The 144,179-nt window shown below is 42.0% G+C and overlaps 3 protein-coding genes and 3 long non-coding RNA genes across 13 annotated transcripts in view; 3 read left to right on the top strand and 3 right to left on the bottom strand.

Annotated features, from left to right (window-relative positions):
- Window positions 1-2,682, bottom strand: part of PPP1R3C (protein phosphatase 1 regulatory subunit 3C) — a 5,590-nt gene extending 2,908 nt beyond the window's left edge. Inside the window, exon 1 of the mRNA XM_007059409.4 lies at window positions 1,885-2,682. Coding sequence (XP_007059471.2) covers window positions 1,885-1,898 — 14 coding nt within the window. The 5' untranslated portion in view covers window positions 1,899-2,682. The remainder of the gene's footprint in view (window positions 1-1,884) is intronic.
- An 8,837-nt stretch (window positions 2,683-11,519) lies between these two features.
- On the bottom strand, window positions 11,520-21,131 carry LOC122466518. The gene is made up of 3 exons (XR_006292113.1): window positions 20,889-21,131; window positions 15,930-15,933; window positions 11,520-11,531 (listed from the first exon to the last, which is right to left on the bottom strand). It is a non-coding gene; the product is annotated as an uncharacterized LOC122466518 (long non-coding RNA).
- Window positions 21,132-39,961: 18,830 nt separating this feature from the next.
- On the top strand, window positions 39,962-103,816 carry TNKS2 (tankyrase 2). 8 transcript variants are annotated; one of them, XM_007059407.4, is made up of 27 exons: window positions 39,967-40,269; window positions 51,208-51,432; window positions 52,003-52,098; window positions 52,451-52,487; window positions 52,938-53,013; window positions 54,426-54,520; window positions 57,187-57,253; window positions 61,934-62,120; window positions 62,889-63,010; window positions 67,004-67,095; window positions 67,181-67,259; window positions 71,908-72,079; window positions 72,734-72,813; window positions 73,313-73,458; window positions 75,796-75,961; window positions 76,332-76,551; window positions 82,188-82,297; window positions 83,047-83,235; window positions 84,038-84,290; window positions 85,008-85,090; window positions 85,828-85,948; window positions 89,935-90,032; window positions 91,446-91,520; window positions 93,759-93,864; window positions 98,622-98,808; window positions 100,910-101,066; window positions 101,384-103,816. In XM_007059407.4, exons 1-27 carry the CDS (start codon window positions 40,068-40,070, stop codon window positions 101,444-101,446), a joined length of 3,504 nt encoding a protein of 1,167 aa, XP_007059469.2. In that variant the 5' UTR covers window positions 39,967-40,067; the 3' UTR covers window positions 101,447-103,816. The 8 variants fall into 8 exon arrangements, with proteins under 8 accessions (XP_043406655.1, XP_037759376.1, XP_037759377.1 ...); XM_043550719.1 differs by lacking the exon at window positions 39,967-40,269 and adding an exon at window positions 40,337-40,669; XM_037903448.2 differs by having other exon boundaries at window positions 39,964-40,269; window positions 100,910-103,816.
- Window positions 103,817-129,222: 25,406 nt separating this feature from the next.
- On the top strand, window positions 129,223-134,810 carry LOC122466517. The gene is made up of 3 exons (XR_006292112.1): window positions 129,223-129,298; window positions 130,956-131,046; window positions 133,070-134,810. It is a non-coding gene; the product is annotated as an uncharacterized LOC122466517 (long non-coding RNA).
- Window positions 131,595-133,583, bottom strand: FGFBP3 (fibroblast growth factor binding protein 3). The gene is made up of 2 exons (XM_027821860.3): window positions 133,453-133,583; window positions 131,595-132,493 (listed from the first exon to the last, which is right to left on the bottom strand). The coding sequence occupies exon 2, from the start codon at window positions 132,388-132,390 to the stop codon at window positions 131,623-131,625; it is 768 nt and encodes a 255-aa protein (XP_027677661.2). The 5' UTR covers window positions 132,391-132,493; window positions 133,453-133,583; the 3' UTR covers window positions 131,595-131,622.
- An 8,153-nt stretch (window positions 134,811-142,963) lies between the features above and the next one.
- On the top strand, window positions 142,964-143,748 carry LOC119566813. The gene is made up of 2 exons (XR_006292110.1): window positions 142,964-143,015; window positions 143,548-143,748. It is a non-coding gene; the product is annotated as an uncharacterized LOC119566813 (long non-coding RNA).
- Window positions 143,749-144,179: the final 431 nt, after the last annotated feature.

Genomic DNA, 144,179 nt, shown 5'->3' on the forward strand with positions numbered 1-144,179 from the left:
ATTCAACCATATTCGTAAATTCTGAATTGTTTTGATTCAGCTACATTCTCACCCAGCTGTTTGCTTTTCCACGAACACCTGTGCAAACAGGTTTTTATTCACACAAATCTTAGGGAAAGGTCTCATCTTCTTGCAAATGTACATGTGGCAATATGGATGAAGATTTTCATAAGGCAGCACAGGTATTAGCTATTCCTAGTGGAAGCGCTCATCTCATTTCAGAGACAAGGTGGGCGATGTAATCTCTTTTATTGGACCAACTTCTGTTGGTGAGAATGAAGCTTTTGAACCCCACTGAGCCCTTCTTCAGGTTTGAAAAGGGAACTCCCAGAATCACAGCATAATGCAAAGTGGAACAGATTTTCCAGACCTGAAGAAGGGCTCTGCATGGTTTGAAAGCTTCTCTCTCTCACCAACAGAAATTGGTTCAATAAAAGATATTACCTCACCCATCTTTGTCTCTAATATCCTGGGACTTGACACAGCTACAACCACAGTGCATGCATCTCATTTCAGTCATACAGGCTCCAAGCCAAGACCCATAGATTCCTCAATCTCAAAAGTTCTCTCAGTCAGGGAGCAGAGATAACACTGTATGGACTCATCATCACATAGTGCCAAATAAGTAAAAATGGATATGTTCACAGTGTTTGTTGAACACTTATAAAATGAATAATTTGTAACGTCAGTTAGTGGATAATTCAGACAAGAATGGTCAAACTACTAGATAAAATTGTTCTCCAAGAGTAATTCACCCAGCTGCAGGTGTTAGAGGCATACCATATCATGATTTTGGCTGCTTAATTTATGCAACAAGAACATGCTTCACCCCATCTGATTTCATTGTAGTAATCTAGTACAGTAGCCCTTAATAAAGGTATACTTTCCTAAAAGCATCTCTAAATCCATGTGTAAGTCTACTACAGGTCTGCATAAAAGCTACATGGCTTCTATTCATTTTTTTTTTAAATAAATCACCTATTGATGAAAGATTATTCACAATTACAGTATAAAAAGACATGGCTAGTTCAAACAAACTGTGAGTATATTATATATTTGTGGATTAGGGTTTCAAATGTAATACATCTTTGAAGACTGGCATAGTTTGAATGGAGATAAAATTCTGTTGAGTCACAGGAAACAAATATTTGCTTTATCACTTTAAGAAAGGTTTCTACTTCTAAGTGCTCTCACCGGTATTTCAGAGCAGTGCCAAAATATAGTGGGGGAAAAACCTTTTATGCAGACTCTGAGTCTCTTAATTCTGCCTGGTAAGGCAAGTGCAGGGGCAAGGGGGGGAATAAAAAGAGCCCTATTAGTCACTGAAGCCAAAGCAACATAGATTCAGCTTTTTCAACAGAACCAAAATAACACACACTGAAGTTTCAAAAACAACTTTCACTTATGGCTATTTTGAGAGAAACTCCTTGTGCTAGTTGTACTTCTTTGAATTTTAGAGCACACTTACAGGGCATTAACAAACAGGCATAAGAACTAGGAAACTGACAAAAATCAGAAAGTCAGAAGTTAAGACCATTCTGGAGACATTAAATGTTAGCATTACAGATGCATGTTGACATTTTAAGTAATACAAAACAAGGGTAATGATATAAATCTTAATGTCTCAGATCCCTCCCAAAAAGCAAAATTCTAAGAAAATGGCTGATTTCACACACAGATGCATGCACTAGTTTAGGTAGTTCATAGACTCAAAAGTCAATTTAAGTACTATGTTAATCTGCACTAGTACACTAGCAAACACCCATATAATCCTTCTGCACTTGTAAGAGGGGCTTGTTATGCTCTACAGAAACTCCTAAAAATGCATTTTTTAGTATGAGGAGGAGTCCCTATCAGCAACGTTAACTCTTACAGAAGGCTTACCTGGTACAATGCATTAAATAGAACAAACTAAGCCAGAAAAGAATAGCATGGAGAAGAAGCGGTGAAGGTTAATGAGATGCTTCTGGCTTGATTAAACCTTAGCACAATCTCCTCCCTTTCTTTCCTCCCCTCTGCACTAGCTGCTCTTTGCAGACTACCAGAGAACATAGTCTGCTGCCTGCTTCGACACCCAACCCTTTTCACGTAAAAGCCTCTGAGCAGCCAATCCCTTAGCAGCTAGCTCCTGCCAAGCCATCAGGGCAGTTACATACTCTGAAACCGCTCATGTTACTGCATTTGTAAACTCGATAGACGTGTTGGCTGGAGACTGCCTTCTAACGAAGGAAAAGTAAAGCATGAAACTATGATTTCAGAATCAGCTGGTTTTAGTGATAGAAACTAATATATTTTTAAGGTATCAGTCATGATAAGGTGATGTCTCTGCGTCCCTGATCTGTCACCTTAAGATCAGCACTAGCACTGGAAACTGCAGAGAGAAAGTAACTTTCCATTCTAATAATTTTAATGAGAAAAATGTATTTTAAACTTAGTTTCATCTCCTTGGCAGGAAAAAATTGACTAAAGTCAACCCTTTGGAAACAAGATATTCAGTTATATAAAAGAGTATAGTCCAGAGTATAGTAGCATAATTTATAAGTATTGTTGACTTTACAAGACTTCAACAAGTATTCTAACTTTGCCCAGGGGGGAGATGGAGGATCCGGGGTAGTTATATGCAGCTAAGCAAAGCCCTAATCCTGCAATGGCATCTGAATAGGCAGACATGCACAGAGCCCCATTGAAATCAGTGGAGGGGTCTGCCCACACGAATGTCTTGCAGGATTGGACACAAATTTATTCACAAGAGCTGTCTCATTGACCTCAGACATGAGTGCAGAACTGGGGCCATAATCTTTGTATCCCTGAAGGGAGAAGGTGTGTCAGAAAATCTAGGGCACTGTACTTATTTATTTTCTCCCAACATGTAAAAACCAGGTTCTCAATTAGGTTTACTTTTCTTTGGTTTCTAAAATATATTTAATTTACAGAGAAGAGAAAACAGCTGCTCTCCAAGCAACAAACCAGGCAAATATCAAGTCCATTCATTCCATGCTAATAGAAAATGCAAACTATGAGGCATATATTTTCATGTATATATCTATATCTATCTCTATATAATTTAACTTTGGGGTTTGCAAATACTGTCTAGTACTGTAGGATTGGGTGGGGGGCTTAATTATAAAATATGGAGACAAACTGACAAATTTTGCACATAAGAAGCACTTAATGATATTTTTGGTTACAAATATCCCTTGTCTCTTGTTTTGGCACAGTGCTGAGAGATTCCCATTTTGATGTTAGTTCACTGAGGCTGCATTAAAGTATAAACCTGAATCATTACTGAAGTGGCCACATAATTATAGGACGAAAATATACCTCTCTCCTTTTTCCCTTCGTGCCCCCCGCTGAGTGCAGAACTTCATCAACTCTCTGTTTCCTGAACTGTTATAGTTGAAATAACTTATTGTTAAAGGTCTTTGCCCCTCCTCCCACTGCGCTTTCAGTTCACACTTAAATCTTTTTATTTAGCTGTGAGAAGAAAGTTTCAACTGATTGCTTCAGTGCAGAAGCTGAGCAGAGCACTCCTTGATTAGTGACAGTCACACCTGAAGTTTCTCTGCTCAAGGAGGGACTTACTGTGAATACCTGGGGGCTAACAAACTTGGAGAAGCCTGTTTGCTAATATTCTAAGTCAAAACTCTGGTTTAGCATCTCATTGTAATTCGGGGAGCAAAGAAAGGGATAGCAGCAGGGTTACAGCCTCAGTGGAATGGATTTTCAAACTGAAAGGCTTTCGGGTAAGGGGGTTAAAATGGATTTTTCAAATGGCCCGTGTTTCCAAGCAGCAGGGAAGGGAAGCATGCTGCATTTGTAATATGGGTTTTCAAAATGAAATAGATATTGTTTAATCATGACTATTTTTTCAGTCACTGTTGGCATGATCTTACATACTTAGAACAAAAATAATACGCAGCCTAAACTATAAAAAGTCAACTTTTGCACTAGCTGTCACCTATGATTTGTTGCAGGAGACAAATCTATATGTAGCTGAACATATATATCCCCATACACAATGTAAGACTCTCTACACCTCTTTGCCAGTTAGAAAAAGTACTTCTGCACTTTAAACAATTCTGCAATTTAATTAGTTTTTATTTTCACCCACAGTTCTATGTTCTGTCTGTGTGCTATAGGACCTATAAAGCTGCTTGAGTTACATTTATTACATAAAAAGAAAAGGAGTACTTGAGGTCTAAGGTGCCACAAGTACTCCTTTTCTTTTTACGAATACAGACTAACACGGCTGTTACTCTGAAACCATTTATTACATAGGGGTCAGAAGTGTCCTTTCTTTATGCTAGAAAAAGGGGGGAAAGGGGGCAAAAAATTTCTCCATTATGTACACATTGCAGGGAAGGGAGTCACTCCACTAATACATGCTCTTCTTGCTGGCACCAATGATTTAGGCCAAGGTCAGCAGGATTATATAAGAGCAGCCAGACTGGGTCAGACCAAAGGTCCATCTAGCCCCGTATCCTGCCTTCCAACAGTGGCCCATGCCAGGTGCACCAGAGGGAATGAACAGAACAGGTAATCATCAAGTGCCATGCAAGAGTCTACATCTAGTGTGCAATAGTCACAAAGCTGTTAACAGGCTGCAGCATGCTGCCATCTCCAGAGTACAGATTTCCCAAAGGCAATTCATATGGGAGTTACTACTTCTTGTGGGCTAGGTTGTGGTTTTCACAGGTCAGTGTAGGTGTTCCAGCTGTCCATTGATTTCACTAGCCATGTTCATGCTGGCTCAGTCTCTCCACAAGATGACTCTCACTGCACCAGAGGATGTGACTTGAAGTCTGTGAACTGTAAATGGTGGTAGTTTAGGGTTGCCAATTTTGGTTAGATGTATTCCTGGAGGTTTCATCACATGATATAATATTTAATTAAAGATTAATCTTTAATTCCTGGAGACTCCAGGACAATCCTGGAGGGTTGGCAACCCTAGGGGGTACTTGGGGTATATGTTTTACCCTTGCATAGATTTATCCACAGATAGGTAGCATGTGGCCCTACTTCTTACATAAAACCAAGTGGGCCTAAGATGATGAATCAGTAGATTTTACAAGCCTTTTGGTCCAACCACATTAGTTGATTGTTTTTTGTTTGTGATCTAGCAGAATGAAAGGCATTAACAGAGTGTATATAAGAGCTTGTAAAATAGTAATGCATAAGAGTGTGACAGTATGTGGAGGGGAGGTGTAAAAATGGATTCTCTTTTTGGACACAAGCCATCTAAAAGTAGAGAGAAGCTAAATTAAAGGGGGGAGGAGGGAAGCCTTGCTTTTTTTGGAATTATTTTGATCTACTTGACTTTCTGTTGAGATGTTGCACACAATGATCAATACTGTGTTTTTGTACATTACAGAATTCATGTGCCAATAAGATTTGGATTTCTGAGCTAAGGTCCTTGGTGAGTGACATGCTTGTTTATGCCAGTACTTGAAGGTATCTGTCACACAGGCAAGGATATTGTGAAGCACTAATCATGATACAAATTAGGCTTTTCGGAATGGAGTCTGTTTTTTACTAGAGCCATAGGTATTCAAGGAGACCTTCTCCCAAGTATATTACTTTCCAACCCCCTTCCCTTTTTTGCTCTCTTTCTCTCTCACTTACTTTTCCATATTACTGAGGCAGCTGCCCAGCTCCTACTCAAGTACAGATGATGGTTCTCCAAGTTGCCATTGAAAGTACTAGAGAACAACGCAGAATTCACATGAAGTTGAGAACTTTTGGGTGCAAAATATTTCTCATTCTTTTGAGTAACAGCCTGAAGATCCTTCAGCCCTAACCTCTTTCATGATCGCATTAACCAAGCCACAGGATTCTCTGAATGTGATTAAACAGAATCAGGAATTATGTTGGCACTTAACAACTGTCATGCATTTACACATGAAATAAATTCGTATCTCAGATCAGTATCCCATGGATAAATGTCTGTTGCTGCCCACTGGCAGTCTCAGTAAAGTGAATCTGTATGGAATTTGAGTTATTCTTTCACCCCTACAAGAAGGCTCTTCAGGTTGCAGTATGGCAAACTAATAGGGTGTGTAAAGTAGCCAGGCAGATTGCACTGCCAGTGTTCATGTTCTGTTTTATAAATAGAGAAATCTAGTTTCCTGTGGTTTCCATTTGGCATCTTTCACTTTAAAGAGACATCATCAACTTAAAAAATTCTGTCTGAATTTTTTTTACCTAATACCACCGTAGCTGAAAGAAAATATTTTTTAAAAAATTTTTTTGTATGTGACAGTACTTTGTACATGTTAGTTTTCCATTTGGTTGTGTGGGTCTTCCACACAAGAAGATGGGAGAGAAAAACAGTTCTATAGAAATAGACAAATGTGACTGTAAACCCCTACCCGCCCCCTAAATTGTCAGGTGTTGTACCTGAAACTAATTATCACCTTTTAAAGAAAACTGACCAGATTTCACTTTCTCTTCCCCTTAAAAACACACACACAATATATATGACAGGTTTCAGAGTAGCAGCCGTGTTAGTGTGTATTCTCAAAAAGAAAAGGAATACTTGTGGCACCTTAGAAACTAACCAATTTATTTGAGCATAAGCTTTCGTGAGCTACAGCTCACTTCATCGGATGCATTCAGTGGAAAATACAGTGAGGAGATTTATATAAACACAGAACATGAAAAAATGGGTGTTATCATACACACTGTAAGGAGAGTGTTCACTTAAGATGAGCTATTACCAGCAGGAGAGTGGGGGGAAGAAGGGGGAGAAAATCAAGGTGGGCCATTTCCAGCAGTTAACAGGAACGTCCGAGGAGCGGTGTGGGGTGGGAAATAAACATAGGGAAATAGTTTTACTTTGTGTAATGACACATCCACTCCCAGTCTCTATTCAAGCCTAAGTTAATTGTATCCAGTTTGCAAATTAATTCCAGTTCAGCAGTCTCTTGTTGGAGTCTGTTTTTGGAGTCTTTTTGTTTTAATATTAGAGACTAACCAATTTATCTGAGCATCAGCTTTCGTGAGCTACAGCCGATGAAGTGAGCTGTAGTTCACGAAAGCTTACGCTCAAATAAATTGGTTAGTCTCTAAGGTGCCACAAGTACTCCTTTTCTTTTTGCGAATACAGACTAACATGGCTGCTACTCTGAAACCTGTTTTAATATTGCGACCTTTAGGTCTGAGATCGAGTGACCAGAGAGATTGAAGTGTTCTCCAACTGGTTTATGAATGTTATAATTCTTGACATCTGATTTGTGTCCATTTATTCTTTTATGGAGAGACTGTCCAGTTTGACCAATGTACATGGCAGAGGGGCATTGCTGGCACATGATGGCATATATCACATTGGTAGATGTGCAGGTGAACGAGCCTCTGATAGTGTGGCTGATGTGATTAGGCCCTATGATGGTGTCCCCTGAATAGATATGTGGACACAGTTGGCAACGGGCTTTGTTGCAAGGGTTAGTGGTTCTGGTGTGTGGTTGCTGGTGAGTATTTGCTTCAAGTTGGGGGGGCTGTCTGTAGGCAAGGACTGGCCTGTCTCCCAAGATTTGTGAGGGTGATGGGTCGTCCTTCAGTATAGGTTGTAGATCCTTGATGATGCGTTGGAGAGGTTTTAGTTGGGGGCTGAAGGTGATGGCTAGTGGCGTTCTGTTATTTTCTTTGTTGGGCCTGTCCTGTAGTAGGTGACTTCTGGATACTCTTCTGGCTCTGTCAATTTGTTTCTTCACTTCAGCAGGTGGGTATTGTAGTTGTAAGAATGCTTGATAGAGATCTTCTAGGTGTTTGTCTCTGTCTGAGGGGTTGCAGCAAATGCGGTTGTATCGTAGAGCTTGGCTGTAGACAATGGATCGTGTGGTGTGGTCTGGGTGAAAGCTGGAGGCATGTAGGTAGGCGTAGCGGTCAGTAGGTTTCCAGTATAGGGTGGTGTTTATGTGACCATCGCTTATTAGCACCGTAGTGTCCAGGAAGAGGATCTCTTGTGTGGACTGGTCCAGGCTGAGGTTGATGTTGGATGGAAATTGTTGAAATCATGGTGGAATTCCTCAAAAGCTTCTTTTCCATGGGTCCAGATGATGAAGATGTCATCAATGTAGCGCAAGTAGAGTAGGAACATTAGGGGACGAGAGCTGATGAAGCGTTGTTCTAAGTCAGCCATAAAAATGTTGGCATACTGTGGGGCCATGCGGGTACCCATAGCAGTGTCGCTGGTTTGAAGGTATACATTGTCCGCAAATGTGAAATAGTTATGGGTGAGGACAAAGTCACAAAGTTCAGCCACCAGGTTTGCCGTGACATTATCGGGGATACTGTTCCTGATAGCTTGTAGTCCATCTTTGTGTGGAATGTTGGTGTAGAGGGCTTCTATATCCATAGTGGCCAGAATGGTGTCTTCAGGAAGATCACCGATGGATTGTAGTTTCCTCAGGAAGTCAGTAGTGTCTCGAAGATAGCTGGGACTGCTGGTAGCATAGGGCCTGAGGAGGGAGTCTACATAGCCAGACAATCCTGGTGGTGGTGGGGCAGAAGGAGAGGCCCCAAGATAGGACAGATCTTCTGCTGGGCTAAGAGTATAGTTGGATAGATTGATAATATCGCTGGGTGGGTTAAGGGAACCATTGCTGTGGCCTCTTGTGGCATGTAGTAGTTTAGATAGTTTAGTGTCCTTTTTAGATAGTGTAGTGTCCTGGAATGTTGGTGTAGCGGGCTTCTACATCCATAGTGGCCAGAATGGTGGCTTCAGGAAGATCACCGATGGATTGTAGTTTCCTCAGGAAGTCAGTAGTGTCTCGAAGATAGCTGGGACCGCTGGTAGCATAGGGCCTGAGGAGGGAGTCTACATAGCCAGACAATCCTGCTGTCAGGGTGCCAATGCCTGAGATGATGGGGCGTCCAGGATTTCCAGGTTTATGGATCTTGGGTAGCAGATAGAATGCCCCAGGTCGGAGTTCCAGGGGTGTATCTATGAGGATTTGTTCTTGTGCTTTTTCAGGGAGTTTCTTGAGCAAATGGTGTAGTTTCTTTTGGTAACCCTCAGTGGGATAAGAGGGTAATGGCTTGTAGAAAGTGGTGTTGGAGAGCTGCCGAGCAGCCTCTTGTTCATATTGCGACCTATTCATGATGACGACAGCACCTCCTTTGTCAGCCTTTTTGATTATGATGTCAGAGTTGTTTCTGAGGCTGTGGATGGCATTGTCTGCATGGCTGAGGTTATGGGGCAAGTGATGCTGCTTTTCCACAATTTCAGCCTGTGCACGTTGGCGGAAGCACTCTGTGTAGAAGTCCAGTCTGTTGTTTCGACCTTCAGGAGGAGTCCACCTAGAATCCTTCTTTTTGTAGTGTTGGTTGGAAGGTCTCTCTGGATTAGTATGTTGTTCAGAGGTGTGTTGGAAATATTCCTTGCGTCAGAGACGTTGAGAATAGGATTCTAAGTCACCACAGAACTGTATCATGTTTGTGGTGGTGGAGGGGCAGAAGGAGAGGCCCCAAGATAGGACAGATCTTCTGCTGGGCTAAGAGTATAGTTGGATAGATTGATAATATTGCTGGGTGGGTTAAGGGAACCATTGCTGTGGCCTCTTGTGGCATGTAGTAGTTTAGATAGTTTAGTGTCCTTTTTCTTTTGTAGAGAAGCAAATTATGTGTTGTAAATGGCTTGTCTAGTTTTTGTAAAGTCCAGCCATGAGGGAGTTTGTGTGGAAGGTTGGTTTTTTATGAGAGTATCCAGTTTTGAGAGCTCATTCTTAATCTTTCCCTGTTTGCTGTAGAGGATGTTGATCAGGTGGTTCCGCAGTTTCTTTGAGAGCGTGTGGCACAAGCTGTCAGCATAGTCTGTATGGTATGTAGATTGTAATGGATTTTTTACCTTTAGTCCTTTTGGTGCGATGTTCATCTGTTTGCATTTGGAAAGGAAGATGATGTCTGTCTGTATGAGTTTTTTCATGAAGTTGATAGATTTCCACTCCATACAGCTAAATACAGTGCCTTGCATAATGACAGGTTTCCGAGTAGCAGCCATATTAGTCTGTATTCACAAAAAGAAAAGGAGTACTAGTGGCACCTTAGAGACTAACCAATTTATTTGAGCATAAGCTTTCGTGGGCTTCATCGGATGCATTCAGTGGAAAAAACAGTGAGGAGATTTATATACACACAGAACATGTTGACAGAGCCAGAAGAGTACCCAGAAGTCACCTACTACAGGACAGGCCTAACAAAGAAAATAACACTGTATTTTCCACTGAATGCATCCGATGAAGTGAGCTGTAGCTCACGAAAGCTTATGCTCAAATAAATTTGTTAGTTTCTAAGGTGCCACAAGTACTCTTTTTCTTTTTACAATATATATATTATGCTGAGGTTGTGATTATAGTTACAGTTGACCTGCAGTACATGATAGATTTTCTTACAGTTTCCAGCCTAGATTCTCCATAAGCATGCAGCACATGGATTAATTTTTCAGTGAGTTTATAAAGCATGCTTTGTCACAAGTCTCCAAATCAACTTTGGGCTCCTCTGGACAAAGACAAAATTATATCGTTCTAACTCCACAAAGAATCCTTTTATAGGCAGGTAACACCACAGCTCTTGCTGTCTCCAGCCTTTCAAAACTAACCAACTCTTTTTTTAAACAGCAGTATTTGAAGCAGATTATAAATGTTAGCATTTTTCAGGTCAGCTAATAGACACCTAATGGTTTGTTTGTTTGTTTCCGTCTCCAGTAATTTTGCTGCAGGGGTAAAATGAAAGAGCTGCTTTCTTTAACCTGTGTTTCTAGACTAAAGTAATTCACAAGCTTTCAGGGTTCTTTATTTGGCTTTACTGCTTTTAGATTGTTGCTGCAAGGCATGCTTCTCTGTCCCCATAGCTCTAGGAGGAGGAAAGGGAGATGTGTTGAGAGTACTGAGAGGCCTCTGACAGCTAATCAGAGTCATTTGAGCAAAGATAAGCCATCCATTTTCTCAGAACAAATTCAAGCCACAACCACCTTATAGTTGGGGGTTGTGGGAGGGGTAAGAAAAATTGTAAATCCCCAACTTGCTTCCCATCCACTGAAAGCACTGCTGCTGTTTGCACAATGGGAGATTAATATAGTGCATGTTGGAGTAATAGCTATTAATTAACAGGAAAAGTCCAAACTTCCCAAAGCACACTCCACTACCCCAAGCCCCAAAATCAGGCCTAGCTTCCTCTAGATCCTTTTGGAGCAAAAGGGTCTTTTCTGCCAGAGTTAACCAAAGGGATTTGTCAATGAATTATGACCACATACTCAGTGAACGGTCAATTTGTTCTTATGCAAGTCTTACAAAATATGCTACAATATTCTATAGCAGTAGTCCCAGAACTACTGCTCACAGTATAGGGTGGTTACTGTAGAATCTAAAAGCATTTTTGTTAGAGCTAGTCAGGAGTTTTCTGCTGAAATATTTTCCTTGTAAAATTCTCATTTTTCTAAACAGTCTATGGAAAAAGCTTGGTTTGATGAATCTCCTGAATTGGACTTTTTTTAAAAAAAATAAAAGTTTCAAAATTGTCAAAACATCTCATTTCAACTCTTTTTAAACAAATAGTTTTGGCATTTTTATTGTTGAGGGTTTTTTTTACTTTTTGTTTTGAAATTTTGGTTTAATTTATATTTAGGATTTACAAAATTTAAAGGTCAAAATCAAAATTAAACATTTCAAAAGCACTTTTACTGTATCTGAATTTTTTTTTCAGATTATTGGTTTGCAGAAATCATTGAAATTCCAACATTTTTCTCTCTTTGGGATGGGGAAAAAATTCAAAATCTCGAAAACAATTTCCTGCTCCACTCTAATTTCTTTGTGGGAATCGGCCCAATCAGACTGCAACAACTGAATACTCTCATTCCTCAAGAGAATCTGGAAATGCCAAGCTAAGCGTGCAGTGATTCCCACTGATTCCCAAGCATGGTATCAGTGGGCTACTGTGATTCCAGAACTGTGAATATAATGCTTCCTATTCATAGATTCTGAGGCCAGAAGGGACCATTGTGATCATCCAGTCTGACCTGTATAACACAGGCCACAGAACTCCCCCAGAATAGTTCTTATCCTATAATAACCCATGTGAGAACAGTACGCCTGAACCATCTGAAATATAGAATGCTAGACTCTAAGCAGCAACAAACTAGGGGCCCAATCCTGCTCCTGCTGAAGTCAATGGCAAAAGTTACATTGACTGCAAGTCGCGCAAGTTAAAGGCCCTAACACTACATAGAATGTATTTTAAATTGTGTAAGCAAGAAATTGATTAAAGAATATTTAATCAGACTGGTGTGTGGTAGATCAGCCAATGTTTGTACAATGCTTTGGAAATGTAAAAGGCAAGATAAGTGCTTAGGTTTTAGTGCTTATTTTTTAACATTTTTTTTATTAAAAGTCTATGACAAAGAAGAAAAAATAAAGATCATATGAAAAAATTGGAAAGTATGTGCTATGCACTCAAAGTTTATGCAATGTGATTATATTAAATCCAGAGTATTTTGAGCAAGAGTCCCTTAAACAACTTTTATGCAAGACATGTCTTTTTTTTAAATGTTATGTCACTAGTCTGGTTCTATGTAGTACAATCACTGGCTGGGGCAAAAAGAAAAATACAGTTACAAAAATAAACCATCAATGTAGCTTATACATAGTTGCTACTTGGATGATGGAGGAGAAAGGAAAATAGAGTAAGATAAGAAAGAACAAGAATGTATGTATTCATTGTTACATTAGCCTGGACTATAAAGGAATGGTTCACAAATGCACAGAAGACAAGACTTGCATGGGCTTGCATATATCGGTCAGTTTGCTGAGAAGCAGATATGCCCCTCAGGGGCATTGGAAGGACTGAGGCTTTTCAATTTCTTAGGATACTAGAGGGGTTTGGTTTTTTGTGGGGAGGGGTTGGATTCCCCCCTCCCCCCCCCAAATGTTCACAAAAGTTGAACCATGAGGCTATGTAGCCCACATAATTGTCCCTGAGGCAAACAATTCATGCAATCAGATATGATTGTATTGCCATATTTATACAATCCATTTCTATCACCTAGCTTCTCACTCTACACCAGTAACAACAGGGAGGAAAAAAATCTGACGATAGCTTGCCCTGTAGTTACTCTAAGAGAAACAGTCATAGTTCTCCTTTTGTGTAGTTTTGGTAAGATTAAGTATGTATACAAACGATTATTTGCCAGCAAAGTAATGTTGGCTTAGTGAAAAGAAAAGGAGGACTTGTGGCACCTTAGAGACTAACCAATTTATTTGAGCATGAGCTTTCGGACAGCTTAGTGGACACTCCCACTACCTATGTGTAAAGGGTTCTAATTCTTTGCAATCTGTCTGCCAAAAGGGTGACATCTTTATTTATATGGGAACAGTTCCTGACAGCCTTGCAAGAATGGTGCAGTTTTGTCAAGATGATGTAGCATTCGCACAAGGCTCATGCCTGAGTACTGCTGAGAGCTATGTTGACTGAGCATTTGGGTGAATATTTCTGTATCTGATCACAGCCTGAGTCATTCAGGTCTGCACTGATCTCAGTATTCCATGTAATGTGACTGCTCACCCCAGCAGAGTTTTAAGAGGCCTTCCTAGAGTCTGAATAATGCTCCTTTTCTTATTCCATCACCAAACACACACAGTCCATTACTATATTTTAGGTTCTCTTAAAAGGTCCTTTTTGTTTTGTGTATCATAGAGGAAGGATTTGAGCTCGGAAGTAGGTACAGTGGAATTCTCTGTCCACGTTTCTTTCCTGGATTTGCTACATTGCAAAGAAAGCTCCCCTACGGGATAGATCTAAGATGAATGAACCCCTTCTCCTCCAGATTTAGTCTAGTTTCTAATAGCTTGAACCTTAAAATAGGGGTTTACTAGACCTTGGTATGTTTACACTTTAGTTTCCTGCATATGTGTCTCTCCCCCCTCAAAATTCTCTAGGGTCATGATTGCTATATAGCATAGCTTTCAGATTTGCTAGTAAGAATGAAGCTTCTCTTAAGTCCTAGTCTAATAACAGAAGCATTCTTGTTTTACCAAGTGGCAGAAAGGGAGCTAGGGAGGGCGTCTGAGCATAGAAAAGTTGCTCCTAGGGCTATTGCCTGAGAAACACATTTGTAATGGTTTGGTTTCTCAGTTATCCTTGGGTGTTGCTTCCCAAAGAGTAGAGTGATCATTGTCAGACAGAGTTTGCCCCTCATATTTAATGAAAGCAACACTATGGTACTGACTAATGCAAACATCCTCTGCCTGACCTTCTAGACTTTTGCCTTAGTATCTGCCCCCATGTCTGCCTTATCTCCCCCACACACTCCCTTTCAATCCTCCAAAATGCTGCTGCAAAAATAACTTTATTTTGCCTGCTGCTTCTGTAATATGCAGCCTCCCTTTGCCTTCCACACTACACTTTAAGAGCCCTGTTCTTTTCTGGAAGGCCTTGTGTCTTCTGCACATCCTAGCTCCTGCCTGCTTCACTGCTTTCATCTCTTTCTACTATCCCTTTTGGTTTGCTCAAGCTACGTGACTGCTCATCCCCTTCATTTCTCATCTCTGTGCCTTCTTCCATGAAGTCCTGTGACTGGATGCCCTTCCCAGAGCTGGTCCACCATGCCTTCACCTTCTCTTCTTAAGGCCATCCTTAAACCTCAATTTACCCACAAAGCCTATTACCTTATTAACCTCTGCTAAAACCACCAGGACTTTTTATTACTGCTCTACATCTAAATCACTTTATTAGGGAGAAGTGTGCATCCAAGCTGGCAATTTCACCTTCACGCTGTTAGAAGAGCTCAATTTAAAATCCATTAAAAATGGAATTTGAAAGAAAAAATGGCAGCTGCCCTTTAGCCATGCTGCCCTAATACCACAGCAGCAAAAACTTTATTCAAACTAGTTATGATTGTGTAAGTGCCAAACTCACCCACATAGATCCTTAAAAGCAAGGAGATGACAGTTTAAGGGAACCATCTTTACCACTGGGTTTCTGTGATATGTGGATAGTAAGGAATCTATCTGACAGACTGTGCACCTCCAACATATAAAGAAACACAGTACATTCACCAAATTCATCTGACACACCCCGATACAAAACCCTCATTTTGATCTCGGTAACACTGATTGATAGTTACAATAAACCTATGTGCCCTGCTTAAGTGTATGATGAGTGTTTGTTTGCAGGAAAGCATGAGACTGGGGTTACGTGTTTTGAGTTAGAGTGTGAGTTAGATGAAGAGGATGGTACTGAGTACACTGGAAGTGGAAGGGACCTCCAGTCTTATTCCCAGGTAAGAAAAAGAACAGCTTATCTCAGACTACTCATAGTGATACTGCATAGGAAAAGGAATGAATTCTAGATGTATTAGCAGTCAGCACTATATAAACAATGTTTCCATTATGTGCTGCACAAAGATTCATTTGGTTTCTCCTTATTGTAGTAATATTAATAATTAATTCATAATCGTCCTCTGAATATCCCACAGGCTTCTGCTAAAGTTGCATTAGAATGCACCAGTAGCTAAATGTCTCCTGTCTCATTAAGGGCAAAGGAATCAAGGAGGAAATTCTTCAACCTGGGGTTAAACTTTTTGTCTCATTCTATGTGAGCCTGACTGGAACAAGTACAAGACTGCAGAGCTTCTCTTTAGGGTCATGCCAACTATAACTTAGTAGGAGAAAACTGACAGAACTACACAGTTTAGAGACCTGGGGAATCTTCCAAGAGGTGAGGGGAAATGGGTATTCTCTGAGCTCTTTTGTGACCTGAGGTCCCCTCTCTTTATCTCCCAAGTCACTCCTGACTACCTTCTGTCACGTGTTCTCCCATTATTCCAGCACAGGAAGGCTGGACAAGACCTCCCCTTCAAAGCCCATATACTGTTTCACTAGAAAGCCTGTGCAGTAGTCCCTGATCCCCTGCCAACCAGGAGCAAGCAAGACTCAAGGCACTGTGCTTCAAAAAAAATTTTATGCAAAACTTCCCTTTCTCCAAGCGCTCACTTCCCTTTTTATTATTTGCTGTCTTTTGCCTGGCCCACACTTTTTCTAGTGGCCTATTTTTATTTTCTTGTGTTCTTAGTATATATTAGTTTGTAATCTCCTTGGAGCACTGGCCATGTCATTTTATTCACCTGTAGAGCACCAGACACATTGACTGAGTAGTGTTAAATAAGTAATAAAATATGAGACCTTGATCCTCATCTGGCATAGCTCCAGTGACCTCAGTAGAACCATGATGATTTATACCAGCTGAGAATCTGGTCCAAAGCGTATCTGGTTTCCACAACTGCAAGATTTTCAGCTTTGTCAGACTTGCATTTTTTTCTCCAATACAGCTATTATATGTATGTGCTTAACTGAATCCATCTGTAAGGTCCCACTGGCACTATAAACTCTAGCCTAATCAGAAACCCACTTCAGGTCTGTTCTATCTTGCAGCGAGAATGAGACTGAATCACATTTTAAACATGAACCTGAGTCAGACTATAGCCCTGGGAAGGTCCAGGAATTAGCATGATTTGGAAACACATTTAAAATATGGTTTGCTCCACTCTACACTGCTTTTCCCTCATCCACAGAGCCAGTTATCTTGTCATAGAAGGCAATTAGATTAGTCAGGCATGACTTGCCCCTGGTGAATCCATGCTGACTGTTCCTGATCACTTTCCTCTCCTCTAAGTGCTTCAGAATTGATTCCTTGAGGACCTGCTCCATGATTTTTCCAGGGATTGAGGTGAAGCTGACTGGCCTGTAGTTCCCCAGATCGTCCTCCTTCCCTTTTTTAAAGATGGGCACTACATTAGCCTTTTTCCAGTCATCCGGGACCTCCCCTGATCGCCATGAGTTTTCAAAGATAATGGCCAATGGCTCTGCAATCACATCCGCCAACTCCTTTAGCACTCTCGGATGCAGCACATCAGGCCCCATGGACTTGTGCTCGTCCAGCTTTTCTAAATAGTCCTGAACCACTTCTTTCTCCACAGAGGACTGGTCACCTCCTCCCAATGCTGTGCTGCCCAGTGCAGTAGTCTGGGAGCTGACCTTGTTCGTGAAGACAGAGATAAAAAAAAGCATTGAGTACATTAGCTTTTTCCACATCCTCTATCACTAGGTTGCCTGCCTCATTCAGTAAGGGGCCCACACTTTCCTTGACTTTCTTCTTGTTGCTAACATACCTGAAGAAACCATTCTTGTTACTCTTAATATCTTTTGCTAGCTGCAACTCCAAGTGTGATTGGGCCTTCCTGATTTCACTCCTGCATGCCTGAGCATTATTTTTATACTCGTCCTTGGTCATTTGTCCAATCTTCCACTTCTTGTAAGCTGCTTTTTTGTGTTTAAGATCAGCAAGGATTTCACTGTTAAACCAAGCTGGTCGCCTGCCATATTCACTATTCTTTCTACACATCGGGATGGTTTGTTCCTGTAACCTCAATAAAGATTCTTTAAAATACAGCCAGCTCTCCTGGACTCCTTTTCCCCTCATGTTGTTCTCCCAGGGGATCCTGCCCATCAGTTCCCTGAGGGAGTCAAAAGAAAAGGAGTACTTGTGGCACCTTAGAGACTAACCAATTTATTTGAGCATAAGCTTTCGTGAGCTACAGCTCACTTCATTGGATGCCGTGAGCTGTAGCTCACGAAAGCTTACGCTCAAATAAATTGGTTAGTCTCTAAGGTGCCACAAGTACTCCTTTTCTTTTTGCGAATACAGACTTACACGGCTGTTACTCTGAAACCTGAGGGAGTCAAAGTCTGCTTTTCTGAAGTCCAGGGTCTGTATTCTGCTGCTCTCCTTTCTTCCTTGTGTCAGGATCCTGAACTCGTCCATCTCATGGTCACTGCCTCCCAGGTTCCCCTCCACTTTTGCTTCCCCTACTAATTCTTCCCGGTTTGTGAGCAGCAGGTCAAGAAGAGCTCTGCCCCTAGTTTTCCAGGGTATCTTTCATTTGGCATTTTTTAAAAGCATGTTCTTTCCCATGAGGATAGCAACACAATTCTCTCTAAGAAGTAGGCTCAGTATGGCTAGCAGCCATACATCCAACAAAATATTCCCTTCATCACTGCAATTCCATGAAAGCTGTCAGACACTCACAGCTTTTTTTATTTAGAGTTGCTAAGAGTTCAAGTGCTAATATTAAGTATTTGTTCAAGTCCCTTGCAAAAAATCACAGCACAAAATAGAATCTGCATGTAGTAATATGAGGTAGTTTCTTGGCTGCATTTTTAATGTCAGCTGTTATAAAAATTTAGACATCGTGTTCTCTGAGCATCAAGGTCTCTTGCTGTTTTAAGCTGTTGGAAATAGTAGCGCTTGTTGACACAACGTGTACAGTGTGTTTGTGCTATCTTCTGGTTAGTCAACATCAGTTTTTCTCTCACTGATTTGTGGGTAGAAGGCTGGGTTTACAGCCGGATTGTGTTTTAAGATATGAACAGATTTCCTGGCACCAGTGGGGCGAAAAAAAAACCACGGTTTGGCAATACTCACAAGTAACCATGTTCTTGGATTCTTTACATAAATCCCCTCCTATATAGCTGTGTACAACTTACTATCAGGCTACTACAGAATGGAAGCATGGGCATTCTGTCTGGGAAATATGAAGTCGCCTAAGCATGTATGCTAGTACTGAGGTCAGTTAGTTCCAGAAGCATAAATTCAAATTAGGACAGAATTTGAACCACTGAGGAATTTTGCCTAAGGAAAAATAACCAGTAATTAAACTATCTTTGAAATGATCTTGAAAGTATCTAAACAAAGTATGTTGGCAAGCTAACTAAAAGGCACCAGGCAATTTCAAATAATAAACAAACACAAATTGGGATTCATTGCTGGTTTCTTTAAAACAGTGGCTCTCAAACTTTTGTACTGGTGACCCCTTTCATACAAAAAGCCTCTGAGTGCGACCCCTCCTTATAAATTAAAAACACTTTTTACATATTTAACACCATTATAAATGCTGGAGGCAAAGCGGTGTTTGGGGTGAAGGCTGACAGCTCGCGCCCACCCATGTAAGAACGTTGTGACCCCCTGAGGGGTCCCAACCCCTAATTTGAGAACCCCTGCTCTAAAAGCTATTTCTACGCTAAGTAAAACTTTCTTATTTCAGGAAGTAAAATATCCATGTGGGTCTTAGGGCTTGTCTTCACTGCTGTGTTAGCTCATGGTTTAACTCAAGTGTTATCCCTAACCTAACTCCTGTCCACACATAAAAATCTCTACCTTGAGTGTGGTGGTGCTTTAAACTTGAAATAGCTGGCCTGTCAGGGATTATGGGTTAACGCTCAAGCGCTGCTGATGCTCAAGCTAGTAAGTACAGCTGTTGCTCAAGTGTTACTTATCAGTGTGGCTGCTTTCCCTTGAGCTAGGCTAACTCAAAAGGAGATAACTAGCCAGTAGAAAACTCAAGTCAACTCTGCAGTGCGACTACATAGCCTTGATGACATACTTTCCTATTGCTGTTGTCAGCTCTATAAATAGCATCAATATTTTGAAAGAGCTGGTTGGGTCCACTTTTATGTTTCTTTTCTTACTGTTTTGAAGTGTGAAATCTTGCTACCATAGAGGAATAAGCAGTTCCTCTATACAGAAGCTTAAATATGCCTTTGATGTGTTCTATGAGCTCAGCATCAAAGTACATTTTAGACTGAAATATAAATAAAATAGTACTGAGTGATTATTAGTTAAAGGGAATCTGTAATGACATTTGTTTCTTTACTCCTCCATGATTTCTGCCAAGGCAAAACTATCACTGATAGCAGCAAATCTGCCTGAAAAAGGAGCACAGCAGTCAAGCCAAATGTAATCCCATGTCCTTAGGGACCCACAGCTGGCTGCCACAGCCAGCTAAGGGCCTGATCCAGCAGAGCACTTAAGCACCTGCCTGTTCTTTAAGCACACAAGCAGCTCCCTTGTCTTCACTATGGCTACTCATGTGCTAAAGTGCTTTGCTGGCAATTCAGCACCTTATTAGAGAGCTTATTCCTTCACTCTCCCACTTCCCTGGTCCTTCTCACATGAACAGATAGCAACAATACCCGGAGTCCGAAGGTGCAAACAATTCAATGTTTATTGGGGTGAACTTCCAGCAAGCTTAAATCAAAGTTCCTTTTTCCTTATTTTCAAATCCCAATTTACTTCCTGTTTTCTCCTAATTTATATAGTAATATTCTCAGCTATACCTTAACCAATCATTTTACTGAAATATACCTAACCAATCCTAACATATTGTAACAGGATTAGCTAACCAATTATATCCCACCACCTTAATTAGTTTACACCCAGCAAAATTAATTATACAGCAGACAGAAACAATCACAGAACCAGACAGAGACCATGCAAATAAACAATAACAAAGTGAAGGAGTACTTGTGGCACCTTAGAGACTAACAAATTTATTTGAGCATAAGCTTTCGTGAGCTACAGCTCACTTCATCGGATGCATGCAGTAGAAAATACAGTGGGGAGATTTTATATACACAGAGAACATGAAACAATGGGTGTTACCATACACACTGTAATGAGAGTGATCACTTAAGGTGAGCTATTACCAGCAGGAGAGCGGGGAGGGGGAATCTTGTGTAGTGATAATCAATTTCCAGCAGTTGACAAGAATGTCTGAGGAACAGTGGGGGGTGGAATAAACAAGAGGAAATAGTTTTACTTGGTGTAATGACCCATCCACTCCCAGTCTCTATTCAAGTCTAAGTTAATTGTATGCAGTTTGCAAATTAATTCCAATTCAGCAGTCTCTAGTTGGAGTCTGTTTTTGAAGTTTTTTTGTTGAAGAATTGCAACTTTTAGGTCTGTAATCAAGTGACCAAAGAGATTGAAGTGTTCTCTGACTGGTTTTTGAATGTTATAATCCTTGATGTCTGATTTGTGTCCATTTATTCTTTTACGTAGACTACAGTAGTTTGGAATGTGAGGATGTGACCATACGTTTCCCAGCTTATGGCTGCTCCCACTGCTTAGCCAAAGGCATCAGCTTAAGAACAGGGCCTCAGACTGTTACAGTGAGAGAAGGCCGCTACACAAGCAGACAGTTATTTTGATTCTTTCTTTTATACCTCTATAACCAGCTAAATGATAAACATAAACCTACATTCTTAAAGTATAGGCCTTTACAGACAGACCTGAATATCTATATCCTAACACACATCTCCTAGCTAGACTGTGCCATAAAATAAAGCAGCTTTCCCCTGGTGGGAGCTTGGGTATTGCCACTTGCCCTCACCTGGAGTTAATGTCATTGCTCTCACAGGTGCTGAGAGCTGCAATTTGCACCACCTGAGCCAAAGGAGGTGACTCTGACTCCAAGTTTATGAGACTGCTGCCCCGCTGTAATGCTTGAGTAGCTGCTGAGCATTAGGAGAGTATACAACAATTTTACTTTAGTTCCAAGTTTCTCTTGCTCAGAGCTATTTTGATAATTTTACATAAATTAGAAATTTTTAGGAGCTTCTGATGTTTTTCTGCATACTCTTCTGTGATCATTGCTTCCCAGATAAAAATGAAAATTGCATGGGGAGAGTTCCCTCTGCTACACAAAGCTTGACGTTTGCGCAATTCAACAGCTGCTGAAGTCAATGGAATTCTTTAGAATCACTTCATTAAATTGTAAAGTGGGTAAAATGCCAATTTGTATAAAATTTAGGGCTGTCGATTAATTAGTTAACTCATGCAATTAACTCACAAAAAGTAATTGTGATTAAAAAAAGTAATTGCGATTAATCATAGTTTTAATCTCACTGTTAAACAATAGAATACCAATTGAAAATTATTAAATATTTTGGATGTTTTTCTACATTTTCATATATATTGTGTTGTAATTGAAATCAAATTGTATATTTTTCCTCTGTAAAAATGATAAACAAAAGAAATAGTATTTTTCAGTTCACCTCATACAAGTACTGTAGTGCAATCTTTTTGTTGTGAAAGTGAAACTTACAAATGTAGATTTTTTTTTGTTACATAACTGCACTCAAAAACAAAACAATGTAAAACTTCAGAGCCAACAAGTCCACTCAGTCCTTCTTCATGTTCAGCCAATCGCTAAGACAAACAAGTTTGTTTACATTTACAGGAGATAATGCTGCCCTCTTCTTATTTACAGTGTCACCCAAGTGAGAAGAGGCATTTGCTTGGCACTTTTGTGGCTAGCATTGCAAGATATTTATGTGTCATCTATGCTAAACATTTGTATGCCCCTGCATGCTTCAGCCACCATTCCAGAGGACATGCTTCCATGCTGATGACGCTCGTTAAAAAAAATAATGCGTTAATTAAATTTGTGACTGAACTCCTTGTGGGGAGAATTGTATGTCACCTGCTCTGTTTTACCCACATTCTGCCATATATTTCATGTTATAGAATTCTCAGATGATGACCCAGTACATGTTCATTTTAAGAACACTTTCACTGCAGATTTCACAAAATGCAAAGAAGGTATCAATGTGAGATTTCTAAAGATAGCTACAGCACTTGACCCAAGTTTAAGAATCTGAAGTGCCTTCCAAAATCTGAGAGTGATGAGGTGTGGAGCATGCTTTCAGAAGTCTTAAAAGAGCAACACTCCAATGTGGAAACTACAAAACCCAAACCACCAAAAAAGAAAATCAACCTTCTGCTGGTGGCATCTGACTCAGATCATGTAAATGAACGTGCGTTGGTCTGCGCTGCTTTGGATTGTTATTGAGCAGAAGCCGTCAGCAGCATGGACGCATGTCCTGCGGAATGGTGGTTGAAGCGTGAAGGGACATATGAATCTTTAGCACATCTGGCAAGTAAATATCTTGCGATGCCAGCTACAACAGTGCCATGAGAACGCCTGTTCTCAATTTCAGGTGACATTGTAAACAAGAAGCGGGCAGCGTTATCTCCTGCAAATGTAAACAAACTTGTTTATCTGAGCGATTGGTTGAACAAGAAGTAGGACTGAGTGGAGTTGCAGACTCTAAAATTGTACATTGTTTTATTTTTGAATGCAGGTTTTTTTGTATGTAATTCTACATTTGTAAGTTCAACTTTCATGATAAAGAGATTGCACTACAGTACTTGTATGAGGTGAATTGAAAAACACAATTTCTTTTGTTTTTTTACAGTGCAAATACTTGTAATCAAAAATAAATATAAAGTGAGCACTGTACACTTTGTATTCTGTGTTGTAATTGAAATCAATATGTTTGAAAATGTAGAAAACGTCCAAAACATTTAAATAAATTGTATTCTATTATTGTTCATAGATTCATAGATATTTAGGTCAGAAGGGACCATTATGATCACCTAGTCTGACCTCCTGCACAACGCAGGCCACAGAATTTCACTCACCACTCCAAAATCACAATTTTTTAAATCGCTTGACAGTCCTAAAATTATTACTGAATATAATTAAAATGAGTTATTACTAAAGGAAAAGGAAGTCCCCATCTTGTCTGTGTGCTACTATAGTTTGATCATAAAGTGTTTTGTGCCACTGAATTAATGAATTAGGTAGGGACTTTCCCAGTTGTTCCAAGGTAAATTCAATCATTTATTACAAAAATGTTTTTGATTATATAAAATTAGTTTCATTAATAGCAATGTTAATGTGCTTTTCCACATCATTATTTTCCAGTAATGGAATTTACTTTGGAATAAATGTGAATGTCTCCAACAATTGTCATGTACTCGTCTGCTGATTAGAACTTCTTGATAGGGTGACCAGATAGCAAGTGTGAAAAATCGGGACGGCATAGGGAATCATAGGCACCTATATTAGAGAAAGACCCAAAATCTGTGGACTGTCTCTATAAAATCGGGACATCTGGTCACCCTACTTCTTGATCGCAAACTATGTGTCACATGCTGCTTGCCTCCTAGTACATGTTGTAGAGAGTATTCTAACGTACCCAAAAAGCCCTTGCACCTGGGTGGTGCAGGAAGCAGCAACTCCACTGAATTTTCCCTCCAGACAATGTGGAAAGTATGACCAATAAAATTACTCATGAATTATAGTAACCAGCACTAGACTGCACAGAGTCAATCAGGACAAAAGATGTTCTGGTGTTACAAACTTTGTGGGGAGGTGTCAATCTCTCTCTCTCTCTCGCTGTCTTTTTGGACTTGTAGATATCAGCGTGGTATTGTCAGTTATATAAACTGTTGGTATAATCTGGCAGAGAGTGACAAAATGGCTCTCAATTTTAACTCTTGGGGTTTTGTAGAAGAAAATCCACTCCTTCCATGGTTTACCTGACCCCCCCCCCTTTTTTTTTAGTCTTGTCAGATTCTAAAAGAATTATAGTTTATTGTATTTGAAATCCTGCCCCTTTTTTCTGTGTGCTACTTGGGTTTCTTTTAATTTTCCTGTGGTGTCAAGGCCAGGTCTGGCTTATGGCTTATACACTAGTGAAATCACAAGCATTTTCTCAGGAAATTAAATGGAGTTTGTAAAAGGAATATGTTGGCTCTCTAAGACTAATTCTTATAATAATTTATAATTCTTATAATTCTCTATATATTCTGATTAGAATTGACTGAACTGTTTTACCCATCCCGCCCCACATCTCCTGTCTACAGCTCCTCCTCATTCATACTCATGACCTCCAGTTAGTTCCTTCCAGGGTGAATTTTGAATTTGAATTTAGTTAAACATTCGAGTTTTTTAAAATTAGGTTTATTTTTGTTAAAAAAATTTTTAACTAAAATAGTTAAATGAAATATTAAAAAAAAATTAAATAGACTATGTCAGCCAGGTCACCATGAGAAACTTAAAATATTGGCTTCTGCAGCTAACTCAGTCGTCTTAACCTTCATTTTCCTGTTTGTTCATAATCTGGGAAAGAAAAACAAGCTTTCTTGCTTTTTCAGGTCCCAAACAATTTCTCAATTTGGAATGAATTAGTCCAAATGAAGAAAATATTCTTTCTACACCGGCAGAAGAAGCTACTGCTGTTAAAAGTGAGATTATCACTTCAACAGTCTCTGAATCCAAGTGCTTAAGTGACTTCCACCAGTTCACTAGTGTGACTTTCTTTAAAACATCATCAGCAAACATATATTTCTTGAATGGTTCACCCTCAAGAAAGACCTCAAGACTTCTGGAATATGCTGCTCAAACAGTTTGACTTTTGTTTCTACTGCCTGTCCCTACCTTCTCACATTTATCTCCAGACTTTTTGTTTGTCCAGATCTATTCTGTCCCCAAAATCTTCTATTCATTGAACTTTTTGAAACTTTGCACTTCTAGCGAGAGGTAAGGGATTGACTCTGTGTACACAAATTTGCAGAGGGACAATAGGGTTGAGGTCTGTTATTTCTCAACTCTATATATTTATTTAAAATATTTTTGCTGTTAACAAGCATATTATCTCTGGAGACACAAATCCACAGTTTGAGAACTGCAAAACGAAGCATCTCTGGTGGTATCTTCTAAACTGAGCACTGAGTCCCATTGAATAGATAGAAAGATTAACCTAAATAATCTATACAGAAGCCCCTGAACCATAAGATTGGGTCCCTAATCCATGAACTATTGGAACTCATTTACAAATTTTTTCTTAAACATTACATGAATATGTTGTCTCATACTATAGAATTAGAATTTATAATACCTATTCCATTATGAGATATCTTTGAGCTATAATGTATCTTAATTAAAACTATCTTTAGATAGGTTTTTTCCTCAAAAAGCATTTTATCAAAAAAATCTGATTCTGATTTTTTTTATTGTTTTAAAAAAATCATTGATTTTATCCACCCTGGTTCCTTCCCTCCCTGTGTCTTCTAATAAACTATCCAGGCCTCTCCCTTTGTGTGATAACTCTCTGACAAGCAGGTACTCCTACCTTTGATCCATCCCATTGTGTAAGACGCAATAATACTGGCACTGGTTTTGCTGGGCTCCTCCATTAAGATCTTATAGAATTGTAGAATATTAGAGTTGGAAGAGACCTCAAAAGGTCATCTAGTCCAATCCCCTGCTCAAAGCAGGACCAACACCAACTAAATAGTCCCAGCCAGGGCTTTGTCAAGCCGGGCCTTAAAAACCTCTGAGGATGGAGATTCCACCACCTCCTTAGGTAACCCATTCCAGTGCTTCACCACCCTCCTAGTGAAAGAGTGTTTCCTAATATCCAACCTAGACCTCCCGCACTGCAACTTGGGACGATTGCTTCTTGTTCTGTCATCTGCCACCAGTACGGTGACCAGATGTCCCAATTTTGTAGGGACAGTCACGATTTTGGGGTCTTCTTCTTATATAGGCTCCTATTACCCCCCCGTCCCAATTTTTCACATTTGCTGTCTGGTCACCCTAGCCATCACTGAGAATAGCCTAGCTCCATCTTCTTTGGAACCTCCCTTCAGGTAGTTGAAGGCTGCTATCAAACCCCATCCCTCTTCTCTTCTGCAGACTAAATAAGCCCAGTTCCCTCAGCCTCTCCTCGTAGGTCATGTGCCCCAGTCCCCTTATCATTTTCATTGCCCTCCGCTGGACTCTCTCCAATTTGTCCACATCCCTTCTGTAGTAGGGGGACCAAAACTGGATGCAATACTCCAGTTGTGGCTTCACCAGTGCCGAATAGAAGAGAATAATCACTTCCCTCGATCTGCTGGCAATGCTCCTAATACAGCCCAATATGCCGTTGGCCTTCTTGGCAACAAGGGCACACTGCTAACTCATATCCAGCTTCTCGTCCACTGTAATCCCCAGTTCCTTTTCTGCAGAACTGCTGCTTAGCCAGTCGGTCCCCAGCCTGTAGCAGTGCATGGGATTCTTCCTTGCTAAGTGCAGGACTCTGCACTTGTCCTTGTTGAACCTCATCAGATTTCTTTTGGCCCAATCGTCCAATATGTCGGGTCACTCTGGACCCCATCCCTACCCTCCAGCATATCTACCTCTCCCCCGCAGCTTAGTGTCATCTGCAAACTTGCTGAGGGTGCAATTCATCCCATCATCCAGATCATTAATAAAGATGTTGAACAAAACCGGCCCCAGGACTCACCCCAGGGGCACTCTACTTGATATCGCCTGCCAACTAGACATTGAGCCATTGATCACTACCCAATGAGCCCAACAATCTAGCCAGCTTTCTATCAATCTTATAGTCCATTCATCCAATCCATACTTCTTTAATGTTGGCAAGAATACTGTGGGAGACCATATCAAAAGCTTTGCTAATGTCAAGATACATCACATCCACCGCTTTCCCTGTATCCACAGAGCCAGTTATCTCATCATAGAAGGCAATGAGGTTGGTCAGGCATGACTTGCCCTTGGTGAATCCATGTTGACTGTTCCTGATCACCTTTCTCTCCTCCAAGTGCTTCAAAATGGATCCTTGAGAACCTGCTCCATGATTTTGCCGGGGACTGAAGTGAGGCTGATCGATCTGTAGTTCCCCGAGTTGTCTTTCTTCCCTTTTTTAAATATGAGCAGTATATTTGCCTTTTTCCAATCGTCCGGGACCTCCCCCCGATCGCCACGAGTTTTCAAAGATAATGGCCAATGGCTCTGCAATCACATCAGCCAACTCCCTCAGAACCCTTAGATGCATTAGATCTGGACCCATGGACTTGTGCATGTCCAGATTTTCTAAATAGAATAATAAAATCATCGAATATCAGGGTTGGAAGGGACCTCAGGAGGTCATCTAGTCCAACCCCCTGCTCAAAGTAGGACTAATCCCCAACTAAATCATCCCAGCCAGGGCTTTGTCAAGCCTGACCTTAAAAACTTCTATGGAAGGAAATTCCACCATCTCCCTAGGTAACCCATTCCAGTGTTTCACCACCCTCCTAGTGAAAAAGTTTTTCCTAATATCCAACCTAAACCTCCCCCACTGCAACTTGAGATCATTACTCCTCGTTCTGTCATCTGCTACCACTGAGAACAGTCTAGATCCATCCTCTTTGGAACCCCCTTTCAGGTAGCTGAAAGCAGCTATCAAATCCCCCCTCATTCTTCTCTTCTGCGGACTAAACAACCCCAGTTCCCTCAGCCTCTCCTCATAGCTCATGTGTTCCAGTCCCCTAATCATTTTTGTTGCCCGCCGCTGGACTCTCTCCAATTTTTCCACATCCTTCTTGTAATGTGGGGCCCAAAACTGGACACAGTACTCCAGATGAGGCCTCACCAATGTTGAATAGAGGGGAACGATCACGTCCCTCGATCTGCTGGCAATGCCCCTACTTATAATCCCAAAATGCCATTGGCCTTCTTAGCAACAAGGGCACACTGTTGACTCATATCCAGCTTCTCGTCCACTGTAACCCCTAGGTCCTTTCCTGCAGAACTGCTGCCTAGCCATTTGGTCCCTAGTCTGTAGCGGTGCATTGGATTCTTCCGTCCTAAGGGCAGGACTCTGCATTTGTCCTTGTTGAACCTCATCAGATTTCTTTTGGCCCAATCCTCTAATTTGTCTAGGGCCCTCTGTAGCCTGTCCCTACCCTCCAGCATATCTACCTCTCCTCCCAGTTTAGTGTCATCTGCAAACTTGCTGAGGGTGCAATCCACACCATCCTCCAGATCATTAATGAAGATATTGAACAAAACCGGCCCGAGGACCGATCACTGGGGCACTCCACTTGATACCGACTGCTAGCTAGACATGGAGCCATTGATCACTACCTGTTGAGCCCGACAATCTAGCCAGCTTTCTATCCACCTTATAGTCCATTCATCCAGCCCATTCTTCTTTAACTTGCTGGCAAGAATACTGTGGGAGACCGTGTCAAAAGCTTTGCTAAAGTCAAGGAACAACACATCCACTGCTTTCCCCTCATCCGTAGAGCCAGTTATCTCGTCACAGAAGGCAATTAGATTAGTCAGGCATGACTTGCCCTTGGTGAATCCTTGCTGACTGTTCCTGATCACTTTCCTCTCCTCTAAGTGCTTCAGAATTGATTCCTTGAGGACTTGCTCCATGATTTTTCCAGGGACTGAGGTGAGGCTGACTGGCCTGTAGTTCCCAGGATCCTCCTTCTTCCCTTTTTTAAAGATGGGCACTACATAGTCCTTAACCTGTTCTTTCACCACTGAGGGCTGCTCACCTCCTCCCCATACTGTGTTGTCCAGTGCAGCAGTTTGGGAGTTCATCTTTTCTGTGAAGACCGAGGCAAAAAAAGCATTGAGTAGTTCAGCTTTTTCCACATCATCTGTCATTAGTGCCTCCCCCATTCAGTAAGGGTCCCACACTTTCCCTGACCACCTTCTTGTTGCTAAGATACCTGTAGAAACCCTTCGTTACCCTTCACATCCCTTGCTAGCTGCAACTCCAATTGTGCCTTGGCCTTTCTGATTATATCCCTGCATGCTCTAGCAATATTTTTATACTCCTTCCTAGTCATCTGTCCAAATTTCCACTTCTTGTAAGCTTCCTTTTTGAGTTTAAGCTCACCAAAGATTTCACTGTTAAGGCAAGCTGATCGCCTGCCATATTTGCTATTCTTTCTGCACATCGGGATGGTTTGTTCCTGTGCAATCAATAAGGCTTCTTTAAAATACAGCCAGCTCTCCTGGACTCCTTTCCCCCTCATATTAGCCTCCTCTACCTCATCCTTCTGATCCGGTGGTCTATAGCACACGGCCACCACAACATCACCCTTGTTGCTCTCACCTCTAAACTTAACCCAACGATTTTCAACAGGCTTTTCTCCAGTTTCATACTGGAGCTCTGAGCAGTCATACCACTCTCTTACATACAATGCAACCTCTCTACCTTTCTTCCCCGGCCTGTCCTTCCTGAACAGTTTATACCCATCCATGACAGTTATGCAGTCATGTGAACTGCCCCACCAAGTTTCTGTTATTCTAATCACATTATAGTTCCTTGATTGTGCCAGGACTTCCAATTCTTCCTGCTTGTTTCCCAGGCTTCTTGCATTCATGTACATGCACCTAAGATAACTAGCCGATTGCCCTACTTTCTCAGTATGAATCAGGAGGCTTCCCATCTTGTACCCTCCACCTTGTATTTCCTCCCAGTATCCCACTTCCCCACTTACCTCTGGGCTTAGGTCACCATCCCCCGGTAAACCTAGTTTAAAGTCCTCCTCACTAGGTTAGCAAGCCTGCCTGCGAAGATGCTCTTCCCTCTCTTCGTTAGGTGGATCCCATCTCTTCCTAGCAATCCTTCTTCCCAGAACAACATCATTCCTAATACATTTCTAGGGCTTTCCTGGCCAGATTATGTCACAAGCCTTTGAAAAGGGAAATCCCAATGTGTGAAATTTAAATGGAGGAGCTGGTTTAATGCCCAGCGGATATAACAACAGATCTATGGGATTCTGTTACAGGAAGGACCAACAAAAGGGCCTATCAAGATGAGGGTTAAAGCAGGTACCCATAGTACCAGAACTCCACCCCACCGTAAAGGTTTGGTATTCAGTTCAAAGAAGACCTGAACAGGTGTTTATCCAACCTATTCTTAAAACCCTCCAATGACGAGAATTCCACCACCTCCTTTCATAACCTATCCCAGTACTTAACTATCCTTATAGTTAGAAAGTTTTTCCTAATACCTCACCAAAATCTCCCTTGCTGCAGATTAAGCTGATTACTTCTTGTCCTACTTCTGGTGGAAATGGAGAACAATTGATCAGCATCCTCTTTATAACAGCCCTTACCATATTTGAAGACTATTATCAGGTGGCCCCTCAGTATCCATAATCATGTGCTATGTTTCCTTTTTATTTTTTTTTTAAAAGAATTTCATTTGTCACAGATCCACAGGATCAGTGCTCCACCCCCAGCTTTGGTACAGTCTCTTCCAGGAACCTCTTCAATGTGCCAGGCCCTCAAGGGGTCTTACTCTTCCTTCAGGGAAGGACACATGGTCTCCCTGCTTCCTGAGAGTGAACCTCTGGGGCCATTAGCACTCTTGCTTCACACCGTGATCTCTGTTCAGTGAGTCCAACTGAGACAGACTTTTGGCAGAGACTTGTACACTCTTCAGGAATTAATGCACGTAAACAAGTATTTACTGTGACACTTAAACAGCATTTTCAAAACAGTAGGGTTTTAGTCAACTGGAACATAGCACAGGAAGGCCTTAGGTTACACACAAAAATAAAGGTTAAAGCATAGTCCATTCTGGTAAGTCCAGAGCCGCCCCCGCTCCACCTCCCCCAACCCCAGCCAAGCTGCAGTGAACTCCATTTTCAGGCTCTATGTGTCTCTCTGAGACTGATCTCCTTAGTCAGTTTCCAGGTGAAAGAGCTCTCAGCTTCCTCCAGAAGCCAACACTTATCCCCCATCCAGCTCTTTGTTCTTGAGCTCGGGTCTCAGCTTGGCTTTCCTGCTGGGAATGTGGATCCATGAGTCACTGGAGTTTCCATAATCTTGCTGGACCCCTGGTTGATCCGGGGCGGTTTCATCCAGTTCCTTAATGACTCTGTTAATTCCACCCAGACGGGGAGGTGAGACACACACACACACACTTTAATTGATTTGTCTCGTTAGCATTGGTAAGGCAACCCCCATCTTTTCATGTGCTCTGTGTGTGTGTGTGTGTGTATGTATCTCTCTCTCTCTCTCCCTACTGTATTTTCCACTCCATGCATCTGATGAAGTGGGTTTTAGCCCATGAAAGTTTATGCCCAAATAAATTTGTTTGTCTCTAAGGTGCCACAAGTACTCCTCGTTCTTTTTACACACATCTATGTCTCTTACCTTTTCCTGAGAGCAAACTTTAATCCTTTCCCCCCACTGCAACATCTAAGAAAAAATGAGGCACACATAAGAGTCATAAAAAATATTACAAATCAGTACATCATTTATCTGTTTTAAATGTGTTGCATTTCTATTTCACTGAAAGTCCCCTTGTTCTGGTATTGTAATAAATTGTAATTTGAACATCTGATTTACTGTCTTTATACCATTCATTAGTCTATATGCATCGTGTCCCACCCCTTTATTTGTCTTTGTTTTTTATACAGGTGTTATACCATCCTCATCACTGTAGTACCTGAGCATCTTCCAGAAGTGAATAAAGTAACATGAATAACATCTGTCATGTGTGGCTCATTCTTTCAGTATAACTGAGACCAGGTCATTGTCTGCCAGGATGGGACGGAGTTTCCTAGCCAACCGGAGATGTAGAAAGCTTTCATCACAGACACTGCTATGTGAGAGCTAGGTGTCAGTGAGGAATCCAGGAGCACTCCTAAACAGACCTAATTTCCTCTCTAAACAGACCTGATCTTTTCAATCTCTCCTGGTACTGAAGTTCTTCTGTGTCTCTAATAATTTTTGTCATCTGTCTCTGGACTCTTATTTTTGCTATATGAGAGCAGAACTGTATTCCACATGATAGTGCACCCTTTGTTTACGCAATGGCATTATAATATTTTCAGTATTATTTTCTAGCCTATTTGAACAACCTAAATAATTTTGAGTCATCTGCAGATTGGACACCTGCTCATCCCCTTTTCCAAATAACTCATAAATATATTAAACAATACTAACACTTAACAACACTAGCATATTAACCCCACTGATAACCTTTTTCCATGTTGAAAATTGACCATTTATTCTGACTCTTTGTTTTCTATCTTAGTCAATTTCTATTGGCTTCAGAGAGACCGGACTTCCATGTTCTGAAGGATTCCTGTTTGATTCCAGTAATCTCTTGAACCTTGCTTCTTGCTTTCTTTTTGTTTTGGGGTTTGCGTAACTTTTGTCACTCACATATGGTAAGAGTTCGGAGTTTGAAACTTTTTTTTACTGAAAAATGAGATTCAGGTTGACTGAAACGTTTTGCAAATTCATGTTGATTTTAGTGAATTGTTTCTGTTGAAACAAAAAAAGAAAAATGGAAAAACTTTGGAACTGTGTGATACATTCTTTCTCTCTTGAATAGTCATTGGGCCAGAAAAGAAGAGTGAGAATTACTATATAGCCCGGGGTTTGGGGCTCTCATCTGGAAGAGGGACACCCAGGTTCCAGTCCCTAGTCCAATGAGTATTTATTTATTTATTTATACAAAATGAAACAGCTTCAGCAGGAGAGATCAAGGGCGTATCTACATGGCAGCTGGGAGTATGTTTCCCAGCAGGAGAAGAGAGAGGGGGCTTGTCTACACTACCAAGTTTTGTTGACAAAACTTATGTCCACACCTAGAAGTCAACAAAACAAAAATCAAAGGGTGTTCACACTTGCTCCCTCTGTCAACAGATCATGTCCACATTGGGGACACCATCATTGACAGGGTGAGAAATGCACCATGGGTATGTATTCCACAGTGCAGTGTTGTGGGAAGGAAGAGCTGATCGCTGCACATCTTGAGATTCTCTCCGAGTTCTCCCACAGCCCCCTCAGCTGCCGAGAGTAGCATCATGAGTAGCTATGTGAGCTCTCCTTGCTGAGGAATGGCAAAGCAGCACAACTGCCTTTGTCCCAAAAGGCAGTTTTTGGCAACAAAACTTGGTAGTGTAGACAAGGCCAGAGACGCGATAGCTCTGCTCAAGCTAACATGCTAAAAATAACAGTTTGGCTCTGGCCTCCCAAGGTCAGATGGGTTTGTACTCAGATGACTAGCTTGAGCCACCATGGCCACAGAACTACTTTTAGCATGTGTCTGGGAAGCACGCTCCCAGTTGCAGTGTAGACGTATGCTGAGAGACATTGGCCCAGAATAGCCAATAGCCTGGTGCATAGGGCACTTGCCTGGGAGCTGGGAAAGACCTGGATTCAAGTATCTGCTCCAAAGCAAATATTCAAACCTGTGTTTTACACATGCCAGGTAAGTGTCCTAAACACTGGACTACTAGTTGTAAGGGGCCGCAACCTCCTCCTTCAGTTTATTAATCTAGGCCTTCATTTCCTTTGCTTTGGTAAAAAATGCCCAAAATGAAAATATTTCGTTTCAGGTCAAACACAACATTTTTGTTCAACCCAACCCATTTTTTTAATATATATTTCAGAACTGCCAACAAACAAATATAGCCTCCAGCATGTTGAGTGTATGGATTTTAGCATGTTTTTGCTTTTGATTTTAAGGCTTTTTTGACTAGTATCCTTTATTCTTCTTTTTCCCCTTTTTATCAAGATCAGCCTTTCTAAAATTTAGTGTCCAGTGCTAATTTTGGGTCTGGTCCCTCTCCCAAGGATGTTGAACTTCATTATATTGGTTCACTATTACTTGGTACCAACACTATAGTTACTGCTTTAGCCAACTCTTGTGTGTTACCTCAGAACTAAATCAAGAACCGTCTCCCTCTTTGTGTGATGTAGAACGAGCTGTTCCAAGAAGCCATCATTTAAATTATTGAGAAATTGCCTTTCTAAACTTTGTCCCAAATTGACACTTAGCCAGTTTATGCATGAGTAAATGAAGTTACATATTACTACTATTTTTATTAGACAATAGTTGCCTCTCTGATCTTCCTTGACACTGGGTACTAAGTGTCCCTTTCCTGATAAGGAGGTTAATAGTAAAATTCTTCTAAAATATTTATACTCATATAACTTTATGAATCCATTCAGATTGTCTCTATAGCCCTCTCTCCTCAGACTTTTTCTCTCACTAGATTCCATGGAATCCTTTAAGCATAGCACTACTCTCACATCTCTATGATCTGTTCTGTATAATTTATAAGCCAGGTACCCAACTGATTTATTTTTTCATTCCTATGTGTTTCAGAAATGCCTCTTATGCCAAGCTTCTCTTCCACTGTAGGCATTCTACTTTGCTGTTTTTGCTTTCTGTCTTCTTGCACCGGTTTACCAATATCTACAATTTTGGGGCCAGGTTCTCTTTTTTTCATTCTGATCCCTTTGAGCTGCTGAAGGCACAAAAGTGGTGAAATCTGATCAACGGAGAGTTTTGCTGGTACTCAGCGTAGAGCCTGCACTGCTGACCTAAAGCGGGCATAGCTCTGATGCCACCTTTCCTCCCTGTCCTGGCTCCAGTTTAGGGGGAATGCCAGGACACGAAGGGGCAGGGACAGAGCACTGCTGTATTCTAGCTATTCTCAGTTGCACAGGCTGTTCTAAACTGTCCTGTGACATGGGCCAAAGAATCCAGGACCTGTAAATGGCCCCTGTGCCAAGCAGTTCTCAGCCAAGATTCTGGCCCTTTATTTTTAGCTTGGGCTTATTTTTATTTAACTCTTTTTCCTTAACTCTGGTACTGGCAACCTTTTACTCTTCAGGAATGTAGGTCTTTGATCTCAATCTGTCCCTCCTCCCATCCTATTGAGTACTGGATACAGAATTCTGTTTTATCACTAACATTTCTAGCAGATGTCTTTGCTTGACTTTAAACAATCCTCAGCAACTCTTGGCTCTCTGTCAGTGAATGGTTTGGATAATTCTCCAAACTCTTGCCAATTTTCTGTACCAGTAGTCTGTGTTTCCGGTGTGGCTTAAGTGGAGCTCACGTCTTTGATAAAAGCTCTCCCTTCTCCAGAAAGTTCTGCAGTACCTAAAAAACACCTTTCTCTTTACCCCCATGCTTTGAATCCCTGAAGCTTCCCCTGTCTATTTGGCCCTGTGTGTGGAACTGGAATAATTTCAGAGAAAGCTATCACACAGAGGCCCTGGATCTAAAGCTTTTTTTTTTAGTAATCTCAATTTATCTTTCATGACCAGTCTTTTGCCTTTCTGTGTCATTAGTGTCATAGCCACAGGCTCCTCCCATCTCTGCCTAGAAGTTTATCTAGATGTATCATATGATCTCTCACCTGTATATCTGAGAGGTAAATCACTTAATGGTTTTCATGGTCTCTGCACACACAGCTATCAATATTCTAACGATTTGAATTTCCTGTCCACAGCTTCTCTACCTCTCACAACTATATCCCTTCTGAAATGACCACCTTCAGATACAACTGGTCCAAACTCCCTTGTGCTCACTCTTAGTGCTTAACTCTGTCAGGTTTCTGAGCTCTAAATATTCTACAATTTCTTCATTACTCCACAGCCTCTGGTACTAATGTTGTTCCATTACATCCCCATCTGCTGATCACACAAAGATAGCAAATAAAAAACAAATACCAACTAGATAAAAGTGGTTGGCAGGAATTAAGAAAAATGGAACAACTGGCTGCCTGTATGAGATTATCAGATGTCCCCTCTGATGTATCAAATGATCTGATTAAAAAACCCCTGAAGCTTTAAAAATATCTGTTTGTACGCTCACGTTAACATACAATCTGTACTGCCCTTCTCTCTCATTGATAGTCAGCCTCTCCTACAACTTATGGGAAAAAAATAACTCAGACTGTCAATGACTCTGTTTTATAATAAATAGTTAACTAAAAGTCTACCCCCTTAGTTTTCCTTATAAGTACTTTTGTTCGTTTTATGGGCTAGATTCTCCATGCTCTGCTCCAGCACAGTAGTCAGAAATGTTAACTTTGAATTTTTGACTGGAAAGCACGTTTCACAATGTCCAGATCTTGAGTACCAACCAACAGAGTTGCTCTTCTGAGTCTTACCAGGGGAAAGCCTAAAGCAAGTGCATTTTAGTAATTATTCTTTTGAAATGAAAAATACTGGTTGACACTTTGAGATTTTTAATAGCAACATTACAGCTGTCACTGCTTCTTCCAGCACTACAAGTCATTATGGGGACCAATTGGAAAGATTTGGGAAATTCATTGGGAATTAAAAGGGATAATAGTTGAAAACCCTCAGGCTAATTGACTGCCATGCAGATTGGCATTAAAGATGTCCCTGCATATGAATTCCCACATGCACAACCTTTATTTTCACAAGGAAATAGGAAATGCATTGTTTTCCCTTTTATAAATCAGGCTTGCACAAGCAGTTTTCATCTTGTATTTTTCTGCCCTCTAGTGACAAACCAAACATTTTTTTTTTTAAATCTATAGACACTTTAAAGATGTCACTGTATTTTCTGAGGCTATCTCAAGCCACTAACTTTACTTACTAATATGCTACAGTGTGTATTAGTTGCTATTTTATAGTTTGTGATGTAACTAATAAATGGTGACCAGAAACGTGGCTCCATTTTTTCTGAATTTCAGCTGCCATACAATATACTGGAGAAAATTACTGAACTTTAAGGAAAAGGAGTACTTGTGGCACCTTAGAGACTAACAAATTTATTTGAGCATAAGCTTGAAGTGAGCTGTAGCTTTGAAGAATCAAGTTCTTAGCACAAAAACATTTTAACCATTTCCCCCCCCGTTTCCAGTTCAGACCCTGCAAGTCCACAGAGTCCTGTGAGCCATAGATCAGTTCCATGATCTAGCAGGAATTAAAGTGGGCTCTTAGCTGCCCTATGCAGTGTTTCTCAAATGCGGCCACGGGCTTTTCTTGCGGCCACATCCTCATGGTGGTGATTTGGGGGGGGAGAGAGGAGGCAAAGCAGTGACCCTTCCCTGGGATCGCCAGCAGGGGTTGGTCCCTGCCCCCTTCTGGAGCCACAAACACTATAGGAGCAGGTGACCAGTGTGAGTTCCCCACCCTCCTGGGGGCGGTGGGGCTTGTGCATAGGTGCTGGAACTAGGGGTGCTGCCACACCCCTTGGCTTGAAGTGGTTTCCATTATATCCAGGGTTTAAAGTTTGATTCAATGGCTCTCAGCACCCCCACTATAAAAATTGTTCCAGCACGCTTGGGCTATGGGCTTCAGCTCTTGGGTGGTGGGCAGCAGGCTCTAGCCATGCGGCGGCAGGCTCCATCCCCGAGCCTCAGGTCTTCCAGCTCTGGGTTCACCCCCCATTGTCCCTGGCCCCTGCTGCCTCCTCCAGACCCCAGTCTTGCAGCAGGACTCCAGGCTACAGCCCTGGACTCACGTTGCCCGCATCGCCCTGACCCACACTGCCTCCTCCCCCTCCCCCCATCACCCCTAGCCCTCCTGCCTCCTTACCAACCTCCACATCCAGGGTTTAATTTGTCCCTCAGCTTGCTGGGGACAAGTAAGTCTGCCGTGAAAAGTAATATTAACAAATATACAAATATCACTTTTTCACAGTAGCAGACTTACTAGCTAGCAAGTCTTTAAAAAAAAAAGTACTTTATTTGTTTCAGAGTAGCAGCCGTGTTAGTCTGTATTCGCAAAAAGAAAAGGAGTACTTGTGGCACCTTAGAGACTAACCAATTTATTTGAGCATAAACTTTCGTGAGCTGCAGCTCACTTCATCCGATGAAGTGAGCTGTAGCTCACGAAAGCTTATGCTCAGATAAATTGGTTAGTCTCTAAGGTGCCACAAGCACTCCTTTTCTTTTTACTTTATTTGTGTTTCTATTCTGTTTATCTCCAGTAAACAAAAGAGACAACTGTACATTATTTTTGCTCTTGAGTCTGCAAAAAAAAACAACCCCTACATAAATAAATTACAATGATTTGGACATGTATATGTGCATATTTATTTGTTTTTCCTAAAGTTAATTACGTATTTTAGGAAAGATTGTCAGTGGCCGCACTCTGAGACCACCAAAAAATTTTGTTGTGAGAACACCTGCCTCGTAATTAAGACTGCAGCAAACTTTCTATTTAAGAGCCACCTTTATAAAATGCTGTGAAATCCACATGCCTCTGAAGAGTGCCATGGAAACTGGTAGGCCACCTCAAGTATAGGCATATAATATCTGATGTAAAATCAGGGTAATTTGACAAAAGATATAGGTCCTCAAAAAACAGGCCTGATTTTTAAAATTACTCTTCTGATGCTTTTTTGCCCACAAATTCCAAGAAAATGGGGGACTGCAGACTGTGCATGTGACAATCTGGCCTGAAACTCCTGTTTAAATTTCAGCAAAGGTCAGGGTTTGGTTTAATAAAGCTTATTCTTCAAGAAAGCAAAGCCTCGTTCCTGAATATGAGCAGCTCACACTTGTTTAAGAAGAATTCAGTGAGTGATAGACTGATGGACTGATCTGCCCACAGAGGGCTTGTCACTAATGCATGTGAGCTATTCCAGGTAAACAGTGAAGGCACTTTAGTTTTACCAAGCTATAAACTCCAAGCAAACAGTGAAGACAAGTCTAGACTCAGCTGGTGCCTTAGAGAGAGACAGATGGTAGTATAAAAGCCCCAAGCCCATGAGTTTGACTTCACTTCTTACTTGACTCCACACACATCCAGCTCTCTCTGATTAAAGGAGCCATTTTGCCAAGTGATATACAGTCAATTTGTGATTACTTTTATGGCCTATGGTCTCTTTGGACCTACCAGAAAACTATGGGCAGCATCCACCTAAAAATTATATACCTGGGCTGCCCTTGACCTCATCTAACCTATGCCTTGGTGCTCTGTGTATAGAATCACTAGGGGCCCTGGAGATTTAAGAAGAAAGAGGATGTAGTGATTTAGGCAGTAAAATGCAACTAGAATCCTGACCCCCACTTTACTCATCTCAGGGCTTGTACACAACCACTTCTGTTGCTCAGGGGCGTGAAAAAGCCACCCCCTGAGTGAGGTAAGTTACCCCGACCTAAGCACGGTGTGGACAGCGCTATATCAGGGGAGAGCTTCGCCTGGAGACATAGCTACCCCCTCTGCTGAAGATGGTTTTATTATGTCCACAGGAGCGCTCCAGGATGCCTTGGAGCAGCAGGTACGCGGCCGCATGGCACCACGGGCAGACTGCCTTGTCCTGAGCCATGACACCGGTGCGCCACCACAGCCCCGCCGGACTGGTGCTTCGGGCCCCACAAGGGCCACCGCTATATCGCCAGAAGCAAAGGCCCGCCCACCACCTGCCCTGAGTGCCGAGGCACTAGTGCGCCGGGAGGGGTCCCTCACCTCACCACTCGGCTCTCACACTGAATCGGCCCCGCCCCCTGCCTATAGCACCGCCGACTCTGGGTCTCTGCGCTGTGCTCACGCGCTGGGTGAGTCTCGCCTCGCGCACGCGCACACAGCAATACGCATGCTCTGGCGTTTAGTCTGGTGGCGGCTGTCCTTTCTGCGCATGCTCTATGTGCCGCGCACCCAGCCCCTCCCCCAAGGCGGGCGCACGCACGCGCAGCGTGCCTAGTTGAGGCCGCTGGAGCCGTGTGTGGGGGGGAGTCTGGCTGGGGTTGACCTGGGTTCGCTTCCTCCTGTAGCGACGCGTGTCGGGGGCCGGGGCCATGGCGGGGGGCGGCCTGTGACAGACACTCGAAACACTGCTGCTGTTGGGAGGGGGAGCGCCATGGCCGGGCGGCGGGGCGCGGGCGGGGCGGCTCCCTTGACGGAGGCGCCGGGCTGCGGGCCCGCGGCGGAGCCGGCCCGGGAGCTGTTCGAGGCCTGCAGGAACGGGGACGTGGAGCGGGTTAAGCGGCTGGTGCGGCCCGAGAACGTGAACGGCAGGGACACGGCGGGCAGGAAGTCCAGCCCCCTGCACTTCGCCGCAGGTACCGGGCGCACGTCTGCTCTGGCGGGGCCGGCGCCTCCCGCCTGGGCCTGTGTGGGAGCCAGCCCGCGCCCGGCTGTGCCACGCACCTGGCCCGAGCCGCCTGGTGACTGCCCAAAGCGCGAATCCGGGAGCCTGGCCCTGTCGGCTCCGCTCGCGGCCGGCGCTGGGGGCTCCTGGCTCTGCACAGCGTATCTCCGCGAAAGGGGCTGTGTCCGTGCTTCAGCGACGCGCGTTGAGGGGGGTTGCCCACCCCCCGGTCCAGTTGTGCACACGCCAGCCTGGCGATCCGCCCTGCTTGCTGGGCGCCAAACACCCAGTTGGTGATGGTGAGAGTCCCAAGCGCCACAGAGGTTGGGGCCTGCCCAGCTGAACGGAAGACGGTGGCCGCTGACTGGCTGGTATGGCCTTCTGGCTAAGGTGCTGGATCAGGCCTCAGGCGATCTGAGGTCAGGGGTTGGCTGTGTTTCCAAACTTCCTGTTTGACAAGTCCTTTGACTCTCAGGAACTGCGTTGGTTCCCCTCCTGGAAAATTAGAGTATTAATGCTTTCTGCTCTACAGAAATGTTAGGAGATGCTTTATGTCCTACTGTGAGTAGGGTATTTAAGTATCTGGACTGAGAGTTGAGGAGAATTAGCTTAGCTCATGTTGATTTTAAAACTGCCCTCTATTACTAGGACCTGTCAGACAGTGTAAGTCCCACACTTTTTTTGTTGTTTGTTAAAAGAAAAGGAGTACTTGTGGCACCTTAGAGACTAACAAATTTATTTGAGCATAAGCTTTCGTGAGCTACAGCTCACTTCATCGGATTATGTTGTTGTCGCTTGTAAATGAGCATTGCTTGGATTCAATGCTTTTGGATGCCTAAATAACCATGACATCACAAAGTAGTCATTGCAACTGGCCAGGAGATTGTGCCCTATCGCTTCAGGCACAGACCTAATTGTAGCTGTCTAAACACTTATGTGGACTCTTTAGGCTTGTATATTGCAACTCATTTCTAGGGATAAATACTCACAATGGAAATAGTACAAAATCAGCAGCCCATTGTTTGGCAAAGATAAGTCATTATGAACAGGTAGCCTTGCTGCTCCACTCTGCTCGGATTCCCCATTGAAGAGAGTCCTGCTGAAGGTGTGACTTCTCATATTCAAAGGCCTTCATGGAATTGGCCCTAATTACCTGAAAGCCTCTTGCAAGATAGCTGTGTTCCACTGAAACTGTGAAATAATTTACCATTAAAGGAAAGCTTATGAACACATAAGACAACTTTAATAAACTATGGAACTCCTCGTACTTTCAAAACCTAAGTACCAAACTCATTTCTTTCAATAAGATCTTTACACACAGCACACCTTCAGTTGATTCATAAACTCAAATTCTTTTGCTAGCCAGTTAAGCTATTTCTACTACAGGCTTGGGGGTTAGAAAGTAAGCTATTTTTAATTACTGAAGGGATGCTCCCAGTATAGTCTCTATAAGTGCCTAGATAAGAATAACCCTGCTTAGTTTTGTCCAGTGGAACTTTAAAGACTCTGAATAACCTTAAATAAATCACACTTAGATTAAATTCCCAATAGAACCAGATAAGTGATGTATGCCACTAGGTAGCAGACATGTTGGGAGAGGCCATGTGTTCCATATTCCTCCTGTTGGTTCCTGAACACAGGAGGATTACAAGGCAGTTACTGATGTCTTCCCTCCCAGAACTGCAGGATCTTTCTGGTGGACCTACCTGTCAGTCTCTCTTGGGAAGATATACTTATAGCTGTGTTTCTCAAACTATTATACTGGTGATCTCTTTCACATAGCAGACCTCTGAATGTGACCCCTCTTATAAATTAAAAATACTTGTTTATATATTTAACACCATTATAAATGCTGGCGGCAAAGCAAGGTTTGCGGTGGAGGCTGACCGCTTGCGACCCCCCCACCCACATGTAATAACCTCATGATCCCCTGTGGGGTCCTGACCCCCAGTTTGAGAACCCCAGACTTATAGCCTTCCATTGGATGGAACTTTTCCACTGTGAACCTAACTCTAGTAAATGAAAAAGAGTAATGTGATTGGTAGCAAACTCGTGTTTGGGGTTTTGTTTTTTTTTGTTCCATTATTCAGAGTGTGAATAATAAGGGCTGCTCTCTCTGTCTTCTGTCTCTGGAGAATTACTGGACTACTTAAGATAGAAGTAACATACCAGGAAGTGGTAACAAAGGCTCTGCTGTAGTTTTGCACAGCAGAACCTCTGTTAATGAGGCTGGGTGTGCACACTTTTGTATTAATGCATGTGCTAGGCAACCTTTTTTATTTGGTTTAGTTCAGTTCTGGAGAAGTGTACTTATCCTGTAGGTTGTTGCTTTGCAACAGAGATGATGGCACTATACCAGGGAATGTGTGTTTCTTTTTCCCTTGTATTGTCACTCTGGCTTAGACTTTAAAAAAATGCAGCCTCTCTCTCCCATTCCTTAAATAATGGATTTCTGTTCTTCCTCCTGGTCTAACTGAAAAGGATTGAGAGAACTGGCTGTTCTCATGCATGTGCTGCTATCTGGAAACAATGAATCGGGGATCTTGGTGGAGATTAATCTTGATGTTTCTTAACTCCATTGCACACGTAAGATGAACCTAGGGCAGTTAAGTTGTATTGAAGCTTAAGTCAAGAGTGTCACTGTCTGCACAAAGTAGGCATGTAATCAAGTCCAATTAGCAAAAGTTAGGGGCATGTGTAAGGCTAGGTCTATGCTACAGAAGCACAGCTATGGCCATAGTGTAGACGCTCATTAAGTTGATGAAAGGGTTTTTCTGTCACTCTAGTTAATCCACTTGTCTAAGAGGAGGTGGCGCGTCTCAGGAGGTATAAATTTTTCATTCCCCTGAGCATTGACAGCCTAAATTCTAGGTGTAGACCGGTCCTAGGATGATGATATGCAGGCAGGCAACCCTTCGTCATGGAGCATGACAACTAGAAAATGCCACAGATTCAAGGGATTTGTAGTAGCCAGAATGCCCTTCCTAGGAGCTAAACATTCAAGTTTAAAAACAAAACAAAACCCCCAGAAGATATGAGGAACAGATATACTTAGTTTGTAAACTCTTTGGAGCAGGGATTGTCCCTCACGTCTGTGTTGTACAGCAACTAGTAAGTGGGGTCCTGGTCCCTGACTACAGCTCCTAGGCAATAAAGTATACAAATAACTTGCAGGGAAATTAACCCAATGCCAAGAGGATACAGGAGCCTCTCCTAGTGACTATACATAAATACTGTTAGAATTGATGAGAAGCAAGAGAATACGGATATAAATCGATTTCAAATCCTGAGGAAAGTCCAGGAAGTCAAGTCTTATTTAGACTTTTACTTGACTATCACAGAAGTAGACAGAAGAAGATCCTCAGCTGTCATCAGTAACTGTATGATTGCTTGAATAAATATATAGATGTGTACCTCTCCTAGGCAGCAGAAAGATGTACTTAATCTGGTATAAAGGCTCTATTTAGTTGTAAATCAGCCTGCTTTAATGCAGTGGTTCTCAAATTTTTATACTGGTGACCCCTTTCACATAGCAAGCTTCTCAGTGCGGATTCCCCCCCCTTATAAATTAAAAACACTTTAAAGTATATTTAACACCATTATAAATGCTGGTGGCAAAATGGGGTTTGGGGTGGAGGCTGACAGCTTGTGACACGCCCCGATGTAATTACCTTGTGACCCCCAGTTTGAGAATCCCTGCTTTAATGGTTATATCAACCAATGATAATGCACCTCTCTAGAAAATAAAGGAAGTACAAATTGGAAAGTTGATTTAATTTTAAGTTTTTCCACTTGGTGATTTAAATCATCATTTAAAAATCAATCTACTCTGCTCACTAGGGTTTTTGGGTTTCTCCAGAAAAAAAAAACTTGTGCCTCTTCTGTAGAGATAAAGGTGATTCTGAAGTGCCTGAGAGACCTTCATAGGCATCAATCACATCCTGTAAGATTTAGTTCTATGAGTAGGGTATACATGAGCAAGTGCCCTAAGTCATCCTAGCTTCTTGAAAAGAGAGAGCTGTCAAAACTTCAAAAAATGGACAAGATTTGCAGTGCTGGTGCGTTTTCAGTTAGAGAAATAGTTAAGATGTAGCCAGCATTGGACTAACACCATTACAAAACTGCTTTATATAAATTTAGGCTTGTGTTAGTGCAAGATTACATTAAACCAGGCTTGCATAATTTGTCACATGCTAGCCTATGCATAATTTGCTTGTCCACTCCATGGTGGACAAAAATTGATATTTTACTTAAAAATATTACTTGCCCCACATGAGCAGACAAGTAGAATTTTGCAGTGCTTTGTTAAATTGGCTACATTTTTTGCTTTCCAGCAACTTAATCGGAACGTAAAGCCTCACCTAAGTGTTTATTTAAAAAAAAAAAAAAAATCTGTTCATGCTTCACTTTTGTTCAGATATGTATAATTGTATTAGGGATCACTGAATATACAAGTGGTGAACTTCCTGAAATTGTAGCTGTGCAAAGTCACTAAATTTTCCCCCACTGTACAATTTCAGAATTAAACTACACTTATTTTATAAGTGGGGGACATTCAGATTGTTTTGAGCCAATGAATGGGGAGACAGTGAAAACTTTAAATTGGTAAGAAATCTACTTGCCTTCAATCAGGATCTTCCGTATGTAATGTTGACCTTTACAGACTTGAATAGGTTGTCTGTTGGGAGGTTTTTGGTAGATGGAAGATTTACGTTCTCTCACCCCCACCGGATGGTAAGTAATAAAAGCTTGTGGTTGGTTCTTTTTCTCTGCTTGGAAAAAGGACTGACTAGAGAAATGAGACATTGGCTCTTCAAGAGACCTATATTCTATATCTTTAAAACAAAACGAAAACCAACCCAAAACCCCAAGTTTTTGCTGCAGCAAAATTTGGTCAGTGAATTAGAATACAGAACCCAGTTTGCTTCCAAACCAAGAAAGTGCAAGTACAAGTATGTTAAAAATAGGCCAAGTGCCAGCATATTCATAACTAATTTTTCTATTTGTTTAATGTTTATACACAATTTAGTTTAACATTTTTTCCTATGAAACTTAAATATAGGTACTCTACAGTAAAAAAACAAAACAAAAATCTAGCCTCTATTCAACATAGATGTTTTTTGAAGGAAGCTGCTGTTGTTGAGGTTTTAAGTTTCCTTCCAGAAACTTCATCCTTCCATTATCACTTTTTTAAAATAGTTGTGTATTACATATTGCAGTGTGGCCATCTGTTCCCCCCACTAGTGGCTGGACTACAAGGACATTTTTGCTTCGCAGCCTTTAAGCTAACTGGATCTTTTCCTCAGGAAATCGAGAGACTCATGGTTTTAGATTCAGAGATCCCAGGTTTAAACACTGCTGCTGACGACGTGTTCAGAGGTGTTGCAGTATACTTGGAAGCTCATAAGAATTTTCATGCCAAATCAGAGTAATAGTTAATGTACTCTGGTATCCTATTTATTCCTTATTCCAGGAAGTTAAGACTTGACGAAACACAAAAGTTGTATTTTATTAACTACACTGGTATAGTGAAAATTGGTACAACATGCCCGCCCCCCCAAAATACCCTTAACTAAAATAGTTATACCATTATAAAAGCTAATGTGTACACCCTGCTTTAATGGTTGGATTATGCTTTTAAGGATGCGGTTTTGACTTGGCAAGCCAGTCAGTTGGCCACCTGTTGTTTGACCAGTCAAACATGGTCAGTTATTTCAGTAGGAACGCTCTAATGTAGGCAGCAGCCTGGGCCTACCTTTTTGATTGCATCATAGTGCCATCGGTTAGCAAGCCTACTTAAGAGTCGATCATTCATTTTATTTCATGCTAATGCTATTGGTTGGGGAAAGAGGTGAATTAATAGAAAGATGAGCATTTTGATTATCTGGAATCTTCAAGGAAAACCTTGTGTGAAGATCTTTATTTGTATATTAAGGCACTGGAGTACATGGTGGTTTGCAAAGCACATTAAACAAAACAAAAGATATGGTCCCTGCCCCAAATATCTTACAATCTAAATTTACTAGACAAACATACAGAAGTGAACTCAGAAAGGAGTGAGGTAGGTATAGGACTGTTCAGTTATTAAACCTCCTCCCAACACAAGGAGCAAAGAGGCACAGCCATTAAGGGCTTGTCTACACTGGCAATTTACAGCTCTGCAACTTTCATTCTCTGGAGTATGAAAAACACACGCCCCTGAGCTCAGCAAGTTTCAGTGCTGTAAAGTGCCAGTGTAGACAGTGCACTAGCACTGGGAGCCACGCCCCTTGCAGAGGTAGTTTGTTTTTTTTTAGAGTGCCGGGAGACCTCTCTCGTTAAAGTGCTGCCATGGCAGTGCTTTAGCATTGCCAGTGTAGACTAGCCCTAAGCCTCTCTTAACAAAAATCAGTTTAAAGAAAACCCCCAACACCTTTCTGATCTTCAGCAAAGCTAAACAATGTACATTAAAAGCTCAAGTAAATAAGCACTCATTCCTCCCCCTCAACAAAAAGCCTCTTCACATACCCCCAGCTATGCCATGTTGATCCAATGAAAAAATTCTGTGCTGAAGGAAATGTGACATTGCATTTCTGTAGAGGCTACTACTCCCTTCCTGTTCTCTTTCTCCTGCTGCTTTTGAGTCCATTGTGTTTGCTGCAGGGAGAAGGGGCTGCCCTCCCTCTGAGAATCTGTAAGGATATGTCAGTGGGACTTGTGTTGGAGGGGCTCACACTAGTGTATTAAAAATAACTATTGATGTTGCAGTACCAGCAAAGACTTGGGCTAGCTACCCCAGCTTTAGCCTACCCTATCCTCCGGGTCTGACCCCAGGTGTCTAGCCCAAGTCCCAGCTAGTGCTGCAGTGTTCATACACCTGGCTAGCACAATCCGCATTAGCATAAGTCAGTCTACCAGCATGCCTTCACCTTAAGGGTCTTTGGAGGGAGGGGGCGGCATGCCTGAAGACATTGTTATTGTCTTAAGTATTCTGGAACAGCAGTAGTTAGAAATAGAACTGAATGGGTACTGTTTGATTTAAGTACAAGAGATATTTTTTAATCGAGAGAGCATTTTAGAAATAGTGATGCATTTATAATTGTGACGACAGGGTCAGGGAAAGCCAAAATCATTTTTATGAACTTTTTTTACGAGAGGTGAACATGAAAAAAATTGTTAAAGTTGAGTGCAGGTTTTGTTCTGAGTATGTAACATGTAGACAGAATACAGAAACACTTCTTGAATTCTTGTGATGTGTCCAGCCACGGTTAGAGAGATTATTGCAGTCACTTTTGGGGAGGCGGGGAGGAGAAATTTTTCTCCTGTGCATTCTCTTTCTACATAGTCTTCAACAGCAGCATTATGAAGCATGGAGCCTTTTGATGAAGAGATATGAGTGACCGTGAAAGTGAAGCTAATTCCATTTCTTCACCTTCTAATAAGAATTTTTCTACTTTATCAGCTTCAGAACTCCTACTCCTGGAAAGTCTTCAGATATTCATCAAATTGATAAAGAGGTTTTTGGATAGAACTGATCATGACCAGAAAATGACTTTGACTGTGTGTTTGGATGTATTTATGTCATGAGGACACCATTTCATGTAGTTGAAAATCCTCATATGCTAGAATTTTTTTATAGGTTGCATCCAATTTACAAAGTACCAAATATTTGCAGGAAGTCTTTTGAATGACAAAGAAGGCAACTTGAAAAAGAGTTGTTCATTTTGTGCAAGCTCCTCACATGTGTCTCGTGTATGATGGAATAATATTTGCAATGAGTGAGTCATCAACTTCGTAGTGACAAGTCAGCAGCCAGTGTTTTACTGAGCATCTGATCATCACCACGTTTCCCAAAATATTGCTGACCAGTTTAAAAAAAAAAAAAGCAATGCATTGGGTCCACAAAAAGTTATTTTGGTTGTGACCAACAGCGTGGGTAATATGAAAGCTGCTTGGGCTTTGTTGAAAAATTAATATCCACACCATCTGTGTTACATATGTGCTGCCCATATGATGCAGCTTTTCACTGGTGATGTTGAAAATCTGTCAGCTTTCTCATCATACGCCAAAAGAGAAAGGCATCATCAGATATTTCAAAATCAAATGCCCAGCAGCCATTTTATAGCATAATTTAGTACAGCTCTCAGTTTCATCTGAGTATGACAAGGCTTACTCAGTACAATGGACATCTTCTATTAAATGTCTGTGTTCTTCAAATAGGCAAGAAGGCTCTTCAAACAGCTGCTGTTGAAGGAGTAGAAGAGTAATCCTTACTGACATTCTTGACAATATATTTTTGGATGCAGAACTCAAAATTTATTTCACTGCTTTAAGCCATAGCCACTCAAAATATGGAAAATGATAGTTCTGCATTGTCTGATGCCAAGAAAGAGTACCTGAACATTAACTTATTTGTGAGAATACTGAATACAGTCCACTTACGAAAGCTCAAGAGAAAACAAATATACAAAATATCGCAGAAAAAAATCAAGTGATCACTCCCACCCGTAATGCTGCCTGCCTTCTTGAGCCACAGTTCCTGGGCCAGGACTTTGCTGATGATGAATTTGATTAATCTCCTGACCTTATAGTGGCTGTTGCAAATTTCAAAGGATATATAAACAGTTTGGATGGAGGTAGCAAATTATAAAGCAAGAACCATCCAGTTCAGTCCTAAAACAATGGAGTACCATCCCAGCAGTTGAATACAGAACAGGTTGCTCCTTCGTCATGGTGGTAAGGGTTGCATCATCCTTGCACTCTAGCTAAAGTGGCAGAAATTCTTTTAGTGCTTCTGTGTACTACTACATGAGTGGAATGAAATGGATAGGTTTGAGGAGAAATTTTCAAAAACAAGAAATAGACTGAAGACCTCCAGTGGGAAGCTAGTGAGCATGTATCACGGTTCAAGATTAGAGAAGAAAATGGCAGATGAAGAGTTGACTCAGTAATTATCAGACGAAGGCAATACTGCTGTGTTTTGACAGATATAGATGAAGCAGATGATGAAAGCAAGAGGTTTGAGGAGTTGGCCTGCTACCTGGCTAGCACAGGTGCATTTAAAAATGACTCTCCTTTTATAGTTTTATTTCTGATTTCATATTTCTTTTGTAACCGTTGAGTCTGGAATAATATACACATCTAATTGCTAAAAGGTAGTAATTCTCAGTTTTTTTAGAGCTTCATTTGATTGTGTTTTTGCATTTTTCTGAGTTAAAATAACTCAGTAAAGTAACTTTTTTTGTAATTAGGCATAAGTATGAATCTAAGGCAGTGGTCATCAACCTGTAGATCGTAATCAACTGGTTGATCTTGGAGCCTCTGCCAGTATCACAATCTCTGGCCACTAAAAGTCCGGCGGTGCAGCGGGGCTAAGGCAGGCTCCCTGCCTGCTCTGGCCCTGCGCTGCTCCCGGAAGCAGCCAGCATGCCCTTGAGGCCCCGGGGGAGGGGAAGGGCTGGGCAGGGGTCTCCATGTGCTGCTCCTGCCTGTAAACACAGCCCCCGCAGCTCCCATTGGCTGGGGATGGGAAACTGCAGCCAATGGGAGCTGCGGAGGCAGTGCTTGCAGAGAGGGGCAGCACGTGGAGCCACGTGGCCCCACCCTACCGGGGCGTGATGGTCGCTTCCAGGAGTGGCATGGGGCCAGGGCAGGCAGGCAGTCTACCTTAGCCCTGCTGCGCCAACACCCGACGTAAGTGCTGCCCAGCAGGAGCCCGCACCTCTCCTGCACCCAAACTCCCTCCCAGAGCTTGTACCCTTCACCCCCTCTCACACCCCAACCCCCTGCCCCAGTGAAAGTGAGTGAGAGTGGGGGAGAGCGAGCGAGCAATGGTGGGTGAGTGGATGGATGGAGTGGGCAGGGCCTCAGGGAAGGGGAGGGGTAGATCCTGGGTTGCATTTAAATTTAAAAAAATGATCTTGTGCATGAAAAGATTGGAGACCACTGATCTAAGGCTATGCCTACTGGAGACCATAACGTTATATTCTTTTTTGTTACTATTCTATTAAATTAGTTCTTTAAAATATAACCATATTTTACATCATTTGGCAATGTTTGGCTGGTCAGTTGAGTAGTTATTTCTTGACCAGTCAAAGGCCCAACCCTAATGGGGGTATATATTCTTTATATATTTCTAATTCTCTGGTGACTATGAATATTCTTATAATTCATTGGCCAAGTGAAGCAAGGTCTAATATGCAGCTCAATAGTGTGTGTGTAAATTGAAACACCAGAAAAGCGTGAATCACTGGAAAACCATGGCATCCAGACTGTCTGGTGCTGCACGCAGAGGAAATCACTCTGCTTCCCCCTGATGCTGCTTACACCTCTCAAAGGTAGCAGCTTAACTAACTTGCTGCATGGAGATCATGGTCTGTAGTTTCGGAACTACTAAGAATGAGAGCCTTAGAGTGTTTTTAGGGGGGAAGCAGGGACTGGAGTGGAGAGTCCACACTGGGGCTTGTAATGATATAATTGTAGTTGTGTGTATAAACAAGGTCTTAGTGACTTGCTCACTCTCACAGAGGAAATCTGTAGTAGAGCAGAGACTTTAACCTAGTTTTCCGGAGTGCTTGGGGCACCTTAAGCATTCAACCATCTTTCCTCCCTATGCTTGTCAATGTCCTACACTAATGTTACCTGATATTTTCAGGTTACTACTGTTTGTTCTAGCATTTCTGACCAAGACAGCTGTAGTTAGACTATATACACATAGGTGTAGTATCAGTATACTCTTTAGCATTAGATGTAGGGTTTTTAATTTGAATACGTTGGTTTCAATAAAAGTATTGCTGTAGCAGAGAACTCAGTTGTGGTTTCTTCTATAGCAGTTTCCCTATTTAAGTGTCTTGCTTTTCTAATTTTAATCTTGGACTTTCTGATTCTTTCAATGCCTAGTGGTTTATACAGAGTCATCTTCTTGTTTTAGGTTTTGGTCGGAAGGATGTAGTTGAATATTTGCTTCAGAGTGGTGCCAATGTCCATGCACGAGATGATGGTGGCCTCATTCCTCTTCATAATGCCTGCTCTTTCGGTCACGCTGAAGTTGTCAATCTTCTTTTGCGTCATGGTGCAGATCCTAATGCTCGGGATAATTGGAACTATACTCCTCTTCATGAAGCTGCCATTAAGGGCAAGATTGATGTCTGCATAGGTAACTTTATCAAATTTCCCCCTCAACTGACTTGTGTGAGATTACAACCCTGCAAAGCCCAATTCTTTAAAAACAAAAAACAAAAAAAAAACAACAACCAATCTCTGCCCATCACTAAATTCTAGTTTGTCAGGTTCATGCTCACAGAAACGAAAAATTTACTGTGAGTGGAAACTTGACATATAAAAATCTGTTGACAAATACTACATGTTACAGAAATGCAAAAATCCCCCTGCTGTCTTATATGGTTCTCTCTCAGGTGGAGAGAATTACATGGTGGGGGCAGGGGAAAAGTAGTCATGTAAAGTGGATTTATTTTAGGAGTAATATTTTGACTACTAAGTGGTCTTTCTCTCTTCCCACACTCTGTCTTAGACCCATCTATCCTGCCCTGCTGCTGGTCCCCATAACACATGGAAGCAACAGAAACTTTAACATAATGACTTAGGTCTTTTGTGCCTCCCCAACTGGGCCATTCTGTTGATGGATCTTGGTGGGATGACAAGCCATATTTCAAAAGCCCAGTTTCTATCGGAGTTGTTTCACATAAAAGACTTTGCTATTTTATAGTACTGCTGCAGCATGGTGCTGAACCAGCCATCCGTAATACAGATGGAAGGACAGCTTTGGATTTAGCAGACCCATCTGCCAAAGCAGTGCTGACTGGTAAGTGGTGTCTTTTTAAATTTGTAACTGATAGATTATGGCTACCAGTGCTCTTATTTCAAAAGTAATATGCTTTTATGCTTCAATATGCTTCAAAAGTAATGTGCTGGATTTTTCTTAAATATTAGTTTAATTTCTATTTATTTGTAGCCAGACCCCAAGTATAGGTGACAGAACCTATCAGAATTTCAAGAGCACAAAGTGCTAATTGTTTTAAAGAGGGGAAACAGCTGGAGACTGCTCTCTAAATACTGAAAGAGGAGGATAAGCAGAAAACTTTAGATCATAAAAGCTTTTTCCATGGATTTTATGCTTTTGATAGGTAAGGAAATCATTTTCTCTTCACTTTCAGGTGAATACAAGAAGGATGAACTCTTAGAAAGTGCCAGGTATGTATTAAATGTAGAAAACAATTTGCATATGGCATTATTTTCAGAATAACCCACTTTTTAATAACACGTACAAATTAACTTTAAGGTTGCTTTCTGAGTACATACTAGGCCTTGGGCAGTCATTTTTGGGTGAAATTAATAAAACAATTATGGCACCCTTACCTCAGGACCTTGTCCTAATGGAGTCCCAGAATATAGCTCAGGGCTATATATGATGTGATGCACAGTAGCTACTGGCTTGTAATATGTCAATGTTCATATTGTATAATTTGAAATCCTTTGTAGAAGTTGTTTTTAGTAGGTTTGAAACATCCCAAATAGCTGTTTTGTTGGTTCTGCTATTTGTGCAACACTGTAAATAGTGAAAGCAACTAAAGTTGTTTTTATATGCAGTGTCAATTGGCCAAAATGTCCCATGTTTGTTTAAACAATCTTTTTTTTTTCTAGGGGTGGTAATGAAGAAAAGATGATGGCGCTTCTTACACCATTAAATGTCAATTGTCATGCAAGTGATGGCAGAAAGGTATTTTAGCTCAAAGCCACATTTAAAGACCTTTTGTTTTGAAATGTTAACATTTAGATTTAATTCTTTACATTTAAAACTACCATTTGAGTCAGATTTTTGGTATGTCATATTCAACTTGTACTTAAAATTGTGTTTGAAGACAATGGCAACTGGAAACTGTCAGATATTTTTCTTCTTTGCTTAAAAAGAACTATATCCACCACTTTTTGCATTTGTCTTCTGGATCAAGGAGTAGTGGCAGAACAACTTTCTTATGCTGACTGACCTTCTCTGCAGCTGTACTGGTGTCAGAGTTACAACAAAAGCTTTCCCTCTTTGATCCTAATAGTTGCCAAGTGAGTTGAAGAGTTGTATCCACGCTCCTCTTTTGCACCACCTCCATCCTGTGTCCCCAAGACTTGGCACTGGCTCTGACATTACTCTTCTTACAGTAGAGTTTATGCTACATTTACAGGGTCTGGACTTATTGCTGGCAGGATAAGGGTATCTTGGCTAAAAATGCGAAAATTCCCATCCAAAATTTTTTGAAATTTCTTTAGTTTGAACCCATAGCTTTCCTGAAGGTTTAAGTCGCTATCTGTGGCCCTGTCATGGTTCCCATTAGATATTTGCATGGGCTCATTCCCTTAAGTTTCTATGTTTTCCCCAAGCCAGTTTCTTACGTGTTACACCCTGCAGTTGGATATTTGAAGCTCTCCAAAGCTTTTAAGTGTCCGAGCATCAATACTACTACTTCCCCCTCCCTGTGGAGCATGAATCTGGTCCAACTGTACAATCCCCTCAAGTTGATGAACCTATCCACCGCCTGAATGAAGAAAAGATCTCTGTGCAAATCCTGTTGCTTCAGGCCTTTTGCTCGATACTCCTCACTAAACACTCCCATGCCTACTGACTGGACAGATCATAGAGCAGTCGTCTGCCTACGGAGTTCAGATGGAAGATAAGTTTTTCTGTTTGTTCTGCATATAATCACAGTTTTTCTCTCCAGCACAGTTAACCGTCACTGCGGCTTATTTTTAAATTTAACTTGTTACTTGGTAAAGAGAACTGTTCATAATCTGGCACTATATGCTGGTAACAGCCAAGTCACAAAGGGATCCTCAGGGGGAGGGCTTTGGCACAACTGTGGAGGGACAAAACTGTAGTATTTGTTTTCCTGAATGTATTAGTGGTGAGTAAAGCCTTGCAATGTGTATTGATGGTAACTAAATCACGGGGGAGGGAAAAAATGTCCTTTGCACAAATACTTATTAAATAACTGTTCAAACATTCTCTCTCTGCAGATGGTACAAATATTTTGAGAACTCATAACTTTATTAGTTGTATTCCTTTTACATTTCACAATGTTTGATTAGTTAATAATTGAACTTATAATTTTGATTCATTCTAAATTCATTCTATCTCTCCAGTCAACTCCATTACACTTAGCAGCTGGGTATAACCGGGTTAAGATTGTGCAGCTGTTACTGCAGCATGGAGCTGATGTACACGCCAAGGATAAAGGGTGAGTTTTCTTTCACCTGTGTTTAGAATGTATCAATAATGTACTTTTACGTGTAATAAAGAATTCTAATGTTAAAAAAAAATTGACCTGGAACAAATACCAGAAAACTCAAAGTTGAGGCAGATGTACCATCTCTAATTTTGTAATTGTGACCTTCTAATTTTTGGTCAGAACCTTATGAGAAACCTGCAAAGCAATAAAACTAATACTGAATCATCCATAAAACATATTCATTCTAAGAGATGAACTGCCAGCCTGTGTATGTCCAAAAAACTTTAAAAGGCTTACATTTTTAAAAAATGCTTTCATACCATACCTATCAAAATTCAGTACACATCTGTGGTTAGTTCAGTTTTCATTTTCCTTTGAAGACCCCTTTCACTTTGAAAATGGTTTTCTGATTGGATTCCCATGATTTCTCATTTTAAAAGGTTATACTCAAAAGAATAAACATCATTTTTGTTTCCCAAACACTGAATTTGGATAATATATTACTCCTGAGAGCATTCTGCACCAAAAAATAAAAAATTCTATACACAGTATTTTAAAAATCTGCAAAATTCTGTGAGTGTTATTTGTCAATAAATAAATGCAGAGGCTCCAGCATGGCAGTGGGAAGCACAGCCACTGTCTGCACAAAGGTGGAAGATCACCCTGCAGCACTCCCACCCCCAGAACATGGACAAAGCGGTGAGGCTGCACCTGACACAGCACAAGAGGCCTGGGCCTGCCCCAGAAATACCCTAGGGCCATGCCCCTCTGCGTCAGGTCCACCAGGTGTGGGGCAGATGGGCTCAACCAGGCAGGATCCAAGTGTGGGGGGATCCACGTGTGGGGTGAGAGGATTCTGTGTGGGACAATCTGGGTGCGGGCAGCTCAGTGGGGGGTCTAGGTGTGGGGGGAACTGGATGCACAGAGGCTCATTTTGAGGGGGTTCCAGGTGCAGGGGCAATGGGACTCTGCAGGGGCTTCCAGGTGAAGGGTGTTGGGGCTCTGTGGAGGGGTCTGGGTGTGGGGATCTCAACGAGGGGGGTCTTGGTGCTGGTGGAGTGGAGCTTGGTGGGGTGGGGGTCAGAGTGCAGCTAATTGTTGGTTAGTGGTGTGGGGGTCTAGATGTGGGGGCTCAGGTTGGTACAGAGATTGGGGCATCAGGGTGGGAGTATGAGTCCAGAGAGCTCAGTGGGCAGTGGTCTGGGAGCAGGGATGGGGGTCCGGAAGCAGGGGGTCTGGGTGCAAAGGGCTCCAGATGCAGGGGTTAAGGTTCAGTGGGGTGGGGTTCAGGTATGGAGGACTAGGGGGCTTTCTGGATGTACCAGGTAAGGCTTGGCAGGGGTGTCTGGGTATGGGAGGTCTGGATGCACAGGAGTTGGGTGGATGGGGGAGCAGCTTCCTGTACAGTGACCCCCTCCCCCCACAGCTGAGGAGTGATGGGGGCAGGAAGCAGGGGAGGATGCTGAGCTTCCTGCAGTTAGCAGAGGTTTCTGGGGGTGGGTCTGACACAGCCCCAGCCACTCCTTGTAGGGGAAGAGGAAGTCCTGTCCTCTCCTGTCTCCAGCCCAGCCAAGACTAGCAGCTGATCTCCAGCCCCCGGTGATTTACCTCTCCTCCAGATGCCTGAAACTTGTACTTGCGCTGCTAGGGAGTGGTGCTCTTGCAACTTCCCCTTGCTTCCCTGTCAGAAAGTCATTTTTCTGCAGGGAAGCAAAGAAATCTGCGGGCGACATGAATTCCGCCCACACACAGTGACACAGAATTCCTGTAGGAGTAATATATTTCTAAGCATTCACTTAGCATATAAGGAACTTTTGCTATTGCTAAGTATAGAAATGCTAATTGAAACATGGTAAATTCATACAAATTTACAGAAAATATTTAGTCTCTAGAAACCTTTTTTTGAACATCATGAATAAATAGGCTGAAATTATAGAAAATAGAATCTTAAGTCTTTATTCCCAACATATCACTTCAGGATGGATAGAACACCTGCCAGATCAAAGGGTTGCAAGGCCCTTGTAAACTTGAAACCTTTGTCAGTCCATTGCTACCCTTGCAATGATATTGAGTTTCCTGGCTGTCTAAATTACATTACGTGCCTCTCCAGCCACCAGAACAGGATCAGGAGGGAGCAGAGGTGGCTTAAACCATCTTAGTTTTCCCTCCCTGTGGAGGCAAGGTTTATACTGTGTTCTTAGATGTATAGTACAGAACCTTGCTCAGTGATATTAACACTAAACCAGTCAGACTTCTTTAGCATGCTAAAGAAAAGAGATTGTGCAACAAAACTTTTTAGGGATAAAGGAAAAATTACTGTCTTCCTTGAAATAAGTTCTCCCAATACGGTGCTTTCCACTTAGTGTAATTACTGTTTAATTTCATAAAATCTCTGGAACCAAGTCACCTACAACAAATACAATGCAATTTCCATGTGATTATGGAATTCATTATGCAATTTATTGTGAGTATGTTAAACAGACATTGATTTCAATAACTTTGGAGGTTATTGTCTCATCTCTGTTTTCGCCATCACTTTTCAGTGGGATAGCTGGGTTTTTTAATTTTTAGAATTGATAGAAAGCTACATATTGTTTGTAATTTACTGAGTTTACATACTTGTAACCCAAGCATATATAACATGTTTCTCCCCCCCCCACCCCCCAACTGCTTAGAGATTTGGTGCCGCTTCACAATGCCTGTTCCTATGGTCATTATGAAGTAACAGAACTTCTAGTAAAGGTTGGTATTTAATTTCATTCCTCTTTCAAACTGGGTGAAATTCTTCTATTGTGGATTTTTTCTGTTTTTTGAGTGTCACTTACCTTCTTGTATTTAAAATCATTTAAAAAAGACAGGCAGGGTTGGTAGGTTAATTTGATATATGTACACTAACTTCACTCTCCTGCCCAGAATAAGTTAAAGCATGCCCTATAAAGCTTGTTATAAAAATGCACTGCCACTTTAAAACTTGAACTGTTCCCATCAAGATGGAGTTGCAGTGGAAGTCAGCATTTGGAAAAACATTTTACTTTCAAGTTATGGAGGTGTCATGATGAGTTGTAAGATTAGTGTAGGGCTAGAATTGTTAGCGTTTTAAAATATTGTAGAAATACCAACCCAATAGTTCTAGCACTCTAGATGTAAACAAAGATTTAGCAAAGCTTTTTAAAAAGTTGTTATCTAAAGAGATAATTTGTAAGCCTTGTTGCAGCCCTGTACAAATTAAGGCGCCAATCCTGAAACTGTTTGCATGCAGGCACAACAATGCATATCTGTAGAGTCCCATTGAAGCCACTGGGGCTCTGCATTGACACAGCAATGTGCACACACAAATTTGCAGAATTGGGTCTTGAAAAGAGTGACGTTCATCCGTCTCAGACACAAGTATTACTAATAAATGAAATGACATTGTCAGTTCACTTGCAAAAATATTTGACTTAATGTAAATATTTATTGTTTATAATAGTCTCTGAGCCTGGAAATATTCCCTCAGAGCCTACAGCTAGATTTGTTACAGTAATTATCAATCAGATGGAGATAAAGGGAAGAAAAAGAAAACAATACATAGGAAAAATGATTAACCTTAACTTCTTGTGTATATATATTCTGTGTATACTCCAGACATAACATTTAAACAATTAGCAATCTTTACAAATTTTATTGTATCTAGAGAATATAAAAATTAGTGAACTAAAATGTTGAGAGATGGCTCTATATTTGCAACAGTTCTGACATTTTGAACTTTTTTCTTAACTTCAGCCACTGATTAGTTTGAAGGGTTATTAAAAACATCCTTTTGGTCTCCAGTTCAGTGGTGCAGAGTTGGGGCCTAACTACAGAATCCTTACTACCCCTTGTGTATTATCTGCTTGCATGGAAACTCTATCCTTACAAACACACTTTCTCTCCCTGCCGTCCTCTTTTGTACCCTATATTGAATGTTTATAGGCACTTCCTGTTTCTTCAATAAAATGAGAGAAGAGCGTCCTAGAAGTGCTGGCAAGACACTTCTGCACACGCTCACACAAACCCTCTCTCTTCCAGGAGAAAGCAGAGCATGAAGGGCCCGTGAAAAAATTCAAGTTATAGTTGAGATTGCAAATATTCATTTAATGTTGAACCCCTGAAAAAGTCATCAGTCTCATGTGGAAATGAACAATACCGCCTTCACTCTGACCCTGTGTCATTGCTCACAAACCACTCCGCCCCGCCCCCCTCCCATCTCCCAACTAGGAGATAAGTGTATCTAGTTTCATTGCATGAGTGACTCAGAATATCAGGGGTGGCATGGTATTTACCAGAGGTGGTTTTTACCAGTAAAATTGTGGTTTTTTACACCCCTGGGAAAAACTAATTAGTCCCAGTTTAAGGCATTTTCTGTTTTAAAAACTGCTTCATAATTGCACGTAATTTTAGCTAAGTTGTGGTTAATAAGGTAGGGTTGTACAAATAAAAAGTAAATTGCAGTAGGTGTCATGTAATTATAATACTGAACATGGGAATGTCTGTCTACATTTTGGTTTGGTATCTTCTCAAGAAAGTTATACGTGTCATGATTCATATTTCAGTTTTCAATGTTATATAAATATTGAAAACATTTGATTATATGAAACGATAGTCGTGCAGAGTTGTAGGCTTGAAGCATTAAGCAATCAGAAGCATGCAGAATTGCAGACTACCAATTCAGGTCCATTTGATCATGCTGCATTCTGTAGCAGAAGACCCACTTTGATACAGTGGATAGATGGAACCTAATCCTCAATTTTGAATGGATGTACCCAAAGTTTGAAAAAATTTGTTCTGTGCTTGCTGAAACTTGCTGGACACTGATGCAATTATTTTTCTCAATTTCCCAGTTTAAACTAAGTTTTAGATAGTATTTACCAGTGCCCTGTCCTAAGCAATTTTTTCCCAGGAAATAGTCAGCCTTGCTAAAACTTGAAGTGGTTTAACTGGATTATTTTACTCTTGTTGTTGGTCTTATCGTCATAAATTGTAAACTGAAACATTTAAATTGCATTCAGTAATTCAAAATACACTTATACACTGCGTTTACATTATAACACATCTTTCTTGTCTTCTTTAAGAATGTAATTAGACCACTATGAAAAGATAGGTTTCCACACCTTTTCCGGAATACACCATTTGGTGTATCAAATGTCGTGTTGTATTGTGAGACTTAACATGGATGCTTATATCTGGGCGTACAAACCTTTTAAGAACCAAACCAATACTTAGGGTCATACCAGATGGTGGTGGTAATGCTTACATAATACAGTAGAACCTCAGCTTTTCAAACACCAGAGTTATGAACTGACCAGTCAACCACACACCTCATTTGGAACTGAAAGTACTCAATCAGGCATCAGCAGAGACTTAAAAAAAGCAAATAGAGTCTAGTATTGTGTTAAATGTAAACTACTAAAAATAATAAAGGGAAAGCAGCATTTTTCTTCATACAGCTTTGAAACTTTAGTATGAAGTCAATGTTCAGTTGTAAACTTTTGAAAGAACAACCATAACGTTTTATTCAGAGTTACAAACATTTCAGAGTTACAGACAACCTCCATTCTCCAGGCATTTGTAACTGAGGTTCTACTGTATATACGTGTTAAAAAAAAAAGAGAAATTTCAAAAATTCCTTGACTTCACAAGCAAGCAATATAAAGAGGATTTTTGAAGTGTTTTTATAAAAAATTACATTGAAATGTCTCTATCTTAGACACAGATGTTACGGTTCTCCATAATGGAAGGCATAGGCATGGCATCAGACTTAAGGCTTATTGGATGACTAAAACTGCATTTGCATGTTTAAGATTTTTAGGTTTAACCTTAACTTGGCACTTACAGGATTTTTTTAAAACAATATTTTAAATATTTTTTCCCCTTAAGTAACTGATAACTATTTAAAACCTTAATTTAGCTTAGATTTTTACCTGGAGTTTATTTTATAGTGTAAAATTGCAGGTAAGTATAGAAGTATTACAGAATGACTAAATTTTTAGGAGAAAAATATGTAACTCAAGTAGATACAAAATACAGACTCTTTTGTCCTGGGCATGTCACAACTTTATTTCTAATCCGAAACTGCTACATTTTGATGATTTGTGGGGGAATGAATCTACAACTCATTTTTAAATGTGTATTTTAAAACTAGTTAAAAGTTCAAACTATTGAATAAGAATTTTCTTGCTGTGTTAGCAGATTTATGTTGACTGACAATTTGTAACAAAGGAAGTGCTTCTCAGCATTTGAAGGCAAGTGACAGGATGAGGATTAGTGTTGCAATAAACTTTGTTAACCTTTTTTGTTACATAACAAAATACTAACTTCTAAAAAATGTGACTCTTAGATTAAATATAAGTTGCCTTAAAGCAACTGAGTTTCTAAACATTTTCTTGTGTTCACAGACTGATTTATCATTTTGTCAAAAACTGTCAACTTCCTCTTGGGAAATGGTAGCTGTTACTTAGGCTAAAGAACCATTCAGTTATGTAGACAATAATGATGGAAGGATGATAATATAGTGGTGATCATAGTGAGAGGAAAGATGATTCAGTGGCTAGAGCTATCCTAGAGTTTGGGAGACCTAGGCTCAATTCTTTGCTCCGACTCTGGCTTTCTTTGTGACCTTGTGCACATCACTTAGGGCTTGTGTACACTTAAAATGCTACAGCGGCATAGTTGCACCACTGCAGCGGTTGGCAACCTTTGGCATGCGGCCCATCAGGGTAATGTGCTGGCGGGCTGTGAGACGTGTTTAGGTTGACCGTCCGCAGGCACGGCCCCCCACAGATCCTAGTGGCCACGGTTCCCCATTCCAAGCCACTGGGAGCTGTGGGATGCCGTGCCTGTGGACAGTCAACCTAAACACAATATCTCGCGGCAGGCCAGCAGATTATTCTGATGGGGCGCATGCCGAAGTTTGTCGACCTCCGGTGTAGGCACTACCTATGCCAACTGGAGGGGTTCTGTTGTCATAGGTAATTCACGTCCCCAAGAGGTAGGATTCTTCTGTCGACCTAGCGCTGTTGCACTGGGATTTAGGTCATCCTAACTGCGCCACTTAGATTTGGATTTTTCACACCCCTGAGTGATGTCATTATGCTGACCTAATTTTCTAGTGTAGACTAGGCCTTTAGTTTCTTTGTACCTCACTTCCCCATCTATAAAATGGGGATATTAATACTGCCCTACGTCACAGGTGTGTTGTAAGGATAAATTCATTAAATATTTTGAGGCACTCTAATAGTATGGTAATGGGGACTGTAAAAGGACTTACAATAGATATTTCTGAAAAAATATCTTGGAAACTGTGTGCATATATATAGTTATATATTTATCTTGCTGTCTGCTTTGTGGCAATTAATAATTGCAATTTTTCTTTAATAGTCTGCTTTGTTTTTGTAACTTTCCCAGCATGGAGCATGTGTGAATGCTATGGATCTGTGGCAGTTCACTCCTCTGCATGAAGCAGCTTCTAAGAACAGGGTGGAAGTGTGTTCTCTCTTGTTAAGTTATGGTGCTGATCCAACACTGTTGAACTGTCACAATAAAAGCACCATTGATTTAGCCCCAACACCTCAATTAAAAGAACGATTGGCATGTGAGTATAAAGTGAATGTGAAAATGAATAGGATAGATGGCATTTCATAGCTCATCTACAATTGATTAGTTGTTTTTCTTTGTAATAAGTGCCTTAAGTTTCATAAACAGTATCACACTGATATTAAGTTTGGAAGAAAGTGTTTACATTTTGAAAACAATTGTGTAATGCCTACCTGAAGATTGTATTATCCTAAAACATGAAATAGTCTCAAATATATACAACTAACGGGCCTTTTTGAACCTAGGTTTAAAAACTGATTTTAGTTACTATTCAACAGTCTTGTGGCTGTAATGGCTTGTGTAGATTTTTTTTTCCTAGAATCCTGTTTTCTTCCTGCTGCTTCCCCACTTCTCCCTATGATCTTTCAAAAAACGTATTCCCAGCAACACCATTTTTCTCTTCAGCAAAGGTCATTTGAACAAAAAAATCCACCAGCATAATTACTTAGAACTCTGAATACATTTGTTTTGAAGATGAAATGCTATCGCTTTCTCTCAACTTCTGAAGTGGAGAATTGAGACATGAGTTCTGTCTGGCATAGCTAAGGAATCCTCATGCTCAGCCTGTGCATGGACAAAGTAGCAATTTTCTGGAGTACATAGAGTGCTGGGCTACATCATATAATGAGCCTGTGTACAGTAAATTACTAGAAATGGCTTTCTAAGGTCTCTGCCATGCACTGAGAGCAGCATTTCCCCTACTAGAAGCAAACAATCCCTTTAATACTTTCCAGACCAGATTAAGAATATAATCTTTCTTTTCTAGATGAATTCAAAGGTCACTCCTTGCTACAGGCGGCACGAGAATCAGATGTAGCTCGCATCAAAAAATATCTTTCTTTGGAAACAGTGAATTTCAAGCATCCTCAAACTCATGAAACAGCATTGGTAATATTTCAGATATATTAGTGATTTAAGATGTGGTGGCTAAACTAAATATGTTGGGCAATGCTTTAAAACAGACAAATTCCAATTTCTGAGAACCTGACATTGTAAAGACTGGCAAGTCAACAGTAGCGTATAATACGATAACACATCTAGAGTATCCTTTGTAATTTAAACTTTTCACATTCCTGTCAAGTCTTGCAGGATAATTCGCTGCTACCATATCAGTGAAAGGTTGTAACCAATTGTCTGTTTTCTCTAGGTCATGTATACCACTGTCATCTGTCTCAATCCACTGAATACTTGAGTTTCTAAGTTTTCTTCTACATATATTAGCTTGCATTTTTTTCAGGTTGAACCACGCTTACTGTGTGCTCCTATTTCTAATCTCTTCAAATGGCTTTTGTAGTTCTATCCTTGTATGTGTTCGTTTCACTTTTCAGTGTAATTTCATATGAATGTTTCATCAGTGAGTTGAAAGAATAAAGATAAGCTCAGTCTAATGCCAACTGCTGCAGCACTGCAGTAGGCAGCTTTCTCTCTGCCTGTATTCCTGACACAGCCATTTATCCTAATTTTGTTTTGCTTAGAATCCAACCAGTTTTCTATCCATATGAAAAGTGTTTGGCACCTTCATCTAGTAATTTTAGTAATTGTTAAAATAAATCAGATTTGTGTGGCTTGATCATTACAAACTCATGCTTGATTCCCACTCTCTTGCTCTTGATTACTTTATTCTGATAGTTATTATATGTTGAGGGAGACAGAGAGGAAATGGCAAACAAAGTAAAAGGAAAGGGAGATGAGGGAAGAGAACAGAAAATGGTATTGTGTAATATCCTTTATACGGCCCATGGTACAAAATTCATGGCCATGAAAAATGTGTCATGGACCATGAAATCTGGTCTTTTGTGTGCTTTTACCCTATATTATACAGATTTCACAGGGGAGGCCAACGTTTCTCAAAGGGGTCCTGACCTAAAAAGGGGTTGCAGGGCGGGGTGAGTCACAAGGTTATTTTAGGGGGAGGTCTTGGTATTGCCACCCTTACTTCTGCACTACCTATATAAATATCTGAAATCAAGAAATTGACAATTTTTTAAATCGTATGACCATGAAATTTGAAATTTAGTAGGGTCCTAGGTATGACCTAGTTACAGTTCCTGAAAAGAGTTGTTTCCAGAAATACTGGATTACATGGTCCAGATTCAACTAATGTAATTCCCTTGCCCTTTTTCTTGTACCAGGGATGAATTTAGTCTAGTAAAGCTATGCAAATATTAAGAGCCTGAAACTAGATTTCCTAATATAGTTATATAAATAGTAATTAAATAAATTTTGTTGCTAGCTATTTGAGTAATTTTATAAGTTCAACCTTCAAACCTAAAACTGCTCTCACTGTACTTATTCTCAAATCAAAGAAATAAAATGGGTAAAATCCTGGCTCCACTGAAGTCAATGGCAAAACTCTCATTGATTTCACTGAGGCCAGGATTTCATCCAATATGTACAAATTATTGATCCATCTTTGTAATTAACATAGATTTCAAGATTCTCAAAGTCCTAGGTCAGGGGTCTCAAACATGCGGCCCGCAAGATTCTTTTGTGCGGCCTGCTGAGCTCCCCGCGGGGCGCCCTCCCTCCCCCCCGCCCGTGCACCTCTGCGTACCCCGTGGCACCGCGAATCCCGCACCGTTCCCTGAAGCAGCCGGAGCCATGCCCCTGTGGCCCTGGGATGGGGCAGGGGGCTCAGTGTGTTACTCTCGCTTCCAGGCAAACGCCCCCCCCCCCCCCCCCCCCGGCAGCTCCCATTGGCCGGGAACAGGGAACCGCAGCCAGTGGGAGCTTCGGGGGAGGTACCTGGAGGAGCAGCAAGAGCAGCACACAGAGCTGTGTGCCGCAGCGCGGCCCCTCCCCCCGGCGGGACGTGGTTCCGGCAGCTTCCTGGACTGGAGCAGAGCAGAGAGGCGCGGGGCCAGGGCGGGCAGGCACCAAGCCTGCCCTGGCCCCGGAGCGCACGGGAGCTGCTCTAGATAAGTGGCGCGGGGCCGGAGCCCGCACCCCTCCTGCACCCCACACCCCAACTCCCTGCCCTGAGCCTCCTGCTGCACCCCGCACTCCTGCACCCCTGCCTGCAGCCCCCTGCACCCCTCACCCCTCCCGCACCTCACATCCCAACTCCCTGCCCTGAGCCGCCTTCTGCACCCTGCACACCTCCTGCACCTCAACTCCCTGCCCTGAGCCCCCACCACACCCTGCACCCCTCCTGCTCCCCCTGGGGGCAGGGAGAGGGGCGGGGTTGGGGTGGAGACTTCGGGGAAGGGGTTGGAATGGGGGCAGGGAAGAGGCGGGGCGGGGCCTCATGGAAGGGGTGGAGTGGGGGTCGGGCCGGGGGCAGCAAGGGTGGGGTGTCAGTGATGTGGCCCTTGGGCCAATGCACTAGTACTCATGTGGTCATTTGAGTTTGAGACCCCTGTCCTAGGCACTGTTATACCAAACTTTGTCCACCTCAGTTAAGTGGGCTATACTGAGAATCTTCTCCCATACACTAATATTAGCGTTTTTAGTTGGTTTTTCTTTGGCTTGGTATCAGTCTTGGTATTCTTTTTATAGGTTATCAATCAGACATACAAACATAGCTCTTTGATAGTTATAGACCACACACATCTCAACTCCAGGTTGGTAGTTATAATTTTCTATTCTGGAACTGTTAAGATGGAGACAGACCAGCTTGTGGTTAATTGTTGGGGTGTAGGAGTACAGGTGATCTAAAGGTAAGATGTAGGGTGGGAAGTCCAGAAATTTTTGTTCTGTTCCCTCTGGTCCAGATGCCCATGTGACATTAAGCAAGTCACTTAATTGCTCTCTGCCTATCTCCTCATCTGTAAAATGGAGATATTTACTTTACTATGAATATGGAGACTAAGGCCCAGATATTTAGACATTGCTGTGCTCAGCATTGCAGCACCTAAGTCTCCTGTTCAAAAGGGATTTAGTCACTTAGGAGCCAAAAGCTCTTCGGCCATCAATGGGATTTTGGCTCCTAAATCTCTTTTGAACATGAGACTTAGGCTCGTAGATCTGTTAGGTGTTGCAACTCTGAGCACAGCAACACCTGAATACCTTTAAAAATGGGCCTAAATTCCTTGTTTTAAAGCACTTTGAATCAGTTTCATCTAAGTGCTCATATACCTTTCATGTATTTGTGCCATTTCTAGAACCTATGCCTCTAATTATTAATATATTAATTACTAAATCCCTCAGGAGTAAGATACTATGTAAGCTTAGAAGTATTGAAGGCTGCTCTGTGATTGAAGTAATCAGTAGGACTGTTCTCCAAGCTAATCTAAGCATAGAAGGACAATCAGATAATAATTATTCTATTATTGCAGTAACATACCCGAGGTACAGTGACAGTCTTCATCAGCCATTTAGTTGGACAGAAATCATAGCATTGTAATAGGACATTGTTACAGGATAATGTCTCCCACTTTAAAAGCGTTGCTCCCAAACTCATGTATCAACAGTAGATTTGCAGTATCGCATGTTTTCCACTGGTGAGAGAGGACTCTATCCTTAAGATATTTTCTCTTCTCAAATGTAACTTCTTGTTACCCAGTTTGTCTAATTGCAATTGTATTAAGCTAATAAAGGAAATATAGAACATGTTATCTACCTGTTTTTCAATTTACTGGTTCTGTGTTCATTAATTTCCCCAACATTATTATATTATACCGAGGTCAGAGTAGATAGCCCTTCTGGCCTTAAAATCTCTGACTTTTAGTGTTAGAAATTTAGTTAAATGTTGTGTTGGAAAACTATGGTGCAAATCCCTGAACCCATATGTAGGTCCCATTGAAATTAATAATACTCTGCATGGGTCTGTTCTAGCAATTCCTGACACAGGATCTTGCTTTAGTTTGCCAGTCATTAGCAACTAATAAAATGCTGTATATAACGAGAGCATTATTAATGCTGCAATTTTGAAATATTTAGCACTGTGCTGCTGCATCTCTGTATCCCAAGAGAAAGCAAGTCTGTGAATTACTTCTGAGAAAAGGAGCCAACATCAATGAAAAGACAAAAGAGTGAGTGCTACTGATGGATGCTATTAAGTGTTCAGGATAATTTTATAGCATACAACTTAATTGTAATTTTTATTTTTTAATAAAGCTTCTTGACACCTCTCCATGTGGCATCAGAAAAAGCTCATAATGATGTTGTTGAAGTTGTTGTGAAGCATGAAGCTAAGGTACGAATTACTTCCTGTATTTCTTTGGCTAGAACCATCTATAAGATGTAACATTGTAGCACAAAGTTGACAGACTGCAGTTGTAAATTCAGCATTGTGCATAGAATTAGTTTTTGTAAGTATACATGTTTACATATGCAAGACAGAGAGATGATATACACACTTGTATAGAACTGTGTATATCGACTTCATACATTTTGTCAAGTTTTAAAAGAGAAAACAGTGTAGTTTTACTAATTTCTACTACTTTCACTAAGTACAGAAAAAAGATGTATTTGGTGCTTAATTACAAGCAGTAGAATTGTGAACGTGTTTTACAAAAACACAACAAGTGAGGAGGCAGATAAACTAGTTAGAAAAATAGTATGTAAGAGATCTGGAGCTTAAATTTGAAAAGATAAAATGGAGAAAAATTTAAATGACGTCACTGGCAATAATTAAGATCAAGTCATAATGTTGCACAGCTGCTATAATGCACCGCATTTTGGTCAAGTTTTCACATAGAGGAAGTATGGAAATAGGGCGTGCCACTTAATGTAATCACATTGAACAAGACTGCTAAAATAAAGACTCAGGATTCTGATTTTTGGAACTTGATTACAGGCTGACTGCTATATGGCTTCTGACGTGGCTATTGAGAGAAACAGAGAAATCTAGAGAATAGAAAGCTACTTGTTGTAGGGTTGAGTTACTGAATGACTTAGTTATTAGAGGTTTCAGAGTAGCAGCCGTGTCAGTTTGTATTCGCAAAAAGAAAAGGAGTACTTGTGGCACCTTAGAGACTAACAAATTTATTTGAGCATAAGCTTTCCTGAGCTACAGCTCACTTCATCCGATGCCGATGAAGTGAGCTGTAGCTCACGAAAGCTTATGCTCAAATAAATTTGTTAGTCTCTAAAGCTTTCGTGAGCTACAGCTCACTTCATCGGCATCGGATGAAGTGAGCTGTAGCTCAGGAAAGCTTATGCTCAAATAAATTTGTTGGTCTCTAAGGTGCCACAAGTACTCCTTTTCTTTTTAGTTATTAGAAAAATCCAGAGGTTCTCAAGTCAGAATGGCCAATATTAGCTGATATAGACAAAGCTGTTCTGTACATCTTGTTTAGTAGTTACAGTGACATGAGGAGGGTGGGGATAATGTATAAGATCATAAATGAGACCCAGGCTCCTCCCCCCTCAAGCTCTGACTGTAACTCTCACAAGCAGTAGGTTTAACTGTCATATTTAATTATTTGTCACAAATGTCTTTTGAAATTGGCTTTTGGTTCCTCAGTAAAAGTAGTTTAAAAGTGTAACAAACTTTCAAAATTCATAGAATCATAGAAGATTAGTGTTGGAAGAAACTTCAGGAGGTCATCCAGTCCAAATCCCTGCTCAAAGCAGGACCAACCCCAACTAAATCATCCCAGCCAGGGCTTCGTTAAGCTAGGCCTTGAAAACCTCTTAAGGATGGAGATTCCACCGCCTCCCTAGGTAACCCATTTCAGTGTTTCACCACCCCCTTAGTGAAATAGTTTTTCCTAACATCCAACCTAGACCTCCCCCATTGCAACTTGAGACCATTGCTCCTTGTTCTGTCATCTGCCACCACTGAGAACAACCTAGCTCCATCCTCTTTTGGAACTCCCCTTCAGGTAGTTGAAGGCTGCTATCAAATCTCCCCTCACTCTTCTCTTCTGCAGACTAAATAAGCCCTCTTCATAAGTCTTGTGCCCCAGCCCCCTACTCATTTTCGTTGCCTGCTGCTGGACTCTCTCCAATTTGTCCACATCCTTTCTGTAGTGGGGCGCCCAAAACTGGATAGAGGGGAATAATCACTTCCCTCAATCTGCTGGCAATGCTCCTACTAATGCAGCGCAATATGCCGTTAAATTCCTTAAACTTCAGTAACATACTGAATATGTCCCTATATGCAGAGTAATAGGAATGAACATTTGTCTCACGCAGTATTACTGCAGTTGAGAATTTTCACAGTTCCCTTTTTCAAGTCATTTCTAATGCATTCTAGGCCATGTTTTAGTGGTCTAACGTACCTTCAGTCTCACTGGACTTGTATTAAAAAAAGCAGATTTTCCTTTTGAACCTGTGGTACTTGCCAAGACCTGTTGTTAGATGCTGCACTTCAAAGAAAAATGCATCCTCTTCTAGCCTAGATGCTGTGTTCAAGAGCAGACTAGATATTTTGTGTTCCTTTTTTGACTTAGTTCATTTAACTGAGAATGGTAATGCTATTTGCCACGTGGAGTGGGAATTGCTACTCTAAGCCATCTTCCATAATAACTCTCAACCCACCGTGTTTATTCCTCCCTAGCATGTCACAGAGCACTCTCTAGGTGGCTCCCCTACCTAGAAGCAGTGTGTCATATTGAGGCTTCTAGCTATGGGGCAAACAGGTGAAGAGTGGGTCCCCCTTTGTGGTGGGCAGGGTAGTCATTCAGGGAATGTGTGCCTTGTGTATCTTTAGGTTGTCTAGTCTACTTTGGCTAATATGGAAGGAAAGGAAAACAGGCTTCCCTTGCATGATGTTGGTTGAAGCAGAACTCCTGCTACTGGCTCTTTAAACTCCATGTTGAAGCTAAGGGTATGTCTACATAGCAGTGTAATCCTATGGGTTAGTGGGACTAGAGTCAGCTGACCCATGTCAGAGAACCCTGACTTGAGTGTTAATACTGTATTTTAACCCTAGGCTTAGAATTTTCTGACCTGTGCTCAAACCTAGGGCTCTGGCATCCACACTGCAGTTCACAGATCTGAGTCAAAGTAATCCTATTCCAGAGTGCCTAGCGCCCCACTCCCCAGTGTTGACACTAGCCCCACGAATATGTTGCACTGTGGGAAACACTACTGCCCACCGTGTTTCCTAACTGTAGTGGTACCATTGATGGAACTCAGGTGCCCATAAGGAGCACATGAGTACATAAACTTCATAACTAGCTCCTTTGGTGGCTGTCTCAGGAGAATGACTGTAGTTTGAGAAGGGCTTTATACTGAACTATCATCTAATCTGAGAATTGGGCTTTCTACCTCTAGGCTGAGTCACATGGGCAGGAAAATGCCCATTTGCACCTGTTCTCAGGATAATTAGGACATCACTACCCAGGTCTTTCAAAATGAAACTTTGAAATTCTTAATTTTTAAAATTGGATGTTCAACAAAGGTGTTTTTGTTTGGTTGGTTTTCTGTTTATTTTTGTCTGTTTTGATATTTGACCTAAGAAGGTTTCAGAGGAAAAATGTGCACACATCACAGCCTGGCTGCTGCCAACTGCAAAGCGGTGAAGTGCATCGCCAGGGCTAGTGTGCAGTGTGCTCCAGCACTCCCCTGAGAGCCCTTATCCCTGCCACACCCTGGGAGGCAGGAAAAAAGGATCCCTGGGTGGGTGTGGGGGAGTTTTGAGGCTGGCTTGCACTCACTTCCCTCACAGCGCACACTTCTTGGGCATCCTTGCCAGAGAGTGGAGCCGGGACTGCCCTATAGGGAGGCAGAGCGGCAGATCTGGTTAAGCATGGCCACAGGCCAGGGGAGGGATGACCCCCAACAGCAAGGAGCCTCCTCCCGCCTGTCAGCTTTGCTTCCTGCTCCAAGGCTCTTCCACGCAACAGCAAGGAGGAGCTGGAGCAGGAAGTGGGAATGCAGTTGGTCAGGTAGTAATAGCTCTTCTATCACCAGGAACTCTGGGATACATCTGGAGGACTTACAGGGCCCAAGTTAAGCCAGGGTCACATGCACACAGGAAAGCAATAGGGCTCGGACCCTCCAGCCCTGCAGGGTCCTGGGACCCTAGATCCGAATCCAAGGTTAGCACAATTGGTGTGTGGACACAAGAGTAGTCAGGCTTGAGCTCAGGCCTGGGCTTACGTTGCTGTGTAGACATACCCTGAGAGGACTGGCAGGTTGCAGTAGCTGTGCAGTTGCAGCTTGATCAATCATCCTTTTGTGCTACTGGAGTGGTTGGTGGGGAGAAACATATGGAGACTGAGTAGTGTGTTCTCCACATGCCGCTGGCAGTACTGGTGTAAGATGAAGGAGGGGAGTTCCTCTTATAGCAGCTGCTGTGGCAATGGCAGCCACATCCTTAGCAGAGCAGCTGCCTGGGTTAGCAGCAGGCTCAGTACCAACTCAAGTGAGAGCTAAAATTGTTAAGCAAAGCTGCCCTTAAGATTTGGTGAAGAGTCAGCAAAATAACTTGTACCAACACCTCTAGCTACCAATTATTCGTGTCCATCATTATCTGACGGCTTTGCACAGGCACTGCCTAAGGATTTTGGAGAGGGTTAGTGAAATAATTTTCTGGGTAAAACCCCAACTTTACTGATTCATTTTAAATAAATGTACTGGAAGTTAAGGGCTGCAGGATCCTTAGGTCCCTGCTACCCTTTTGCTGTAAAATAAAAGCCCAGCTGCTTGTTGTATTCATCATTAGTGACGGGCTTACATTTTTCATATTTTCTAGGTTACCTTTGCATGGAAATGAGTTACAAACTTTTTTTTTAAAGTGAAAATCAAGATTCTCCTTCACGGTTCCAGGGGTCAGATCTGTTGACATAAGTGCTCATTGTGAACTTCTGCCTGGTCATTTGTGAAAATAAGGTCCTTGATGTTCTTAAATCCTGTAAAACTACATTCTTAAGATTCTGTGTTCTCTTTAGGTTAATGCATTGGACAATCTTGGTCAGACTTCTCTGCATAGAGCTGCACATTGTGGCCATCTGCAGACATGCAGATTGTTGTTGAGCTCTGGATGTGATCCCTCAATTGTGTCACTGCAGGGTTTCACAGCTTTACAAATGGGGAATGAAAGTGTACAACAATTACTACAAGGTACTATGTTTGTTTGTTTTAGGATATAAGTCCATTTAAAAAATGGTGTCATATTTTGTTTCATTTGCTGCATCGTCAGCCATTGAGGAATAGCACTGAGCTCAAGCAAAAAAATATTTTATATGCTTGTCATCTGCTAACTGCTCCTGTATATTTAGTAGACCTGCCACTTCCAGTCAGTTTGGAGAGTCACTAAAAAGAAATCTCTTAGGCTAAAAGTGAGCATCAATATTAGCTATTTTTGTTTTTCCTTTGTGGCCAGATGTAAGAGAGTATATACATAGCTTGAAGATTTTTTTCAGTGAAAAAAACCATGAATAATAAATTTATAAGCTTAAACATATAAGCGTTTTAGAATAATTGAAATTCAGAGACTGAATAGGGAAGTTTGACTGGTTCTGCAATATTCCAAAGTTGAGGACAATGCAAGGGGTAAATTAACACAGTTTTGGAAACCTGTGAATTCAAGGGTACAACCACAAGTTAAATTTTGGGGATTATATGAAAAGACATACATTGACTAGAATTTCCTGATTTATTTAAGAGGAGCCCTTGAAGTACTATATAGTAGTCTGATCTTAAATGTTTCTCTAGTTAAATAAACTCTAAAAATACAAACAATTACTTTCTTTATAGCCCTATTTTCTTTTGTAGAAGGCATCCCATTAAGTAATTCAGATGCAGATCGACAGTTGCTGGAAGCTGCAAAGGCAGGAGATGTGGATACCGTAAAAGTAAGAACACGCAGTTTTAATATTTACTTGGGTGCCTATTTTGTCAAACTATATTTATGTTGCTTAAAAAGAGGGAGAGTCTTTCTCAGTCTGAGTGCTGTAGACTCATGATCCTGGTCCTGATTCCCCCGTATTGTGCAAAAATCCCCTGGTCAGATTTAAAGAGTAATATTGGCCCATTTTTCTGAAGAGTCCTATTCAGTTCTTCGTTGAAAAGAAACAGTACTGACAATAGTTACAGGTTTAAAGAGAGGGAAACGAGTGATTCTCTTTGCGCTGTCAGGGATACAGGATCCCTGAAAAGTAAAGCCTGTATGTAAAAACTCATTGGCAAATTAAATGTCATGTACAGATTATAATGAGTATTATTAAATCTTCTTGTTATGGTAAATAGAAGTAATTTTTCAAATCAGATATGCAGAACAGTATTTTATGTACAGTGTCTACATGCTTGTATTTTGTTACATGTATAGTAATGTATGTTTTGTCTGTTTCACAGAAGTTATGTACAATTCAGAGTGTGAACTGCAGAGATATTGAAGGGCGTCAGTCCACACCACTTCACTTTGCTGCAGGATATAACAGAGTGTCTGTGGTTGAGTATCTTCTTCAGCATGGAGCTGATGTTCATGCAAAAGATAAAGGGTAAGTACTCAAAAGATGTTGTCTGTGTTTTGTGATAGTTCTGAGCCCTTGTATATTGCTGACTGATTCGTGTTCTGTCTTACTTCAGATACTTTATATTTCTTTGGAAAATCCTTCCTATATAATGCTATAAGAAATTCTCACTCTCTCTAGTGCTATAGGACTTTAAAATATACCCGCTATATAGTCTACAAGACCTGAATCATGTAATTTAGGCCAGTCAAAACACACAAGTGAGAAATAGTGATGTGTGTGTGTGTGTGTGTGTGTGTATATATATGTGTGTATATATAGTACAGAATTTGCATTTTAAACATCAGCAGAAATATCCCACTATAGCAAAGCTATAGTAAAGAACAAAAATATCAGACACTTAGATGAACACAATTTGTTGGTGAAGAATCAACATGGTTTTTGTAAAGGGAAATCATGCCTCACCAATCTACTAGAATTCTTTGAGGGGAATCAACAAGCACGCGGGCAAGGGTGAGCCAGTGTACCTAGATTTTCAGAAAGCCTTTGACAAGGCCCTCACCTAAGGCTCTTAAGCAAAGTAAACTGTTATGGGGAAAAAGAGAAGGTCCTCCCGTGGGTCAGTAACTGGTTAAGAAAGGAAACAAGGGGTAGGAATAAATGGTCAGTTTTCAGAATGGAGAGAGGTAAATAGTGGTGTCCCCCAGGGATCAGTACTGGGACCAGTACTGTTCAACTTATTCATAAATTATCTGGAAAAAGGTGTACACAGTGAGGTGGCAAAATTTGCAGATGATATGAAACTACTCAAGATAAGTCCCAGGCAGACTGCAAAGAGTTACAAAGGGATCTCACAATACTGGGTGACTGGGCAAGATCAGTGTTGATGCAAAGTAATGCACATTGGAAAACATAATCCCAACTATACATATAAAATGATGGGGTCTAAATTAGCTGTTACCACTCAAGAAAGAGATCTTGGAGTCATTGTGGATAGTTGTTTGAAAATATCAACTCAGTGTGCAATGGCAGTCAAAAAAGCTATCCCTTTCCTAATGATTCCCAACATTGTTAGATAATAAGACAGAAAATATCATATTTCCTCTATATAAATCCATGGTACGCCCACATCTTGAATACTGCATGCTGATCTGGTCGTCCCATCTAAAAAAAAAAACACTGGAATCGAAAAAGGTGCAGAAAAGGGAAACGAAAATTATTAGGGCTATGGAACAGCTTCCATATGAGACAGATTAATAAGATGGGTTTCAGAGTAGCAGCCGTGTTGGTCTGTATTCGCAAAAAGAAAAGGAGTACTTGTGGCACCTTAGAGACTAGCAAATTTATTGGAGCATAAGCTTTCGTGAGCTACAGCTCACTTCATCAGATGAAGTGAGCTGTAGCTCTCGAAAGCTTATGCTTAAATAAATTTGCTAGTCTCTAAGGTGCCACAAGTACTCCTTTATTAATAAGATGGGGACTCTTCAGCTTGGAAAAGAGATGACGGGGGGGATATGATAGAGATCTATAAAATCATGATGGGTGTGAAGAAAGTAAATAAGGAAGTGTTATTTATTCTTCTTGTAACACACGAACTAGGGGTCAGCAAATGAAATTAATAGGCAGTAGGTTTAAAACAAACAAAAGGAAGTATTTCTTTACACAACGCACAAATCAACCTGTGGAACTCTTTGCCAGAGGATGTTGTGAAGGCCAAGACTATAACAAGGTTAAAAAAAGAACTAGATAAGTTCATGGAGGATAGATCCATCAATAGTTATTAGCCAGGATGGGCAGGGATGCAAAACCATGCTCTGAAGTGTCCCTAGCCTCTGTTTGCCAGAAGCTGGGAATGGGCAACAGGGCATGGATCACTTGATGATTACCTGTTCTGTTCATTCCCTCTGAAGTACCTGGCATTGGCCACTGTCAGAAGACAGGATACTGAGCTAGATGGGCCATTGGTCTGATCTAGTATGGCCTTTCTTATGTTCATATGTTCACAGTTATCCTCACTGATAAAATTAAGGCCACTTTGTTTGACAAAAGAAGTAATGAGCATTTTTTAGCATTGGATTGTTAAAGATTTAAAGCCACTGGAAGACAAATATGCATCCACAAGGGAAACCAGTACACAATGGCAAAATAAATATTAGTCTTACACTATCTCTAAGTATATAGGTAACTACCTATTTTTCATATTTTAATGGCTTGATTTCTCTTTGGAAATTCAGAACATCTGATTGTTTTCAGAAAAGTTGTAGAATATTCATGGTGTAATAAAGTTAAAGCTGTTTTTGACAGAATGATGTAAACCTAAAATGTAGCATGTATTAAGAGAAGTTTGCTTAATCTTGTTTTCAGAGGTCTTGTCCCTTTGCACAATGCTTGTTCCTATGGTCACTATGAAGTAGCAGAACTGCTTGTTAAACACGGTGCGGTTGTAAATGTAGCTGATTTGTGGAAATTCACTCCCTTACATGAAGCTGCAGCAAAAGGAAAATACGAGATCTGCAAACTTCTATTGCAGGTACTCTACAGGTTGATAGAGAGTAGGTTAATTGATAGAAATAAGTGTGTCGTGTTTAATCCGAAGTGTCGGGTAGGGCTCTGTAAGAAATTGGATTTTCTTCTCGTTGGGTTTCCAGTCAATGGTTATTAAATTAAGAAATACGCTTTAAGGGTACGCTGTCCTTCCTCTCACTATTGTGTGGACTTTTATTCTTTGGAATACATGATAGCTTTTCTCTACACAAGTTGAATGTGAATGGAAATAAATTACCAATGGGGTATATAAGCTATCTAAGAGCTACAAGTACTTATTCTGATTATTTCCATTTTTGACAATAGTTAAAGTGAGATGAGTACTTAATATCTTCTGGGCCTTTTATATGCTACAGCATGGTGCTGACTCCACAAAGAAGAACAGAGATGGAAATACTGCTTTGGATCTAGTTAAAGATGGTGATACTGATATTCAAGACCTACTTAGAGGAGATGCAGCTTTGCTAGATGCTGCCAAGAAGGGTTGTTTGGCCCGAGTAAAGAAGCTTTGTTCACCTGACAATGTAAATTGTCGTGACACACAAGGAAGACATTCAACGCCACTACATTTAGCAGGTTAGTGCTGTTAAATACTAAACAATTAGTACATACTTAGATTTTACCTAATTATGTCAATGTACACACTACAACCTTGCTGCCACCGATGTAAGTGCTCCACTACACCGACATAATAACTTCATCTCCATGAGAGGTGTAGGGCTTATGTCTGTGTAGTTAGGGTGATGCAATGTCCATGTAGACACTGTGGGTTATTTACATTGGCTGTTGGGAATTTCACGGCTCCATGCTGGAGCCATGAAATCAACAAGATAGCTGCTCACAGCTTGGGCTGTCACCCTGGGGTGGGGTGGGGGGGCTCCAGCGAGAGCCCAGCTGACCTCAGGGTCCTGAGCTCTGGGTGCAGAGCTCCCCCACTGGGAGCCGGAGGTAACTGCCTTGCTCCCTGCAGGGAGTGGGGGCAGCCAGGCTCACAGCAGGGAGCTCAGAGCCTTGGGGAGCAGCTAGACCCCCAGCCCCGCACACTGCCCCTCTTCGGTCGGTGGAAGAGCTGCTGGTGAGGTGTAGTGTGGACATGAGCCACCATAATTAATGTGATGGCCATAAATTGACTTAACACATAGCCTGACTTAAGTTTTTAGTGTAGATGTGCCCTAAGTTGACTTGGGCCTTGTCTTCAGTACCAAGTTTTGTCACCAAAAACTGCCTTTTGGTGACAAAACAGCAAGAGCGTACATACTACAGTGGGACTTTTGTCGTGAAAAATGCCCAGGTTTGGCGACAAAAAACTTCCACCCCTACAAGAGACTTTTGTCTTTTCTCCTCCCTTTATTGTCGATGAAGAGCCAGTGTAGACACTCCTGATGGTTTTGTTCACAGACTGTCTTCCACCAGTATCCCACAACGCCTGCTCTGATTGCTCTGCTCAGTGTTTTGATCTCTGCTGCCTTGCAGGCTTGCACACCTCCCCTTTCAAAGCTTGGGGGAGTATCTGTGTGCTGCTCCATTTGGGGAACAAAGAGAGCAAATAATTGGAATGCTCCCGTTCTGCCGCTTCAGGAAGAGGGGGGCAGACTGATGTGCTGCTTTGCCATTCCTCAACATGGAGAGCTCACATAGCTACTCATGCTGCTGCTCTCAGCTGCTGAGGGGGCTGTGGGAGAACTTGGAGAGAATCAGCTCTTCCTTCCCACAACACTGCACTGTGGGATACTTACCCACGGTGCATTGCTCACCCTGTCGATGATGTTGTCCCCAATGTGGACATGATCTGTCAACAGAGGGAGCAAGTGTGAACACCCTTTGGCGATTTTTGTTTATGTCGACAGCCAGAAGTCATCATAAGTTTTGTCAACTAAACTTGGTAGTGTAGACAAGCCCTTGGTTAGATTTATTAGAGAGGAAATGTACTTCTGTGACAGGATAATCCTGAAAGCCTAGGAGACTCTGAGAGGTGTGAAGTGACCTACTCATCTCAATGTGATGGTCTCAACTGAATGAGAACACCTTATGGAGATGAATAAAGTGTTACAATAGCTCTGAGATGTATGAACTGCTCCATTCATGTCCTTGAATGTTCCTATTTCCCCCTACCTTGACCCCCAGTGTTGGAGAGCCTTTGATATGCAGTGTGTTCTTGATACATGCTCCCGGTATGCCTGTTCTCAGCTTCTCACCCAGATGCTTGCAGGGAGAGGTCTTTGGCACCTCCCGATCCCCCCCCTACTCCCCATCCCGACAAGGTCCCCCAGATCCCAGCTTTCATGAGGCAGCTAGAGAGAGAAATTCTGACACCCCAGAGGGGCTGGTGCCCCCAGATCACATAAAGGGTGGTAGGCAGAGGGACTCAGACACTCCTAGAAAGATAAGCCTCACCCCCTTATCCCGGCTCATATGAGGGGAGGCCAGACCCCCACGGATGGGCAGTGGCCTCCCTATTTCTGGCACATATGTGCAGGTAAGGAGAAAGACTCAGACCTCCAAGGAGAAATAGCCCTTCCAGATTATGGTGCACACATTGGGAAGCGAGAGTGTGGGACTGGCAGGTGCCCTTGCTCCTCTTCCCCAGTCCCCTTGCCACTCATCTCCATGTACCCCTTCCCAGTGTCCCTCCCCTCCCATCTACTGCAACTCCCAACCCTTCCCCCAGCCCCTTTCTCCTCCTTACCATCATCCGTATTTATCTCCTTCCTCATAATTCCTCCTCTACTCGCGGCAGCCCTAAGCCCCTTTCATTTGCATATCTAATCTTTTTTCAAAAAATACTTTAATTACATTCCCCCAAAATAAAAAAAATATACTGACAGGCAAATTTTAGCAGCATGTCTTGGAACCTTTTCCACATTTCTGCCCTAGGGTGGGACTGGAACTAACATTGGCTGGGTAGGTGTTTTTCATTATTCTCAGGGGAATTGAAACTATAGGTTGCCATCAGTTAAGATAGTCACCATTTCTATACAGCTTGGTCATGAGGAAATTTAGGCTGCTCTTTGCAAAGATAGTGAAAACTAGCTGCCCTCGGGGAAGATGGTGGCACTATGTTCTGCCAAAGAAGCAGAGAAGAGCACTGTGAGGAGCAGGTGAATATGGGAGGGAAGACAGAGAAGACAAGAAGAGTAAGTTGGGAGAAGTATAAGGAAATAGAGGCAGGAAGGAGAATGTGAGGAACAGGAGACTGAGGAGATAGGGAGAGCAAATATTAAGGGAGCAGATGGAAGACATAAGACTGTAGGTAGCACGGAGGAAGAATGTGCGTAGGACAAGAGGGAGAAACAGGATAACGATGGGGAGAAGGACAGAGTGGCAGCTGGATAAGTGGAGTCTTCTCCAAGCAGCCAAAGGAGTGGTTGGCACTTTTGTCCCTTTAAAATTGACCTTTGAATCCGAAATGATCATACCCAATTTGGGGGTGGGTGACTTATATCTAAAGGCTCAAAAATCAGTAGGCAAACAAAAGTGCAATTTGTTTCTAAATTGTATTATATTTAAGTCAGTCTCATTATTTTTGAAAGCTTGTATATGACAGTGTTGTTTCTGTCACCCTCCCTAAAGCCCCCACACAGCAATCTCCATTTGTCCTCTTCTCAGTGTCACAGCCCCTAAACTCTACAGGGTGAGGCAGAACTGTCAGGCAAACTCCTGATGTGCTAAGCTCCAAGCTTTCTTACTGAGCCAGCCTCTGCATGCAATAAACTTCTCATGGTTTACCTCAGGAGGATCTCCTGTGACAAGTCCATTGGCCCAAGACTGTTACAGGCTGCCATTCCAAGGGGCCATGGGGTGAATAGAATCATAGAATATCAGGGTTGGAAGAGACCTCAGGAGGTCATCTAGTCCAACCCCCTGCTCAAAGCAGGACCAATCTCCAACTAAATCATCCCAGCCAGGGCTTTGTCAAGCCTGACCTTAAAAATCTCTAAAGAAGGAGATTCCACCATCTCCCTAGGTAACCCATTCCAGTGCTTCACCACTCTCCTAGTGAAAAAGTTTTCCCTAATATCCAACCTAAGCCTCCCCCACTGCAACTTGAGACCATTACTCCTTGTTCTATCATCTGGTATCACTGAGAACAGTCTAGATCAGTGGTTCTTAACCTTTACTGCAGCCTGCACCCCTTGGTTCTCAAAATATGTTCTCGCACCCCTTATAAAAAATCAAAAATGTTCTTCCACCCCTTATCAAAAATCGTTGAAGTAGGTCAGTTCTTTAAACCTAGATATATTTTTTGTTTGTATATTACAGTAATTGTTAAAAAATGTCTAATGTTAATAAATACATAGGTTTGATGAAACAAAGTAGTTGTACTTACGTGCCTGTGCTTAATTTGTTTTTTCAATTATTTACCTTCTAAAAAAATCTGGCATGTCTCACACCCCCAGAAAGGGCATCTCACACCCCCAGGGGGTGTGTGCACCCCAGGTTAAGAACCACTGGTCTAGATGCATCCTCTTTGGAACCTCCTTTCAGGTAGTTGAAAGCAGCTATCAAATCCCCCCTCATTCTTCTCTTCTGCAGACTAAAGAATCCCAGTTCCCTCAGCCTCTCCTCATAAATCATGTGCTCCAGCCTCCTAATCATTTTTGTTGCCCTCCTCTGGACTCTTTCCAATTTTTCCACATCCTCCTTGTAGTTTGGGGCCCAAAACTGGGCACAGTACTCCAGATGAGGCCTCATCAATGTCGAATAGAGGGGAATGTTCACATCCCTCGATCTGCTGGCAATGCTCCTACTTATACAACCCAAAATGCCATTAGCCCTCTTGACAACAAGGGCACACTGTTGACTCATATCCAGCTTCTCGTTCACTGTAATCCCTAGGTCCTTTTCTGCAGAACTGCTGCGTAGCCACTCAGTCCCTAGTCTGTAGCGGTGCATAGGATTCTTCTATCCTAAGTGCAGTACTCTGCACTTGTCCTTGTTGAACCTCATCAGATTTCTTTTGGCCCAATCCTCTAATTTGTCTAGGTCCCTCTGTATCCTATCCCTACCCTCCTACCACTCCTCCCAGTTTAGTGTCATCTATAAACTTGCTGAGGGTGCAATCCATGCCATCCTCCAGATCATTAATGAAGATATTGAACAAAACAGGGCTTGTGTGGATTTGCATGGGGATGTTACAGCTAATCCTCAAACATTCCTATTTTTAAAAAACTAGTAAGTTAATGCACAAATGTTATTAGATAGTTGTTTGTTATATGCAACGCAAAAGCAAGGTGTAAAAAAGTATGCTGCTTAACTATCTGTTGGTAAAGGAATAGAGGGTATTCTGGTAGGTGGCTTAACTTTTCTTTATCTTGCTTTTTTGGTTTGGTGTCAGGTATGTTATCTGTAGTAACCTGAACTATTAATCTGATCTTGTCAAATCTAGTGAGTTTTTAGTGAGACACACCAAATCAGGATTCTCACCTGTAATGACGAATTTCTGTCCTTATTGACAAGTACCCTCCCTGCTTACCTTGCCTCCCCAATTTCTCCTTAAAACCAGGCACCAGCAAGGAGAGACATAATGTAGCTGATACTCTTCCAGTACAGTGACTGTGCTAATTTGGGGCCACCAGAACTGGCAGATTGCAAGGGGTTGACAGCTCAGTGGGATTCAGCAGAAGAGGTGAAGGAAGGTGGAATAAAACTTGCTGGAGAACAGAGACCGAGAAGGGTGGGGCGAAAGTGGGCTGTTTTTGTCAGGAATGGAAGCAGAATTTTCTTGTCCATCAGAATGAAGATGCTTACCTGAAGTTTTCTAATGCTCACTCCATTAGAAATATAACTCTTGGTAAAAGGAGAATTTAGATTTTCCAACATCAGTGCTGATTTGAAATCCATTAATTTTTATTTTGGAAAATCTTAATACTCAATGCCAAATGTCTAGGTGCAGACAGTTAACACCTTTATTTTCAAATAAAGATGTTGAATTTGAGTATGTGCTTGCTTAAATATTTGAACTATTAAAAAAAACATATAGCACTGGAGTACTCTTTGCAAATTGATTAAGTGACATTTATCGTGGAATTGAATACACAAGATTAATTTGTTCCATAGCTGTAGTAAATGGTTTCACACAGCATAACACAATTTGGTGATTTATTTGCAGACTTTTTCCCCTCAGATGTGATTTAAAAATAAAAAAGTTGTATTTAATCGTAATTATTCTGGTGATGATTTTTCTCTTCCTTCCTCCCTTAACTGCCCGTTAGCTGGTTACAACAATTTGGAGGTTGCAGAGTACCTGTTACAGCATGGAGCTGATGTGAATGCACAGGATAAAGGAGGGTTGATTCCTCTACATAATGCAGCATCTTATGGGGTAAGAATCTCTAACTTACTATCTTTTGGAACAATTTGAAACTTTTGTAAAAAGTTGTGATATGATGCTTTTATTGGCATTAATTATGTAGCCTGACAATCTCTAAAAAGCTTTTGTCATTGTGTTATAATATCACCTCATTTGGAATTAGTTAATTATAACTGCAGCTCAAATTCAACTGTCTTCACTTCTGCAATAGTTTTTAAATTTGTAAAATCACAGTTGGAAATTATGTTGAGAAAGGTCATTCAAAAACTATTGTAAAAACAAGCAGCCTAAAAGATGTCCTGTAAAACTGCTTTTCACATGTGCATACTAGTAGAATTTCACTAGTAAAGATTTCACTTACAGTTCTGTGGGTGATCTGGTGAGATTTCAGACATCTGTGAACCCAAAGCAAGAAATAAGGCCCTTCTGTGTTTGGATGCAGCCTGGGCTGCTTTCAGATTCAGGGATTTGAATTCAAGCCCCCTCTGGCACTCCTTCTTCAATTTAAAGGAGTTTGTATTTGGTATTCTGGTTTGATCTATTTCAGTTTTATGGAAGAAAATGACTTAATTATACACAGGTACATTATAGTTCAGAATAGTCTCTTCTGTTTTGTTAGTGTTTATTTCTGACCTTATTGTAATTTAGATCAATTCTAGGAAAATCCAGAATGAGTTACAAAAAGGGTTGTTTAATAATTCTGAGAGTTTCAGTATATTAAACTACCATCTCGGAATATAACAGGATATTTTATTTTCCAGCACGTAGATGTAGCAGCTTTACTTATAAAGTATAATGCGTGTGTGAATGCTACGGACAAATGGGCTTTCACACCTTTGCATGAAGCAGCCCAGAAAGGAAGGACACAGCTTTGTGCCTTGTTATTGGCACATGGAGCTGATCCTACTCTGAAAAATCAGGAAGGACAAACACCATTAGACCTGGTCACCGTAAGTGATGGGATCTTTTGAGAAATCTGTGCTTAGCTGCAGCTAGTGGTTGCTCACCTGGTTTATATAAGATGCTTTTAGTCATTTTTATTCAAAGTACAAGTTTGGAGTTAGTGCACAATTTATAAACTCTGGTTTCTTGGGTGTTTATGCAAGCCAGTACACCCGCATACATCTTCTTTCTCTGTTCTCTTGTGCAAAATTGCTGCAAAGTTCTTCTGACTGCCTGATGGAGAAAGAAAACAAACACTGATTTGTTCCAGAATTGACATTTATCTATTTTTAATTTTACTATGGGTACTTGATCTACCTATTTTACTGGCTAATATATTTTACCACAAAAAACTGCGTTAGAGGTGAAATTTAGTCTACCTTTATTAAAACGTTCTCATTTTATAAAACTTAAGCAGGCTGTTTAAGGTTTTGTTTTAGATTATTATAATACAATCAAAAGCTTCACATTTTCAAAGTAATGCTGAATGGATCGTCTTGCTTCAAATTGGGATTTCTGGTTTTTAAAGTAAACTAGTAATGAGTTTTGTTTGACCTTGTGTTTATCCGGAAAAAAGTTTCAAATATCAAAACATTAATGTATTGCACTTTTAATTTAGAACAAGTTTTTTTAAAATCTTGTTTAAGTGAAAGATTGCTTTTTGTTGGTTGAAATGTTTGCATTACTTACACATTTATTCGCTATGGCTTTGGGCTTAATTTTTCTCAAGTATTTAATTACCTTTATTCCAGAAAATAACTTTGCATGGAAGGCTTCCTATATTTTAATAAACTGTCTTTTGATATTTAGGCAGATGATGTTAACACGCTGTTGACAGCTGCTATGCCTCCTTCTGCGTTGCCATCTTGTTACAAACCTCAGGTTATAAATGTATCTCAAACCACCGGATCTACTGCTGATTGCCTGTCTTCCGTTCCATCCAGCCCATCCAGTCTGTCTGCTGCCAGTAGCCTTGACAACTTATCTGGTAGCTTTTCTGAACTCCCTTCAGTTGTTGGTACAAACAGTGCAGAGGGAGCAACTGTTCTAGAGAAAAAGGAAGGTGAGGTTTTCTTTTGTTCTAATTGTAGATGTGAATTAATGACTCTTGAGCAGTTTATATAAATAAAGTTAAATAAAGCATGATTTTGTTGATTTTTTTTTTCTTTTTCAGTATTTTTATCTAATTTAGTGAGTTTTGTGGGTACTCTTCAGCTCTTACTAGAATTTTCAATTTATCCATTAACTACCTTTGCCTTCTGTTATTATCTCTATTTCCAACTGTGGCTTGATAAGGAACGGATAGCCAAAAGAACAAAAAAAATAACTCTTGCACAGGGGTCTTCAGGCATTTTGTCCGGATAGACTCTTACTGATAAATTAGGTTTTAAATAGAAATCAAATAAATACTTATTGGAATGGTCTTATACGCAATGAAATGGTATCATAGGTTCTAAAGTATTTGCGAGACTGATGATTTATGGACAAGGTTGCTTTAATAACTTCTGTTCATTGCTTAAATATGCAGTACTAGTAGGTAAACACTTACTTGTTTGGGAAGCCAGGATCATGTATTTTTATAATGAACCTAGTGTGTTCTAGGTGCCACCAGAAACAGTAATATATAATCTTATTAGTAACTTAAATATTTTTCTTAATGTTACCAAGTCTCTTAAAAATTCTTGTATTTCCCCTTATTGCAGAAGTGTAAGTATGGAATATACTGTGTTATAGATAGTATGAATGTGAAAGTAACTTATATATTCTTCTTTATATTCAGTTCCAGGTGTAGATTTTAGCATAAATCAGTTTGTGAGGAATCTTGGACTTGAACATCTGATTGACGTATTTGAGAGAGAGCAAGTGAGTAGCTGTGTACAAATATTGGGTTAGAAAACTCTACCAGTGTGTTCCTTTTTTGAAGTGGGAGGAGTGATAGCGCTTGCAATTTAAGACCTACAGGTTAAGTTTTTGTTTCTGTTATGTTAGCACAGGTGATGAAGTCAATAGGAAGTGAATATCATGAAATTATGTGTAGTAATTACAAAGGTGTAGACTATTCTGTTAGCTTGGTAATATATCCTGAAAGTGAAATTTCCCAGTCAGGGAAATGATTCTTGCAGTACCACTGGCCTACCTTTTTAGGTAGGGTCATGCAAAGTGTTGAACAAAAAAATGGGGAAGATGACAGCAATTCTACTATGACTTGTAGCGTGTTTTATGCTATTCAAAAGCAAAATTTCATGCTAGGGAAGACAGTAGACGCAAAGCCAAGGATGAACTGTTACATTAAAACATTCAGAATGTGACTCTAGTCTAATTTTAATTTAATATACTTATAAAATATCTTCTCTTGTTTTATAGCTTGCTTCATAACTATGGCTTGTTTTAAAACTTCCCTAATTTGACTTCTGCTGCACAATATACAGGTCTCCAGGGGCTGCATATCTGCACACTACTCTGTTTTATAACCTAACTAAATTATCATAAATTTTATTTCCGAGGTTATAATTGATCCTTTCTAATGAAATACTTGTCATGAAATTTTTTTTTATAATATATACAGCAATCTAAACAAATTATATTGTGCTTTGCTCTAGATAACACTGGATGTATTGGTTGAAATGGGCCACAAAGAGTTAAAGGAAATTGGTATCAATGCGTATGGACATAGGCATAAAATCATTAAAGGAGTTGAGAGATTGATCTCTGGACAGCAAGGTATATTTTTATTGAATTAATGAAGTGATACTGCTTTAATATAGAGTTCATTTTTATAAACTGTACCAGTTTTGTTCCAAATCATCTCTTGGTAGAAAGAGCTGATAATATAGTTCTTTATACAACAAAATGTAAAATTGTGCTACACTGTCTTTCAATTTGAAGCTCGTGTGAGAAGCTTTCACTAGTGATACAAATTATCATGAACACCAGCATTCAATTGTCTTTAATATTTGACTCCTTTATCATGGTCACTGTCCACGTTTACTTTCATTAGTTGGATTGTAGATTTAGAGAACTTTGATTGTAAGTGTTTTGGGACAGGGACCATTTCTTTGTTCTGTTTGTACAGCACCTAGCACAATGGCATTCTGGTCAGTGACTGGGGTTCTTATGTGCTACCACAATACAGATAGTAAATAATAATTCACTTTTCAGAGTGACACAGGCTGTCCCCTTTTTCCCAAAAAGATAATTGAAGTTTTTAAATATTTTTCTTTTAAAAAAAATAGTTGGTGTCTTTCCAGTGGAGCTGAAATGAGCATACCTGCTTTGTTTGACAACTTCAACTTGCATTGAGTTTTATGCTAAAATCTCTTTATTTTGCAGCATTGTTGATGACAGCACAATCATAGGAATAAAATGTTTTGTTGGACTACAGCTGAAGAAAAAAATAAAGAGCACACTGTATTGATTCTGTCATATTGAAACATTGGCTAATATTGTCTCACTACATTTCATAGAAATGGAATAAAATTAGTTAGAATTGGTAGGATTTTTTTCTCTAGACACCATCTGTGGATTCTTGCTCCCAAATCTGGACTCTAGTATAAAACAGGCAAAACTCCCCACACTCTAAAGGATTTTTTGGCCTTTAAGGGAAGCAGTAGTAGTCAAGGCCACAAGACAACCACTTCACCATGTTCAGGTATCTCCCTGGAGCTTTAATAGCTGTCCCTTGAACAGTCAGTTGCTTCTTGATTGCTGTCAGTGGAGGTGTTCTGTGTCAAGTATTTGCTGACTGTTCAAACATCATGGGCTCCTGGCCAAAAGCATTGCTGGGAGGCCCAGTGTTGAGCTGCAGTCAGTTGTTGATGTACCTGCAGCTAGCTGCCCAGAGCAGTGATGAGGAACCCAGTATCTTGCTGCAGCTACCTGCTCATGTATCCTGGGCAGGCCACAGCATAAGAACTTCTGGTGCAGAGCACCTCTGGGTTCTTAAATACAATAAATGATTGCCAGTTACTTGCCAACTCGTTCAGAATTCTTGTCATTATCAGAAGTGATGGTGGTCTCCATATCAAGCTGCAGTTGTTTGTTGGTGTATTTGGAACTTTCAGTGGAGATAGTCAGCATCGGACTTTGGCTTCCTGGGTTTGGGGACTGCTTTAAAGTTCTCTTACTGCTCTGCAGCATAATCTGAGCTAGAAACACTTGCAGGTGAAGGTGGTAAATACTGTAAATAACCCAAAGTAGATCTCAGCACAGTCAGAGATTTCTTGTGCAGAGGTCAGAGCTTATGCTTCAAGAGTTAGCTCTCTCCTGTGTGTGAAGCCCTGATCTCATCACCAGCAGTTTTTGGTGCCTTCTGCACATAGTCTGGTTGCAACCATTGTTTCAGTCCTTAGATTTCATGCTGAACTACCTTGTCTCATCCTGACCCCATAGATAACTGGATTCTGTGGCAGCTGCACCAGAACTACATCAACCTTGTGGCTTAGGATGTTTTTGGAACACAAGGATATGCTAGAGCCAGGACATGCTCTCATGCCCACATCTGTATTTGTAGTTTCCAAAGCATATGAATTGGGCACATGCAATTCAGCAGAGACCATTGGGTCAGTATGTTCTAAACATTTCTGCATACTTTCTTCCTAGAGAATGATGGATCAGGTCCCCTTCTCAAAGGAGAAATGGGAGGTCTGAGGAAGAAGGAACTGCTTGTGACAGCCAGAACATGCCAAATTAGCAAGGGATGTCTTATCTACTGTATATAATCGTTCATAAACCGAATTTTTTTAGTAAAAAAGGGAAGCATCAGAGAAGGTCAGCTTATGAACAGGTATAGAGAGGGGAGAGGTGGGACACAGCCCTTCCCCCCAACAGAGGGAGCAAGCAGAGGCAGCACAGCCAGCAGAGCCAGAAGGGAAGAGGCGGGGCCAATGTGTCTCTGCTTTTGGCCACGCTGCTCTCCCCCAGCCTCCAAAGCAGCTGCAGCTCTGGGGCTGGCAGGCTGCAGCTGGGACGCTCAGCCCCGCCCCCCAGAGCAGGTTGTGGCCGCGCTGCCCGGCCTGCTGGAGCACGCTGCAGCCGCGCTGCCCAGCCTGCCAGAGCAGCTCCAGCAAGGCCAGAGACATCCTTCCCTGGCCCTCCCCAGATAAGATGGGAAGGGATGGGATGGGGAGAGAGTGGGGGTCCCGGGCTAGAGGTGGGGTCATGTGGGGGATGGTCACAGGGGTTACTCCCCTGACCCCCAGCTTCTCCCCATCCCTTCCCACCATCTTCTCTCTCTCCCCCCCAACCCCCCCCCCCAAAAAGAATTTTCCCCACCAGTTGCTGTCCTGGACCGTCAGGGTAAGCAGCTGGAACACCGGGACACTTTATTTACTTCAGTTTACCTCCGTGCCTGCAGACTCTCGAGGTAAACAAACCATCTCGGCCAGCCAGCAGCTTATCCTGATGGTCCGGGAGCCAAAGTTTGCTGACCCTTGAATTATAGGGTTGGCTTATGAATGCGTCATAAAAATTTTCCATTTTTATTTGTCCATCTTGGGGGGGTCGGCTTATAAATGAACCGGCTTATGATTGAGTATATACGGTACTTCAGAGGTGCTCTGATATGTCTAGATCAGTGGTTCCCAAACTTGTTCCACCGCTTGTGCAGGGAAAGCCCCTGGTGGGCCGGGCCGGTTTGTTTACCTGCTGCGTCCGCAGGTTCGGACGATCGCGGCTCCCAGTGGCTGTGGTTTGCTGCTCCAGGCCAATGGGAGCTGCTGGAAGCTGCGTGGGCCGAGGGACGTATTGGCCACCACTTCCAGCAGCTCCCGTTGGCCTGGAGCAGCGAACCATGGCCACTGGGAGCCGCGATCGTCCGAACCTGCGGACGCAGCAGGTAAACAAACCGGCCCGGCCCACCAGGGGCTTTCCCGGCACAAGCGGCGGAACATGTTGGGAACTTCTAGTCTAGATACTAGTTCTTGTAGTAACAGGGGCCCTGACAAAGGTACACCTTATTCTATCCCATTTTAAGGACCCTCTCTCTGATGGTGTGACTTCTGAGAGAGAAGAGTGCCACTTGCCTGATGTATTTGAGCAGATGCTCTAATGCTCAATGTGAGAAATCTTATTGGTAGATGGAAAAAGAAGTCTCGCAGCAGTCACACATACTTGCCCCCCCGTCTCCCCTCAGAGTTTGGATGGGCTTCTGTTTAGATCACAGTTACCTGTACTTCAAGTCTTTCTGCTTCTGTGGTATGATTTTTCTGTAAAATGTTAGGTGACTGGCCTGTTACTTTAGGGATCCTTTACTTCGTACTCAGCTAGGAACTGACTGACTGGAATGTTTCAGGGTTGGCAGAGGTCTCAGGTGGTGCACAATCATTTGTGGGGATGAGGGGTTGGCTTATGCCCCTGGCCACCACTACTACCATTAAGAACCTGTAGGTTCTGTCTGTGTTTAGCTAGGAAGCTGAGGCCACGAAATGAGAATCCTGCATGATATCTTCAGAAGAGCAGAATTACAAAGGCAAATCAAAATATGTTTTAAAAAACTAAAACTTTAAACTACTTAAGATCCCAAAACCATGGCAGAAATGAGACTTAAACTGGAAGTTAATATAACTTTAAAATCACAAATGTTCCCCTTTTCTTGACCTTTGTCTCTATATGGCATCTTCCATGTTTTCATTCCTGAGAAATTGAGCTATGCCTGTGTTTTTAATTTTTGTTCTCTGCGTCTGAAATATGTGCGTTCATTGTCTTTATAGGTCTTAACCCATACCTGACTTTGAATACTTCTGGTAGTGGAACAATTCTCATAGATCTCTCTCCTGATGATAAGGAATTTCAGTCAGTGGAAGAGGAGGTATGTTTTGCTCCCTAGCATCTCAAATTCTTTTTGGCGTTGTCACTTATGGAAAGACACATGAGTTCCAGTAGACTATTAATATAAGACTCAAATATTGCTAAACATAATGGATTAAAGCTTACATCAAGACACTTATTCCATTTTCCTTTGTCAGTGCTGTCCCATTGTTATGATCCATGCTTGACATTTCCACAACTTAGCATACAGTAGAACCTCAGAATTATGGACACCTTGGGAATGGAGGTTGTCCGTAACTCTGAAATGTTCATAACTCTGAACAAAATGCAGCTCTGACTCCAGCAGTTCACACTTCAGGCCAGGTTCACACTTCAGGCCAGGTTCCAGAGGCAGCTAGACAGCTTCCTTGCAGGCAGCTTCTTCCCTGCAAGCTTGTCCCCCTCTGGACCAGGGTGGGAGTGGGGGGAGACGGGGGGCAGCATGTCCCGTTCTCGGCAGAGGGTGGGTGGGTGGGGGGGAACACCCCCCTAGCTGGGAGAGGCAGGCTGAAAAGAGCACCCACAGGAATGCTGCTCCTGCTCCAGCTGTCTTGGGTTGGTGGCGGGGGCTCACAGCTTTGCCTGCGAATCTTAGCGTCTTCAACTCCTAGCTGTAAGTGGGTGCCCTGCGTGTGGGGGTGAAGTTAGGCGTAGGGATGGGGACAGGCAGCCCAGATGTGTCTACTTTTTAAGATGCAATACAAGCACAGTACAGTATTTGCTTTTATTTTTATTATTATTTTTGTGTCTGCTGCTGCCTGATTGGTTACTTCCGGTTTCACATGGTGTTGAGTTGACCGGTCAGTCCATAACTCTGGAGTTCATATCTTTGAGGTGCTACTGTATGTCTACACTTCAAGCTGGAGGTGTAATTTCCAGCTTGAGGAGACATACTTGCACTACATCTAATTGAACTGGCATATTAAAAATGTAAGTGTAGCTGCTGCAACAGGCTGTGTATCAATCCAAGGCATTAGGTATGTACTCAGGCAGCTAGCCCCTTCCGTTGCTCTTACTGCTGTTGTTGCATGTCTGTTTTTAGTGCATAACTCAATGAGAATTACCACATTTGTGTCGTCTTGAGCTAGAAATCACTACTCCAGCCCAAAGTGTAAGTGAAGAGACCCTTTATCTCTCTTCATGTCACTCCTTCTAGTAACATACTTGAAAGGTCTCCATCTGAAGTAAAATTATTTCTGCAGCATGGAAATCTTCACTACGGTCATTTCCCTGTATACCAGACCCAGCTTCTAATCAATTCTTTCTATACTTTCTGCCCAGTATTTGAATAATTATACAGCACGTGATTCTAAGTAGATGTGATCAGGTAAAGAGTGTAAATTAAGAACTAGAATAATTAAGAATATTGGAGTGTTTGTCCAAAACGTACAGCCATAAAACTCTTATTCTTCAGATGCAGAGTACAGTCCGAGAGCACAGAGATGGTGGGCATGCTGGTGGAGTGTTCAACAAATACAATTTTCTGAAGGTACTATCACATTTTTGTAGTTCTTAAATGATAGCTATGCTCTCAACCCTTTGATTGAAAGTAATTTTGTTACAATCAAGTACTTTTTGTAGTTTTATTTATTGAGCACCTTAAATGTACATTACAAAACACATAAAAAGAAGAGGACCGTGCTCCATAGAGAAATCTAAGATAAATATATAGGAAAACAGATTAGGTGCCAAAAGGCATTTGAGAAGTTCACGTACAGGCTTCACAGAGAAAGGCAGAAAAGTTTGAAGCAAAAGGCAGAGTGCTTAATACACAGAAATTGAGAGGTGGTTGCACATTAAGGGTGTGACAGGAGGAAAAAAGCGTAAAGCAAAAAGTGAGAGAATGAGGCTGAGGGATCATATGGGAAGGCTTGAAGTGAGGGAGACTCAGGGTTGTGATTTAAATCAGAAAGTAATAAACTTTGATTTAAATAATCTATTTTAATCTTTTTTTGCGTTTGTACTTTTTAGTTATTTTCCAAAAGAGAGGTTCATTTTCACTGGTTGATATGACTATTAAAATATGTTGATTTGCTGCTAATTATAGACTTTACATTAATGTTGGTGCTTCTTTTTGCTAACCAGGAGGATACCCACTGTCTACACATTTATTTAAGCAATGATATAGCTCAATGTACGTTTGTTCTGATTCTTAATGTTTATATTTTATTATGTTAGAAAATGATCATTTCTTATTTTCTCCATGATAATTTTATATTTGAGACATCTGTCAAGCTGCATTTGGATGGAAATTGGAAATCTATTAAAATGCATAAAAACTCCATTTAAAGATGTTGTTAGTTAAATAAAGTTACCTTTAAATATGCTGTATAGATAAGATAAAGTAAGCTTATTAAAACATGTTTTGCTTCTAAAAATAAAGTTATTAAACAAAGGAAGTATTAACTGTAATTAGTGAATTGACGGATTGTTTCCGATCACCATGCATCAGATTTTCAAAAGGATTTTGGCAATTAAAGATGCAAATAGGCACCTTGTGGAATTTTCAGAAGTGACTATGAAGATTAGGTGCCTGACTCCTATTGAAATCATTGAAGTAGAAATCAGTGGGTGTTAGGCACCTAATCTATTTAAGTGCTTTTGAAAACCCCATAAGATGCCTGTCTGCATTTTTAGGTGTTTAAAATCTGATCCCTTGTCCTGCAGGATTTTAGAATTAGTAGATCTTCTCTCCCGCCTGCTTTTTATTCATATAGGTTGGAAGAGGAAAACATGCTTTCTGCAGCATAGCGTCTCTCATATACGGGATAGTCATTTCCTGTCTTCAGTTTCTGGGAGCAATTCAGCCCTGTAACACAGCCCTTGTAATGACTGAAAATAATATAGCTATAGAATGCAGAACGTGGCCATTGTGATATATTTAGAAAACTTCAGAAAGATGTTTTCCCCCTGATTTAAAAAGCATCATCCTTTAACTCATTAAGATTTGAGGAGGGCTCATTGATACATCGTATTACTTTTTTATTTATTTAAATTGTTGTAATTTGTTATAGTAAGGTAAGGCCTTAATATAGGCTGTAATTATTTAAAATTTAATTTTAAATCTGTTTATTTTTAAAAGAAAAATGTATTTAATTTAAAGTTTAAAAAATCAAATTTGTTTTGAAAAATAATCAGTTTTTATCCACCGGGACTGGAGGGGCAGGAGTTAGAATGAGACTGAGAACAGAGATGGACATGGTTCAGTTCCTTGAAGGTGGTAATAAGCAGCTTGAATTAATATGGAAAGTGAGGAAGCCAGTAAAGAAATCTAAAGAAGGGGGTTAGCAGTTCTTTGAATGGAGGGAGAGAATTATTTTATCAAAGTTTGGATGGATTGGGGGTTGCAATCTGAAAAATCCCTTTTATCTAGTTTGTTTAAACTTTCCAAAAAATGCTTAAGTTGTGAGTAAGCCTGATAAATGTCAGTCTAAAAACTTTAGAGAGATCACTGAACAGTGGTTTAGAACAGAATGGCTTTTAACTTAGGTTTATGGTGATGATGATTTTACTCGCTATATCATGCTAGAAGAAGAATTGGATTCCTTAGAATCTGAGGGAGATAATCTTATTTCTTCTCTAGAAATTTGACTTCATGTTCCCAGTTTTGGAGTGGATCTATTGTGATATAGCCATTGTGCGTCAAAATGTCTGTCAAATGATAAAGCAAAAAATTGGAAGGTCTTCTCTTCAAATTAGAATTTGAATTCTGATTTAATTATTTCAGATTCAAAAAGTGTGTAACAAAAAACTCTGGGAAAGATACACTCACAGGAGGAAAGAAGTTTCTGAAGAAAACCATAACCATGCAAATGAAAGGATGCTGTTTCATGGTAAGATCTTTGAAATTTAAATTTTCTTCCATTATCAGTGCTGTTAACCTTTAGGGGGAATATTTTTTGTTGGTGCCAAAAATTTAGGTAAATATGCTATATAATTAACAACTGGAAATAAAAATGTAAATCAGAGTTAAGTTTTTCATAATTTTGATAAATCCTGTTATCAATATTGCATGTTATTGCAGAGGTGACAACTATAGCTGTATCTATTCTAATTCCCATTTTCAGTTGCCTTGTAACTTTGAACATTTTGCTTTTTTTTGCTGAAATTTTCCTGCCTTTGCCCAAGAAGAGTATGGATTTTGGGGGGGGGTTGTTTAGTTTGATCAAAAATAGAAAAACAGGTCAGCAGATTCAGTTTGAAGGGGGTAGGAGTGAGGAAGGTTTCTTGCAATTTGTTTTACTAACTCTGACCAAGATGGCTTTTACATTCGGTATATTAGCCCTTGTTCAAAAATGTCGTCTTGAGCTCCAGTGAAGTTAAGTTTTGATTTGACAGTTATAACCAATTGAAAATTGTCCCCTGCATATGCACAGTGACTCACTAAATAGCTAAGTTACCTGCATAGTAAGAAACTCAGTTGCACGTTCACTGAAGTAAAATCTGCACAGCTCCCTCCTGCAGAGTTTATAATTTGGTGTAATATGGTGGTCCAGTGGTGTCCATTGTAAGCATCTTGGATTTTTTTATTTGGAAAAAAAATAGTTCATACTAATTTCAGAATGTGAATTAAGATTGCATGTCCAACCTTAATTCTGCCCCTTGTGGATATGCATTACGATAGTTACATGATTGCAAACCTTCTCTAATACAATTTAACATTTTCTTCTATAACCACAGATATACATGTTTGTGTGGTAGCTTATATATTTTCATTCTTATAAACTTACACTATTTTTATAATCATAATGGTCTTCCATATTTCTGACAGATTTTTTTTTTACATAGTTATCTTCTCTGAGGAATTTAATTGTCAGCAGCCATGTAGTTTGCAATTTTTTCCAAATTAGTAGCACAGTCTGCCTTAGCTATAACTTGGGATCAGAATGAAACTATACTACCTTGGTGACAGACTTACGATTTATATACGCCAACAAACCTTTGCTATCACTCTTGTTATACTTCACCTGTAGTGTGTTGTGTAAGAATAGTTTGTCATATAAAATCATTTATGTATATGCCAGAATTCATTAAAAGATGCCAACCATGTATATCTAAAGCTGTAGAAAAATGTGACATAGCTGACAAATAGTATGTGATCTTGTAATTAAAGATCATAGTCTTGCTTACATACAAAGGGGTCAGCTGCTGCTGATGCAACTTTGTCATTTCCCAGCTGAGTGCTTAACAGTGTAACTTGAGTGTTTCTTTCATACAGGCTTTTGATGGGCATAATAATAACAGAAATTATCATACCAGATCAGACTAGTGGTTTGGTATTCTCTCTCTGATAATGGCCAGTATCAGCCCAGAGGAAGGTGCAAGCAACGCTTTAATGGTATAACCCATCTATAGGGGAAGTTCTTCCTAACCTGGTCAGATAGTGGTTGGATTATGTCCTGAAGCATGAGCACTTATATCCTTTATAAATTCTGTATCTATCTAAAGTGATAATAGATGTTTACATATGTGTTCCCCTTTTTTAATCCTGCCAACTTCTTAACTTCAATGATACCTTATGATGGTTCTACAAGTTAATAATGAGTCTGTGTATTTTAAAAAAAAAAGCTATTACTTTTCATTTTGTATTTCACATCTCCTTGTTGTTTTATTACACAGAAGGTAAATAAGAGTTTTTGGTTTACTTTCAGTATAACATTTCTTATTTTACGTAAGTCTCAATTCTGTCATGCCCCCTCTTGTTCATCTCCTCTGAACAAATCAGTCCTAATAATCCTATAACTACCTTTATATTTACATGTAATTTTAAAAACCTTTTTAGTAAAAAGGTGTATCTTTGTGAAACTGAATTCATCAGGTCTCTCTAGAGATAAGTGCTGCAGTGCAAACAACGCACCTTCAAATCTGAATGGGTAACTTAAGACTAAATTTTATGATCAATACCCAGCTCAGATAACTAAACATTGCTTTGCAGAGGCAGACATGGTAAAAAAAAAAATTTACATAAATTAGATCATAGCTACTGGGACACTGCCACAGTCCCTGACTTTAAGTGGTTTCCATCATATACAGGGTTTACAGTTTAGTTCACATTGTTCCTGAACCTCTGAATTAGATGTATTCAAGTCAGTGGGGCCTGATGAAACTCATCCTAGGGTACTTAAGGAACTAGCTGAAGTAGTCTTGGAATGATTAGCAATTATCTTCGAGAATTCATGGAGGACTCCAGAGGACTGGAGAAGGGCATACGTACTAGTACCGATCTTTAAAAGGGGGACAAAGAGGACTTGGGGAATCAGACTAGTGAGCCTAACTTCAATACTTAGGAAGGTACTGGAACAAATTATTAAACAGTCAGTTTGTAATCACTAGAGGATAACAGGGTGATAAGGAATAGCGAACATGAATTTGTCAAGAAAAAAAGCCAGTCTAATTTCTTTTCTTGACAGAGTTACTGGCTTAGTGGATGGGGAGAAGCAGTAAACATGATATATCTTGATTTTTAGTAAGGCTTTTGACACCGTTCCACGTAACATTCTCAGAAGCAAACTAAGGAAATGTGGTCTAGATGAAATTACAAGTAGGTGGGTGTACAACTGGCTGAAAGACAGTACTTAGAGTAGTTATCAATGGTTTGTTGTCAAACTGGGAAGCTGTATCTAGTGGCGTCCCAAGGGTCAGTCCTGTGTCCAGTACTGTTCAGTATTTTCAATAATGACTTGGATAATGGAGTGGAGGGTATGCTTGTAAAATTTGCAAATTGTACCAAGTTAGGATGGGCTGCAAGCACTTTGGAGGATCGGATTGGAATTCAAAACAACCTTGACAAATTAGAGAATTAGTCTGAAATCAGCAAGATGAAAGTAAAGACAAGTGGAAAATATTTCACTTAGCAAGGAAAAGTCAAATGCACAACAACAAAATGGGAATGACTGGCTAGGTGGTGGTATTGCTGAAAAGCATCAGGAGGTTATAATCACAAATTGAAATAATAGTCAACAATATGATACAGTCTCAAAAAGGGCTAATATCAGTCTGGAATGTATTAAAAGGTGTGTTATACGTAAGACATGAAACGTAATTGTCACTAGTGAGGCCTCAAATGGAGTATTGGGTGCCACACTTTAGGAAAGTTGTGGCCAAATAAGTCCAGAGTAGAGTAACAGAAATGATAAAAGGTTTAGAAAACCTGACCTGTGAGGAAAGGTTAAAAAACTTTGGTATGTTTAGTCTTGAGAAAAGAAGCCTGAGAAGGGACTTGAGATGTCTTCAAATATGTTAAGGGCTGTTGCAGAGAGAATGGTGATCAGTTCTCCATGTCCACTAAAGGTAGGACAAGAAGTATTGGGCTTAATCTGCAGCAAGGGAGGTTTAGGTTAGAGATTAGGAAAAACTTTCTAAGTATAAGGGCCGATATGTTCTGGAATAAGCTTCCAGGAGAGGTTGAGGAATCACTATTATTGGTGTTTTTTAAGAACAAGTTGGACAAATACCTATCAGGGACGGACTAGGTTAATTTGGTCCTGCCTCAGCACAGGGGGCTAGACTGGATGACTTCTCAAGGTACTTTCCAGCCATACATTTCTATACTTTTAAGAATCCTTCTCCTTACCCTCAGTTGTTGAATGTGAGCAGAGCTGCTGTGCAGCTACTACAGCCTTAGGAAAAAGAAAAGGAGTCCTTGTGGCACCTTAGAGACTAACCAATTTATTTGAGCATGAGCTTTCGTGAGCTACAGCTCACTTCATCGGATGCATCTGATGAAGTGAGCTGTAGCTCACGAAAGCTCATGCTCAAATAAATTGGTTAGTCTCTAAGGTGCCACAAGGACTCCTTTTCTTTTTGCGAAATACAGCCTTAGGGTTGAAGGAAGCTCTGCAGCTCTAGTGAATCTCAGTGTTGTAAAGAAATGGAATCTGTGAGCTTCTCTACGTTGCCCCGCAGGCTGGACCACAGTGGTGTGAATAGCAGTTCACACCAAAGTGTTGCACTGTAAGTCCCCTGAGTAGTCTACATTAATGCAAACTAGGAACCTTTTAGTTTGTGCCCACAGTATCCATATGGTAGTGTTATGGTGCAGCACTTCGGTACACACTGCTCATATGAATAGCAGTGCACACCAAAGTGCTGCACCATAATTCACACTCGGATTGCCAGTCCTCCAGGATTGTCCTGGAGTCTCCAGGAATTCAAGATTAATATTTAATTAAAGATTATGTCATGCAATGAAGTCTCCAGGAATATGTCCAGCCAAAACCCCCATAAACCGAATTGTCCAGGGAGACTTGTAGAACTAACTCTACAGAAAGAGTGTCGAGCACCTATGCAGCTTTCTCTGTAAAGACGGGTCAGGAATTGTCCCTAGGTGTCTAATATTTTGTGAATGTAACAGTGTACGCTGCTGTAATACAGTGGATATTAAATGCTTGCTGTGGCAGACTGATACTGCATCACATAGTTGCTCTGACTTGCTGAAAATTTATCTATTTCAACAAAAGGTAACTTTACTGGTAAATCTTAACGGTTTTTGACAAGGAGGATATAACAATCAATAGGCTTTTGAAATGATTTAATAATTAATGATTACATAAAAACTGTAGATGATTAATTTAAATGTTTTTCCTTCTAGGTTCCCCATTTGTGAATGCAATCATTCATAAAGGTTTTGATGAGAGACATGCATACATAGGTGGAATGTTTGGAGCTGGGATATATTTTGCTGAAAACTCTTCCAAAAGCAATCAGTATGTATATGGAATTGGAGGTGGCACTGGATGCCCAGTTCACAAAGATAGATCTTGTTATGCTTGCCACAGGTAAGTTACAATACTTTGTACCAGAATCATTATACCAAGAAATCTGATTTTTCAAGTGCAGCTTGTGTTAGAGGCAATCAAGTCCCCAGCAGAGTCTCTGAAGAAAGACTGTAGCTCAGTAGAGATGTCTGCCTATGCAGTAACAGTTAAAACAGATAGTACTGCTATATGAGTTTTGATTGCCACCCTTTAAAGCTGTAGTGCAAACTTAAGAGCCAGGGAGGGACAATGGAGATAGTTAAAGACATTGCAAGACTTACCTCCTTTCAGATCCCAAAACCCAGAATTGTGTAGCCTGGAAATGAGGAGAGAGGATTTGCTAGAGATTTTTAAAAGTATGAAAGGTACAGTAAAAATTGATCAATAAATATTTTTCTGCCAGACGGTACACAAACAAGGCAACTTCTAGAAGAGCACAGTACTTGCATATTATGTGGTTCACGGTGAGGGAGGTGTCCGCTAGATGACTCGAGATTATGATCATCCTGTATTTCTTTCAAGATGAGTTCAGTAATGTTTGACCCCACCTTGTAGGTTCAGACCTTGATCCTTAGTGCTCTGAGGAAGAGCAAGGTAGAACTTCCCTTCCCACCAGTTTCTGGGTTCCTAAAAGCATTCTTCTTGTGTGTCTCTGGTTACCCTTTGGAACCTAAATCTAATGCTTCAGAAACTTAGCACCTCCTTTTGAAACCTCTCCACTCAGCAGACTTAAGCTTTCTCACTGTGCCGTGTTCCTGTTGGCTGTCACTTTAACCAGAAATGGTGATGAAATTACAGCTTTGTCCTACCATTGTCCCACTGGCTTCCAAAGAGAGAGAAAGTGGTAGTTGGGACTTGCTTCAGTTTCCTTCCTAAGACTTGTGCTCCTTCTCATTTGAAGCAAGGCAAGACTCTCCAAGCTTCTTTGGTAGCCCAGCCGAAGAAGAGAAAGGTATGGTACTCGTTAGATTTGAGGAGGACTCAGGATTCCCTTCAGCCGATCAGATAAGAGGGACTTACTGCTTGCTCTATATGAAGGGTTTGAAAAGGGGCAAGACATGTCTTGAATGAGCACAGCCCAGCAAATTGGCTCCAGTGTTTAGTTGACCTACAAAGCTGCTGAGACTCCTTTCCTGGACTTACTCTGCTTGGGCAGTTGCTGCTTCCTGGACAGAACAAAGAGAAATGTCATTCGAGCTATATGAGCTACCACCTTGACCAGCCAATTTGTCATCTGGTCAGCAAATGCATTTTTGTTTAGAGTGTATGAAGAGCTGTGCTGCCATAAGAGCCACCTTCCTTTGGGGAGGAAACAGGAAATTTAGTCTTCCTGTTCTCTGGTCCTCTCTGTTGCCCACACTCTCTTTCCAGGTTAGCTGTAGGTCTCTTGACCATCCCTTCCAGGAGCATGTGGGACACTGGTTGTTCCTCTTTTATAGTCTGTACTGTTGCTGGTTGTGCCACGGAAAGCAAATGTCCAAGAAAGTAGAAATCAAGCATACGAACTTCAGTGGTGTGTAAAGCATAATTACATTTCTTATCCAAGTATTTAGATAACCAGTTGAAGATACACAAGGAAATGTGTCCTTGTATCCCTTTTTATAAAACAGAAAAAAAGCAACCACATCTAATATACTGACAAATTCTAATACATAGTGGGTTTAATTTGAGCCAGGGTTTATAGTAGACCTGTTTGTAGTTGGCCCTGATGATAGTTTGAATCTGGTTTCCTTCTCTGAGATAGATATACAAATTTTAGTGTCAGGAACTACTGCATATTTTTATGTAGATTTCATCTGTTTGAGTGACATATAGTGTGCCAAAAAATAAAGAACTCGGGTGGCAGTTTTTGAGTTCACTATTAAACATTCTATTTCCACAAACTATTAATATAACATGCATTGTGTGTGGTCAGAAAAATCTCTGGAGGTTGGGGAAAGGAACCAGGACTTAAAAAGGGGAACATAATACTATGGATAAAACTTCAGAATTTGTGGAATATGAAAAATGACTAAAGTGGTTTAAAGTTACAGCTCTCTCTGAATAAAGCTTTTGAATGACCAAGAAATGTTTTTCCTATTTTCCAAACATTTTTGGTTGTAAAAGTTTTTCTTTACTATAGGCAGTTGCTGTTTTGCCGTGTAACATTGGGCAAGTCTTTCCTGCAGTTTAGTGCAATGAAAATGGCTCATTCTCCTCCAGGACATCATTCAGTTACTGGTCGACCTAGTGTAAATGGACTAGCTTTAGCAGAATACGTCATTTACAGAGGAGAACAGGTAGTGGGTTTTTTTTCTTGTCAAAATATACTTAATTTTAAGAAGCCCAAATGCCATTTTTCACGGGTATGCCGTTGACACTGAGCCTCTTTTCTGGATTTATTGGGCTTTCTTTTTCAGTGCATATAAATAAAACCTAAGCTTTTAAAGTTGAGAACCAGAGGTCCTTATTTACTGAAAACTTCTGGCAGATATTTTGCTCTCCTTTCTTCCTGACATAAATGTTGCACCTTTTCCTCAGATGGCAAGAAATCCTGTAAAATGTGTGTTCTGAATTTGCTGAGAAAATTAACCTTACTGAATCATTTTCCTTTCAGGCTTATCCAGAATATTTGATTACTTACCAGATTATGAAACCTGAAGCCACCATGGAAGCTTGAGGCAAATTGCTTTTGGAAATCAACAGATCTGAACATGAAGATACCAATATCTAACATCTTCTAAATTACACTGAATTGATGAAAAATTTTTATCCACAGGCATTGTGGTAGAAAATGTGAAAAAAATTAACATTTTGACTTGATAAAGCTTTAATAATGTACAGTGTGTTTTCTAAAATTTCAAAAACTTCCTCTTTTTCAGCACTTTAACAGTTACCATTCCAGGTAAACTGGGTTTGTCTGTATTAAATTATAAGCATAAATTAACTTGAACTATGCTTTTTATATAATACTACATTGAAATTGAGCAGAAACTATAATATTCCACACAGGAATTCATTTTACTTATACTGTGTTCTTTAAAACACTGCATTTACACTGAATACAATTTCATTTGTAAAACTGTAAATAAGAGCTTTTGTACTAGCATGGTATTTATTTACATTGCTTTGTAATATAAGTGTTTTAGAACTGCAACCTTGTACAAAGTATTTTTTTCCAAATATTGCATTGTTCATCTATGTTTCATCATACACCGTAAATAGGAGAAGTCTTTGATTCTAGGGTTTGTCTGTTGGGAGGGGGGAGAATATAAATTTGATTTTAATTAACCATTTTAGAATTATACAATGCTTCAACAGTTATTCAAAAGATACTCCTGTGGTTTTATTTACGAAATATGCATTCCAGAGAATCATGGCCTATGAAAGTAGGACACTCCATTTGATTACTGAAGTATTTTCCCACCTGTTTACCAGTATTTCACATTTCATGATCATTAAATTGTCTCCTAGAATTTGTATTGGACTAGATCTTAGTTAATCAGTAGTCTTATTTCAAGGCTATTAGATCCTGTGAATTATGGCTAATAAATGATTTTCCTTGAATGTAGGTGGAAACTTTACTTCAAGGAGGTCTTTCTAGATAAGTCCCTAATACTTTAAATTAACACAAGGAAGCTGAATACATAATGTCTAGTGAGAATGAATAAATTGATTTATTTTCTGGCACATCATGGTTAGCCTGTATAACTTGTGGGTGCACACACAATATAAACTTTATGGGGTGGATGGACATCTTTAGACCATCCCTGTCTTTCTGTTTATGCTTCCTCCTTGTTTATGCTCAGGCTGGTAGCTTCAGCAGTAATAGAAGCTTGCTGCTGCAGTGCTTTGTGCTGAGTGAAATAGATAGGATTGTAGGATCCTAGTTTCTTGCATTCAGCTTGATGGATAAAACACTTGTGCATGAGTAGAAAGAGCTACTCTTCTACGCAGCTATTGGCTACAGTTATCACATGACTATCTCTTGGGGGAGAAGGGAGCAAAGGAGATAAACCACCTGATCAAGGCATATTACAGATAAATGAATGCACTGCTCTCTTGTTCACCCCATCATAGTTTATCTGCATTCTCTATTTTTACTACATCTGCAATTTTTACCTACATATTTAAAAATATGTAAATAAAATGCAGACAATTATAGTTGATACCATGGGCTGAATTTTAAACTGAATAAGAGCATATTTTAATTGGTTATATTTCTACATCTAGGACTCTGTCCCATAAGTTAATTTGTTTGCAGGTCATATAACCTTAACATGGTTTTAAATGTAATAATTAGTCAAGACTACTAAATTGTCTTGCTGATATGGTGATAATGTAATTATTCTGTCCATGAGTAAGTGTACTGAAAAGTACAAAATTATGTGAAGAATCTGAGTAATAAATAAGATCATGAAATCTAACTCTCGCAGAAAGCAATATTGACAGTGAATAAAAGGTGCTTTAATTTAAGGTATTTTTTCCCAGGATGTTGCCCACTTCTTGGTTTAGTGTAATGCTGGAGCTGGTGGTCATGCAAAATCTGTTAAATGATTAAAATGTTGATATTTTAGTTTCATTGCTAAAATATTTCATTATGAATGATTACTTCATGTCTTGTAAAATATTGGGGTAAGATAGCATTCAAGTGGCACCACAATGTTGTTTTTGTCTGTTTTAGTTTTTGCATGATATACCTTGCATTCTGATGGTGGAAATTGTAATGGTTTGATAGTCTTGACTTTTGAGGTGAAACTTTTATCTCTTGTGCAATTAGGTCTGCTTTACTCATCTTGAAGTGTCTTACGTGTACTGTACCACATTCCATACCCATTTAACACTAAATAAATTTAAATTCACTGGTTTTCTGGTAGCATGATAGTAATTACAGGCATAATGTAAGTAAATCAATCAACCTTTCTGAGTACAAGAATTCATATTACAATAAACTGATTACAGTAGAATATAATGTAGTTCTGAATATGGAAAAGTTCTTAACAGAGATTAAAAGAGTGGAGTATTGGAGTAATTTGCAGCTTGGTATTGATGTTGATCAGAAATTTTTCTTCTTTTGGTAGAAGAATTAAACTAAGATTTTACTTTTAGAGTTCTGCACTTAAAACACTATCAGCTGGTCCAAAAAATGGTCAAGGTTGAAAAAGGATAATTGGCCTGAATGTGTGAGGCAGTTTTGTAAAACCTATAATAATCTCCAAATCCAGGAATTCAAAACAATTGCCTATCCTTTACTGTACAGGTGTTTCAGAGTACATTTTATCTAAATGAGTAAAGGCAGAGCATTGCTTAGATCAGTTAGTGTAACACTAAAAATATATTTTTATTCCCATAGCAGACACGAATGTGGTAGGTGCTTTCCAAACACGAAGAAGGTTTATTCTTATCTGGTGGTGTAGAACAGTTATGGCCACTAGAGGGCAGGAATGTAAATCTTTACTAAGACTGTAATGTGGAATTTTCAAAAGTGACTGAAGAGTTCCATTCACTTTAACTGGGACTTGTGCTCTTGAAAAACTTAGGTGGGATTTTCAAAAGCACCTAACATGTCTAGGTTTTTAATAAATATATAAAACAACTCTATCCTGTGACTCTGTTTACATATAACAATTTTTAAATAAGTAATTGTATAGCAACCTACCTGCAGTTAATGAAATAATATAGAAGAGTTTTTCTGAAAGCTTTACAAATAATTTAAAGTTTAATTCTTAGTTGAAGTTAGAACAATTCAGGAAAATGTTCTCTGCGGTATATAGCTCTGACTAAGGTTAGCCATACAAACCATCATTAATATTAGGTACATTAGAGCTAATTTCAGATAGGGTCAGTGTTGGCTGCTGAGAAAAATGGAAAGAACAGTGGTTTAAAGTAAATCGAAGTAGGAGGGGGACCCTCACCATTTGTCAGGAAAGCTTGGGGACAAGCACCAGTCCATCCTGCTGTTCTCACTTCAAATTCTCCAGAATCTTCATTTCTGTAGATCATGAAGAGGCAGAAAGAGCAAGGAATGACCTCTGTAAGAGGTGGGGAGCTTCCATAGAGTTCTTAGTTTGATTCGTTGCTCAGGAGCTCCAGATTGTTGTGCTGATGTCAAGTCACAAGCCTCTGTAGCTACTAACTCAACAACTTGATATTGCCGCCTGATGGAAACGCCCTTCATGACGTTACTAGCTAAGTACCTTTCTGTGATGATGTCACGACATGGACGACTTTGAGGTTCCTGATTCAGCATCTGAAGATTTGCTAAGCAAATGCCAAGCTATCAAGACACACTGTGGTTACTGGCTCAATGCCTCTACTCTGTTGGGCTGACTTCAAGGCACAAGTTTCTTTGAAGTCTCTTGTTCAGAATCTTGCTCTGGTGCTGATGTCAAGGCACAAGTTTCTGAAGATTACTGGCAGAACAGCAGTAGTTTGCTGGGTTGATCTCAAGGATAAGTCCTCCGTGAGGTCAATAGCTCTAACTTGTCTGGATATTCTCACTATCCCTCTGCAAGCTAGAGGTGTTGAGCCTATGTCAGATATAGGCCCTTGTGAGGTTATGTTTATAGTTCCAGTAGCTGCTGGGGCTGATGTCAGTTCTCTTCCTTGACACTATTAATGCAGTGTCTCTAGTTTGCTTGTATGACTGTCAAGACAGAGTATTTGTTGCACAGTCAGTGGCTCAATATGTCTAACTCACTAGACTGATTTCATGGTGCAGAGTTTTGTGAAGTTCAACACCTCCAGCTCACCGAGTTTTGGTCAAGGCAGTGGGCTGCCTTGAGCTCACTTGTTCATCAGCTTTAGCATAGTGATCCTATATTTTTTAATCCAAGCTTGTTTGGCTCTAGATGCTGCTACATACAGAAAACTAAATTAAAAAGGGGGATTGGAATCCTTCATTTAAGTGTTCCAGTATTGTAAAATTAGGGTATTTTTTAAGCTGTTAATTGGAACAGTCCAATCAACTTCTCAATCAAGTGCGCTGTCTCATTCTATGGGGGAAAACTCCCCAACTACTAATGCTGAAATACTGTTCTCCAACATCTGCAGCTTTACCACTTCAGACAATGGGTTGTCTCTACTTCTATCAGCTACCAAATTCATGGCCATGAAAAATGCATCACGGACCATGAAATCTGGTCTTTTGTGTGCTTTTACCCTATATTATACAGATTTCATTAGGAGACCAGAGTTTCTCAAATTGGGGATCCTGACCCAAAAGGGAGTTGCAGGGTAGTCACAGTATTGCCACCCTTACTTCTGCATTGCCTTCAGAGCTGGGCGGCCAGAGAACGGCGACTTTTGGCCAAGTACCCAGCTCTGAAGGCAGCACCCCACCAGCAGCAGCACAGAAGTTAGGGAGGCAATACCATACCATGCCATCCTTACTTCAGCGCTACTGCTGGCGGTGGTTCTGCCTTCAGTGCTGGGCTCCCGGCCAGCAGCCATTGCTCTCCAGCTGCCCAGCTCTGAAGGCAGCACCGCTCCCAGCAGCAACCCCCCCTACAAAAGCCTTCTGACCCCCTTTCCCCCCACAACTCCTTTTTGGGTCAGGATCCCTACAGTTATGACACTGTGAAATTTCACATGTAAATAGCTGAAATCATGAAATTTACTATTTTTTAAATCCTATGACCGTGAAATTGGTAGGGCCCTACCTATGAGACAGGACCAGACCTGTTAGTCAAGGAAAGGCCCTGTCTCAGGCAAATTCACAGATCATATGCTTTAATTTGTAAACCTGTTTTGTTTTTCTTTCCCCTCCTTGGTGTTTGCTTGATGTGGTGGGATATTTAATTTCAGTGTTGCCTAACAGGTTTGGTCTGCAGCTGGCAGCTGTCCTTCACCCAAAACAGGTAAAGATGGCACTTTAAAATGAAGTAGTACACTAAATGCCTTTCACCAGTAATTTCTTGCCCGAGTGTGTGTGTTGTTTTTTGCTTCTCCTAGGAGGTGGCGGCGACTAACTTAGGAGGGTGCTCCAAAAGGGTAGCTGATCCTGTTCCTCTCACCTCTGGTTGCTCCCTTCGCCCCCAACGGTTTGTTCCCAGACAGCAGTTTCTTCACCATTGCTGTAGCTATCTCCAGGAAACCTGACTGAGTTAAACAGCACTGATCCTACAGTAATAGTGCCTGGATCCACTTCCAGGGCAGACATCTCCATTTAAGCCCTCGTCTCTTTCTCTCTGGCCCTTTCACCACAATTAGTGACCTGAGAGAGCCTGTTATAAACACCGGTGTTTGGACAGTTCCTTCGTCTTTTTGCTTTCCTATCCATTCTAACAAAATGGTATCTTCTGAGATCCCATCCCCTGAGTATGTTAGCCATAGGAGACATTCTTATCCTTGCAATGCTCCATCCTCCCCCTCTACTCCTTGCTGAGAAAGAGATTGAACCCTATTCCAGGAGGAGAGGAACTTCACGCCCCATCCTACTGGAATTACTCCCTTCAAAGGAGTAACACCCTGCTTGAACTCAGACCATCCCTCCTACCATGACATGTGGGTCCCTCCAAAGGATTGTTCATCCTCTCAGAAAGGATCCCCAGAATTGAGTGTCCTGGGCAAAGCTTAGGTTCTCCACTGCTTTGTCCAGAACCGAACAGAAGAGGAAGTGGGAGAGAGCCCACTTTCTTCACATCCTTTAGAGTCTAGATCACTCCTTCAAAAGAAGGAAAGACCAAACACAGCAGACCAAAACTACAAAAGCTCAAGAAAATTGTTACTTAAAAATACCTGTTTACCTCCCTTACAAGAGGTAATTTCTGAAAATCTAGTATGGGTTTAATCTTCCTCTTCTGAGGATGAAGACATCTCGGATCCCAAATTGAGACCATGGAAGAAACAAGTATCTAAGCAGATCGCTTTGAATTAGTAATGCTACTCAGAATGATTTCTCTTGATATCAAAGCTGATGAGGTTCCACCATTGCAGAACAGTTGTGATGTGAAAGAAAGTGAGACTACCAAAAATAACTCCTCAAATAAGAGTGGGAATAGCCTAATAAATATGGAAGTCTTTCAAGTCAGGTGCAGAAGTTTTACACAATACCTACCACTAAAACAGACTCTGCCAATTTGCCTCAGATGCCTGCAGTAATGCCTCCCTGAATAATGGCTCAAGTAAGCAGTACTGCATCCACCTTAGGCACAGCCATTTTACCTTGGGGATGGCACTTTTCCTGAGTGAACCAAGATGAAAAGGATAGCCTGTGGGAGAAAGTACAGAGCTGCTTCCACTGCACTTCATACTTCAGCTGTATCCAACTGTTTACAAAGAAAAAGTTCAAAGAACCACTGAATGGGAACTGCTTGCTAGATTAAGGGGAGCGTTCCAGCACAGTCACTGGCAGTAAGAAGGGAGGGAGAGAGGGGGCTGGTAGCGTCCCTTATACCAGTGCATACGCGGGCCACTCTAGAGGGTGCCAGAGCTGGTCCCCTATGGATACCACTGAGGAAAAACTTCCAGCACCATTGCATATGGTGAGCACACATACCTAAAATGTAATGGACATGAGCAAGCACTCAATCAAGAAGAATTTCCATGACACAGCTGGAGGTAGGCTTCCCTGACATATGTAGATAAGACCCTCTTGGAAATTACTGCTAACATAGATGGCAGATTCTCTACTGGGAATTTTATCCTCTTGCCAGATTTGTTCCAATATTTTAGATCCAGAATTTCCAGCTGAGCATTTGGAAATTGGGAAGAATGTAAGATAGATTTATCATTGCTCCACTTTAGGTACACATTGTATGGCTCTAATTGCTAGTAAGTAGGAAATAACTTATTTAAAAGAATTGGAAGAAATTGTGTTGAAAAAATATCTAGGATGAGCGGTTCTCTAGAATTTGATACCATAGCCTGACAAAACCACCTTCATAACCTTTTGGGCAGAGGAAGAGACTGACTATCACAAAGAGAAATTTATCATTCTTCTCCTATGCCTCCTGAGGAGACCTGGCTCTGGATTATCTTGGAATCATTGATCAGTCTTGTATTCTTGGCTTGATTCCGTCAACCCTTCTCTTCTTCAAAATCAGTTTTTGAAGAGGAAAAGGTGAAATGGCAAAAGAGTTGCTTGATCTTTTTAAGACTGTCTGAAGTCCCTCACTTGGTGGTTCAAGGAGAGGAAGGACTAATTTTCCTTAACCTCAATCACAGTTTAAGTAATTCTTAATTTTCCTCCAGCATAGCTGAATGATGCCGTAGAGACGAAGAAATTTTTCACATGGTAGATTTAAAATCCTTGGAAGTAAGATTTTCAAACATGGTGTAGGCCCAAGTTAGGGCTGCCTGTGCATACTTCAGCTGTATCCAACTGCTTTGAAGTGCAATGGAAGCTCTATACTTTCTCCCATGGGCTGTCCTTTCATCTTAGGTACCAGCCAAAAAACCTAAAAAACGCATGGGAAGGGGGCGCTCCCCGGATACCCATAAGGACAAGGCACAGGTGGAGCCCAGACGGACTCAGGCTATCTCACTGTCCCTGGAACCCACCCAAGTGACAGCCTCACTGATGGGACCTACTCCACCCCACAAGCTGCCTCCCACTCCTGAGAGTGCTAGAGGCATGCAGTACCTCACAGAAGCCTTGCAAACAGCAAGAGATATTTTCTCCCTCCTGGTGCCACCAACTCCGCAGGAAGAGCGACCCATGGACACCTCCCTCCCACCTGTTTCAAGAGGAAAGCCTTCAATGCACAAGTCATCCCTGAGGCAACATACCCTGGCCCCATCTCACTCCCCAGAGCCATGCCAACAACCTCTGGAGCTGCATTCCAGAACACAGGCCCACAACCAGGCATCGAGTTCCCAACACAGATGACCGAAGTCAAGGCACCGATCCCTGGGAATCTAGACACCAGTCACTGGACCCACGGTACTGGGCCACAGAAGCACACCATCAGTCCTCGGAGCCCTGGAGATCTCTTCTTAGTGTCCAAGCATTGCTCACCAGAGCCCCCTTGACGGTCTCAGGGGTCTTGGCACCGCTCCTCAGAGCCTTGCCAGATCCACGACACTGGTTACCGGAACCTTGTCACCAGAGCCCCATCACCAATCACCACTGCGTGACAGATGGTCCCCTCGCTCCTGGGCATCGGAACTGACACACTATGCTCAAAACAGGTGGCATCACTCCCCAGATTATTACAGGGCCTATGCACATCACCACTGATCGCCGGATACGTGGCATGGTTTTGTGGATTCCCGGTACCGCTCCCCGAAGGGCAGGTTCAAGGCCGCCAGATATAGTGGGGAAGCCTACCATACAGTGACTCCGACATGGTCACCAGAGGAAGATTATTGCTCCTCTATCTCTGACAGCGAGGATTTGCTGGCCCCCAGAGACCTACCACCAACTGCGCAGCCAGCAGGCGAGTCTACAAGTGCATGGCCACAAGGTCAGTGGCCGTGGACCTGGCAGGAATATAACCCATGGGCGTGTTCCCAAGCTGGAGGACCTCAGACTGTACTATCAGTCTCAGGGGTGTCGGAAGACCTTCAGCATCAGTGTCACGCCCTGCCCCAGGCTCAGAGGTTGGGTCGGGCCAAGGGGCCCAGGAACCATTCCCTCCAGGACATGTGGCTCCCCAGGCAGGTGGGACACACAACCCACCCTTCCCTCTGGGCTGGCCGCCGCCGCCGCCTCCTCCTGATGAGGCAGTAGCAGGCCTCTCACAGACGGTGCCCCAGGATGTTGTCAAATCTCACCAGGAGCTGCATAGACAGGTCGCAGCGAACCTGGGATTAAAGGCTGAGGAAATGTCCAAAGCAGAGGCCTTCCTGTTTGATGTGCTGGCTGCAGTGGTGCAGAGCGTAAGTACTACATCCCTGCAAAAGGGTTCGAGTACCTGTATACGCACTACTCCCCCCGGTGGCTAGTAGTCACAGCGGCCAATGAGAATGACAGGCATGGTCAACACAGCTTGACCCCCAAGAATAAAGATGCCAAGCAACTCGATCTATACAGCAGGAAAATTTATTGTACAGCCAGCCTACAGCTTTGCATAGCAAACCACCAGGCCCTGCTCGGCAGATGTCATTTTAATGTATGACAATCCACAGCCAAGTTTGCTGACTCAATCCCACAGGACGTTAAGCAGGAGTTCAGTGCCATGCTGGGTGAGGGTAGGGCGATTGCAGGCCTCCAGGCCGCCTCAGACACAGCAGATTCCACAGCCAGAGCCATGGTATCGGCGGTGTCAATGAGATGGGCATCATGGCTGTAGTCATCTGGCCTCTCAGCAGAAGACCAACAATTGATCCAGGACCTCCCGTTCAATGGCTCGGCCCTGTTTTCTGAACAAATGGACAGCAGATTACACAGCCTGAAAGACTCTAGGGCCACTCTTTGCTCGCTGAGCCTGTACACCTTGACCCACGCTAGGAAGCAATTTAAGCCTCAACATGCTCAGAGGTTTATGAGCGAGGCCAGAGCGGAACCATACCACAAAAAGAACAGGTATTTATAGGCACCGCCAAGGTCAGCTGTCAGCAGTGGGGGCTCATTCAGGCCCCTCCTAAGAACAGGCAGTCATTTTGAAGGGACGCTCGAGGGCAACCTCCCAGCCTCGAACCAGGATCTGTCTCACCCCTTATTTTCCCACCATTTGTTGCCTTACCTTCCTGCTTGGACCGCAATAACTATGGACTGCTGGGCCTCAATACTGTGGCAGCAGGATATACTCTCCAATTTTGTTCTATCCCCCGCTTCCAACCTCACTTCCCTGTCCCTCTTCAGGGACACTTCTCACAAGCAATTGCTCGCCAGGAGGTACAAGCCCTCCTGCGGCTGGGAGCGTGCAGGAAGTTCCCGTAAAACGAAGAGGGAAAGATTTTTACTCCCGGTACTTTCTCATTCCAAAGGGAGCCTACGCCCTATCCTGGACCTGTGAGACCTCAACAAATATCTCCAAAAGTTGAAGTTCCATATGGTCTCCCTGGCCTCCATCATCCCCTTCCTGGAGACTGGTATGCAGCCCTTGACCTAAAAGACGCTTACTTTCACATCTTAATATTTCCCGGCCACAAAAGATTTCTATGGTTTTTGGTCAGACACATTATCAGTTCGCAGCGTTCCCATTTGACCTAGCGACAGCACCAAGAGTATTTACAAAGTGCATGGCAGTAGTCACAGCTTACCTCAGGAATCAGGGGGTCCAGATCTAGCCCTATCTGGACAACTGGCTCATCAAGGGTCACTCCAAAGGGCAGGTTCAGCGCAGTATCGAGGTGCTCTGAGTCACTTGTCGCACCCTAGGCCTGTTGGTAAACGAACATTGGTTAGTGTTCAGAGGACAGAGTTCGTCGGAGCAGTCCTCGACTCTACCCAAGCCACAGCATTCTTACCACAAGCCAGATTCAGAGTAATGTCAGATCTGAGTGCCCAAGTCACCACACACCCGCTCACTACAGCTCAGGTCTGTCTCAGACTCCTAGGGCACGTGGCTGCATGCACCTACGTAGTCCAGCACACAAGGCTGCGGCTGAGGCCCCTTCAAATGCAGCTGTCATCGGTCTATTCCCCAGTCAGACACCCCTTGGAAAGACTCCTCATGGTCCCACCCCGGTTACTCGCCTCCGTCCCATGATGGTGCAGTCCAAATCCAGTGATGGAAGGGGTTCCGTTTGCGCCTCCACAGCCCACAGTGTCCCTGGTGTCGGATGCGTCTGACCTCGGCTGAGAAGTGCACCTTAGTGCCCTCAAACTCAAGGACTATGGTCGCAGGAGGAGCTGTTGTGTCACATAAATGTCAGAGAGTTCAGGGCCATCCGCCTGGCATGCGAGGTGTTCCTTCCTCCTCTGTCTGGTGAGTGGTGCACATAATGACAGACAACATGGCCTCCATGTTCTACATCAACAGACAAGAGGGAGCCTGTTTCTCAGTCCTGTGTCAGGAAGCTCTTCCTATCTGAGACTTCTGCAACCAGTATGCTATCCACATAGAAGCCTCTCATCTCCCTGGGGTTCAGAACACGCTAGCAGATTGCCTCAGCTGGTCCTTCTATCACCTCAAGTGGTCCCTCCACTTGGAGGTTGCCCGGATGTTCTTGCAAAGGTGAGGAGCTCCCTAAGTGGACCTGTTCGCCACCAGACAGAACAGAAAATGCCATCAATTCTGCTCGTTATAAGGTCTCAACGGTGGCTCTGTCGGATGCCTTCCTTTTGTCGTGGTCAGAGGATCTCATGTACGCCTTTCTGCAAGTCCTGCTGATCATCAGGGTCCTTTTCAAGATCAAGAAGGACAAGGCACGAGTCATTATGATCACCCTGGCCTGGCCTCACCAGCATTGGTTCGGCACTCTCATGGACTTGGCAGTGGCAGCCCCATGGACTCTTCCCAGCTGTCTGGACTTGCTGTCTCAGGATCACGGACAGTTGCTGAACCTAAACCTCACCTCTCTCTCCACCTCACGGGGTGAATGCTGCCTGGCTAAGTCCCAAGGAGCAGGCCTGCTCCGCTCAGGTCAAGCAGGTTCTGCTGGAAAGCAGAAAATTCCTCCACTAAAGCTACCTACCTCACAAATTGGAAGTGCTTCTCCTGCTGGGCTTCAGAGCCTCTTTACAAAATCACTTTAGTGCCTTTTTACAATCCATCCTAGACTACCTCCTGCATTTAAAGCTCCAAGCCCTTGCCTTTTCATTGGTCAAGGTGCACTTGGTGGCTATATCAGCCTTTCATTTGCATGTCCAGGGGAGATCAGTATTCTCACATAAGATGACGATCAGGTTCCTCAAGGGCCTCGAGGCTGTTTCCTCTGATCCGGGATCCAGTTCCCCAATGGAATCTTAATCTAGGGTTTTCCAGGTTTACTGGTCCTCCTTTCAAGCCGCTTGCTCTCTCTTGGCGAGGCGAGTCTCCAAGATTAAAGCTCTTACATCGGAGCCCCATACAGGGTGTTTTACCAGGATTAGGTCCAGCTGTGTCCCCTTTCTGCCAAAGGTGGTGCTGCAGTTCCATGTCAACCAGGACATCTTCCTTCCGGTGTTCTGTCCAAAGCCGCACGCGTCTAACGAAGATAGACTTCTGGACACCCTACACATCAGGCATGCCCTTGCTTTCTACCTGGAGTGTACTAAGCCTTTCCACAGATCGACTCAACTCTTCACTGTGGTGACTGACAGAATGAAGGACCTCCCAGTGTCATCCCAAAGGATCTCTTCCTGGATCACTACCTGCATCCGTACCTGCTACGAATTGGTGCAGGTGACACGTCCGCCAATAGTAACTGCTCACTCCAGAAGAGCTCAGGTGTCGTCAGCTACTTTCCTGGCTCATGTCCCCCATCCAGGACATTTGCAGAGCCGTGATGTGGTCGTCGATACACACCTTCACAATGCATTACGCCATTACCCAGCAAACTAGGGATGATGCTGGATTTGGCAGAGCTGTGTTGCAATCGACACATCCATGAACTCCTCCCCGCCTCCAGAGGTACTGCTTGGGAGTCACCTACAATGGAATGGACATGAGCAAGCACTTGAAGGGGAAAAAAAACGGTTACTCACCTTTCGTAACTGTTGTTCTTTGAGATGTGTTGTTCATGTCCATTCCATGACCCACCCTCCTTCCCCTCAGTAGGAGTTCCGGCAAGAAGATACTGAGGGTGCGGGAGGGTTGGCGGCGCCCCTTTATACTGGTGCATATGCGCACCACTCCAGAGGGCGCCAGAGCCAGCACCGGTGCATGTGGCGAGACCACACACCTACAATGGAATGGACATGAGCAACGCATCTCAAAGAACAACAATTACAAAAGGTGAGTAACCGTTTTTTCCTCTGATTCTTCTAGGGTCAGGTCTATTTCAATATCAAATATGGCCCTTTGGGTTGGTTTCTTCCTGTGAACTACCACCAAAGTGGTGGTAGTTCTGTGTGGTGGTTTTGTGATGTGAACAAATGTCCAGTGGGAACCGTTGAAAAACTCCTTTCACTGTAGATCAAAGTCAGATTTGAACCCCGTTATGCAAAGGTGAAAGCCTGGTGCGAACAACCTTTGTGTCATTTCACCCTCTTTAATTGGGTTCTTTAAAAGCCACTCTGTAAAAGTATGCTTTAAAGGCGCAGAGCTCAAGAATGGATGTTTTCTGGTTCAAACTCAAAATCCTAGACTGCGAGACACAGAGTTTAAAATGACACTGTGAATGATAGAAGTGATGCATGTTTCAGAGGAAAATGTAAATTACTCTGCTTTAAAACAGGATAATTTCCAGTCTAAACACTGAATGAAATAAAATAATTAAATCACACCATAACAGAAACAGTTTGGTATATATTTGAGTTTTAAATATAAAAGGATTGTCTGCTTAACATAAAAGGAACTATGCTAAATTTGTATTTATAGTTGAGGATTAAATAAACTAATCCTCCAGTAGTTTATATTATTAATTGTTAGGAAGTAAGATAGATTCATCTGCATATTAACAGTTTGAAATCTATAGCTCAGTATGGCGAAGACAGCACAAGAGAGACCACCAGTTCTGACAATCAGTCATTCACATTTCCCACTGTTTTGCTCTATTGTAGCAAAATGTGAGAAGCTGCTCTCAAGTCCACACAGACAAAGCTCTTTATTAGTCTTTACTGAGGCATGATCCAGGCATCTATGCTGAAGCCGCTAGCCTGAAAGAAGTGCTACTTGATGGCATCTGGCAGCTTGGCTTTGCAGTGGATAGATTTATGAGCTGTGAAAGATGGTCAAATTAACATCCTAGGCATTCTTGATAGGATTAGAGTTTCTGGGACATGCAGTTATTTGCATATTGCCCTGACTTACCACATTAGTATTGTGTCTTTGTGGCTCATTTTAATACATGATTTCTGTATTTCCTCCCTCCCTGTACATCTGACTGTTTTTAGTTACTCCTTGCATTCTTACAGAGATCCCAGCTCCCCTAATATTCCAAGTAGAAATACTGATTTTTTTAGCCTGACATTTTCTAATTAAAACATTAGTGTAAATAGAGAGCACTAGTTATAGTTCGTGAACTCTATCCTTATGCAGGGATGGATGCTCTTCAATAGCTGCATGATCCAGAGAAGTTTAATGTAAAACTGCATTAACCATGCTTACTAGAGTTGGGAAAGGATACCTGCTGACAGTGTGAATTAACTTTTCCCCCCAAGAATGGGGGGGGGGGGGCGCAGATTAAATGCAAGTATCTAAGCAGATCGCTACATTACATAAAAATATTTCAAGTAATTACCAAAGTTTTCAAAAAGTTTAATTTCACCACTTAAAGAAGTCTAAAGAAAAATGCTTCCCATCCTCAAAAAGTACACAGCATTTCCCCAAAAGCTAGGTTGCGTATGAGTACACAAGCTACAGTCACACCTTATCCTTGCAGTCCAGACATACCCTGTGATGTACTTCAACTTTGATAGTCAAATGATTTTGCAATACAGTAACTCCTCACTTAATGTTGTAGTTATGTTCCTGAAAAATGTGACTTCAAACGAAACAATGTTAAGCGAATCCAATTTCCCCAAAAGAATTAATGTAATTGGGGGGGGGGGGTTAGGTTCCACGGAATTTTTTTTCACCAGATAAAAGACTATACATAATATATGTTTTAAACCATTTAAAACTGTACACAGCAATGGTTGTAAAGCTTGGATGAGGTGGTGGAGTCAGAGGGTGGAAGGGGGTGGGATATTTCCCAGGGAATGCCTTACTGCTAAATGATGAACTAGCACTCGGCTGAGGCCTCAAAGGTTAACACAAAGGTCACACTCTACAAGGCAACACGAATGGAGGAAGGGGAGACAGCATGGGAGACAGAGATACACACCCTGTGTGTGTGTGTGTGTGTGTGAGAGAGAGAGAGATGCACATTGCCCCTTTACGTATGCTGACCACACTCAAAGTACATTGCCTTTTTAAGTAGATCAGCAAGTTGAGACAGTAGCTGCTGCCAACAAGTTGCCTCATCCTGAGTCTTGTCGTGTCCCCCCCCCCCCGCTCTATGGAGATGGGGTAAGCGGGGGGCAGGAGCAGGGGGGAGGGGGACACCCTGACATTAGTCCTCCTCTTCTCCCCTCCCCTGCACAGCAAGCAGGAGGCTTCCGGGAGCAGCTCCAAGGCAGAGGGCAGGAGCAGCACAGGGCAGTGGGGGGAGGGACAGCTGAACTGCCGGCAATTGATAGTCTGCTGGGCGGTCTGCCACACAGGGAACTTAGGGGAGCAGGGAGCTGATTAGGGGGGCTGCCGGTCCACCCTGGTTCCAAGCCCCCACCAGCTAGCGCCAACGGGCTGCTCTCCCTGCAAGCAGTGGACAAAGCAGGTGGCTGCCCAACAACGTTATAAGGGAGCATTGCGCAAGTTTAAATGAGCATGTTCCCTAACTGATCAACAACATAACAAAACAACGTTAACCGGGACAACTTTAAGTGAGGAGTTACTGTACCCACATGTAGAACAGAACAAGCCTGTGGTAATAGTGATATTCCAGCATGAGTGAAAAGGAAAGTGTTAAACAGCAAAGTTGAAAACCTGCTGATAAAGATATATACAACATTTTCTTAGAGTTAAGTACCTTAGAACTGAAAAAACATTGGTTAGATATTCTCCCCTAGTAATCCGTATATGGCAAGTTTGCCCACACTCCCCTTCCAGTCCCCTCTGGCCCATTTCTGTAGCCTCACCTCCATTAGGAGTGAAACTTAGGTGGAGTTTCCTCTCTTTCCTCTCTTTTCAGTTCCAATATAAAAGCAAAGAAAGCCTCCTTATCAGAAGTCCTAGCACTGTGGCTGCGGCAACAAGGTTATCTCTCCATGTTCCCAATGAAGGCTTGATATCTTAGCTAGAAGAAACGTTACTACAGGTAAGAGATTCTTAATAAGTTGTTTAGGCATGGTTACTTCTTGAAGGCTGTTTGCAACAGTAGAGTGTTAAAAATACATAAGTTATATCCAGCTGATGGGATAGAAACCGTTTTCCAAAAAAAAACAAAACAAAAAAACCACAAGTTCCTTATAAAATGCATTAAGCTTTGCATGACTAGTCTCCCCAAAGGCCTACCTGTTCATAGCCTCATCACAGCCAAGAGGAGGCTCCATTCCAAATAAGCAGGTGATCCAGGCAGCTCAAAGTGAGTGGTGGTCCCATGACACTTATTGTGACACATCTCACTCCTCATAATTCATTTAGTGAACTAGTACAAGCTCACAGACAGAGAAAGGTGTATCATGAAGTGTGTGTGGCTGCAGCAGGGAAAGGGACTTGCCAAGGTTTCAGGCTTTCAATTTATGGAGTTATTGCAGGAAAATCAAGGGGTAATATTAATAACGGCGCACGCGTTAATCCACTAGAAAGAATAGCAGTCTATACACACAAGTTACTATTTGTAACTGCTTTTAAAATAACTCTGTCGGTGTTTTGGGCTTTTTGATTTCAGGTTTTCATTACACAGAGAAGAGTTGGGGTTTTCATTCTACTGAGATGCCTTAATTGAAAAACTAATGTCTGGGTTTGGGCCACAATGTCAAAAATTAGATGGTGTGGTGAGGGGCGTTATAGAAATGTCTGAAGTAGAAGAGATTTTGAACATCTTCAGAGTTCAGAGGTGTTAAGATTTCTAATAATTGTTTGGCTTGTTATATGGAGAGGCCCCTAGGCTCAGGGGCGGTTAGTTGGCTCCATGCGCTGCTCCTGTATGAAGGCACCCCCCCCCCACAGCTCCCATTGGCCGTGGTTCCTGGCCAATGGGAGCTGCAGAGCCGGGGCTAATTTAGCTACAACTAATCAGGAGAAAGATCTTTGATAGTTCTCTGAAGACATCCACGCACTGTGCAGCAGCAATCAAAAAAACAAACGGGGTGTTAGGAATCATTAAAAAAGGGATAGAGAATAAGATGGAGAATATCTTATTGCCCTTATATAAATCCATAGTACGCTCACATCTTGAATACTGCGTACAGATGTGGTCCCCTCATCTCAAAAAAGATATACTGGCATTAGAAAAGGTTCAGAAAAGGGCAACTAAAATGATTAGGAGTTTGGAACGGGTCCCATATGAGGAGAGATTAAAGAGGCTAGGACTTTTCATCTTGGAAAAGAGGAGACTAAAGGGGGGATATGATAGAGGTATATAAAATCATGAGTGGTGTGGAGAAAGTGAAAAGGAAAAGTTATTTACTTGTTCCCATAATATAAGAACTAGGGGCCACCAAGTGAAATTAATCGGTAGCAGGTTTAAAACAAATAAAAGGAAGTTCTTCTTCACTCAGCGCACAGCCAACCTGTGGAACTCCTTGCCTGAGGAGGTTGTGAAGGAGGTTTAAACAGGGTTTAAAAGAGAACTGGATAAATTCATGGAGGTTAAGTCCATTAATGGCTGTTAGCCAGGATGGGTAAGGAATGGTGTCCCTAGCCTCTGTTTGTCAGAAGGTGGAGATGGATGGCAGGAGGGAGATCACTTGATCATTACCTGTTGGGTTCACTCCCTCTGGGGCACCTGGCATTGGCCACTGTCAGTAGACTGGATACTGGGCTGGATGGACCTTTGGTCTGACCCAGTATGGCCATTCTTATGTTCTTATGACCTCTGCCCTAAAAGTATGTCTACACTGCAGTTAAACACCCATGGCTGGCCTGTGTCACCTGGCTCGGGCTTGTAGGGCTGGGGCTGTAAAATTGCAGTGTAGATGTTCAGCTTCAGGCTAAAGCCTGCGTTCAGGCCAGCCACGGGTATTTAACTGTAGTGTAGACATACCCTTAGAGTGTTGGCAGCCAGCGTAAGTGTGATCAGCTTTGGACTGCTCTTACAGACCAACGTGGCACATAGCTGGCTTGGGTCTTAGAGCTCCCTTCACAACCAGGCCCTCCTGAGTTGTACTGTCCACTCCAAAGACAGACACGAGGATTCGGGCTTTCATTTTATTTTGATCGGAACCAAACAAATCTTCTGAAGTGCAAAGAGAGATGTTTGCTGATATTTAATGTTCCTGTGTGACTCCTGCACCATGAAAACTTAGCAAAGGTAAATTTAAAAAATAACAAAAAACCAATGGAATAAAGCCCTTAAGGTTCCCTTACTATTTACAGTGAACTCAGAGAGGTTTACAGTGCTCCTATAAGCTGTTAAAATACAGTCAATATGTACATTTCTCCTTGTGATGGTCGAAAAGAGAGTCCTTATTGGCCCCTGTATGGGTGGCATGACATCGTGCCCTATATTCAATAGGTTCTTCAGATTGCCTAACTGTCTGCTGAGGGCTGCTGGAGAATAGAACTGAAAAGGAAAAAAATGTTCACGCTATGTGGTCTCAGATCCAGTGAAAATGCAGATTGCTTCAGCTGGGGATAAAAGAACTTTAAAAAAAAAAAAAAGTGCTTGTAGTCTTGGAGCTACTATTAAAAGGGGAGATGAATCACGAGAGACCATTTCATGCCAAGGTACATTAGAGAGTAGAATCTCAAAGAGCTATTAACCCTCAGTAAGAGTTGTGTGGAAGTCCTTTGCTGTCAGGACAGAAGCATGCATATAAATTTAATACTGTTTGTCCTTGGGCAGAGACAAAAGATTACTTCTATATCCTTAACATCTTGCCTCTACTAACATGAAATGATATTCCACTGTGTTGCCACCGCCTCAATCCTTTCCTGTCAACAGAATAGCAATGATAGATGTATAATTTTGAAAGGTTTTGCTGTGAAAAGAAAAAAATGGTCTGCAATCAGTATGCATGTTTTATGTACATTTCTTTTAGGTCTTGTCTGTTTCATTGCAAATCATTATGCTGGTCAAGGCAGGTCTTTTGGGAAGTGTATTATAATTTTATAATTCTTTAAAAAAAAAAAAAAAAAGCTTTTGAAAAATTCCTGCATTGGATCTCCCTTTCCAAAGTTTCTCTAGATTAGCTGAGGTTTGATTTTGATGTATTTAATATAATTGTAGTTCCAAAGCTGAATGTGATTCACAGTAAATGCTACTAGAAAAGCATAACTGTGCAAGATTCTGTGATCTTTTTAACTCAGACCTCATATTCTACAGACACTTTTGTGGCCCAGTCCTTACTCATGTAAGTAAACCCATTGAGTTCACTGTGACTGCTCATATGAATAAGGAATATTTATGTGAGTATGATTTGCAGGATCAAATCCTTTAAGAGTTTTCTAGTAAATTAACAACTATTCTGCATAAATCTTAAGTAAAACATTGCACTTTAAGATTTGGATTTTTTTTATAGACTCCAATCTTTTTACTTGTTTTCTTTGATAAATTCAGTATAATCTCTGTGTGTGTGCGTGTGTGTGTGTGTTTATATTTATATATTACAAAAAGTTATTTACCACAGTTATGTTCATAAAAATTCTTTCATTAAATGTCTTCTGATTTTGAGAAGTCTTAAAATGGAAAATATAGCCAAAATAGAAATCTGAAATTAAAATCAGGTTTAATCCTGAAGAGTTTTATTTTAAAAGGTTCTAGATTTCATCTGAGAGTTAATCATAGAACATATATAGGTGATCTAACTAAATTCTAAAAGTAACATTTAAATGTTCATTATGGTTTGTATATAATAAAAATATTATGTACATTATGCTCCTCAAAAAGGCGCATTGTATGAATGCAATAGCCTTACAGTGTTACATATGTTTTTCATTACAGCCAATTGAAATATACTTCTGCTAAAGTGAAGTCAATACAGTCTTTCTAACAGCAAGACAAGTACAGCAAGCCAGCATCATGCAACATCCCCTTCATAAGGTACACATTAATATCGAGCATAAACATGTATACAATTTCAGATTATAAGGGTTAATAAAGAACACTTCCAGATTACAGGGTGTAACCTTGTCCTTGTTGTTATGAAGCTGAAGTTATTTTTGCTGTATTTGTGCATTTTCTTAATTTTCTAAGACCATGAGAATTTTCAGTGTTTCTCTTTGTAATCATTCAAGACTGTGTTTGAGTCAAGTGGAATGTAATGTGACTGCGAGGCACGTGGTGCTCCAGGAGAAGGCGGGAGGGACCTGTTCCGTGGGAAGGCTGCATTTTGATGAGTAAAAATCACACCATAGCGATCAGGCCATTTCTTCTATTCAGAAAGCTGGAATGTGGGCTGAGTTAAGGATGGTGCAGCCTTCCCTCTCACGCCCTTTCCCCCCCTCCAAGGCACATGCATCATTAACCTTCTGAATGCTTGAAATAAATAGAACAAAATATTTTCCTTACACTGAGGGTAACAGAGACTGTACAAATCTAACAAAGCAAGGCACATACCAAACCACATTAAGCCCTACGAGCCTGAATTATTTCTAAAGCTGTATAATATCTTCTACATGATTGTACTTGATAGATCCCCTCCCTTAGTGAAACACTGTGGTGACGGGGAAAATTAATCTAAACTCTATAATACCTTCTGTTTAAAAGCTTCCCAAATGTAATTATGTTTATGGATTGAGCATGAAATCCTTAAATCCAAATTATTAGTGGAGTAAGGTTGTAGTGAAAATTGGAAAGTCTGCTGCGGAAATGCCTGTTGTATAGTTTGATTTTTCTGTGAGTTTCAGTAGAAGGCTCACGGTGCAAGGTAGGGCAATATTATATTAGGGTTATTTAAAGAGAAGTCACTAAAGACTTAAGATTCAGTTACCCAACTTGCTTTCATTTAAATTGTTGCTGTCCTGTGCCCCTGTCTTATTGTTCTATTTGTTAAGGGCTTGATTCTGGCGCACTGCTCCACAATGCAAATGTATGAAAAAAAGTTAAAAATTTTGAGGATACCCATTCAAACCGTTGGATCTTGAACCCATGCAGAAAACATTAATTACAACTAATTAGATGTGAAATAATTTACATATGTACTGTTGTATAAGGATGTAGCCAATAGGAATCTATCTGAATAGAGATCATTTGACAAGACTCTGGCTCCTCACTTGTCACAGAGTCATAGACTTTAAGGTCAGAAGGGACCATTATGATCGTCTAGTCTGTCCCAAGTTGTAAGTGTACAAATGGATTTGTAAAGGTAATGATGAGACTGAAATTCAAAACAAGCTCTCATCTCCCCGCGTGCTGCTGGAAAACAATTAAAATCACAGCTTATATCTGTTTTCAGAATCCTGACAGCTAACCTCTGTTCTCCACAGCTTACCTTAGTCTCTCAGTATCCCACATGTAGTTACACTTTCTAAGCTGTAGAATGATGTTCAGCTTGGATGTGCATAACAAGAAGACACTGACCACCAGTTGAACCATATTACTGTAGAATCTTCTCCCTAGGTAAGTACTGGTAACAAGTTTATGCACTGAGCTGTGTTAGGTCTAATGAGGAAATTACTAAGGATTCCATCAGGACAAATGGAGTCATATTGCAGGGGAAAAGACTCATTCAAGCCAAAACAAGCTAAACATAGATCATGTTATCGAGAAATATGAATCTGATTTCCCTTTCCTCAAACCAGTTTCTCACACAGAGATCTGTGAACATTAAAGAACTTTGCTGTCCTGATTAAGGCCCCAGTTCAACCTAGTATTGAAATGCATACTTAATTTTAACTTTAAACCAATGGGACTTAAACACATGCTTAAGCGTTTTGCTGAATGGGAGCCCAACTGCTAGTACTTTCAGTTCCATCATTGTGAAAATCCTTATCTATAACCTTAGACTGAAAGGCGGAGGTCAGAAACTGAGCACAACTCCAGATGTTAAGTACAGGTTAACCCTCTGCACAGATTTCAGTTTCAAAATGAGAGAGAGTGAACAGTTGAAATGTTTCAGTGGGAGTTGCAGAAAAGGGTCCTGGAAAGCACTTGCTTGTATAGATATCAGTATTTTCTATAAAAGTCATGAGTAGTTCACATATAGGGCAGGACCCGTAATGTATTGAAGCAATCTACATGTAACAGTGGGCACATACTGTATAAGATGTATTAATTGAAATGGCTGCAATTTCATATGGAGGAGATTCATCTGATCTATGGCTTTTGCTCTTTCATAATAATGCACAGCTCTACTATTCTGTTAGTTGTAATTGACAATTAAGGACTCAGTGGCATTATTTTAATGTGAATTTTTCCCTCCAACTCTTCAATGTAAGTTGAAGGGAGTATTCAGGTTTAATGCTTAGGTGACCCGCTCAGGGAGAGCACTTCCAAGCAGACTAGGGATTGCTCACTAGACTTCATTACACCAGTTCTTTGCACTAAGAATGGATCCACAACATTTTAGTGCCAGTGAATATGAACAATGTGGTAGATGAAGTCAGAATTTGGTCTCTTCTGGCAAAGTTAAACAAATCTCCCAGACAGACCTGACAGTGAGCAGAACGAAGAAGACACACAGGAAGCATCATGGCAATTACAGTAAACATTTAGTTTCTGAGACACTTAATAGGAACTACATTTTTAGATTGTTCAACAAATAAATAGTGGCATCTTGCCCAGACGTCCCTCCCCAACACTTCTTTCCCCCTTTTCAATTTAAATGCCTAAGTACCCAACGCAGAATCTAGGAAAGAATAATTCCCATTGTGGTCATTGTGCACAAAAACAAAAGAACCTACTGATCAAAGATTTGGGATCTGCAGCCCAAACTTTGTCATGTGACCAGCCAGCTCTGTTTCCAGCTGTCAAACTACAAACTGGTCTGGAACTGCTTCACCATTTATTTGGAGCACTAGTTGCATAGCAACAGCTTCAGGCAGTCATTTACATTGTTTTACATTTCATGGCCACTGAAGTTTCTTGGGGAAACTTTCTGTAGTTTAGCCATATCAAGATTTTTTTTTCCCAGCTGACTTCCACAGAATCCTTTCCCTAGCAATATAATCTTTCATTGACATAGAAGTTATAATTTCTTAAAGCATCATCTTTTGTCCTTCCCTATTAAAATATCAAAATGTCATGCCCTTTCAGTGCTTTGTTTCCATCCAGATACATATCTTGAAATGCATTGGAATGAAGTGAGCCTAGTTCAAGCAAAAGACCATGTTAGATATGAAGCGTTGGGCAAGTTTCTCAAACTCTGAAGGAGGAAGATGTAATAGGGATGGGAGATGGGGAAAGTCCAGTGAAACAAATTTTGCCAAGTTATTATTAAGAAGATATAGTGACCTTAAGCATGTGAGTTTCTTTTGTATGTTACACCACAATAAACTTTGTAGCCCCTGAGAACATTCAGGGTGCCAGTGTCCAGTAAATTACTCATAAATTTAGCTAGTAAATGATTAAAATATTTTTATGCACACAATATAATAAAATTCTGTATTTGATAAAATGATGGTAGCTGTGGCTTCTTAAATTGTGTAGCAAAAATAACTCACTGCCTACCCACAATTAAATAATCTAATTTATGCAGTTCATTTTTGTAGGGTTAGAGGATTCTTCATAAGAAGAAATGAGCCTTCATACACTGGATGTAAGAAGAGCTCTCACATTTTACCTAGACATGACTAGGTTCTTTAGGGCTTCACCTAAAGAACCTAGGTTCTTTTTATGTCAATTGCAGAATGAATTAAAGGACAGGCAATTTCCACTCAAAGATTGTCCAGATGGGCTGCCAGATGCATCTTAACCTGTTACAAAGCCTCGGGGGTTTTCCCCTCTCTGAGAGTTATTGCTTACTCCTCTGTTGCCCTGCTGAGCAACATACCTATCCCAGACATCTGCAAAGCAGCAACCAGGTCTTTGTTACACTCATTCTTCAGCACTATGCTCTTGTGATTGCTTCCAGAGCTGATGTGGCTGTTCTACAATTTGTACTGAATCCACCTCATCAGCACCCTCCTCCATCATGGTGGTACTGCTCAGGAGTCTACTGATGGGGAGCACCCCAGCAACACTACTCGAAGGAGGAGGAGCAGTTACTCACCTTGTACGGTAACTGGAGTTCTTCGAGATGTTTCCCTGTAGGTGATCCACAACCTAACCTCCTTCCCCTCTGCCTTGGAGTCTCTTATTGGACTTTCACAGTTGAGAAGGAACTGGAGTGTTGGTAGTGGGTCCGCCCTGCCCTGTATGGCATTGTAGGAAAGCTTGAGGGTGCCTAGGGCACAGTTGCAGACCCACAGTCACTGCTGAAGAAAAATCTCTGATCCGGAGTGCACAGGTGTGCACACATGACATGGAGCAGCCACAGGGGGACACATCTCAAAGAACGTTGCTATTCAAGGTAAGTAACCTTTACTTTTCAGAAGCATTTGAATCTTTTAGAATCTGTTCTGTTTCTATTTCAAGTCTTTTTTTATCCTGTGACAAAATGAATGTTAAGGAAATCCTGCAATCCTTCCTCATGTCCTTATCTAGAGTGATTTACACACTTTCATTTTTGGAAAATTTTCAAAGTTCATTGTGTGCAGATGTAAATCACTCCTTGGAACAAAAAATACCTTCTCTTTAAAGCTGCCTCTGCCTCCTTTTTTTGGCCTGCAAAAACTGAACTGTCTGGTTTGGCAGAGAAAAATATAGGCCTGTTAGAAAATGTTATTTAAGTAGACACGTAAAAAGAAACTTACACATTTTGGTACATGTTTTCAGTAAGTAAATTCTTTAATTTCCATGTGGTCTGACTTGGGAAGGAAGTGCACAAATTGGATGGTATTCAACAGAATATTAAGGTGCCAAAATCTTTCATCTTTGAAACCTATTCAGTGGAGATTTGGCCATTCTGTTGAACGAGGTTTTATCTGGATCCACAGATAATTCCTGTGGAGACCCCTTAAGGAATGAATATTCCATGTAATAGGCTCCCTTCATATTTCTCCCTCTCCCCAATCCTGATTTTAATGGAGGCTTCAGAGCAACTATATTTCACTAGCTTAGCAGCTGGAGAGCACAAGTGAAAACATTAGAGATGTTTACAACTTATAGCATTGCATGCCAAATACAGTTTATTGTTGTGTTGCTCAGCTATATTTAATGTTGTATTCTAATTTCTTATCTTCTATATTGTGGGATGGTCTAATTGCTGCACTCTGTGGTACTGTTTCAAGAACACACAAGGATTTTTTCCCCATTGCTTTCAACATAAGAATCTCCATACCAGATCAAACCAACGGTCCATATAGTCCAGTATGCTGACTGACAGTAGCCAGTATAAGATGCTTTGGAGGAAAGTGCAAGAAACTACATGGGGGACAGTTATGGATTAATCTGCCCATTAAGAAAAGTTTCTTACTGAGCCCTGTCCCCTTGTCACTGATTGTCCTGAAAGTATGAGGATTTATATCAAGACACAATAAATTACCCTGTCTACAGTAACTGAATGTTCTCATTATCCAAATAACACCCAATTCTTTTTTAATCCCGCTAAACTCTTGGCCTTAATATTTTGTGGCAATAAGTTCCACATGCAATTTATTTCAAGTATTTCCTTTCATCAGTTTTAAACTGTTTGCTTTTCAGTTTCATTGGCCATCCCCTTATTCTTCTATTAAGTGCTCCTTTTTACCCTCTCATAACTTTACCTTCTCTGATCCATTCATTATTTTGTATCATTCTATCATGTGGCTCTTAATAGTTTCTCCTCTAAACTGACCAATTCCATTTTTACAATTTCACTTCATAACTGTGTCTATGCATTGTGATAGACCCAGGCCAGTTGGGTACAAAAAGTAGTCCTATTGGGATCCAAAAAGTGCGAGGGCGGAAGCTAAAGGATTCTTCTCCCCCCTCCCCCGCCCCAGCCTAAGAGGGGGATCCACAGGACCTGGAAACCAAATGAGTACAGGGGACAACTAATGAAATAACAGGGACAGGAGTGTGGTGAAAGGGTCAAACGAAGGGAACTGGACGGGGACACCGAGCAGAGAACCCCGGACAGCACCCAATGCTCCTCAAAGGCGTCAAGGGTGTCAGTGGATGCCGCCCAGAGGAACTCTGCCCAGATATGTGAATGGACAGAGGATCGGAAATAGGCCCCACAGTCACAGCAGGCTCCATCGGCCAGCCTCCTCACCCTGGTTATATAGATGGCCATTTTAGCCAGGGCCGGGAGGAGGTTGACCAGGAGGTCCCGTGACTTTGTGGGGCCATGGATAGGGAGTGCATAAAAAAGGTGTGGGGGAAAGTGCAACCAAAACTGTAACAAGTGATTGGGGGGGGGGAAGGGGGGTTACTTGTTTTATTTCATAAACTTAACTCTGCAGTCCAGCTAAACTTGAAGGTAGGGGAAATGAAACCCAATAGAAATGCAGCAGTAAATCAGGAATCCAAGGATTACAGGGGGCTAAATCACACCATGGTATGTTAGCCCCAGCTAATATATTAGTCCCAGATTAAGTAGATCCCTTTCCCCTGGATAAGATGGCAGGGGCAGTTTTTTTTTTTTTTTTTTTTTTTTAAAACAGAAAAGAAGTTTATTATAACAGTTACAGAAATTACAAAAAGATAAAGAAAAACTTAGCAACAAAACAACGCAATCAAAAGATATAACACAACAGCTTTCAGGAGGGAGAGGTGTTCAGGTTAGCCCAGGCCCAGAGCGGGGGGGCTTCCTCGACACTCGTGGTCTTCCACCCTCCTGAGTTACCTGGTGGCCTAGAGCGGGGGGGCTTCCTCGACACTCGTGGTCTTCCACCCCCTCGAGTTACCTAGTGCCGCGCCCAGGGTCACCGACCCTCCCTCTCCTGAGAGTGCCCGACAAGATGGGCACGGCTGTGGGGTGGGTGGTTGGGAGGGGGGGGGGTACACCCATGTATTATAAGACCCCTCCTAGATGACAATAATGATGGTATTCACAGCAGCTAACGGCTGTGGCTGGCATCTCTCGCTCTGTCCCTCAATCAGAGGGTCAGGCGGAGGGAACCGGACGGGGTCACTGAGCAGAGAACCCCGGACAGCGCCCACCGCTCCTCGAAGGTGTCAAGGGAGTCGGTGGACGCCGCCCAGAGGAACTCCGCCCGGATGCGTGAATGTACTGAGGATCGGAAATAGGCCCCACAGTCACAGCAGGCTCCATCGGCCAGCCTCCTCACCCTGGTTATATAGATGGCCATTTTAGCCAGGGCCGGGAGGAGGTTGACCAGGAGGTCCCGTGACTTTGTGGGGCCATGGATAGGGAGTGCATAAAAAAGGTGTGGGGGAAAGTGCAACCAAAACTGTAACAAGTGATTGGGGGGGGGGAAGGGGGGTTACTTGTTTTATTTCATAAACTTAACTCTGCAGTCCAGCTAAACTTGAAGGTAGGGGAAATGAAACCCAATAGAAATGCAGCAGTAAATCAGGAATCCAAGGATTACAGGGGGCTAAATCACACCATGGTATGTTAGCCCCAGCTAATATATTAGTCCCAGATTAAGTAGATCCCTTTCCCCTGGATAAGATGGCAGGGGCAGTTCCAGAACAAGCAGGAACTTGCTGGAACCAGTTAAGGGAGGCAGGCTAATTGGGACACCTGGAGCCAATGAAGAAGCTGCTAGAATCAGTTAGGACAGGCAGGCTAATCAGGGCACCTGGGTTTAAAAAGGACCTCACTTCAGTTAGGGAGAGGCATGTAAGGAGCTGGGAATGAGAGGATGTGCTGCTGGAGGACTGAGTACAAGTGTTATCAGACACCAGTAGGAAGGAAGATCCTGTGGTGAGGATAAAGAAGGTGTTGGGAGGAGGCCATGGGGAAGTAGCCCAAGGAGTTGTAGCTGTCACGCAGCTGTTACAGGAGGCACTCTAGACAGCTACAATCCACAGGGCCCTGGGCTGAAACCTGGAGTAGAGGGCGGGCCTGGGTTCCCTCCAAACCTCCCAACTCCTGATCATACACAGGAGGAGTTGAACTGCACTGTGGGTTCCACCTGAGGGGAAGGTCTCTGGGCTGTTCCCTGACCCACATGGTGGATCAGCAGAGACTGCGTGGGTTGTTCTTCTCCTTTTCCCCTTGCTGGCCAGTGATGAGGTTATCTGAGTGAACAGCTGATTTGAGCCATGAAAGTGGCCAAACTGAGGGCTCCTGTGAATCTCTGAGGCCAGCAAATCCCCCAATAAGCTCAGGACCCACCAAGGTAGAGGAGGAACTTTGTCACAGTATGTAGCAATTCTGGTTTTCCATTGATGGTTTCTATAATAAGATCAACATTTTGTTTACATTGCTGCTCTTTTTGATGATCCTATTCAAGCCAGAACATCGCACTTTGCCATTATAAGTACAGGTCTTTGATTAAAAAAAAAAAAATTGCCACACCTTTTGAAATGAAAAGAGAGGCAATTAATATGAATTAAAACTACATCTGTAAACACTTATGTACATGAGTAACTTTCAATTCAGTGGGATCATTCATATGCATAAGCAGCTGTAGGCTTGGGCCCTAGATTTATATTTACAAAATTCAGCATAACCAGTGTGTGGACCTGACTCAACAACCCCTCTCTTTTTTTGATTCTTCTTGCAAGCAGTCCCATTAAGGTACTGAAGACAGGCTGGTTACATGGTTGAGGATTTCCATGGCTGGGCCCCATGGCAACCATACAATCACACACAGTAGGAAATAATATGAATATGAGACTAAATATAAGTAAAGCCATAAGTAAGTAAAGTGAAGTGTAATAACTGACACTTTCCTGAGGAAAAACAGGTGCAAGCTGGATCAACAGAGCCAACTGTTTAACTTTATTTTCTGAAAACTGATGCAAATGGTGCTGCAGAAGTGCTATGAAAAGGTGAGAGTGAAGGGGGTGAGGGGGATGTCACCTTGAAAAGAATACCAGCCAGATAAAGAGAGTTGAATAATAAGCTAAGAAAAAAGTACCTAAATTGTCAAGTATCAGGAGAGTAGCCATATTAGTCTGTATTCACAAAAACAATAAAGAGTCCGGTGGCACCTTAAAGACTAACAAACAGACTTATCTGGGTAGATAAATCTGTGAGTCTTTAAGGTGCCACTGCACTCCTTGTTGTTTTTACCTAAATTGTGTGACACATTAAAATATGCTATTGAATATTAATTGAAAAATGTTTCATTTGCATGGGTGGAGGAAAAGAGAGAGCATATTCCCAGGGCACCTAGAGAAAGTAGGTCCCCTTCAGTGTTTCTCAGCAGCTCCACAATCCAGGATCCAAGGAACAGAGAAAGCAATAGCTTCTGGTGACAGCTATTTAGCCACATAAATATTGACTGTTGTTTCTCTGGAGCTTTTCACAATAGACTAGAAAATAAACTAAGTCTTGTATGAATGGCTGGCTTCAGTAGGATGAAAGGTTCGCACACTATACTCAAAGGGGTATAATTTCACTGTTGCCCCAGTGCTGTGTAGGGGTCCTGCCACCTCGGGAAGTCTTTCAGGATCTCCTGGCCCTCATCCACCTTCAGGGAATCCTGTTTACTGTCAGTTAAGGTAAGGCACTGCTTCCTCAACTCCTCGGTTGGGCTCCCTTGTAGCATCACAGCCACAAGCAGGTTCTGGCAAGTCAGGGGTCACACACACACACATTGCTGTAAAAGAGTTGCACCTTTATTAATGTTGCACCCATCATCTTCTGCAATACAACTCCCTGGCACGTTTGCTCCTGGTGAACAAGGGGAAGCCCTTTCCCAGCAAATAAACGTGGCAATACCGAAAATCTCCTAGGGGTTTAACTACACGTCACCCTTAGAGCAGAAATCTCTGAAACAGCAGCGCAGACTACACACGGCTTGGTGCTTGTTTAGTATGGAAGGAGGGACTGATCAGTCATGTTAGCCAATAACCCGCCGTGCAAAGGCCTGGCCACAGCTTCCCCCCTGCCCCGGGGCGAGCAGCGGCTGCAGGGTTAGTACCAACGAGTAAGTTATACCCTTCCCCTCTCCCCCCCGGTGTCCCGCGGCTGCACGCTCCTACCCCCAGCTCTGCCCCCCACCCCCCACCCGACTGCCCGCCTGGGTGCGACCCTATCCCGCCCCCGCCCGTCGCCACCGCCACCGCCCTGTGCCCTCAGCCGTTCCAGAAGTTCAGGAAGAAGCTGCAGAGCGAGTGCCACTGCTCCGCACAGTAGGTCTCGGCCAGGTCCTCGCTCAGCTCCGTGGGCGGCTCCGGGTTCCCCCCAGCCGTGGGCGGCCGCTGCTCGGGGGGTACCGGGGAGCCGGGACCCCCTTTCCTCTTGCCCGCCTTGCCCCGCTTCTCCAGGGCACCAGCGTGTGCACCGCTGCTCATCGCCTTGGCGCTGGGAGCCCCCGGCTGCTGCAGCGTAGCCGCCTCCTGGGCGCTGCCCTGGCCCTTGGCTCGGCCTCTGGCGGGGCCCCCGGCGGCCCCAGGCGCTGCAGGGCTGGGGCTGGGGGGTGCCAGGCGCAGGTGCGCCTCGGGCGGCTCCTTCTTGCTGCTGCAGAGCCGGGCTTTCAGCGGGCTGCTGTCCTGGCAGGGGTGGCGCTTCCGGCGCAGCTTGCCCAGGATCTGCTTCCAGTACTGGCGGCTCTTGGCGCTGTAGGCGGCGCAGCGCTCCGGCTGGCCCCGGTACACGCACCGGAGCCCCTCGCTGCCGCCCTCTCCAGGCGCCTGGCAACTCAGCTGCAGCTCGGTGGCCTCCTCCCCTCGGACCAGCTGCCAGCTGCACACACGCTGCTCCCGGGTAGAGAACTGCCCGGACTGCGCCCAGGGCGCGGGGCGCTCCGCTTTCCCACCGGCCCCTCGGGCCTGCCCGCTGGCGGCGCCCCCTAGGCAGCCCAGGAGCAGGAGGCTCAGTGGAACGGCCCGGGAGACCCTCATCTCATTAGGTCAGTGGAGCTGCTGGCTGCCTTTTGTCATGCAAGTGCAGCAGGGATGGAGAGTCCCGGCGAAGGAGCGAGGGGCCCTCGGCATCCCCAGAGCCCTAGAGAGACAGACAGGGCGCACACTTAGCAGGGGGCATGCAGCACAGCGACACAGCCACAGGCATGGCTAATTGGTATTAATATGCATCTCTCATCAAGCACACGCACGTCAGCATTGGGCATGCCCCGCTAGATCAGTCATTCATAACTATTTGTTTGGTCATTGTTATTACCTCTGAAGCATTTATATCGCCTTTATAAAGCGTATCTGAAAGGTTGCTGAGGCAGCGCCTTCAGTAATAATAGACATTAATACTCGTCATGAATATAGCTGTTTACTTCAAATCTCTCTGCGAACATTAATTCATTAGAGCTCCCTAAATCCTAATCAAATATAAGACCAAGGGATGTGCTGCTCTTAGTCTTTGTCAGAAAGGGTCATTCAGAAATCGGCACTGTTAATTACAGAGGGCACCGCATCTCTGCACTCTCCACAGATGTGTGGTTTTAGGACAGTTTCTGTTCCTGAGGTATTCACTTGTGGTTTTATTACACAAACTGGAAATCGATATACTGAAGATAGATAATGCCATCATTTGCAGTAACAAAACTCTGCTTTGTGTTTGCTTTGACAGATTATGCTATGCAGATTGGTTCTTAGAACACCATCAATGGTAGACAAAGCTTTTTCTCTACAATATTGTTTTCAAGTTTTATGATCTCTCATTTTCTTACATGGCTAAAGCAACTTAACAACCTCTTCACTGCATTCTAAGCTTCTCTTTGCTGTATTCCCCAGTGCAAAATAAATTCTCTAAATTAGTTAAGTGTCAAAGTCTTAACAGAAAGATGTTTGTAAATATGGATACAAGGCTACTGGCAACATGATGGGAAAACAAATCTTTCTAATTACAGCATCAAAGAGAATGTGTGGCCAGAATTCACTAACAAACACATCTCAAAACAAAACTATTCCTCACAAAATCAGATCCCGTTTTCCTTCTTTGGTTAAACTTACCGTGCACTGTGTGAGGTGGAGTAGTCTACTAGAAAAGTGTGTGAGTCTGCATGTAGGATTAGTCTCTGTTAGACGGGTGTATGGAGCATGAATGTATTATCAATAGCATAGGAGTGGCTACCCCAGGCTATGCCCCTCCCTAGCCTGGTGCATGCAAACATACACATACACCCACCCACCAAGAGGGAAGTCCTTAAAACAGAACTTCTTTGACATAATGTTTACACTATTCCATTCAATGATAAACCTATATGCTGCATTGTTTATAAGGCAATGTGTTTAATTAATCAAATGTTATTCACTTGTTTGGTATGGTAGTGTGCTATTGACTCTTGTTTTATTTGCTTTGATGAAACTGCAAAATAATGTTAAAGAAATCATTCTTAGGGCTTGTTTACTCTTGGAAATTTACTGATATAGCTATTTCAGAATTAATACTCTGGAATAATTTCTCATGTGGACACTTATTTTAGAATAAGCATTTGGTGACTGAAAGTGGACTTTGAAAGTGGATTAAGCGAAATCTGAAGAAGGCAATTCTATTCCAGAATAAGAGTGTATTCACACAAGAAAGCTTATGCTCCACTATGTCTGTTAGTCTATAAGGTGCCACAGGACTCTTTGCTGCTTTTACAGATCCAGACTAACATGGCTACCCCTCTGATACTTGTACCAGAATAACTCCCTATGTGTCAACTGTTATTGAGCTCTATCTACATCAGGGTGAATCTTGCCCATTTTAATTAAACTCATATCTTTTATGAACACTCATTTATTTAATTTGCCTGAAAGTGTCTGTCCCTCAAGATTTAAGTACTGGGACAGAATGTAAAATACGTATCCTGTGCAAAACAACTATAATGACAATGCTGGTCTAAGCCAGCCTGGATCTATATAACAAATCAGTCCCCACCCAGACAATCGCATTTGAACAAAAAATACTCCACCCTTTCCAAAAGCAAGAGCAACCCCATTCCTCTCAATCCTCCGTGTATGCCTCAGAGAGCAGAAGGGCTACTAGAATTTACATCAGCAACAATTTCTGTATTCTCTAGACATTGGATACTTTTTGAAACTTGAACATTTGATGGGTGAATGTAATTTTCTCAGAATAAAAATATGTAAAAAGATATCTCGGAATGTTTTTCCTATATGTGCGTTTGCTGTTTCTTTAATTTTGGACTGTGACAGGGTGCTGTGAGCAGTTATAAATAGAGTTCCTTTTGGGAGCCAGCACCCTGGTCACTTAGAACACACAGGACACTGGGTGTAGTTAGAGTAGGAAGGTATTAAGTAGTTTGATTGAGTTAGGAAGATCAGATCTACATAGGGATCAAAACAAAACAAAACTGTGATTAGCCCAGGTCAGCTGGCTCAATCTCCTGGGGCTCAAACTCCAGGGTTGAAAAATTGGGTTCAGACAGGACCCTGAGCTCTGGGACCTTGTAAAGATGGAGGGTCCCAGAGCTTGGGGTCCCACCTGAGCCCAGACATCTACACTGCAATGAGTCTGAGTCAGCTGATCTAACCCAGCTGGGCCCACAGGTCTTTTATCCCTGTGTAGACGTACCCTTAGAGGGGATCACTTGCATTTGTGGGGACTAGAATGAGCTAATTAGCTCACTTGCTGGATAGGTTGCAGAAGAAAACAAGCTAAATAAAAGACTGAGCCAGGGAGCAGGAAGGATCCCTGTGACCATGCTGCATTGTACCTGGAACTTAAGGCAAGAAATAATAATAATAAAGATACTTGGCAAAGGTACTGTGAGTGAGTGTGCTGTACAATCACCAAAAGGGGCTTTCCCATCAGGGTTTCTAGGGCTGGAGGGAAAGTCTGCCTACATGCTCATAGAGAGTGTGTGCGTGCGCGTGTATTGTGGTAGCACCTGGAAGCCCCAGTAATGGACCTGTCCTCCATAAAGCTTGAACTTTACAAACAGAACAAAAAGATCCTTCCCCAAAATACTTTACATAAATAATAATTAATAATAATCTAATATCTGTTCTTCCAGCTGGTATTTTCTTCTTTATTAGTACTTCTAGAAGAAGTATCAAGAGCTGCCGTGGCTGAAAATGTAATTTATGGTCCTGTTCCTGTATTTTTTTGTGCATTCAAAACTCTGGTTAACTTCAGCTGGAAGTCCTGTTGATTGCCCTGGGAATTCCAGATATGCAAGCAAGGTAGTGTGACAGAGTCGGACCAGATGGCTACAGGAGAGTAATAGAAGGCAGATATATTAGCCCCAGGTTAAGTAGGTTCCTTTTCCCTGGGTAAGGTAACAGGGAAGGTTCCAGAACAATCAGGATCCTTCTGGAGACAAGACAGACAGGCCGATTAAAACACCTGCAGCCAATCAAGAAGCGGCTAGAATCAATTAAGGCAGGCTAATCAGGGCACCTGGGTTTAAAAAAGGAGCTCACTTCAGTTTGTGGTGCACGTGTAAGAAGCTGGGAGCAAGAGGCACTAGAAGCTGAGAGTGAGAACGCGTACTGTTGGAGGACTGAGGAGTACAAGCATTATCAGACACCAGGAGGAAGGTCCTATGGTGAAAATAAAGAAGGGGTTGGGAGGAGGCCATGGGTAAGTAGCCCAGGGAGTTGTAGCTGTCGCACAGCTGTTCCAGGAGACACTCTAGACAGGGCCCTGGGCTGGAACCCGGAGTAGAGGGTGGGCCCAGGTTCCTCCCAACTCCTGGTCAGACATAGGAGGAGTTGACCTGGACTGTGGGTTCACAAAAACGGCCAAGCTGAGGGCTACCATGGAGCTTCAAGGCGAGCAAATCCGCCAATAAGTGCAAGACCCACCAAGGTAGAGGAGGAACTTTGTCACAGTAGGGTCTGAACCAGTGTTTTTGCCTGATTTACAAATAGCTATAGTATGAATTAAAAGAGTCTCACATTCCCATCTATATTGTAAATTCTGTACAAAAATGTATTAGATCTATAAGCATTTCCAAAGAGCTTGTTGTCATGGTATCAAGGTGCTGTACATGAGTTACAGAATTCAATATGATTAGGTTAGAAGTGACAGGCAATTTTGCATTCTGTTCTTTGGTTAATCATTGGCTTCTGTTTTGGAGTGTGCTACAACATTTTCTTCTACTTCAGTTGGTTCGTGAATGTTTTGAAGAGCTGGGACTTTATCTTGTTTTTATGTGAAGCACATTATTGTTGACACTGAACAACAAGTGCATAAAATAGAATAGCACAGCATTTTCTGAAGATGTCGGTCATATAGAACTCTCATTGATATCTTTTGGGAGAGTTCTCCTTTGGCTTTAGGCTAGCTGTTGAGAAGGCTCATCTGCCAACTCCTTGGAGTTCAAACCTGGTTTCCATTAGTCAGAGTCCACCAAATGATCATCAGTATTAGAAAGAGAGGCAATCTTTGAGATATCTGGTCCTATTCCATTGAGGGCTTAGTAGATGAGTACCTGAAATTTGACTTGGATCTAGTAGTAAGCAGAGAACCAATGCAACTCGTGCAGAGACAGTATCATATGCCTTCTGCTCATCCAGCTCAGGAGTTGGGTGGCTGAGTTATGCAACAGCCATAAATTCTTCATGAAATTTTTGTTAAGACCCACATAGAGTGAAGATGATTGCTCAGCTTGTTTTTGCCTTTTTATAACACTCCCCAGCAATGACCATTTGAATTTAATTTACTATATACCATCGAGCCCTTTGTGCTAATATATTACTACAAAAATAAAATAGAATTGCAAAAATCACTAAAATATACAGTAAAATCTTTCACTGCAGGACTGAGATGCCTTATAATTAATCCGTAACAAGGGTACTTAGCAGTTGTGTGCCATACCACATGAATGCCAGTGAGTTTGAGGGGGAAAATAGGAAATGAGTTTAGCGATATGAGTTACATGGAGAGCAACTGTAGTGCCATTCTGATCAGATTCTGGTTTTAAACTGGAGGAATTCTTTCTCTGTTCATAAATTATCTAGGAATAGATTGTGGCTTTTATCTGTTCTCTATTTGTAACTGTTCAATTAATCTTTTATGGGTTTTTGGTAATAAAACAATTCTTTTCCAAGTACCATGATTGCTTTTTTGGGTCGATACTTGTAAGAAATTTGTACTAGCATTCACGATGATTTTGTTACCATTAACATAATTGAGAACAGTGCCTGAGGGCTGTGCTTGGGAACATTCATCCAAATGTTTGCAAATAAACAGGGTTAAACCACGTGCTGATTCAGATAACTGGTATGCACAAATATGTGTTGGATTATCCCATTTCTAACTCAGTGGGAAAAATACAGCCTGCACTTAGGTCACTTTTTACAGCACCTGGAGATCTCCAGTCTCAGTTCTGAACTGTTCCAGTGCTTCTTAGTTTGAGATCAGCTTGAAGCTGCATGGCTGAAGACATTTTACTAAAACCACAGACAGCTAACCACCAAATACCTGTAGTTGCATATATATGGACACAAATCAGACGTCAAGAATTGTAATATTCAAAAACCAGTAGAAGAGCATGTTGATCTCCCTGGACACTCAATAACAGACTTAAAAGTCACCATTCTTCAACAAAAAAACTTCAAAAACAGACTCCAATGGGAAACTGCAGAACTGGAATTAATTTGCAAATTTGACACCACCAAACTAGGCCTGAATAAAAAGTGGGAGAGGGAGTATCCCTCTGTTGATACTCATACCTTCTTGTCAACTGCTGGGAATGGGCCACATCCACCCTAATTGAATTGGCCTCGTTAGCACTGATCCCCCCCACACACACTTGTAAGGCAACTCCCATCTTTTCATATGCTGTATATTTATACCTGCTTACTGTATTTTCCACTCCATGCATCTGACGAAGTGGGTTATATCCCACGAAAGCTTATGCCCAAATAAATTTGCTAGTCTCTAGGGTGCCATAAGGACTCCTCGTTATTACTTTTAAAATAGTTGCAGTAAGGTGGTTGCAGTTCTCTCCTCGTCCAGGAGGGAGACCCCACCCTTTTGCTGTAATGTTCCTAGAGCGACTCCATTCAGCGGGGAATTAGCCTACAGGTAATAGGCCCCAGCCTTCAGCCCAGGCCGGGCAGCAATTGGGTCTGGTAGTCCTGATGCTCAGCCAGAGCGGGGGCAGCACACAGTTAATGGTCCTGGCCCGCAGTCGGGCAGGGTAGCAGTAAGTCTATAGGCCTGGAACCCTCAATCAAGACAGGGCTGTAATCAGTAAATGGCTCTGGCCTGATGTCAGAGAGAGCAGTAGTGAGTCGGTCTGCCCAGGGCCCTCACTTAGGGCAGGGCAGCAATCAGGTAAGGGCTCTGGCCTGCAGTCAGGCCGAGCAATACAGCAGTCAAGGGGAGCTTAGCTGTCTGGCGAGAGAGCCAGCAAAACTGGCAGGTGTCCTCTGGGTCTCTGGCGCAGTAGTGGCCTCCATCGGCTCCAAGCTCCAGCAGCCAGGGGGAGACATCCTGCTCCTCTAGCAGCTCTCCTCCCACTGAGCTGGAGGACCTGCCTCTTATAGTTCTGGTTCCTGTCCCGCCTCTGCTTCCAACAGAACAGCTGCAGGTATCCCGGTTCTGCCCACCAGGAGGCAGTTATAGTTCTCTTCCTCATCTGTCAGGGAGGGAGACTGTGCCCACTCGCTACAGTTGCAAAACTACATGGCTGCTTGTTCCTAGTTAGGACCCCTGGACCTATAACTGCAGGGTGGCCTATGCAGCTGCACTCCTCCCCACAGTTCTGCAAGCTCCTGGAAGAAAGAAATTGATGGGAAGGGTCCCCCCCAGAAACTAAGATGGCAGGAGCAGAGACATGCCATTACGGCAGAGTGGGGGGGGGGGGGTGCTTTGGATGCTGATAATGTCATCAGTGCCTGAGGGCTATGTTTGGCTTTTACTCTGCACATTCTTTCCCCTCTGCTGCTTGGCTGTTTGCACCAACTCCTTCCCACCCCCTTCTGGTCGTCGCTTTATTTCAGGCTCCCTCCACTTGTCCTCCATGGCCCCCATCTTCCATCCTCTTCTCCTTTTCCCCCTCCAGTCAATATCCCCCCTCCCTTCAATGTCCCCTCTTCCTTTGTCTCTCTCTTTAGCTAACCTCCTCCCTACAAAAACCCACCTCAAAAATTAACAAACCAACATATTGGTTGTAACATATTTGCAACCCAAAAGCTCCGTCAGAGCAGAGACCTTCCCTGCCCTGGTCTTAGTTAGGTCATTTTAAAAATACAGAAGTACTCTACAGTAGTGATCCAAAACACCGTAGTACCAGTATTCTAAATAGTGGTTTTGATCAGTATATTATAGTGTGCAGTATTGTCCCAAAACCCTACAGTTCAGAATATGGTCTGGCAGAAAGACAATTTTCTGTCTTTGGAAATGCTGGTTGCTCACCAGTTGCTTCTGAAAGAGCACCATTTCTCAGCACAAGAGAGACATCTAGTGTCAAGCACTAAAAACACCAGACACAAGTTTAGTACCTGAAAGTAAATTGTACAGGCATGCAGGAGAGATGAATCTGAGTTGAAATAACTGCTTTTTGTGCATACAACAAAACATTTCTGTACTCCATAGCTATCAAGAATATTTTTCTATCCACATCCTGCTGAATTGTGCTGTCCTATTCTCTTGTATGAACTCTCTTCCTCTGACCTGTACCATCATCAGATTTTATTACCACACATCCCTTTCTTTAAGTTCATGATAATTAACCCCATACAGTGCAGTAGCTGTGCTTCTGTAATGCCTGTAGTGCAGACATGACCTAAAACACCAAATTTGTTCACCCTGCCTGCAGTTAAAGCAAGACTCAAATAGGGGTGACTTTGTAATGTGGTATATCTTTGAGCTGCCATCTTGTTCTCCAGAATCTAAGCTTTCTTTTTAGAAAAAAAAGAGACTTTTATAGTAGTGGAGAAAATCTTGACATGACGCAATGTAAACACATGAAGTGGTGCCTGCCTGCATCTGCAGAGAGCCAGAAATAAGCACCAAGAGGGGTGAACTGCCCCATTCATTTCAATGGGATGGTAACTCAAATGCTAGTTAATGACCTTTGGCATGTCTGCATTGCTGACTATTTCACTACTATCAAAGCATATAATAAAGGATAAAGGGAATTATAGACCTTCTCAATCCACTGAGTGGCAACTCATTTTGGTGGATGGTGTTTGGGAAAGGATCACCGCTTTTTCTCTCCAACCCAGTCTGACCTGTGGAGCCAAGGAGAGGAGCAGAGTCCTGTTGTGCATCTGACCCTCATCTAGTGGGACCCATACCACAGAGTCCAGTGGGGGCATCCATGCTTTCTAATAACCCAATCCTGCTGCCTCCCAGAGCAATAGGGGCCAGGCCTATCCTGGAGGTGGGTGCAAGACCAGATGGTTTCCCCCGGATTTAATGGCTGCTGTTCTTTTTTCTGTCTGCAGATTCAGGCAGGCATCACAGCATCAGTTACATTTGGGTCACATTTTCAAGCTTTCCTTTGCAACCATAACAGCTAAAAAATATAATGGGGCTTGTATACATGCAGTCACTTACGAAAATTAATCTGACTTAACTTTTATAGTAGATAGTTAAATCACTGTAACCCTTATATGGACATGCTGATTCAGAATTGAAGTGACTTAAATTTGGTTTAGCCTCCAGCAATTGAGGTAACTGGGTGACTGCAGCTCAGAGACATTGTGGGGTTTGGCTTCACCAAACTCATGGTTGCCCTGCCCAAAGGAGCCTGGGACTGCAGCAGGGCACTGCCCAGATCCATGGGAGGATGCCATGGGAGACAAACCGCCCCAGCAAACTGGACTTTAAGGGTCATCCTCCCCCAAACTGAAGGGACTCTGGTAGGAAGTAGCCCAGGACAATGGCTTTGGACGCTCTGCTCAGAGCTTTCCCTGTTCGGGGTCCTGTGGAGTGGGAGGGCATGGGTCAGCCTCCCTCCACTTTCTGAAAGACTGAGGCATGTTGATCAGGACACAAGGGGCTGGACATAAGGCGCACCAATCCCTACATGGCCTGGCCTTCCAAGCCCCCTGTTACACTGACTTATCTGAATAGCTATTTTGTGCAAGCCAACCTGGGCACTCAGCAGTTGTGCACAGTACAGAGGCAGGAGTCTAAATATTTCCCAGCCTGCCCCTCCTGCAGAGTAAAAACACCCTCTTGCACTGCAGAAGGAGCTACAACCCTCTCAGAGGAAAGCCCAGAAGTGGACCTCTATGGCTTCATCCTGCAAAGACCCCAGCACCCTCAACTCCCACTGATGTCAGCGGGCACCTAGGGTGCCTGGCACCTAGCAAGATCAGGCCCCAAAGCTCCCTTGTAATACCCACATTTTTATTTTGAAGTCTTGAAAAGTTTTGTCTTGTTGTGCTAAAGGAAATGATCTTCTGAATGCAAACAAAAGAGTTGTGTAGCCCTGCTATAGCACTGGAAAGCAGCTTTCGTGAAGCACTATTCTCCTTCTGGCCTCCTTTCAGCAACTGTTGGCAAAAACAGATGACAGTTAGAAATAGTTTTATAACACCAGGGATTATTTGTAGATGAACATATGCTTCCTTGCTAAGGAATAGAAAAGTACATCAAACAGCAGCAAAGGAAAATTCTCAGCACTGCTTACGTGGGTTAAATGACTTACCTTGGCTGTTCTTAGCCCTGGTCTACACTAGGAGTTGAGGTCGAATTTAGCAGCGTTAAATCGATTTAACCCTGCACCCGTCCACACGACGAAGCCCTTTTTTTTGACTTAAAGGGCTCTTAAAATCGATTTCCTTACTCCACCCCCGACAAGGGGATTAGCACTGAAATCGGCCTTGCTGGGTCGAATTTGGGGTACTGTGGACACAATTCGACAGTATTGGTCTCCGGGAGCTATCCCACAGTGCTCCATTGTGACCTCTCTGGACAGGACTCTCAACTCAGATGCACTGGCCAGGTAGACAGGAAAAGGCCCACGAACTTTTGAATTTCAATTTCCTGTTTGGCCAGTGTGGCAAGCTGCAGGTGACCATGCAGAGCTCATCAGCAGAGGTGACCATGATGGAGTCCCAGAATCGCAAAAGAGCTCCAGCATGGACCGAACGGGAGGTACGGGATCTGATCACTGTATGGGGAGAGGAATCCATGCTATCAGAACTCCATTCCAGTTTTTGAAATGCCAAAACATTTGTCAAAATCTCCCAGGGCATGAAGGACAGAGGCCATAACAGGGACCCGAAGCAGTGCCGCATGAAACTTAAGGAGCTGAGGCAAGCCTACCAGAAAACCAGAGAGGTGAACGGCCGCTCCGGGTCCGAGTCCCAAACATGCCGCTTCTATGATGAGCTGCATGCCATTTTAGGGGGTTCAGCCACCACTACCCCAGCCGTGTTGTTTGACTCCTTCAATGGAGATGGAGGCAACACGGAAGCAGGTTTTGGGGACAAGGAAGATGATGATGATGAGGTTGTAGATCGCTCACAGCAAGCAAGCGGAGAAACCATTTTTCCCGACAGCCAGGAACAGTTTCTCACCCTGGACCTGGAGCCAGTACCCCCCGAACCCACCCAAGGCTGCCTCCCGGACCCGCCAGGCGGAGAAGGGACCTCTGGTGAATATACCTTTTAAAATACTATACATGGTTTAAAAGCATATACTCCCAAAGCCTTTGCAAAAGGTTTCTGGGGAGGGCAGCCTTATTCCATTCACCATGGTAGGACACTTTGCCACTCCAGGCCAGTAGCATGTACTCGGGAATCATTGTAGAACAAAGCATTGCAGTGTATGTTTGCTGGCGTTCAAACAACATCCGTTCTTTATCTCTCTGTGTTATCCTCAGGAGAGTGAAATCATTCACGGTCACCTGGTTGAAATAGGGTGCTTTTCTTAAGGGGACACTCAGAGGTGCCCATTCCTGCTTGGCTGTTTGTCTGTGGCTGAACAGAAATGTTCCCCGCTGTTAGCCACGGGGAGGGGGGAGGGGCTAGCCACGTGCTGGGGGGAGGCAAAATGCGACTTTGTAACGAAAGCACATGTGCTATGTATGTAATGTTAACAGCAAGGTTTACCGTGAAAGAGTGTACCCATTATTCTATAAAATGTGTCTTTTTAAATACCACTGTCCCTTTTTTTCTCTCCACCAGCTGCATGTGTTTCAAGGATCACAGGATCTTCTCCTTCCTAGAGGCTAGCGAAGATTAGAAGGCGAAAAAAATGCACTTGTGATTAAATGTTCTGTGAGCTCATGCTGTCCACCCATACTGACAGAGCACAGACAAATGTGTGGAGGCAGACAATGTCAGAGTGCAGGAAAGCACAAAATGACCGGGAGCAGAGGTGGCGGGCTGAAGAGAGTAAGTGGCGAGCTGAAGAGAGGGCTGAAGCTGAAAGGTGGCCGCAGCGTGATGAGAGGAGGCAGGATTCAATGCTGAAGCTGCTGGAGGATCAAACCAATATGCTCCAGCATATGGTTGAGTTGCAGGAAAGGCAGCAGGAGCACAGACCGCCGCTACAGCCCCTGTGTAACCAACCGCCCTCCTCCCCAAGTTCCATAGCCTCCTCACCCAGACGCCCAAGAACGCGGTGGGGGGGCCTCTGGCCACCCAGCCACTCCACCCCAGAGGATGGACCCCAAGCAACAGAAGACTGGCATTCAATAAGTTTTAAAGTTTTAAACTTTTAAAGTGCTGTGTGGCCTTGTCCTTCCCTCCTCCACCACCCCTCCTGGACTACCTTGGTAGTTATCCCCCTATTATGTGATGAATGAATAAAGAAT

Source organism: Chelonia mydas, chromosome 7 (genome assembly GCF_015237465.2).
Source record: "Chelonia mydas isolate rCheMyd1 chromosome 7, rCheMyd1.pri.v2, whole genome shotgun sequence".
Taxonomy (NCBI): Eukaryota; Metazoa; Chordata; order Testudines; family Cheloniidae; genus Chelonia; species Chelonia mydas.

Bases quoted from the DNA above. Each gene is read 5' to 3' on its own strand.
- TNKS2 (XM_037903448.2), top strand. From the start codon at position 40,068: ATGGCCGGGCGGCGGGGCGCGGGCGGGGCGGCTCCCTTGACGGAGGCG. The intron at 62,121-62,888 runs GTGAGTATAAAG...TTTCTTTTCTAG, and splicing joins ATTAAAAGAACGATTGGCAT to ATGAATTCAAAGGTCACTCC. The intron at 98,809-100,909 runs GTAAGTTACAAT...TCTTTACTATAG, and splicing joins TCTTGTTATGCTTGCCACAG to GCAGTTGCTGTTTTGCCGTG.
- FGFBP3 (XM_027821860.3), bottom strand. From the start codon at position 132,390: ATGAGGGTCTCCCGGGCCGTTCCACTGAGCCTCCTGCTCCTGGGCTGC.